This window comes from Ovis canadensis, chromosome 17, assembly GCF_042477335.2.
Source record: "Ovis canadensis isolate MfBH-ARS-UI-01 breed Bighorn chromosome 17, ARS-UI_OviCan_v2, whole genome shotgun sequence".
In the NCBI taxonomy this organism is placed as follows: Eukaryota; Metazoa; Chordata; class Mammalia; order Artiodactyla; family Bovidae; genus Ovis; species Ovis canadensis.
Genome location: NC_091261.1, coordinates 20,988,177 through 21,132,355, shown reverse-complemented (window position 1 = coordinate 21,132,355; position 144,179 = coordinate 20,988,177). Strand labels below are relative to the sequence as shown.

At 40.7% G+C, this 144,179-nt stretch overlaps 1 protein-coding gene and 2 non-coding genes across 4 annotated transcripts; 1 reads left to right on the top strand and 2 right to left on the bottom strand.

Moving 5' to 3' along the window:
- Positions 1-60,657: 60,657 nt before the first annotated feature.
- TRNAE-CUC (transfer RNA glutamic acid (anticodon CUC)) lies at positions 60,658-60,730 on the bottom strand. The gene has a single exon. It is a non-coding gene; the product is annotated as a tRNA-Glu (tRNA).
- An 8,362-nt stretch (positions 60,731-69,092) lies between these two features.
- Positions 69,093-143,940, top strand: EDNRA (endothelin receptor type A). 2 transcript variants are annotated; one of them, XM_069556751.1, is made up of 9 exons: positions 70,075-70,248; positions 71,015-71,288; positions 74,145-74,645; positions 108,798-108,925; positions 123,972-124,170; positions 129,972-130,124; positions 136,276-136,409; positions 136,813-136,921; positions 141,417-143,940. In XM_069556751.1, the coding sequence occupies exons 3-9, from the start codon at positions 74,226-74,228 to the stop codon at positions 141,555-141,557; spliced, it is 1,284 nt and encodes a 427-aa protein (XP_069412852.1). In that variant the 5' UTR covers positions 70,075-70,248; positions 71,015-71,288; positions 74,145-74,225; the 3' UTR covers positions 141,558-143,940. The 2 variants fall into 2 exon arrangements, with proteins under 2 accessions (XP_069412851.1, XP_069412852.1); XM_069556750.1 differs by lacking the exons at positions 70,075-70,248; positions 71,015-71,288 and adding an exon at positions 69,093-69,783.
- On the bottom strand, positions 79,868-79,971 carry LOC138423013 (U6 spliceosomal RNA). The gene has a single exon (XR_011250119.1). It is a non-coding gene; the product is annotated as a U6 spliceosomal RNA (small nuclear RNA).
- Positions 143,941-144,179: the final 239 nt, after the last annotated feature.

Here is a 144,179-nt window from a genome sequence, read left to right as displayed (position 1 = left end):
CTCTGTATGTGAGGAGCCAGAACCTGCCTTCATGGGACAAGCCCACACTTGAACTTTCCTGGGCTTTTGTCCACGTTTCACCAGCATCAACGTTCAACGGCAATTTCATCAGAAGAACATGAATCACACACACGGAGTTATAGATTCTCCAACATTCTTGAGCAAGATGTGCTAAGCCTTATGTTACAGTTGGCCCACGTGAACTTGGCCAAAGGCACACCTCAAGTTCAAGGGAGCTAAAGAAGTACCACCCTGTAGCCTCTGAGTGTCTTCATGGCGATACATGAAGTGTTAAAATACTTGTACTCTTCACTTTTTTCTTATGCTCTTCAGGCTTTGTCGATCTGAAGCATAAATAACTGGGCTTTTTTAAAATCAATTCAATGTGAGAAAAATAACCTGATTCTTTCTCCTTGAATGAAAGAAACCACGAAGGGAGCAGATTTTTTCACTCTACAGCTGTGTGGGTTGATGCTATATTGGCAAAAACACAGGAGTGTGGGTGTGTGTCCTACATCAAATAAAATACAACCTCCAAAACACCGTGTGATAAAGTCATGCCACCTTTGGGCTTCCCTCAACACTCTTCTGAGTCTTCTCCATGCACACCAGCCTTCTTTCTGTTCCTCAGATAAACCGGGCTTGTTCCAATTGGGGCCACTGCACTTCGCGACTACCTCTGCTCAGAACACTCTGTTCCCAGGGTGTTCGATTTGCTTCAACTTGTCATTTATGACTCAACTGATACCTCACCTTCTCAGAGACGCTTTCCCAGGTCCTCTCCTAAATGGTACATTCCCTTCATAACCATCAATCCCTCTCTCTTTGCAGCTGTGTTTTCTTTGTGGCACTTTTGCCTAGTGGAATATTGTTCATTTGTTTGTTTAGTCGTTTTTGTCTCTGTTTCCTGTCTAATATAGGAACCCCAAGAACAGGGACCTTGTTTGTCTTATCCACCAACATATCTCCAGAGAACTGAATATCTACCTACTGCACAGTTCTCAATAAATACTTGCTGTTTTAATGAATCAATGAATAAATCACTATATGAAGGAAGGTAGGAAGGAATGGTTTCTAGGAAAGTTGTAGCAAAGTCCCTGATTCGAAACATATCCAGGACTGATGGTAAACCAGCTGTCCTCTGCAGCAGAGGTGAATAACTATGGGAACAGGGTTCTATCCTTGCTATCCATCCTTATGTTTAGCCAAACTCCAACTAATGAAAAAGGGAGAAAATTCTTCTTTATATTGCCACATATACGTTTCCCTCTTTGTGCCAAGAGACGATATTCCTGAACAGAAGCCAACAAATAGAAATACATGATGCAGAAACAACAAAATTTTCTCCCTCCACAATTAAAGGGATTTCTACATAAACAAGCAATTCTTAGTTTTCTCAATTTAATGTATTCCAGAGACTATTTTTGAAGTTCACTATTTACAAATATTGAATGTATACACTTTACACTCTTTGGTTCTACTTAATCTTGATTAATTTCTGAAGATTTCCATTGCATTTTCTCTCTCTCCTCTCTCTCTCTCTCCCCCTCAATATATGCCTAACTTTAAAATACAGATAAGAATTTGTGGGCCACAAAATGGGCATATCATGAATCATGGCCCCAACCAGAAAAACAAAGAAAACAAGCATGTTATACAACAAAGTGTTTGAACTAGAAACATATCTCTTTGTTTCAAAGAAAAGCCACTCATAATGACTGCCTAACTTTTTAATTTATGGAGGCAAAAGTATTTGTATTCTATTGAATACCGCATATAAAAATGCAATAATCCAAAACATATTCTGTCCTATTTAAAGCTAAATGTCATTCTTGTTGAAAATCAGTACCATTCAAAATGTTTGTGTTCCTGTCTGTAATACATGTTACTAATTTATGAAGATGGAAATTTAAATATTTGCTATTTATCTAAAATGCCTGGGCTTCCCTGGTGGCTCGGTGGTAAACAATGTGCCTGTCAATGCAGGAGACACAGGTCTGATCCCTGACACAGGAGTATCCCAAATGCCACAGAGCAACCAAGCCCATGTGCTACAACTATTGAGCATGTGCTTTAAGGCCGGGAGCAGCAACTACTGAAGCCTCCACTCCCTAGAGCCCGTGCACCACCACAGGAGAAGCCGCTGCAATCAGAGAGCAGCCCTCACTTGCCACAACTAGAGCAAAGCTTGCATAGCAATGCAGACCCAGCACTGACAAAAATAGTCAATAAATGATAATAAAATAAAGTGCTTATTCACACACAATAAAAGTAATCATCTAAAATTTTAAATTTCCCTTTATTTAGAATTTGAAACAGAAATTTAAAATTTAAATTTAAAACAGAAATTAATGACTAGCATTTAACAAACAGTAATAACAGTGATAAAATAAATAAAAGAGAAGTAGTTTCTACTGATGTAAATGTCTTCACATTGGAAATTTGACAAATTGCCTCATGGAAAAAAAACAGTCAGGAAACAGATTTTATTTTTTAAATTATATTATGGGTAAGGGGTCAATATTTTCATTAACTAGCATTTTCCTCTATGGAATGGATTTCTCCATTCTCCATGGATTTCTCCATGCCTTCCCATTTATAGGCTAAATCCTTAACCTACCTCTGAGTTTATATTCAGATAAATGTATGAGGTAATTTGTTGACTCAAACTGATCTTCCAATACCCTTAATCGTTGGAAGGCAAAATGACCCTCTCAACCTAATCTCAAAAGTACATGGCTAGTTTCTGTTGCTTGAAAAATTGTACATGGATAGAAAACCTAAACAGGCATTTCTCCAAAGAAGATATACAGACCGTCAAAGGCACATGAAAAGATGCTCAATGTCACTAATGATTAAAGAATGCAAATCAAAACTCTAATGAGGTATCACCTTACATAGGTCAGAGTTCAGTTCAGTTCAGTTCAGTCGCTCAGTCATGTCTGATTCTTTGCGACCCCATGAATTGCAGCATGCCAGGCCTCCCTGTCCATCATCAACTCCCAGAGTTCACTCAAACTCATGTCCATCAAGTCAGTGATGCCATCCAGCCATCTCATCCTCTGTCGTCCCCTTCTCCTCCTACCCTCAATCCCTCCCAGCATGAGTCTTTTCCAATAAGTCAACTCTCTGCATGAGGTGGCCAAAGTATTGGAGTTTCAGCTTTAGCATCATTCCTTCCAAAGAACACCCAGGACTGATCTGCTTTAGAATGGACTGGTTGGATCTCCTTGCAGTCCAAAGGACTCTCAGAGTAGCTATCATCCAAGAATCTACAGAAAATAAACACTGGAGAGGGCATGGAGAAAAGAGAATGCTCCTACCCTGTTTGTGCAGCCACTATGGAAAGTGGAGATCCCTTAAAAAAACTAAAAATAGGCCTACCGTATGATCCAGCAATTCTACTCCTGGGAATATATCCGGAAAAAATGAAAACTCTGATTCAAAAAGATTCACACACCCCAATATTCATAGCAGCAGTATTTACAGGAGCCAAGACATGGAAGCAACCTAAGAGTCCATCAGCAAATGGATAAAGAAGGTGTGGATAGCTATATACATTTCATTACATATGTACTCATATACAATAACATAAGTATGTGTTTACTCAGTCATAAAAAGATGAAATAATGTCATTTGCAACAACAGGAATGGACCCATAGATGATCATACTAAGTGAAGTAAGTCAAACACTGTATGATATAACTTACATATGAAATCTAAAAATAATAATACAAATGAACCTTTTACAAAACAGGAACAGACCTACAGACACGGAAAATAAGCTTAAGGTTACTGAAGGGAAAAGGTGAGGGAGGGATAAATTAGGAATATGAGATTAACAGATATACACTACTATATACAAAATAAACAAGGATTTACTGCACAGCACCAGACCACCTGACCTTCCTCTTGAGAAACCTGTATGCAGGTCAGGAAGCAACAGTTAGAACTGGACATGGAACAACAGACTGGTTCCAAATAGGAAAAGGAGTACGCCAAGGCTGTATATTGTCACCATGCTTATTTAACTTATAAGCAGAGTACATCATGAGAAACACTGGGCTGGAGGAAGCACAGGCTGGAATCATGATTGCTGAGAAAAATATCAATAACCTCAGATATGCAGATGACACCACCCTTATGGCAGAAAGTGAAGAAGAACTAAAGAGCCTCTTGATGAAGGTGAAAGAGGAGAGTGAAAAAGTGAAAGAGGAGAGTGAAAAAGTTGGCTTAGAGCTCAACACTCAGAAAACTAAGATCATGGCATTCGGTCCCATTACTTCATGGCAAATAGATGGGGAAACAGTGGAAACAGTGGCTGACTTTATGTTTCTGGGCTCCAAAATCACTGCAGATGGTGACTGCAGCCATGAAATTAAAAGACGCTTACTCCTTGGAAGGAAAGTTATGACCACCCTAGACAGCATATTGAAAAGCAGAGACATTATTCTGTCAACATAGGTCCGTCTAGTCAAGGCTATGGTTTTTCCAGTGATCATGGATGGATGTGAGAGTTGAAGTATAAAGAAAGCTGAATGCCTAAGAACTGATGCTTTTGAACTGTGGTATTGGAGAAGACTCTTGAGAGTCCCTTGAACTGCAAGGAGATCCAACCAGTCCCTCCTAAAGGAGATCAGTCCTGGGTGTTCATTGGTAGGACTGATGTTGAAGCTGAAACTTCAATACTTTGGCCACCTGATGCAGAGCTGACTCATTTGAAAAGACCCTGATGCTGGGGAAGACTGAGGGCAGGAGGAGAAGGGGACGACAGAGGATGAGATGGTTGGATGGCACCACCAACTCAATGGACATGGGTTTGGGTGGGCTCCGGAAGTTGGTGATGGACAGGAAGGCCTGGCGTGCTGCGGTTCATGGGGTCACAAAGAGTAGGACACGACTGAGCAACTGAACTGAACTGAACAAGGAGGTATATTCAGCATCTTGTAATAACCTATAAGGGAAAAGAATCTGAGAATCTGTATACATATATACACACACATAAATATTTACATATCTCTCTCTCTCTCCCAGGTGTATGTGTATATATATATATATATATATTCTCACAGGTGACTCAGTGGTAAAGAATCTGCCTGCCAATGCAGGAGACACAGGAAATGAGTGTTTGGTCCTTAGATCAGGAAGATTCCCTGGAGGAAGAAAAGGCAACCCACTCCAGTAATGCCTGAAAAATCCCAAGGACAGAGGAGCCTGACAGGCTACAGTCCATGGGGTCGCAAAGAGTCAGGCACAATCAAATAACTGAGAAGTATATGCATGTTGTTTATTCATTAAGTCATGTCCAATTCTTATGACTCATCAGGCTCCTCTCTCCAAGGGATTTCCCAGGCAAGAATACCGGAGTGGGTTGCCATTTCCTTCTCCAGAGGTTCTTACCAACCAAGGAATCAAATCCTTGTCTCCTGCACTAGCAGGCAGATTCTTTACCACTGAGCCACGAGGGAAGACAACATGTGTGTATATGTGTGTGTACATACATGTATACATATATACGTATATATATATATGTGGGTGTGTGTGTATATATATTTACTATATATATATATATACACACCCCAATCGTTTTGCTGTACAGCCAAAACTAACACAATATTGTAAATCAACTATACTTCGTTTTTCCAGTTGTATTACAAAAATGACAGGATGACTGTTACCTTCAACAGTGAAACCCTAGGTTCCTATTTTTCTTCAAAGTTGCAACCAACATCCACACACCTAAGATCGAGTAGATCATTATCATGTTAGTCTAACACCATGGCAAATGGAGATTACTTTGGCAATAATGAAATTTCCACCACCATGTAAGTCCATAATGCCTTCTTTTTCACATAGACTAGAAAAGGATTAATTTGATAAATGCTTGTCTATGATATTAAATGGAGTTAAACACTATACAGGAATACCATAGAATCAAAAACCTTGGAACTGCTTTCGATTCTAGTCTAGGGAGACTTTCTAAGATAGTAACGTCTATGGTTGCTTAGCCTCTAAAGAGAGCAAACAAAGAGTTCCTCTCCAAATAGAATAAACTTTCTTGGATAATTTCAATTTCATTGAGGTTGATATAAATCTGGAAAATCTTGGCTATCACTTTAATTAACATTAAAGTGCTAATTAAAACACATTAACATATTTCAAGTGACTGATTTTTTTTTCTTTTTTTGCCAATAAAACTTTGTTAGCTCTTTGTTAATGTCATGACTCAGCATTCACTACAGGTTTTTACCCAGAAGAAGAGAACATGTTTTAAAAAAACTATAGAATTAAAACATAATAAATAAATGTCCACGTAAAAAGGCTTGGTTTGGTTTGGCCACACATCACACAGCATGCGGGATCTTAGTTCCCTGACCAGGGATCGAAGCTCAAGCCCCCCAGTTTTATATCATATATATTTTAAAATTCTTTTTAAAGGGAGAGCACAAGTCTAAAGTTAAAATGCATACAGTTTATGGGGTTCACTTCCAAAATCCTTTCCATACATTATGAAAGTGTATTCTTTGGAATTTAACCAAGTTCACTTAATTTAGTGTTCAAAAAAGAAGAGAGTAACTGACAGCTGCTTTTCCTCACTAACAAGTCAACTTTAAGATCAGTCATCACAAAAATGCCATTATTTAGATCACCACTTGTGTTACGGTTTTACACGACACACTGATTTAGAACGGGTGGATATTTGATGAATATTTGGTTTCATCTTTGGACTATTGTGAATAATGCTTCTGTGAATGTTAACATAAAAATATTTGTTTAACTGTTTTTACTTCTTTTGGATATATAAACTAGTAGTAGGGTTGTTGGGTCATACAGTTATTTTCTTTTGAATCTTTTTAGAAACACCAAACTATTTCCCATGGCAGTGGAACCACTTTGCAATCTCACCAACAAAAGTTAAGATGGTTTCAACTTTCCCACATCCTCGCCAACACTTGTTATTTTTCATCTTGCTTTTGGTTTCCACTTTTAATTATAGCCATACAAAGGGATACGAAGCAATACCTCATTGTGGACTTTCCATTGTTTTGGTATAAAGCGTGTGTGTGTGTGTGTGTGTGTGTGTGTGTGTGTGTGTGTATTTTATTCACTCAGTCATGTCCAACTCTGCAACCCCGTGGAATGTAGCCCGCCAGGCTCCTATGTCCATGGGACCTCCTGGGCAAGAATACTGGAGTGGGTTGTCATCTCCTTCTCAAGGGAATCTTCCCAACCCAGTGATGGAAACTGCATCTGCTGTGTCTCCTACATTGTAGGCAGATTCCTTACCACTGAGTCACCCAGGAAGTCATACTGTCCGAAATATTAAGACTGAATGATACTTTATTCTACTTATATATGATATTTTAACATTTCTTTATTTATTTGGCTGTGCTGGGTCTTCACTGCTGTGCAGGCTTTTTAGTTGCGGCAAGCAGGGATACTCTCAAGTTGCACGGTGCAGGCTTCTGACTGCAGTGGCGTTTCTTGTGGGGCACAACTCCATGAGGTAGGTACTACTATTTGCTCCAGTTTACAGATGAGGCAACTGGGGCACTAAGATCTCAAGTGACTTGTCTAAGCTCTATAACCAGTAAATCGCGAAGCTGTGACTCAAACCCACCCAGTTTAACAGTAGAGCTTATTTTATTCTTCTGTTGCCAGCTGTGCCCCAAAGTAGTTAAAGCCCCGAGGCCTTATAGATGGATATAAAGCTGGTGAAGGTAATTTAATTACAATATAGAATTCAAACTCAGGCCCTCATGCTGCGTTTAAAATATAAATGTGTGATTAGGGTTTTAGGTCTTTGTTTTTAAAGGACTGTTGTTCAGTGAATTTATTTACAAAACAGAAACAGACTCACAGACTCAGAAATAACTTATGGCTACAGGGGGTGGGGGAAAGACTGAGGGGAAGGGATAGTTCGGAAGTTTGGGATCAACATGTGTACACTGCTACATTTAAAATGGATTACCAGCAAGGACCTACTGTATAGCACAAGGAACTCTGCTCAGTGTTACATGGCAGCCTGGATGGGAGGGGAGTTTGGGGGAGAATGGATACATGTACACATGTGGCTGAGTCCCTTTGCTGTCCACTTGAAACTATCACAACACTGTTCATTGGCTCTACTCCAATATAAAATTAAAAGTTTTGTGTGTGTGTTTTTTTTAATGACTGTCATTATACGTGACCCTGAATGCACTTCCACTTTTAGTAAGGGTCAAACACCCTTTTGAACTGTGGTGTTGGAGAAGACTCTTGAGAGTCCCTTGGACTGCAAGGAGATTCAACCAGTCCATTCTAAAGCAGATCAGTCCTGGGTGTTCTTTGGAAGGAATGATGCTAAAGCTGAAACTCCAGTACTTTGGCCACCTCATGCAAAGAGTTGACTCATTGGAAAAGACTCTGATGCTGGGAGGGATTGGGGGCAGGAGGAGGAGGGAACGACAGAGGATGAGATGGCTGGGTGGCATCACCGACTCGATGGACGTGAGTTTGAGTGAACTCCGGGAGTTGGTGATAGACAGGGAGGCCTGGCATGCTGCAATTCATGGGGTTGCAAAGAGTCAGACAAGCCTAAGCGACTGAACTAACTAACTAACTAAACACCCTTCATCCCTGCTGGGTGGGTAATGCATGCTCAGTCATATCTAGTTCTTTGTGAAGCCATGAACTATAGCCCACCAAATTCCTCTGTCCACAGGAATTCCCAGGCAAAGAATACTGGAGTGGGTTGCCATTTCCTTCTCCAGGAGATCTTGATCCAGGGATCGAACCTGTGTCTCCTGCACTGGCAGGCAGACTCTTTACCACTGAGCCACCTGGGCAGCCCCAGATGGGTCATGAGAGAGCCTGATGGTCAGGCCCTAGGTAGCCCAAGTGGCTTTCTGCTACCATAATGCTGCTACCTCCTACTCATGGGAGGCACCATTCCACTCCACCACCCAGTAAGGACAGCTCTGACACTCTGTCTCCACCAACCTCACCTCTCCTGGCCCCATGAACAGAGGCAAAATTTAAGCAAGCCAGTAAGAAACTATAACCTTTAGCTTTCCTAGTTAGACTTGCTCCATCTTCCCCCAGGCCTCTGAACACTGGAAGCAAATTCCATGTCTCTGTGTAGAGGGGAAGAGTCCATTCCTCCTCTGCCTTTGGAACTTGACACTCAGTACCTCATCGGCAGTTCCCAATTCAACTCCAAACTGAGAGAAAGAAACTCCTCTCCTTGACCTCACAGCACATGCAGAATTTCAGGTAAAAAGAACATTCTTTTCAAACACCTCCTCATTCTACCCAAACCACAGCAATCAGTCTTCAATTGGTTAAGAAAAACTAGTTTAAAAAAAAAAACATGATAGTAACAAAAATCATGAACTGCTGCTAAAGATGTAATCAAAAATTACCACAATATGACAAAGAGTGACTCAGAAGGTTATATAATGTTCTAGAATACCCCAGGGGTTCCAGAGAGCTCTGCAACCTTTGCCCTCCTCATGCTTATCATTCCAGCCCAAGTGACCAGTGTCCAGGCAGTGTTTGTGGTGTGTGGCCATCCCACCAGACAAGAGAGAGCAGGCTTTGAAAGTACCATTGACATGTATACACACTGCCATGTGTAAAACAGAGAGTAGTGGGAAGCTGCTGTACAGCCCAGGAGCTCGGCTGCGTGCTCTGTGTATGACCTAGAGGGGTGGGATGTGGGAAGTGGGAGGGAGGCTCACAAGGGAGAGGATATATGTATGCATATAGTTGACTCACTGTATTGTACAGCAGAAACACAACATTGTAAAGCAATCATATTCCAAAAAAAAAATTAAAAAAAAAAAAGAGCAGTCTTGCCCTTCCAGCCCATCACCACCCAGAAACGAAGGACCATCCAGTGAGCATCTATGTGCCAGGCACTTTATCAGGCATTTTACAGACATAGCAGTAGCAACTGGATTTGAGGAGGGCAGGGGAGTCAGGGAGACCAAGGCGTGACACTCAAGGTCAACTCTCATCACCTGACCAATGCCAGGCAAGGTACCTAACTACTCTGCATCTCACTTTGTATGCTAGTCACGGTCATGTCCAGTTCTTTGTAACCCCATGGACTGTAGCCCACCAGGCTCCTCTGTCCCTGGGATTTTCCAGGCAAGAATATTGGAGTGGGTTGCCATGCCCTCTTCCAGGGGATCTTCCTGACCCAGGAGTCAAACCCAGGTCTCCCACCTTACAGGCAGATTCTTCAACATTTGAGCCACCAGGGAAGCTACATTTCATTTGCATATCTGTAAAATGTAATGGCTCAAGTCTCCTAAAGACCATGATGAGGACTGCATTACATACCATTTTCCAGGGCTCTGCACATAGCCTGGAACAGTGGGATGGCTCAGTGAGCATTTGCTATGAATAGCAGCACTGTCATTATTATTGTTCCATTAGTTCACATTCTCTTCCTAAGCAAATTCAGAGAAAGCTCAGAATGGGAAAAACTCTTAAGATCTAAGTTAGCGCTTCCCAGTTAGCCCCAAGAGACACTCTGGAATGTAAAGTGTTCCTTTCTCTTGGATGTCCCTGCCATTAGGAAGCATCAAAGCAGGCAGTAGGATTCAGTGCATTGCTCTCAACCTTAATAAAGTCTGTTCCATCGCTGCCAAAAGCATGAGTCCTTACAGTTCTTTCTAAAAGGACTTATGAAGACAGGGTTCTACCCCAAATGTGGATTTATGCCCCTCACAGCAACAAAAAATGCCATTTCAATTGCTGTCACAGGTCAGGGGTGGGACTACAATGAAAGACCAGCACCTCACTGCGAGGAAAACCGACTCCTTCCTGTTAAGGGTTTCCATCGCTAGTGAATGGATGAAAAGTCTTCTTTAAAATACCTCATGCAAGATGGGTCTGTTGAAAACATTTGCCCATTTTTAGAACAAAATTGAAATTGGCCTTTTATGGTGATTCAAAAGCAGGCCGATAGTATCTGCAATTATTTGCTTCTTTGCATTTATGGAATTGCTCTTTCCCCCAAAGCAGGTGGCCTAAAGCAAACTGCCAGCTGTTTCCAGAATAATCCATGTTTGTACATTCACTCCCCACACACACACTCGAAAAAAATCAGACAGGAACTAAACAGAAACAGGCCCATGGGAGAAAACAGGTCGCTGACGCATGCACCTCCTCAGCCCACGGTCGGCCAGACTTCTTGTCCTCCCTTTTCGCTCTTGGACACTTTTTTAGCTCTAGTCTTATTGACTCTTTGAATACTTTTTGAAGCACTTACACTCTTATGTAATGGAAACTTTACAGCTTTCTGGCAAGTGCCTCATCCCAGTCCTGGTGACTTCCTGCTCCCCAGGCTCTCCTGACATCTTTCTGCTCCTCTGTCTCCTCCTCTCTGGGTGCATCTTCCTGGCTTCCCTACTCATATTGTCATGTCTCCCAAGATGTTCGCCTCTGTGCCCCCCTCTTCTCACTGTGTATGAGTTGTATCGTGTGTGTGCATGCACACACTCAGTCGTGTCCAACTCTTTGCGACCCCATGGACTGTAGTCCACCAGAGTCCACCAGTCTCCTCTGTCTATGAGATTCTCCACACAAGAATACTGGAGTGGGTTGCCATTTCCTGCTCCAGGGGACCTTCCAGAACCTGGGATCAAACTTGTGTCTCCTGAATCTCCTGCCACGTGGATTCTTTACCACTGTGCCACCTGGGAAGCCTCGTGGTACATATAATCTATTACTGGGAAGAATGGCATCTAAATAACACATTTTATAGAGAGAGAACTGTAAAATTAAAATGCTTTCTTAAAATAAAGTAGGAGCTCATGCATTTTTCAAAGGTACTTGTATGCCTCCAATAAAGCAGCTTAACATAAAGCTCTAGATCATGTGTCGTTTACAAGAAGGCTGGGACACAGGCCTGCTAGACATAGCTAGCAGGAAAATTAAACTGCTATAACCATCTTGAAAGCAATTTACCAATAATTATCAAAAAGCCATTACAGGGACTTCCCTGGGGGTCGAGTGGTTGGGACTTCACCTTCCAATGTGGGGAGTGCGGGCTGGATCCCTGGTCCGGGACTGGGATCCTATGTGGCTTGGGGCCAAAAGACTAAAGCATAAAACAGAGGCAGTGTTGTAACAGGTTCAATAAAGGCCTTAAGAAAATGGTCCACATCAAAAACAAATCTTAAAAAGAAATGCTGTTACAATGTCTGTACACTTTGATGCAACAATTCTATTTCCACATAATAATTAGGAATATATACTAATATTCATCTTAAAGCTTGATTTGAAATAGCTTGAAATGTGAAAGTAATCTAAATAGTTGGATAAACTATGGTATATCCATATAATGACACTATAAAATCTCCCAAATATCGGGAATTCCCTGGCAGTCCAGTGGTTAGAATTCTGTGCTTCCATTGCAGGGGACCCGGTTTAATCCCCGATGGAGGAATTAAGATCCCAACAGTGGTGGAGAGCCAAAAAACAAATAAATAAGTAAAATCTCCAAGATACATTCTTACACAACAAAGTTAAAAATAACAAGTAGAGTAAGACCCCAATTCTTAATATATGTATGTATATTTGAACAGACATATAGAAAACAAGAGAGGGAATATGGAAAGAGGTCACACCCAATACTGATAAAGAATCTTTCTCGGTATAAGAAAAATGGATGACTTATATTTTACTCTTGGGGCTTTTCTATATTTTCGAAATATACTGAAACATCATGGATTACTATTATAATAGGAGGAAATAAACTTTTTAGGAAAAAGTTTAAAAACTTCTGAGAGAGGTCATATAAACATAATGAGAAGAAATAAACTTTTTAGGAAAAAGTTTTAAAAACTTCTGAGAAAAGAGAGAGGTCATATAAATAAAGATAATATAGTAACTATTCTCCTAGAACTTGTAACTCCAGTAAGTTATATGTTACATGTAAGAAAATTATAAAGGAACTTCCCAAGTGGCTCAGCAGTAAAGAATCCACCTGCCAGTACAAGAGACACAGGTTCAATCTCTGAGTCAGGAAGATCCCCTGGAGAAGAAAAGGGCAACCCACTCCAGTATTCCTGCCTGGAGAACTCCACGGACAGAGGAGTCTGGAGGGCTACAGCCCATGGGGTCATAAAAGTGTCAGACATGACTCAGCAACTAAAACAACAAAGAACATTGTAAGAAGTTACAGATAAGAAAAGTTGATGCACCAAGACTATTTGAAATATAATATATATTTCAGAAGAGATGTATTTGATTTAACAGACTTTCAGTCCCGCTTGAGGTTGGTCTAGGGATAAACATCTAAGGGGAGATGTCTCACCATAACTCTAAGTAGGGAAGAGAATAGCACCTGGCTGACTTCAGAATTTGTCTAGAATTAGCTCAACTTTCTCCAATGAAGTGAGATACAAAGTGTAAAGATGGAAACACTGCCTTTGGAATTAGAGTAACGTTGTTCACTGTCTACCCACCCCACTGACTAGCTGGCTAGGTTTATAGAAATGATTCAGCAACCTTAAACCTCAGAAATTTTTTTAATTAATGAAATAAAGATAACTCCTACTTCACACAATCTAAATGAAGAAATCAGTGGATTCTTATTGTCCACAATTCCCTATTTGTGAATTCCCTACCAGCTAAAATTTATTTGGAACCTCAAAACAACACTCACATGACTTTTCCTGATCATTTGTGAATATGCCCTAAGCAGGAAACATTTTGACTGTACAACCCACACATTCAGGCTAAGGTGGAATAAGTAACTAAGACTGTGAACAAATGTCTTTTCCATGGTCTATTTAAGGCCATGTTTTTCACATTTTTGTGGCCACCTAGAATGGAAACTGAAGAACAGCCAATATGGAGAACAATACAGAGGTTCCTTCAAAAACTAAAAATACAGGTACCAAAGGATCCAGCTACTGGGTTTATATCCCCAAAAGATGAACATACTAACTCAAAATGATACATTTTGAACATATAAGTGGAAAAACAGTGACCCAATGTTCACAGCAACACTATTAACAATAACCAAGACATCAAAGCCACCTAAGTGTCCATCAACAGATGAATGGATAAGATTCCATACACAGCGGAATATTGCTCAGGCATAAAAAAGAACAAAATACTCCATTTGCACCACAGGGATGGACCTAGAGATTATTATACTAAGTGAAGTCGATTGAGAAACAAAATACCATATATTATTTACCTGTGGAATCTAAAAAAACAACAAAAAAAAAAAACAAATCAACTTATTTACAAAACAGAAACAGAGTCACAGATATAGAAAACAAACTTCTGGTTACCAAAGGGGAAAAGGGGAGGAATAAATTAGGAGCATGAGATTAACAGATACAAACTACTATTTATTTTTATTTACTTATTTATTTTGGAGGTTAATTACTTTACAATATTGTATTGGTTTTGCCATACATTGACATGAATCCACCATGGGTGTACACATGTTCCTCATCCTGAACCCCCTCCCACCTTCCTCCCCATCCTATCCCTCTGGGTCATCCCAGTGCACCAGCCCTGAGCACCCTGTATCATGCATCAAACCTGGGCTGGTGATTCGTTTCACATATGATATTATACATGTTTCAATACCATCTTCCCCAAATAATCCCACCCTCACTCTCTCCAACAGAGTCCAAAAGACTGTTCTATATATCTGTGTCTCTTTTGCTGTCTTGCATACAGGGTTATCATTACCATCTTTCTAAATTCCATATACATGTGTTATTATACTGTATTTGAACTAAAAAGCCTCTTGATGAAAGTGAGAGAGGACAGTGAAAAAGTTGACTTAAAGCTCAACATTCAGAAAATGAACATCATGGCATCTGGTCCCATCACTTCATGAGAAATCCAGATGGGAAAACAGTGGAAACAGTGTAAGACTTTATTTTGGGGGGGCTCCAAAATCACTGCAGATGGTGACTGCAGCCATGAAATTAAAAGACGCTTACTCCTTGGAAGAAAAGTTATGACCAACCTAGATAGCATATTCAAAAGCAGAGACATTACTTTGCCAACAAAGGTCCGTCTAGTCAAGGCTATGGTTTTTCCAGTAGTCATGTATGGATGTGAGAATTGGACTGTGAAGAAAGCTGGATGCTTTTGAACTGTGATGTTGCAGAAGACTCTTGAGAGACCCTTGGACTCCAAGGACATCCAACCAGTCCATTCTGAAGGAGATCAGCCCTGGGATTTCTTCGCAGGGAATGATGCTGAAGCTGAAACTCAAGTACTTTGGCTACCTCATGCGAAGAGTTGACTCACTCACTGGAAAAGATTCTGATGCTGGGAGGGATTGAGGGCAGGAGGAGAAGGGGACGACAGAGGATGAGATGGCTCGATGGACGTGAGTCTGAGTGAACTCCGGGAGTTGGTGATGGACAGGGAGACCTGGCGTGCTGTGTTTCATGGTGTCGCAAAGAGTCGGACATGACTGAGCAACTGAGCTGAACTGATACTGTATTGGTGGTTTTCTTTCTGGCTTATTTCACTCTGTATAATAGGCTCCAGTTTCATCCACCTCATTAGAACTGATTCAAATGTATTCTTTTTAATGGGTGAGTAATATTCCATTGTGTATATGTACCACAGCTTTCTTATCCATTCATCTGCTGATGGATATCTAGGTTGCTTCCATGTCCTGGCTATTATAAACAGTGCTGTGATGGACATTGGGGTACACGTGTCTCTTTCAATTCTGGTTTCCTCGGTGTGTATGCCCAGCAGTGGGATTGCTGGGTCATAAGGCAGTTCTATGCCCAGTTTTTAAAGGAATCTCCACACTGTTCTCCATAGTGGCTGTACTAGTTTGCATTCCCACCAACAGTGTAAGAGGATTCCCTTTTCTCCACACCCTCTCCAGCATTTATTGCTTGTAGACTTTTGGATCGCACCCATTCTGACTGGCGTGAAATGGTACCTCATTGTGGTTTTGATTTGCATTTCTCTGATAATGAGTGATGTTGAGCATCTTTCCATGTGTTTGTTAGCCATCTGTATGTCTTCTTTGGAGAAATGTCTGTTTAGTTCTTTGGCCCATTTTTTGACTGGGTCATTTTCTGGAATTGAGCTGCATAAGTTGCTTGTATATTTTTGAGATTAGTTGTTTGTCAGTTGCTTCATTTGCTATTATTTTCTCCCATTCTGAAGGCCGTCTTTTCACTTGCTTACAGTTTCCTTTGTTGTGCAGAAGCTTTTAATTTTAATTAGGTCCCATTTGTTTATTTTTGCTTTTATTTCTAATATTCTGGAAGGTGGGTCATGGAAGATCCTGTTGTGGTTTATGTCGGAGAGTGTTTTGCCTATGTTCTCCTCTAGGAGTTTTATAGTTTCTGGCCTTATGTTTAGATCTTTAATCCATTTTGACTTTATTTTCGTGTATGGTGTTAGAAAGTGTTCTAGTTTCATTCTTTTACAAGTGGTTGACCAGTTTTCCCAGCACCACTTGTTAAAGAGTTTGTCTTTACTCCACTGTATATTCTTGCCTCCTTTCTCAAAAGTAAGGTGTCCATAGTAAGGTGTCCATGCACCTATGTGCATGAATTTATCGCTGGGCTTTCTATTTTGTTCTATGGATCTATATTTCTGTCTTTGTGCCAGCACCATACTGTCTTGATGACTGTGGCTTTGTAGTAGAGCCTGAAATCAGGCAGGTTGATTCCTCCAGTTCCATTCTTCCTTCTCAAGATTGCTTTGGCTATTTGAGGTTTTTTGTATTTCCATACAACTTGTGAAATTATTTGTTCTAGTTCTGGGAAAAATACCGTTGGTAGCTTGATAGGGATTGCATTGAATCTATAGATTGCTTTGGGTAGTATACTCATTTTCACTATATTGATTCTTCTGATCCATGAACACAGTATATTTCTCCATCTATTTGTGTCCTCTTTGATTTCTTTCACCAGTGTTTTATAGTTTTCTGTATATAGGTCTTTTGTTTCTTTAGGTACATATATTCCTAAGTATTTTGTTCTTTTCATTGCAATGGTGAATGGAATTTTTCCTTAATTTCTCTGTTTTCCTATTGTTAGTGTATAGGAATGCAAGGGATTTATGTGTTGATTTTATATCCTTCAACTTTACTATATTCATTAACTAGCTCTAGTAATTTTCTGGTGGAGTCTTTAGGGTTTTCTATGTAGAGGATCATGTCATCTGCAAACAGTGAGAGTTTTACTTCTTCTTTTCCAGTCTGGATTCCTTTTATTTCTTTTTCTGCTCTGATTGCTATGGCCAAAACTTCCAAAACTATGTTGAGTAGTAGTGGTGAGATTGGGCACCCTTGTCTTGTTCCTGACTTTAGGGGAAATGCTTTCAATTTTTCACCATTGAGGATAATGTTTGCTGTGGATGTGTCATATATAGCTTTTATTATGTTGAGGTATGTTCCTTCTATTCCTGCTTTCTGGAGGGTTTTTATCATAAATGGATGTTGAATTTTGTCAAAGGCTTTCTCTGCATCTATTGAGATAATCATACAGTTTTTATTATATAAATAAGCATTCACTGTACAGGGAACTGTACAGCACAGGGAACTGTATTCAATATCTTGTAATCACCTGGAAAAGATCTCTAAAGCTGTACACCCAAACCTAACACAATATTGTACATCAGCTATAGTTAAATAAAAATAATGAATTAATTTAAATTAAATGGCCAGCTGGTGTAGTGCTGAAGTGTCACCTAGTGTCCGTAAGTGCAAGAAGGCTGTGCTGTGCCTTAAGGGAAAAGTACATGTGTTAGATAAGTTTCATGGAGACATGAGTTACAGTGCTGCTGGCTGTGAATGTTAATGCCTCAACTAAATATGTTAAATAAGGTGTTTTTAGACAGAAGCACATATAAAACAAGATGACATGTACTGATTAACTGACCAAAAACTGCATGACAAGAGGCTTCCAGGAACCTAACTTTGTACCTTCCCTAGAAGCAGTGCTGTTGCTAATGTGTTAGCCACCCAGTCCTCTTTGCAACTTCATGGACTATAGCCTGCCAAACTCCTCTGTCCACTGAATTTTCCAGGTAAGAACAGTGGAGTGGGTTGCCATTTCCTTCTCCAGGGGATCTTCCTAACCCAGGGATCAAACCCACATCTCCTACATTACAGGCAGATTCTTTGCTGTCTGAGCCACTCTATATGTGTCAATCAGTTGACAAAAAATGTATGACCAGAGCTTCCTAGGAACCTAATCTTGTAGTTCCCCCTAGGAGCAATGCTGTGGTATTTGTGAATTTACTGTTCACAGCAACCTTATAAAGACCATAACTACCACGAATAATGAGAAGCAACTGAAGATAGGATTCGCTCATGCTTTCTACAAATATCATATTAATTGCATCATGAGCTAGACTTAACACAGTATCTAGGTGAAGAAAAATGGGTAATAAATATCTGTTGAATAAACTTAATGTTGCCTTAAATGGAAATAACAGATGTCATAATAAACCTGTTTTTAATCCAACATTTACGTACACTTTCTGAAAAACCTCAAGCATAGTAACTTTATAAACTTCCTTTTCCTGGGCTATCTTTGTTTGCAATGGTAATTAAACCTCCATTTCTTACAAGCCAACCCAACACTTTGATAACCAAATATTCTGGAGAACATCCAAAACAGCTTCACAATTGCATCCTGGCCTAAAGGTAACTGTTGATTCTCCTTGAGGAGAGCTTTCTATTCATTTAAGTTATTTCTTCAAAGGGCATTTAGTTTTTCTCCAGCCCAATCTATTCTCCTCCTGAATAGGGATACAATTGCAATGTCCTTTTCATTTAATAATGGAGGTACAATGATTCTACAACATTCAATATCCACATTTCCAAAAGAAAAGGGAAGAAGGAAACAAACTGTTCAAAGAGAAAAGGAAATATCCATAACCTCAATCTAACCATGAAGAAAGATCAGAAAAATTCAAACTGAGGCACATTCTACAAAATACCAGTACCCTTGAAAAGTTTCAAGGTGACAAAAGACAGAGGAGTTGCCACAGACTTGAGAAGACTAAAGAGGAAGGACATGTAAATGTGTGATCCTAGGTTGGGTCTGAAAACAGAAAAAGACATCAGTGGAAAACTGAAGAAATATGAATCCAGTCTTTAGCTTAGTTAAGAATATTGTATCAATGTCATTTCTTAGCTTTGCCAGTTACCTCTCAGTTATGTTTAGTCTTAACATTATAGGAAATCAGGTGAAAACTATGAGAAATCTCTGTAATCACTTTGCAATTCATCCCTGAGTCTAAAATTAAATTTGAAAAAAGATTTTAAAAGAGAGAGGAGAGGGCAAGAGAAGAAAGAGATGGCTCATCCTATAGTCCAAGTATAAATGTTGAGTTGAAGCCAGGATGCGGAGGAGGGAGGGCCTGACTAATAGTTACTTTGATTAATCGGGCAAATTCCCTGGAGCCCATAGGGGCCCATCATTTTCTGAAAGAACTGACCAGAAGTAGTTCCTTACTAATACAACATGGGAAGCCACTTTCTCCAGAGCCCTTACCTTCCTGTCCCTCAGAAGATTTCTCCAGGCACCCTGAGTGCTAAGACATGTTCTGGACTGGAATGATCCAGACAGAGGAGAAACCTGGAAAGCTGGAACTCTGCAAATTCAGGGCACTTTGGGAACCTGTATCTCCCCTGAAATTGTAACACACAAGGCTCTTCATGGCCTGGCAGTGTTTCCTCTGGGCATGAACGCTATGTCAGAGGGACAAGTATCTTCAGATGTCCTGAGAAAACAGAGGCCCTTGAGCCCCAGTATCATGCCGTCACAGGACCTTGATGATTCTGGTTCTTAATCATCACAGGCTACAATTTCCCCCAAGTTCTTTTGGAAGCCTGTTTCTGTGTAAACCTTTGCCTTGGTGTGATTACTAAAAATCACAATGGGCATGATCCAAAGAGAGGGTAGGGAACTACACAACCCCTTCCTGAAAATATATCAAAGCTGGAAAGTGTTCATCTGCAATACTGGGAAATTTCTTAATTTTCATGAGTTATATGAGCCCTGACTCTGGGAAAGATTTGAAGGTGGGAGGAGAAGGGGACAACAGAGGATGAGATGGTTGGATGGCATCACTGACTCAATGGAGATGAGTTTGGGTAAACTCTGGGAGTTGGTGATGGACAAGAAGGCCTGGCGTGCTGCAGTCCATGAGGTGACAAGGAGTTGGACACGACTGAGCAACTGAACTGAGCTGAACTGATATGAGCCAGTCTTTCCTGACAGTCAGCTGGTGAGTAAAAGGCACTGATACCTGAGACTAGAGATCTGACCATCCATGGGGCATCTTTCCAACTTTAGAACCATCTTCATGATCATAACCTACATCTAGCCAGGAAACAGGAGAGCTCAGAGCTATGCACCAAGGTCAGTCTATCAGATGCAAGAAATCCAAAATACTTGCCCGAGAGTGTCTGTCCATGAGATTCTCCAGGCAAGAATACTGGAATGTGTTGCCATACCCTCCTCTAGGGGATCTTCCCAACCCAGGAATCAAACCCAGGTCTCCTGTATTGCAGGTGGTCTTTACCATCTAAGCTACCAGGGAAGCCCAGGAAATAGCAGAGCTCAGAGCTACACCAAGGTCAGTCTGTCAGATGCAGGAAATCCAGATACTCGCCTAAGAGTGTCACACTTCCTTTCCCCAGAAAAATTCAAGGCCATAAACTTTGAGTCTGCTTGGAAGAAATGCTTAAATTCTGGGATATATCGAGGCATAGATGACCCAAATGTGGCGGCAGTAATGACGGTAGAACTGTAACACAGCAGCAGTAATAATAATGATGGGGACTTCTCTGGTGGGCCAGTGGTTAGGAATCCACCTTGCAATGCAAGGGACACGGGTCTGACTCCTGCTCGGTGAACGAAGATCCCCCATGCCACAAACGAACTAAGCCCCTATTCCACAACTACTCAGCACACACACTCCAGAGCCTGCACACCACAACTAGAGTTCATGCGCCAAAACTAGAGAGTTGGTGCACCACAATAAAAGGTCCTACACGATGTGACAAAGATCCCGCATGCCACAACTAGCACCCAATGCAGCCAAATAAATATTAAAAAAAAGAATGATGGTAACAAAAATGCCAACATTTACTGAGCATTTACTATGTCCCAGGCACTGTATTACACACTTGATGTGTGTTATCTCATATAATCCTCTCCATAACCTTCTGAGGTCAACTGGATTATTGTCTGCCATTTGAATGTAAAGCAACCAAGGCTTTATGAGATTAATAATTAGTCAATGATCGCAGAGCTAGTAAATGCAGCGAATGAACAAAACTGCTGTGACCCAAAGCCTACCAGCTTAAGCACTACACTGCACTGAACGCTGTGTCCGTGATAAATTCCAGGGTATCCTGTCAACCTAATTTCTGTAACAACATGGCCTCTATGAGATGCTTCTGGGAAGAGTAAAATGCTGAGAAACCATCTTTGGTCCCTTCCCACTCCCTTCCGCCTCCCTACAGACACACCTTGCTCAGGCACTGAGGCTTCACTCTTGAAACCATCTGTACAGTCCCAGAGGCTTTGACTCACAAGGGAGTTTCCTACCCAGTGTTTGAATGCTCCCTGGTCCTCAGGGAAAGCTCTCCTCTAGCTGATAAGGGAAAGAGCCAGGAATAAGGCCTGTTTTCTGATCCTACCTCTGTCCCTAACCATCTCCTTGGTCTTGATTAAATCTCTATTTCTGTGGGTTTACCTCTGGGTGCATATTCACATTTACTTCATGGAGATGTTTCAAGACATAAGAATTTATCTTCTCAAGAGGGAGGGGATATGTGTATGCTGCTGCTGCTGCTACATATAGCTTATTCATTTTGCTATACAGCAGAAACTAACACAACATTGCAAAGCAATCATACTTTAATAAAAAAAATTTATCTGGGCATGAAAATACTTATTACTAACCAAATTGATTTAATACTGAAAAATCCTGAGAGTTTAGAGTCACTCTTTGGGATGTAAAAGTCATCTCACTGCTATATTACATATCTATATCACAGCCTCACATTACAGATGAGGCTCACCATCTACATTACAGATACCACCCAGTCTCTTTAGCAGAATCACTGTCACAACTGCAGGCAGGCTGGCAGTGTGGCATGGGTTGGGTTTTTGTTTTGGTTTTTTTTTTTGGTAAATTTCCTCTGGCTCTCCAAGTCATTCTGTTGAGTCCATCCATCAAAAAGCTCTACATCCCCTGCCATAGATGGTAGACATATCACCCAAGATGACCAATCCAAAAAAAATGTATCTTCCTCACTGCTGAACAGCCCAAGAAGGGTTCACCCAAGTCCTTTCTGACACATTGACATGAATGTCTCTGTTGCACTTTGATCCCAAGCTGTAAGAATGCGTGTGTCCACTGGGGATGTGTTGCCATAGAGAGAGCCTAAGAATAAAACAGAGTAGTGAAAAGTAATACTTATCACTCAGAGACATGCGAGTCAGACAAACAGAGACTGTGATGGAAACAGCAACAGACAGAGAGCTGATGAGTTGGTCTGAAGCCCTGGATTCAGCCATGTCTGAAACCAGACCTACCACTTGAAGTTCCCAGTTAAATAAACCAAAAATGTCCCCTTGTATATTTGGTTTGTATACGGAATTGTCTCTCACTTGCAACGTATTAATTCAGTCCTAACATACATTACAAGGTCACTGATACCAATGTCTCCTAGTAAGTCCTTTTAATTTAACTGTTGAGAAAGTAGAAAAGTATAAAATAGTAAATTTCCTCTTACAAAATAGAGAATCATAATTTTTCATGGACTAGCCGTTCTAAAGTTGAACAGAAAAATTACAGTAGTATGTTTGGGAAGTTAAAATAATAAGCTAAAAATGCCCAGAGGTTGTTAGCTTCAGAAATAGTGAATAACATTACACATAAATTAAATGTGCATATTAAAACCACATTTAATCTAGAAAACTGTGTGTGTGTGGGTGTGTATGTGTGAACGTGCTAAGTCACTTTAGTCGTGTCTAACTCTTTGCAACTCTGTGGACTGTAAACTGCCAGGCTCCTCTGTCCCTGAGATTCTCCAGGCAAGGATACTGGAAGGGATCTTCCTGACCCAGGGATCGAACCCCTGTCTCTTAAGTCTCCTACATTGGCAGGTGTGTTCTTTACCACTAGCACCACATGGGAAGCCCATGTATGTGTATATGTACGTATGAATGACTTCCAGCACCTCGCCTCTAAATGCAAGACTCATTTGTCCATTTGCCAACTGGATATCTCCTCTATGATGTCACTAGGCATCCAATGTCAAAAAAACAATTCTGGATCCCTCTGCAAAACCCGATCCTCTTTAGAGCTTTCTTTTTCAATAAAAATCTTTAATTCACCTAAAGGCTAAGGTACAATCTTCAAGTTATACTTGATTCTATTCCTTCTTTCACCTCACATCTAATCAATCTACAAATTCTGTTGTTTCTGCTTGAAAACGAATCCTGAACCCAACTACTTCTATCTCCACCAGTATGAGCCCGGCCCAACCCACACCACCTCTCCTCTGGGTTACTGCCACAGTCTCTTAACTAGGATTTCTGCCTTCATTCACAACCCCTTCAAGCTGCTTGCTCACACAGTAGTCAGGGGTATAATTTTTAAAATATAAATCTTATCATGTCACACCTGTTTAGAACCTAACCCCCCCCCCCCACCATGGCTTCCCATTACATTCAGAAGAAAAGCCCAAGTATTTACCATCATCTGCATGATGACTTGGCCCCTGGCAACCTATGATGTCACCTTTATTCGTGCTTACCTCATTCATTCTGCTCAAGTAGCAATCACTACAATACAGCCAGCATGTACTCACAGCAGTGACTTTGCACTTCCTATTTCTTCTGTCTAGAATGCTCTATCCCTCAGCTATCCTCACGGCTTGCTTCCCCTCTTCATTCAGGTCTTCACTCAAATGCCACCTCAACCAAGAAAACTTCTTGGCAGCCTGAGCAAATGCACCTCTCCTTTCAGCTGCTGCTGCTGCTAAGTCGCTTCAGTCGTGTCCGACTCTGTGCGACCCCACAGATGGCAGCCCACCAGGCTCCCTGGTCCCTGGGATTCTCCAGGCAAGTACACTGGAGTGGGTTGCCATATCCTTCTCCAATGCATGAAAGTGAAAAGTGAAAGTGAAGTCGCTCAGTCATGTCTGACTCTTAGCAACCCCATGGACTGCAGCCCACCAGGCTCCTCCATCCATAGGACTTTCCAGGCAAGAGTGCTGGAGTGGGGTGCCATTGCCTTCTCCGTCTCCTTTCAGAGGTGGCATTAAATTCCCCAACCTCTACCATAAGAGTAGGCTGCATGAGTGACTTGTTCCTGAAGAATAGAGTATGGAAAGTGAAAAAATAGTAATTTCACAACAGAAAAACCTGGCAATCACCACCAGAACACAAAGATCAAGGTTAATATCCCAGCGCTAAGTCATGCTGACAGGCATGTGCCCCATGATAGGATGTGATGAAAAAGGCCTCTGGCCTCTGTGGTATTCTTCCCAAACACCTACCTTCCCAATCGAACCATGAGAAAACATCAGACAAACCCAAAGTGGGAGATATTCCACAAAATATCTGACCAGTACTTTGAAAATGTCATGGTCATGAAAAAAATAAGACTGAAAAACTGCTACATATTACAGGCAACTAAAGATACATGAAGATTAAATGCAATGTGATACCCTGGACTGGATCCTAGAATAGAAAGAGGACATTTGTGGAAAAACTAGTGAAATCTAAATAAAGTCTGAAGTTTAGCTGACAGTGATGTACTAATGTTAGTTTCTTAGTTGTTAGACATGGACCACAATGAGGCAAAATGTTATATGGGAGACACAGGAACTTTCTGTACCACCTTTGCAGCTGTCCTGTAAATGCAAAATTGTTCCAAAATAAACACCTATTTTCCTTTAAATGGACAAGGAGAATGAATAGGCAAATCATTAAAGAAATACATATGATCAGAAATCTATGGGGACTTCCCTGGTGGTCCAGGGGTTAAGACTTCTTTCAGTGTAGGTAGTATTGATCCCTGGTTGGGGAGTTAAGACCTCACGTGGCTCATAGCCAAAAAACCAAGACATGAAGCAGAAGCAATATTGTAACGAATTCAATAAAGACTTTTTAAACGGTCCACATTAAAAAAAAAGACTTTTTTAAAAAACTATGAAAATTATGTATAATACAGATAATCAAAGACATTTAAATGATAATAATGAGTTTTCACCTATCAGAATGATGATTATTTTCAAAAAGGATAATACCTAAAGTTCCTTAAAAGTGAGTGGATTATGAGTGACTTATTTTTCCCTCTACATAGTTTTTGCATTTTCTGATTTTCTGCAATGAAAATGTATAATTCTGATTACGGGAAGCACACAAATCTTTTTAAAGAAAAAATTCAATACCAAAAATATGTAATTTGCCAATGGAATCTAACATCTTTATCAAATACATACCTCAATTCATTTCCCAAGGAAAAAGGCAAGTACTCAATATAATAAATAATATTTATTGAACACTTACAATGTGCCAGACACTGTGAAAAACAGTACATAAGCATGGGACCATTTGATTCTGCTGCTGCTGCTAAGTTGCTTCAGTTGTGTCCGACTCTGTACGACCCCATAGACAGCAGCCCACCAAGCTCCTCTGGCGATGGGATTCTTCAGGCAAGAGTACTGGAGTGGGTTGCCATTGCCTTCTGATGACAGATCTATGAAGCAGATACTCTTATGATCATCTACATTTCAAGGAAGAGAAGCCTAAAGTGTAACCTTGCTAGATTATTCATTACAACAATGGCTGTTCCACTAGCCATGCCTCACTGTGTCTATGGCCTGGCACGGCCCCTCCCAAAGCAACTCTGGGTTTGTCCATCTCACTTGTTTGAGCCAACAAGATATAAAGCACACAGTGCAAATAGAGGATCTACTTTTGAAATCTTGCCTCAATGTTAAAAAAATTCTCAGCCACTGACGATTCAAGGTCAGCCAACAGCCACCACCAACCACCAGATATGGGAGAGAAGTCAGTTGAGACCATCCAGCTTCTGGTGAGTGCTCACGTGATTTTAGCCATGTTAAGGGACTCCAGGTGAGAGAAGCTGAAGATCCACGAAGCTGAGTCCAGAACACATACATTCATGAGCAAATAAAACGCTTATTTCAAACCACCAAGTTTGGGGATAGTTTGTTCTGCAGAAATAGATAACTAGTCACCTTATGAGAATTTGTTCTTTCTAGTTTATACCTGAAGAATCTAAGACTTAGGAATTTGTCTAGTATGTGGCTTTACAGAGACATAGTAATTCATTTTTTTGTTTGTTTTTTTGGTCACACCATGCAGCACCCAAGATCTTTGTACCTCAACCAGGTATCGAGTCCACATCCCCTGCATTGGAAAGGCAGAATCTAACCACTGGACTGCCAGGGAAGTCAGGGACATAGTAATTTTAATTTTAAAAGTCAGCATTCTTTCACTCTGTACTGATCCTCCCATCACTCAATGCAGTAAAGTTTAAAAATGAGAAATTACAATTGAAGGACTGCAAAAGGGGGTTGTTTCAGTAATCTATGATACAGATACAACAGGTGATACAAGAAAGTATCACTAATGACAGAATGGAAGGTAGTTATGCTCCTAGCCATATAAATCTATTGTTGAGATGAGAAGATAATGAAAGCTCACTTTTGCTGGGTGTTACTATGTATCAGACATTATTCTTGGAGTTTTTTACATTCTCTATTTCATTTGTTGTTCATGACAATTCTGTGGATAGATTGTAAATTATTCTCATTAATTATTATTCTCAATTATTTCAGGTCCTCACTTCCCTAAAAATAAGGAAACAGATTCAGAGCAATTAAACAACTTGCTGAAGGTCACAGAGCTAACAAGTGGCAAAGCTGAGATGCAAACCCAGGGACAAATGGCAAAGCTGAGATGCAAACCCAAATGTCCAAGGCCAGGTTCCTAATCACATCATGCTATTCTTTCCACGATGTATTTTTCTGTGAGAAAGATCAGATTACAAAAACAATAGGTGCTTCCATTTTGGTAACAGAAAAGAAAGGGTGGGTGGTCGTGGTGTGGATTTACATAGGCACAGAAAAGAATACGAAGGAACTTCTAAACATCAGGGTCAACCGCACTGACTCCTGAGTGGCTTGTGAGTGACTTATTTCTTCTATACTGTTTTCTGTATTTTCTGATTTTCTGAAGTAAAAATTTATAACTCTGATTATAGGTAACAGACAATTCTTTTTAAACAAGAAATGCAATACTGCAATATTTAAAAATAAGAGATTTACAAACTCACAGAATAACTATCAAGTCCCACATGACCATGTAAAGAAATACAAACAGTTTTGTACCTATGTCTGGTGCCAGATGTTAACCAGACTTATTTTGGTGAACTCTTTGCAATATATACAAATATGGAATCATTATACTATACACCTGAAACCAATATAATGTCATATATCAACTATACTTCAGTTTTAAAAAAGAAAATATGGTACAAACTAAAACAATCAATTAAAGTAATTCATCAGTTACAATAATTAACTAATCTTTTTTCATCAAATGGGCATCTTTTAAATGTCAATTATAAGTGCATGTTAGGGTTCCGGATGCAGTCTTCAGCTGCTGTCACTGGGAACATTATTGACAGAATCTTTCTGGAATTAAATTTAGCAACATATATCAAGAAGTAATTCATATCACATGAAATAGTAGTAATGAAGTACTACTTAAAAGGCAACAAATTTTTGAAAAAAAAACCTAAGTCTGAAGATAAGAGAATGGCTCACAAGGTAATGCAATGTTTATCTAATAGGAAAGAATACAGCCATTAAAAATGTTGTTTTCAGAAAATATTTGATAACATTCATTATCCCATATTGCTTTACTTATCATATTAAAGAGTAAAATATTGGTAAATATCAATATAATTCATATGAAAGTGAATATGTATATATGCATGTGTAAACGCCCTCCCCAAAAGACCTTTGAAATTAAATACACAAAATTTAAAGCATTATCTCTGATAGATAAACTTCAATTTTCTGCTGCAGAGGTGTCAAGCACCCATGATAAGCCGATGTTGAAAGCAGTGGATCCTAAGAGGCACAGAGGTTACTTACATTCAAGGTCAGGCTCTCTGGGCCGGTTCTGGGTCTGGGCAGCCACTGCACATTTGAATCCTGGCACATGGAGGACCACCACAGGGGCAAAGGCTGGGGGAAACTTTGTGTGCATCAGTAGAGCACACACGGTACAGTTAGAGAACCTACACACTGAAATTCTCAAGAAAGGGAACTCACAAAGCTGCAGTTATTTCAAGGGAGTCAGATACACACTGGATCCCCAGTCAGAGCACAGAAGGGTCTTCTCAAGCTGCTTTGGCTTGTAAGTCATTTTGGAATTGCACCTGTTAAAGAATAGCACCCATAAGCACCTGCCACTGGTATGTGGACCAGTTCAGTTCAGTTCAGTTCAGTTCAGTCGTGTCCGACTCTTTGCGACCCCATGAATCACAGCACGCCAGGCCTCTCTGTCTATCACCAACTCCCAGAGTTCACCTAAAGTCATGTCCATCGAGTCAGTGATGCCATCCAGCCATCTCGTCCTCTGTCGTCCCCTCCTCCTCCTGCCCCCAATCCCTCCCAGCATCAGGGTCTTTTCTAATGAGTCAACTCTTCGCATGAGGTGGCCAAAGTACTGGAGTTTCAGCTTCAGCATCAGTCCTTCCAATGAACACCCAGGACTGATCTCCTTTAGGATGGACTGGCTGGATGTCCTTGCAGTCCAAGGGCCTCTCAGGAGTCTTCTCCAACACCACAGTCCAAGAGCATCAATTCTTCGGTGCTTAGCTTTCTTCACCAGATCACCCCAAATCATAACATCACATCTTGAATGCAGCCACAGTAATCAGGATCTTCCATTGTGAGTACTACTAACCTGCCAAGCCACCTTGTAGGAGGAGCAGAGGAGACCTCAGATCCTTTCTGAAAGACGGAGAGCTACCTCTGAGTCAGTGTTGTCATCTCATCCATACAAATAAATGAACAAGCCAGGATTCAAACTGTCAGTCTGCAAAGCCCAGGATAAATTTTAACCTGGGCTTTCAGTCTTCTCCCCATCTGCTCCCTATTAAGATCATGGGAGGAAAGCACTGTACTAATACTTGCATACAGTGTGGGCTTAACCTAATGGAATGGATGAACTCATGGGTCTGATGGCAATTCCTAAGTTTGATCCAAATTAACTAAATCTTGACTTGTAGTTCAAATTATTATTTGTTAATTTTTATCCCCACTTTATTACCAAAACACAGCTTAAAAAATACATAAAGTAAAATGAATTAGAAGTAGACGAAAAAGAAAAGTGAACGCAGATAGGGGCACAAAAAGGTGCCAAGATTGATGCTAAGACAAAATCACAGAATAACAATGTCCTTCTATGTACTTGAGAGTTCATTCTTTTGTAAACATATATGGCATTTTAGAGTTCTGCCAATAAAACTCCAAATCACATGATTTACCACCTAGTACCTAGTTACGTCCTAAAAAGACAGGTCAGTTTTGGTATAAATTGCTTTACGTGAACACTCATCACAGGTCAGAAAAGTTTCGTAGTTCAGAATTGCTTTTAGAAACTAAGACATTATCATGGATTGTGGATCAAAAGACAGTGAGGGACTCGTCACACCAGTGTTCCAACTTCTCTATCATACAGGTTGTGGTTACCAGTGCCTACAGGGGATAAAGATTTAATTTAAAATCGGGTAAATGTTACAGTCACTACCCACTATCATACGCCTCTATCATATGCTACAACTTTCATTCCCCCAAATAATGATAGAACGGTGCTATCTAGAACAATGATAGAACAGTATGCAGCAGTCATAAACATACAGCATTCAACGTTTACGGTGTTTAATGCTATTAAGATATTAATAATATCTTGAAAAGTGACTTACTTGATAGGAAACAGAAAACAAATGCAGATGTTCATTTGCACTTTGAAGAGTTATCAGTGAACTACACTGCCTATCACAGAGCACGAGTAGGTACTTACTTGGAAGCAAAGATTTTTCACTTTAAGATAAAGTCCTAAGATTCCAACATGGTACCATTTTACATCAAGAGAGCAAGGAAAAAGGTTTAGAGCAGACGGGTTGCCATTGTTGTTTAGTCGCTCAGTTGTGTCAGATTCTTTGTGAGCCCATGGACTATACATAGCCCATCAGGCTCCTCTGTCCATGGGCTTTCCCACCCAAGAATACTGGACTGCATTGCCTTCTCCTCCAGGGGATCTTCCCAACCTGAGGATCAAATGTGCACCTCCTGCATTGGCAGGTGGATCCTTACCACTGAGCCACCTGGGAAGCCCAAAGGGATGTGTAGAGAGCTAGAAAAACATCACTCTGGGGTGTGTCTGTGAGCACTTTTTCCAGAAGAGATTATCATCTGAATCAGTAAAACTGAGTGACGATCACCTCTCACCCCTGCAGGTGGCCATTGCCCAATCTGTTGAGCACCTGGATAGAACAGAAAGGTGGAGGAAGGACAAACTTGCTCTGCTTATGACAAGACATTCATCTTCTCCTGCCCTCGAACATCAGTCTCCAGATTCCTGTGACTTTGATCTCAGACTGGATTCCACCATTGGCTTCTCTGGTTCTCCAGCTTGCAGACAGCAGATCATGAGACAGCCTCCACAGCTGCATGAGCCAATTCCTACAAGAATCTTCTCTTGTCTGTCTCCAGCTCTATCTCTTATCTGTATTTCTCTCTCTTACTTCTATTTCAAGCTCTTAACTCCACCTCTATCTCTCTTTTCTCTATCTCTATTTACCTCCATCTCTAATCTCTGCTTCTTGTTGTTGTTGTTCAGTTGCTAAGTCTTGTTCAGCTCTTTGTGACCCCATGGACTGCAGCATGCCAGGCTTCCCTGTCCTTCACCATCTCCCAGAGTTTGCTCAAACTCATGCCCATTGAGTCAGTGATGCCATCCAACTATCTCATTCTCTGTCGCTCCCTTCTCCTCCTGCCCTCAATCTTTCCCAGCATCAGGGTCTTTTCCAATGAATCAGCTCTTTGCATCAGGTGACCAAAATATTGAAGCTTCAGCGTCAGTCCTTCCAATGAATATTCCGGGTTGATTTCCTTTAGGATTGACATGTTTGATCTCCTTGCAGTCCAAGGGACTCTCAAGAGTCTTCTCTAGCACCACAGTTCAAAAGCATCAATTCTTCAGTGCTCAGCCTTCTTTATTGTCCAACTCTCACATCAGTACATGACCACCGGAAAAATCATAGCTTTGACTATTTCTACCTCTCTCTCTCTCTATCTCTGTGTGTCTCTATCTCTACTTCTACCTCAGTCTGAATATCTATATCTCCTATTGGTTCTATTTCTCTGGAGAATCCTAACTAAAACACGCGAGTAAAAACAAACTGGACCTTGTATGCATAACTGACTCACTTTGCTATACAGCAGAAACTAACACATTATAAATCAACTATACTGCAATAAAAAAATCAGTTAAAAAAAATACTGGATTTCACAGATTTCTCAGATGCTCTTCCCCAGTTATAATCCTCAAATTTGGCTCACATAAAAATTTCCAATTCCTACTCAAAAAAAAAAAAATACTGGAAATCGATATTTGGAAACAGCTGGATCTGTACTATGCAATATGGTAAATTCTAGCCTTGTGTGGCTATTTCATTTTCAGTGTAAATGACTTCAGATGAAATAAATCTTAAAATTTAGTTCCTCAGCCACATTAGCCACATGCTTAAGTGCTTACAGACACATGGGTCTAGTGGCTACCATACTGGGCAGCATGGAAGTACATTTCCATTACCACAGGAAGTTCTATGGAGCAGTGAGATGGCTCCATTACCAAGCATGAATTTAAAGAATAAACTACCAAGTTTACTCCACTGTAAAACAAATCAAAAAGTGACATCTTACACTGTCATCTGTAAAATTCCAGCCACCTTTGCTCAGGGGGGAAAAAAAACAAGCATGGGTCAGGACAACATGAAACCCATTAATGAAAGCAGCTTACATTCCTTCTTCCCAGCAAAGAGCAGTACAGCTCAGCCTCAAATGGAACATGACATTAATGGGCTAAAAGAGAGAGATGGGTAACAGAGAACAGCTGAAGCTAAACAGAACATGCCCCAGACTCTGCATACTTCATTCCAAAGTCATTCTTAACTGTTATCAGTCTATCTCGTGACCTGATGAGGAAACTAATACCAGTGAGAAAGTGGCTAGGTAATGGGGAGCATCATTCTGTGTCCGGCTCTCTCACAAGCAACAACAGCCAAAAAAAGAAAAAAGAACGTATTAGTCAGGGTTCTCCAGAAAAACAGAACCCATAAGAGACAGATAGGCAGACAGATATAAAGATAAAAAGATAGATATAGATAGAATTATATATATATAATTTTAATTTTATAATTTATTGTTAGAGAGAGAGGATTTCTTTTAAGGAGTAGGGGCATGGGATTGTGAGGACTGGCACATCTGAATCCAAGGGGGGGCCCACAGACTGGAACCCCAGGGAAAGCTGATATTGTACTTTTGAGTTTGCAGACAGTCTGAAGGCCAAATTCCTTCTTCGTCAGGCCTACACTTCTCATGTAAGACCTTCAACTTATTGGATGAGGCCTGCCCACATAGAGGAAACACCTGCTTGACTCAAAGGCTACTTATTTAAATGTCCCATCTAAAAAATACCTTCACAGAAATATCTAGACTGGTGTTTGACCCAACAGCTGGGCATCACAGCCTAGTTAACAAAGGAAATTAACCATTACAGGAGCACAGAGGTGATAAAAATCCTTGGCTCCAGGTGCCTAGTATTTAAAGGCTACCTACCCAGAGTCCCTGATGGCTCGGCTGGTAAAGAATCTGCCTGCAGTATGGGAGACCTGGGTTGGGAAGATCCCCTGGAGAAGGGAACAGCTACACACTCCAGTTTTCTGGCCTGGAGAATTCCATGGAATATCTATAGTCCATGGCGTTGCAAAGACTGGGACACGACTGAGCAACTTTCACTTCACATTCTACCCAGATCCTTTCCTTGCTTCTTTCCTCCAACTCAGCAGCCACATCAGTGGAAACTATAATGATATTGATGTTATAATAAAGGCAGACTGAGCTGTGGGGACCCCTGTCACCAGTCCCACTTAAGTTTGCTGACAAAGTCACCATGAGCCTTCAGAATGGAACACCTGATGTCAACCCTGAAATTGTTCCAGGACAAGGGAAGAATGGAAAGCGTTGGCATTTCTCTTTTCCCCAAACTCTCCCTTGCCAAGGCCCACCTAAGATAGTGAAAATTGAAATTGCATGTCACTTATTATATAATCACTTGGGAAATCTGGAAAATGAATGAGATGTTTGTCAACTATGTTGAATATTTCAAAAAAACAAGCATGGCTCAAAGGGAAAAGGGGCTTTCATTAAAACAGCCTTTCTAACCTGCTAAACACAACTTGAATTTTTCCCTGGATTAGGTAGGTGGAGAAGGTAATTTGCTCATCTTCTAGGAAAAGGGAAAAAAAAAATTCTTTCAGACCATGGATTTCATGGTCTATGAAGATTATCAGTTTCTACTCCCACTAGAAAGTTCCTTCTGCCTTTCATTATTCCTAATTTTATATTCAGAACTGATGAATATATAGCCTGCAGTGGTGTTATCTGAGTGAGAAGAAATTAAGTTATAAATCTATAGAAAGCCTTCCTCCTCACAAATGATATTAAATACTGAGGGAGCAGGTTTATGGATTGATTTCTTTGAGCACTTATTTCAAAGTCTAATCATAAACTTTGTCAATCACAGATACTAATATCCAACTATACAACCTGGAATCTAACTGCAGCTCTCTGCCATTGCCTTGGCATAATCCTTGGGGTGTTTTTTTCCTAAGCATTTTGGTCAGAGACAGAGCCCCCCTTGGAATATCACAAGCCACATTATCTGCAGCTGCTTAATCCACAAGACACCGCTAAAATCCACGATTACCAGTTTCTCTCAGTTGTTGGTGAGAAAAGATTAGCAAAAACACAATTATTTAAATCCATAAAAGTATCAATTTATTTCCACTCCATGCAGACTTTGAAAGATTCCATGGACCAAACGCCACCATAATTGGGTTTCACAGGAAGTAGAAGGATTCTATATGACTAAAAGGACTTGTTTCCATAGTCAATGTAAGTTCAAGGAACTAGTAAACTCATTCATATGGGATGAAAAATTAGAGTGAGAATATGTCCCTTCTACAACTTGGCCTTCTACCCACCTTTCCACACTCCAGACTTACTTCTTGCTACCCTTCCCTACCCTGTCTTAAATCCCACCTTCTCAAATTCATCCTTCCCTTTGAATTAATCCAATCTATTCCCATTTATTAGACTCACTGAAAGTCTCATTTGAAGAACCCAGAAAAACAGTATGTTGCTGCTAAGTCGCTTCAGTCGTGTCCGACTCTGTGCGACCCCAAAGACGGCAGCCCACCAGGCTCCCCCGTCCCTGGGATTCTCCAGGCAAGAACACTGGAGTGGGTTGCCATTTCCTTCTCCAATGCATCAAAGTGAAAAGTGAAAGTGAAGTCGCTCAGTCATGTCCGACTCTTAGCGACCCCATGGACTGTACCCACCAGGCTCCTCCATCCATGGGATTTTCCAGGCAAGATTACTGGAGTGGGGTGCCATTGCCTTCTCCAGAAAAACAGTACAGATGATCTTACTTGCAAAGCAGAAAGAGAGACAAGAACAAATGCATGGATACCAACGGGAGAAGGGGGGTAACTGGGAGGTTAGGACTGACATATACACTATTAATACTGCATATAAAATAGACAGGGGCTCCCCAGTGGCTCAGCAGCTACAGAACCCACCTGCAATGCAGGAAACACAGGAGACGCAAGTTTGATCCCTGGGTTGGGAAGATCCCCTAGAGGAGGAAATGGCAACCTGCTCCAGGATTCCTGCCTGAAAAACCTCATGGACAGAGGAGCCTGGCAGGTTAGAGTCCAGAGAGTTGCAAAGAGTCGGACACAACTGAGCCACTAAACACACACATAAAACAGATAACTAATGAGAACCTAATATGCAGCACAAGGAACTTGGCTGTATGCTCTGTGGCGGCCTGAATGAGGAGGGGGTCCAAAAGAGGGAGGGGATACATGTGTGGCTGGTTCATTTTGCTGTACAGTAGAATTTAACACAACATCGTAAAGCAAAGTTAGTTGTTTTTTTTTTTTAATCCCATCTGCTAGGTACTTACCATTCATATCTCACATCTTTCATAAGCCTTCTAGTTCACGTCTCTAAGCACTGAGAATTTAACCTCTCCACCTCCATACTCTCAGAATGCACTGCCTTCACCAGAATTAAAGCCTTTAGACATTTCAGATTGGGATTCCTCATGTTTCTCTCTCATTATTTGTGAACTCTGATTCAAAAATTTACTGTGTATCATTTTTCTAGCATTTAACACAACCATTTGCCCAAATAAATGGTGTGTTTTATTTAAACAGAATGGGAGAGAAGGGAATGGAAGTAGTTCTAAGGGATAGCTTTGCAGGACCAAGTTAAGTTGCCAAAACAGCTTTTCTGAAGGTCCAGGAATTCTGTAATGTAATACAATGTTTTTAGGCCATGGGACCCTAAAAACAGGGGACAAAATGTCCTTAGAGAAACTGACACAGAGAATTAGAAGAGGACAGAGTGTCCAGTAAAGGGGATACTTTAGCAAAAATCAAGGTGTACTCACTCTTCCGGAACTGCCTTAAATTCCTTCTTCTTGCAAGAAGAATCTCCCAACTCTGCCACTGAATCCTCCCCCATCAAGGTGAACTATGACTCCCTGCCGCCACCCCTACACCACAGACCACAGTAACAGAGTAAGTGCATTAAAAGCTCCTCCATACACACTGCCACGTTCCATTCCCTTGTACCTTGCGAGGGCAGTTTTCCTCATTTTATAGATGAAGAAAGAGAATCACAGAGATTCAGTCATTTCCCTGAGGTCCCATAAGCAGTTTATGGCAGAGCTGGGACTGTCAGCCAGGTCTTTTTTATCCCTGTTTGAGAACTGGAGTTGCCGTCTACCCTCCCACTTTGTAGGAGTAAGATTTCCAAGCCGTGGCTACAACTGAACCTTTGGGGGTTGCAGAGGGAAGAGTAGCAAGCAGTTCCAGCTGTGGAAGCAGGGGGCTCAGGCAAGGCAAGGAGGGAAGAGGGTGAGCCCTGAGGCTGCAGTTTATTGGGAAGTTCAGAAGCAGAACCTTCCTCTAGCAGCATACTCTTTGTTCTATTCAGTTAAGATAAACCCTTCAAAGAGAAGCAGTAATTCAAGTCAAGTTCAAGGAAAGGACTCTATTCCTGCTGGCAGGCTGGGATGAGAGAGTGCTTGTGACCCACTCAGGAGTCGTAGGTCCAGTTAGGGTGGAAAGGACGAGAAAGGAAAAGGCAGGATCCTTTGAGCCCTGAAAATATGCAAACTTGAGACAACCGATCTTCAGAGACAGTGCAAATACCTCCTTGACTAAAGTCCATGACATTCAGCCACAGGCTGAAGTAGCCACTTCTCATGGACAAGAGTTGCTGACAAGGATGCCAAATTCAATGTTGTGACATTTCATGGCAATTAACCCAACACCCATGGTTATATATTAATGATAGGCTGGATAGAAAAGATGATCCACAATTCAGGGCAAGTTTCTTCAAGAAAACTTTCTGACTCTTTGACATTTGGTATGAAGCCAACATTAACATATTAAGTCAACACTGAACTAATGCAAAAGATACATCTAGTAATGAGAGGAAAAAAGCAAAACAAGATGATGGAAAGAGATAATTTAAAATGGAGATAGGAAATAAGCAAATCTCTATAAATATGAACATCTGCTCATCATAAAAAGATTTTACATTTTAACATAGGTTGTATGAGTACGAACTTATAAATTTATTTTAAATATTATTCTATCTTGCTTCAGCAGGTTTAAGATATGCAAAAAGAATCTGAAATTATAAAAGTGTATGTGTATATACACATACACACATATATATACATATGTACCTATATACACATACATATATACGTATACACACACACGTATATATATACACACACATGTACATGCTACATGGCTTCCCTTGTAGCTCAGTTGGTAAAGAATCTGCCTAGAGTGCAGGAGACCTGGGTTCGATCCCTGGGTTGGGAAGATCCCCTGGAGAAGGAAATGGCAACCCACTCCAGTACCCTTACCTGGAAAATCTCATGGACAGAGGAGCCTTGTGGGCTGCAGTCCATGGGATCATAAAGAGTTGGGCATGACTGAGCGACTAACATTTACTTACTTACATGCATATATACTTTCCTTTAAGATATTGGCAAAGACACAGAAATCTTAAGCAGGTTGTGAACTTTGGGTTCACTAGGCTAAACAGAATAAGAATTGAGCTAAACAAACAAATTTTAAATGTCCATCAACAAAGGAGCGGATCAAGATGCTGTGGTACATATATACAACAGAAGATGGCTCAGCCATAAAAAGGAACGAAGTTGGGCCATTTGCAGAGACGTGGATGGATCCAGAGCCTGTCATACAGAGAGAAGTCATAAGAAGAGAAACAAATATTGTATATTAACTCATATATATGGAATCTAGAAAAATGGTATAGATGATCTTACTTGCAAAGCAGCATAGAGACACTTATGTAGAGATCAAACATATGGATACCAAAGGGGACGGAAAGGCGGGTGGGTTGGATGAATCAGAAGATTGGGATTGACATATACAGCCTACTTATACTATGTATAAAATAGAAACTTACACAACACTGTAAAGCAACTATACGCCAATAAAAATTAACTTTAAAAAATAAATTTCGAGAGGAATGAATGACTGTGCTGATAAGGGAATTTTCTCCTGGCTGGTCCAAAAAGCTACAGGGAAAGACTGAAAGTGGGAGCTGTCCTCACTCCCTCCCACACTCACAACTCCCAGATGTCAGCCACTAGGAAGTGAAGCGGGAAAGAAAAAGACTCAGTAGAATAGTCTCTGGAGAGCTGGAGACCATGAGAAATTCAAAGAACCAAACAGAAAAACCACTTCCTCCTTTCCTGATCTAGAGGAAGAAATGTAAGACTCAGTTACAGCATCGCTATAGAGTGTGTGCGCATGTACGTTCTAATGCAAACTGAAACCAAGTTCTAAATGACTGTCAGATAAGCAGAACTTACAAGCCTAGGAAAAATCCCAAAGAACTGTATTTTATCTGAAGAAGCAAATCCATTATTATTTATGTATTATGGTTTCTTGCCTAATTAAAAGACGGTAGGGGGATTTGATATAGCTTTTTGCTAAAGTCAGGCATAAATACTGTTTGAATAGAAATTAAAACCAGAAAAGGAGTAAGAAACAAATATCCTAACCACAAAGGATAATACGGTTAGTGTGACTGAACGCCACGCCTGGCCCCAAGCTTCTTGGCAGTCAAGACCAAAAGGAAAACACAGTGAGTTATACAGTGCCAACGAAGGAAAGCCTACAAATGCTTCAAGGGAGAAAACCTTTGTTTCTGGTAATAAATTTTCCAAAAAGCATTCATCACTAAATGAAACAATAATTGATAACAGTTGAGGCCTTGCGGAAGGAGCTTGCATTTGTATTTCTGAAAGAGAACCATTTTTTATTGTGGCATAAATGTATAATTCATCTCTTACTTATGAGAGGTTAATATGTCTGTGACTGATGCTACAATTAATTGTATACCTATACAAAAATGTCTAAGATCATGGACAATATGTTAAAAGTCTCTCTTGGTTTTTTTAATTAGCAAACTTTACCATTTCAATCAAAGCCAAATGCCAGTCCATGCTGGCACCCAGGAGAACTGATTTTAATCTTCAAATCTACTAAAAGATACAAGGCACCATCTCTAGCTTCATAAGTGAGTGAGCATTCTAGTCCCAATGGGATTTTTAAATAGCTTGGATATTTTACTATAGTCCAAAGTTTTTTTTGAGTACAGTGGGTTTGTTCTCATTTGGATTTCAGAAGTGGCAGAATGGTTTTCTGCTTCTGCGTTGGAACACTGACACGTGGAAAAGGGTTATAGAAAAGATTAAGAAGTGAAAAACAAAGTTTCAAAACAAGAGACAAAACAGGAAGTTCAAATATCAAGGAAAAGAGTGTCAGCTATGAAGGACATAAGAAACATTTGCAGGTGGATTTTCAAGGAATAGGTAACTTTTAGAAAGGATTGAAAGTCACTGAAAATCTGCTTTAAAAGCAGAACTCATGAACTAATAGGAAGAAAAACTTACAAAGACTACAGACATTTTGGAAATCCAAAGGGTTACTTCAGAGTTCAAGGGGCCTTATTCTAGAATATATATCAAGTGTAAGAACAGAAATAATCACATCCACATGGGGATTTAAAGCCTGTGACTATTGCTAGCAGCGTTGAACAAAGTGGAACGAAGAGGGTAGACAGGATAGGAGATTTGGTACAGAAATAAGAGAAAGACCACCTACAGAGCAGCAGCATAGAAGGGCCAGTAGAAAGAGGCTGGACTGGGAGCTGGACGCACTTGGATGTGACTTCTCTTTTACCACTCACTGTCCTGTCATATTAGTCAAGTTACAAAACTTCTCCAAGCGTCGCATTCTTCATTCATAAAAATAAGGATAAGAACAGAGTTATCAGGCAAGGTAAGTGGCATCATACACAAAATACCGAGCATAGTGCCCTCCACAAAGACTGCTGCTGCTGCTGCTGCTAAGTTGCTTCAGTTGTGTCCGACTCTGTGTGACCCCATAGACGGCAGCCCACCAGGCTCCCCCATCCCTGGGATTCTCCAGGCAAGAACACTGGAGTGGGTTGCCATTTCCTTCTCCAATGCATCAAAGTGAAAAGTGAAAGTGAAGTCACTCTGTCGTGTCCGACTCTTCGCGACCCCATGGACTGCAGCCTACCAGGCTCCTCCGCCCATGGGATTCTCCAGGCAAGAGTACTGGAGTGGGGTGCCATTGCCTTCTCCGCCACGAAGACTACTGAGGCATTTACAGGGACTAGAGGTGGGGTCAGAGAAAGAGTGAGAGGTGAAAAAGGAAGGATGGGGAGAGAGAAGGGAAGGATGAGAGAAGGAGTAGGGAGGGAAGGGAGAAGAGGAAAGGAAGAAGACCCAGAGGAAGAAACAAAGGATGGAAGGAAAGGAGGGAAGGAGGAAAGAGAAAGAGGGAGGGAGGAAGGAAAAGAGGCAGGGAGGGAGAAAGAGGGAAAGAAAGGCGAGGGAAGAGGAAGAAGGAAGCAAAGAAAGAGAAGACTCTCTACTCAGGGAGCCTAGAAAAAAATACAGACAGCCAAGTAAAATAGCGAAGAAAGCCCATGCTGTTATACACTACTGGACGGAGTTATACTGGAGTAGCTATGCCTCAGAGACTGTGGTCCATGGGGTCGCTTAGAGTCAGACAGGACTGGAGTGACTGAAAGCAAGGTGCCTCAGAGATGAGTTCAACTCCAATCTCATAGAGAGTTAAGTCGTGTCCAACTCTTTGTGACCCCATGGACTATACAGTCCATGGAATTCTCCAGCCAGAATACTGGAGTGGGTAACCATTCCCTTCACCAGGAGATCTTCCCAACCCAGGGATCGAACTCAGGTCTCCCACTTGGCAAGTAGATTCTTTACCAGCTCAGCCACCATGGAAACCCACAGATAGTTACACTGATGCCCAAAGTGGTTCTATCTCAAGATCTCACTGTGAGTTTGCAATAGATCTCTTCTCTGGAGGGAAAAAAATCTATTATACTCATTTTAGAAAATTAATGTCAGGCAAGGTTGGGTGATTATTTACAATCATAAACAGGGGATGAGCATAGCCCTGGCTGACCTACATTTCCAAAATTTATTGCCTGAATTTTTTTACTTGCTTTTGGCCTAGTCACTTGAAGACATTCTCCTAAGTTTAATGAATAGTGTTTCAGATTCTACTTAAGTATAAATCTAAAGAACCTACTGTACATTTTATTCATTATAAGACTGCCAAGACTGAGCATGTTGCTCTTTGGAGTAAATAATTATTACCTCTTTGTTACTGTAACCACTGTCTCTGAAGGCAATTTAGCCCAGACATGTCAATTAATACGAGAATCATTAGTTCTTGGCAGCCAGTGCCCCTTGATACCTTCTCCCTTATTCTAGCCAAATCCTAGCAGCTATAATAACAGAGATCCTTTTCAGTGTCCTGTACCCTTGGTTGTTATTTTTGAATTGTAGCTAGAAAGTGTGTTTCTGAAAGATTAAAAAAAAAAAAAAAAACTTTTGTTTTGAAAAAAACTTACATATCCCAGCCAATGAAGCCTATTGTTGAATACTTATAGGGAATACAGGAACATGTTTCAGTTCTTTCTTTCATTGTTTCAAAGTCCAAACTAAAAAGTCACTAAAAAAATACTCATTGGAATGGGATTTGGGTTTATGCTTATTTTTGACATCAGCATATGCCCCAGGATCTACTCAGGTTGAGTTCGTCTTAGGAAAATGGCAGAGGGACTTGGTTCCACCTTTTAATCAGATTTCACTTGGTGACCGCTATCAATCTCTTTTCAGGGATCAGACGTCAGCTCCGTTTTTAGACTCCTACATCTTTACAGAAAAGTACCAGGCAGATCCCCTCATTTCCTGAAGAAGCTTAGCACCTAAAAGGGGAGATGATACTTAAAAAGTTTAAAAGATGATCCCACGAGTTGGTAAACATATTAAAATTTTTATTGCATTCTAAACACAAAGGTAATTACCAACCAAGAGAAGACATCATCCTGTCAGTTACTAAATGTGTGTGTGCATGCTCAGTCACTTCAGTCATGTCTGACTCTTTGTGACCCCATGGACTGAAGCCCTTAAGGCTTCTCTGTCCATAGGATTTCCCAGGCAAGAATTCTGGAACAGGTTGCCATCTCCTCCTCCAGAGGGTCTTCCCAACCCAGGGATTGAACCGGTGGCTTCCGCAGCTCCTGCATTGGCAGATGGACTATTTACCACTGAGCCACTTGGGAAGCCCAATTACTAAATGAGCAATTATTAAATGCATAATTTAGTCAATAAATGCTCAGCTGAGAGGGGTAAGATGGTCAAAGAAGACCTACTTTCTCATCATGTCATCATCATCAATATCAAAATCACCATGTCTCTAACATGAAAATTGCTTATCATGTGCCACTGGCTAGTTTAAGTACTTTATGCACACTACCTCATTTAATTTTTATAACAACTTATGAGATCAGTGATATTATCTTCATGTACAGATAAGGAAACTGAAGCTCAGAAAGGTTAAGTGACTTGTCCAAGATCACACAATTAGTAAGTACCAGAGCTGAGACTTGAATCCACACATTCTGGCTTCACAGTCTAAACCCAAAGGAAGTAAGGTTTGATCTCGGTCTTGAAGGACTGATAAGATTTCACTAAATGAGGAGGAGACTGAAGGGGGAAAGTATGCGCAAAATCAAAAAGGTGAGAAAACTCAGTCTGCCAGAGTGGAGAAATATGATTGGAGAGTTGTTGTTAACAACAACAAAACAACTGAGACTTCTTAGCAAGAAACAGAAAAATCAAAATGACATTTTAGGAAGATGACTCTGACAGTAATGTGCTTCAATTCAGTTCAGTCACTCAGTCGTGTCCGACTCTTTGCTAGATGGGTTCAAACAGCTAAAGGACTAGTTGACAGACCTTCGTTATAAGTCAGGCTTGGGGATGTAAAGACTTGGAGAAGCAGTAATGAGAAGAACAAAATCAATGAGAAACATTACAATAAGAAGTGTCCGTCTCAGTCACTGAATGAGCCTAAGGGGTCAGAGAAAATGGAGCCCCAAAGATGGCTCTGAATTCAACCTGGACAAATAGGAATATGGTGTCATCCTAACAAATTTGGAGAGTTGATTTTGCAAAGACACGGATGAACTAAATTGATAATTTCCCTGAAGTCTCTGGTTTTCCTACGCAACTCAGTTCTTCATTGCTTACTTCTGTCTCTGACACGCCATGTTTCTATTCCCCAAGGCTTAGTCTTTGATCCTCTTGTCTTCTTTCCCATCCATTAACCTACACTTTCACAAGCACTCTTGACAGAAGTGTGATAGAAGATCACCCTTCTCACGATCACTCTGAAGGTTTGGATAGGTTTTCATAGGGACAGTTGTGATAATATGGATTGCCTAAAATATTTTGCTCCCCCTTTGCATGAAGATGGCCTGAAAGTCTGGCATACCCTGTAGCCTGCACACTTTAGGATAGCACCCTTGCTGAGATCTCTGTGTCTAGCTTTGAATTCAGAGGATCTGGGCTGGCTGAATGATGCCTCTAGAATATTGTCACGTTTGCCTTAATGATATTTCCAAACAAGCTGTGATCAGAATGCCTAAAAGTGGACTAAGATTTGAGATTCGTGTACCCTTTTGTGCCTGCTTGCTAGTAAATGTCGCACGTGTGTTCAGATGTGTTCCAAAACTTGCTTTCGTTGTAACCTGGTAATTAGGTGGTGAAGGAATGGCAAAACCTTTCTGGCCTCTCTTGATGGCTGTACCCAAAGGAACAGAATAATCATACATAACCAATTAGTCTGGGCTAATACATATTCTGTGGATTTAAGAGAGAACAAGGGAAAATAGAAACTGGGGACAGTAAGTAGAGACAATTCTTTCAAGACATTTTGTAAATGAAACAGAGATTTAGGACCATGATGTGGTCAGGCTGGTGGAGGGGGGCAGGGTAGTGAAGTCAAGAAGGATTATTGCATTCTTTCTGAGTCGTCAATAAACTAATCCTCCTTTCTAACTTCTTAAAAAAATATTTTCCCAATACACGAAAAGTATCACAAAGAAAAATAATTGAGAGCATGTGATGCTCAAAGGTGTTCTAAGTTAATTCACATCTTAATAATTATTGTCTATATTTGAATGGACACATATGTGATCTATTTATTATTCCAAAGAGTTTGGCAAGTTAAGCAGTTTATTTAGACCAATAAAATCAGTTTTTAAGTTTTTAACATTTTAACCACTGAGAAAGAGGACAGTCTTGGGCTTTCCAGAAGGCATCTGTTATTCTGTTCCATTTCTGTGGAATGCCATTCCCCTTCAACCACCACAAACAAACATTCAACAGTATTTGTTCTTTGGAGCATTTTGTTTCCATAACTTCAGGTCACAGGAAGGTTGGACAGAAGAGAGGGACTTCTTGTTAACGAATCCTTCTCTTTTTCCAAAGGCTTAACCCTGATCCATTAGAATGCTTGATTTTCTTCTACAATAAATATACCCCAAGGTTATTTTCCTTGGTGAATTAGCTGGGCACAAATGAATCCTGAATTTTCATGGCCTGACTTTAATTTTTTTTTTCTTTTACAGTTCTCTGCCTGGCAGAATTCTCAGATTAAAGACTGACTCACACAGATGGCCAGATTAGGCATTCTGATTAAAAGAATGAGTCTCTTCAGCTGATGCTAGTTATTGTAAGGAACTAACCAAGGAAAGGTGAGTCCTAAATATCCATTCTAGAGGAAAGACTTAGCCAGCCAAAATAAATTAAGTACATTTAGACAAGGCACATTCTAAACATTTCTAACCCACTATCCAGATGTTTCTATGCAAACATCTCCAAATTGGTTCCTTTTGGGAAGCATAATTTTGAAACACTGATGAAAACAAATGTCCATTTTTCAACAGATCTAATGAACTGTTCAACTTTATTAAACAGAGAACTTATTATTCTGCATTTTTCTTTCTATATAAAAAGTCTCATTTTCATAATCAAAAAATAATAAATACTTGAGTTCAAGTTGTCCTCCACTTGAAGGAAGCCATGAATTCTATCGATCTTAAAAATCCATCTTTGAAGAGATATCATTGGTAAGGTATGAAGACATTAATAACTGACACATTTATTTACTTTAATTTCTTAAAGGAACTTCAGATTCATTCTCTCACAACCTATGCAATACAATAGAGATAGACAGGCATTATCATCACCATTTTGCAAATGGGTAAACTGAGGTTCAGAAATTTAAGGGACTTACTCGAGGTCCCAAAGCTTGGAATGCTAAAGGCAAAACACAATTATATGACTTCAAACTCCAACCCCACAGCTTTTCATGACATCACTTATGTCTTGTTTCAGTATCTGAGAAGACAGTGAATCTACCAGTACAGTTCCTATTTCCAACAGGTTTCATAACAACCATTTCTCAGCTGATTTAGTGACTGAATTCCATATGGGCCTTTCTGAATAGATTACTATAAAGATCATAGCTTCTATAGTTTAAAAAAATTTCAGCCACAAAATTTGTAATGCTCAAATAAGCTGATGGATCAAACATAATAAGGAGTCTAAAGATTCAGAAGTGATTGAAATAAATATTTCTAGTTAATACTGCATTCATACTATAATGTTAAATAATTTTTTAACTCTAATATTAACTCCTCAACAGTTAGAAAGAGGGAAGGAAAGAGTGTATGTTTGTTTAAAAAGAGACTAAACAAGATCTAATAAAGTCATAAACAATTGCTGTACAGAGCTCAGGAAGTTTTCAGTTCAAGGTGGCAGAAGAAACACATATGTTTACTTTTTATTCCTTCCCAAAACCCATTTGAAAATAAGAAGTTCTTTTTAAAGAATAAACCCCTAACAGCAATGGAAACAAGAAATAACATAATCAGTAGACCAGCAACTTTGAGGAAATAAAAAGCAGATGAGATCAAACTGATGGAAAATCCAAACCAGAGAAGACTGCAACACACAGTAGGTGTGGGAAAGACAGCCGTGAAAGAGACATTCATCTCTAAGGACTCGTCACAGAGAAACTGCAAGTTCTGAATCCACAAATGAGAGGGCAGAGTGGATGAGGAGGAGATTACCAAGATAAGCAATCAAAGAAACACCAATAGAACAGGTGAGCAAGGGTGGCCCTGAATCTCCCCATCTATGGAACTTTTCTGGCTGGGTATTGCTTCCATAGGATCTGACTAAGAAGGGCCCCCAGCATAGGGCATGAAATGGAAGCATAGCCGAGGCTGGGTTACCATTCCCTTCCCCAGGGGATCTTCCGGATCCAGGGATCAAACATGGGTCCCTGCATTGCAGGCAGATTCTTCATAGCCGGAGCCACCAGGCAAGCCCAGAGGTAACTCTAGACACCCACAATGGACACTCGCACAAAAGGAAGCAATTTCCACACCCAAATATTTCTTGCCCTGGGAATCCTGCGGTCTCAGCCTGAACAGCTGCTCCCAGTATGTAGTCTAGAAGAAACCATGTCTGCTTACACAGAAATTTTAAAATTCTCAATGAAATGCTATGTTCCTAGAAAACATAAATATACACAGTTCCAGAAGAAATTGTAAACCCAAACTAGATAATAATTTAGGGGCAAATTAAGTACATATGTGTGATCCCAAAAGGGTACTGGGTCCAGATCATTTTATGGGTGAATTTGTCACACAAAAAAATACATAAATGAAATTAATTCTATTTTATTTAAATTGTCCCTTGACATTTAAAAAGAGAATAGCCTCCTAACTCATCCTGTGAGGCTGGCACAAATACATACACAAATATACTAAATGCTGCTAGCTGGGTTCTCTGGGCCATGCCTATCTTGCCAATGATCATACTTAGCATTTTTAATGCTGAATATACATGTTATAGGAGAAGGAAAAGGCAACCTACTCCAGCACCCTTGCCTGGAAAATCCCACGGATGGAGAAGCCTGGAAGGTTAGAGTCCATGGCATCGCAAAGAGTCAGACCTGACTGAGCAAACATATCAAGAGACCCAATATCCGTTCTATTACCACACTCTCCACTTCTCTTTGTGTGCCTCATCTACTCTACTTAAACTTTTTAGACAAATTAGCTCCTCTAGGCATCTGAGTTTATAGATCTTACCATAAACTAATTTCACGTGTGGGCGGTAATTTTAACTTTTTAAAATATTAGCAAATTAAGACTATTCTTTAACTAGAGTAAAAAGAATAGAGCCTTGTAACTAAATACAGCTTTACAAGGCCTCATTTAACATTGGAAACTTAATTCACAGAACTCATTCTGTTAACATAATAAAGAACCATTTGATGGATGGACACACATACACAAACTGGAACACTTCATATCCATTCCTGACTCTTTCATAATTCTTAGTAAGTTAAGAATAGAAGGAAACTATTTGAAAACCATTAAATTGATAAAAAGAATGTATCTGAAACATGGGGCAAATAACATTCTTAAGGGTAAAAGATAAGAAAGAATTAAGAAAAAGACAAATCACCACTACTACTCAAACTTATCTTGAAGTTACTAGACAAGAAAGGAAATGAAGCATAAATATTAGAAAGAAAATAGACAAGTCTATGAATAGTTATAGTTCAAGATAATCAATTGAAAATTATTGGAACTAATAGTTTCCTGAGGGATCAAGATGTAAGATACATCAAATAATTACATTACCATAAAGCAATAATACCATTAAATGAAATTTAAAAATCATATTTATAATAATTTAAATATTCATATATTTAAGAAAAACCAAAAGGTGTAAAAAAATGTTTAAATATTTATGAGAAACTTTTTCAAAAGTCTGAATAAATATCAAAATGCATAAATAACTATATCAGTATTCTTTTATACATAGGACTATCCCATTGGTAAATGTATCAATTTTTGGCAAATCAATAGCTACAAATTCTAGGTGACTCTGATAAAAATCCAAACTATTTTTAGTGGAACTTGAAGAGTTGATTTTAAAGTTTATTTGTAAATGTGACCAGAAAAAGAGCTTAACGTTGAAAAGAACAATTGAGACATTTTTCCCCAGCAAATAATAAAATGAACTATAAAATCATTCGAACTAAAACAGAATTCATAATAAAAATATGTGGAGATGACACAGTAGTAAAGAAGCCTGCCAATGGAGGAGACCCAGGTTGAACCCCTGGGTCAGGAAGACCCCTGGAGGAGGAAATGGCAACCCACTCCAGTGTTCTTGTCTGGAGAATCCCATGGACAGAGGAGCCTGGCAGGCTACAGTCCACAGGGTCACAGAGTCCAACACAACTGAGCAACTGAGCACACGTATATACATAGATACACACACACACGAATCTCCAGAATATATCCACAATAGTGAAGAAAACACATGAAACAAGGAAATAAATGAATCTTACTAAGCTCTGCCCTCTCAGTGCAGCAGGATCAGCCAGAGAAAAGTCTATGAGACTGTGCAGTTGATAAACACTTTAAATGCAGTGTGGAATAGCTGTAAAGACAAAATGCCAGTAACCTGTTAGTGATATTATATATAAATGTAACAGTGATAATCTGGTTAAGGGTGAGCATTTTAGTTATTTTTAATCATGGGTCACTGTTGGCTTTTTCTTTGAAATACATGAAGTATGACCCAGTAGCAAAAGAATGGATGGAGGAGCCTGGGAGGCTGCAGTCCATGGGGTCGCTAGGGGTCGGACACAACTGAGTGAATTCACTTTCACTTTTCACTTTCATGCATTGGAGAAGGAAATGGCAACCCACTCCAGTGTTCTTGCCTGGAGAATCCCAGGGGTGGGAGAGCCTGGTGGGCTGATGTCTATGGGGTCGCACAGAGTCAGACGCGACTGAAGCGACTTAGCAGCAGCAGCAGCAGCAAAAGAAAACACTTGTACTTGGAAACATGTGAACCAAGGTTTCTCAGCTGACGTTATGGAAATCTGCAGCATCTAATCCTCGGTTGTGGGCATGTCCCTGTGCATTTTAGGATGTTTAGCAGCGTCCCTAGCTTCTACGCAGGCCAGAAAAGCATTTGTTATAAATAAATCAGAACACCTTTCTCCCTTATTCAAAATTCTCCAATGACTTCCCATTCAGTTCAATCACTCAGTCATGTCCAACTCTTTGTGACCCCATGAACCGCAGCACACTAGGCCTCCCTGTCCATCACCAACTCCCAGAGTTCACCCATATCCATGTCCATTGAGTCAGTGATGCGATACAACCATCTCATCCTCTGTCGTCCCCTTCTCCAGACTTGGCAAAGTAATGTCTCTGCTTTTAATATGCTGTCTAGGTTGGTCATAACTTTCCATCCAAGGAGTAAGCATCTTTTAATTTCATGGCTGCAATCACAATCTGCAGTGATTTTGGAGGCCAAGAAAAATAAAGTCAGCCACTGTTTCCACATCTATTTCCCATGAAGTGATGGGACTGGATGCCATGATCTTCGTTTTCTGAACGTTGAGCTTTAAGCCAACTTTTTCACTCTCCTCTTTCACTTTCATCAAGAGGCTCTTTAGTTCCTCTTCACTGTCTAACATAAGGGTTGTGTCATCTGCCTATCTGAGGTTATTGATATTTCTCCCGGCAATCTTGATTCCAGCTTGTGCTTCTTCCAGCCTAGCATTTCTCATGATGTACTCTGCATAGAAGTTAAATAAGCAAGGTGACAATATACAGCTTTGATGTACTCCTTTTCCTATTTGGAATCAGTCTGTTGTTCCATGTCCAGTTCTAACTGTTGCTTCCTGACCTGCATACAGGTTTCTCAAGAGGCAGGTCAGGTGGTCTGGTATTCCCATCTCTTGAAGAATTTTCCCCAGTTTATTGTGATCCCCACAGTCAAAGATTTTGGCATAGTCAATAAAGCAGAAATAGATGTTTTTCTGGAACTCTCTTGCTTTTTCAATGACATTACTTTACAGTAAATTCCAAGTTCTCCTCTGCTCTGTAGCTGCCGGAAGAATACACCACACAGGTCTCCAACCCTAGATGGGGAGAACCCTTCTCCCCACTCACCCACCTTCACAGCTATGAAACCAAAAAGGTCTCCAGACACCACCAAATGTCCCCTTGGGGGCAAAATTACCTCTAGTTGAGGACCACTACTGCGAACAATTGAAATCGTCTCTTCCTCCTCCGGGTCTGAAGAACACCCCCCAGTGGGTTTGGCCTCATTTCACAAGTATTGTTAACACTCATTTCTGACCATCCCTTTGTATTGCCTGGACTTCTGACACTGCACACTCATGGGTCACTCTCCCAGAGTCCAGGACCAGAAACAACAGTTTCATCCCTTCTCTTTTCCTCAAATCTCCATCATTCTCCATCCTCGCGTTCAACTAATGGCTTTACTTCCTATTTTACTGAGAAAATAGAGGCAATTTTAAAATACCTTTCTCATCTTTCTATTACAAATCCTACCAGCATCCATGTGTCTGTACCTCTACACTCAACCTTTCCTCTTATAAGAGTGGGTGATTCCTCCCTGCTCCTAGCTACACTCATATAATGAGAGGTAGCACACACATTAATTTTCTAGCCATTAATAATGCATATTTGCCACCATCCAAAGTATATGCCATACGTTAATCAAGATACTACTTTATTCCAGTTGTAGAACTATTGTGATAATGCTCCATTTTTTATATCTGATTCTATAGCCTGGTAACATTATTTATAGACATCAATAAAGTGTGAGGAAACTTGATATACGATAGCTATTGACAAACTGTTTGGAGGCCCAGTGTCTTTTCAAAGAATGGATGACTCCATCCACCTGGTATCAAGCAACCACATTTATAAGTTTGAATAAATTGAGGATGTTGACGCGAGTAAAGGTGAAAGTCATTGGGTGTTATTTTTAAGAACAATTCAGTGAGGAAAAAATATGAAAGCATTTTGTCAGGTATTTTATTGAGAACCTACTATACTGCTTTTAGACTACCTCTAAGGTAAGTGGAAGTCTTCAGTAAGGTAAGTAACCTCAAAGGTTAACTTTTTGTATTTGGGGGGAAGAGGATATCCTTACAATGATTCACCTTATGGTGCAGTTTCCTGAGAAACTCTGGTAAAAAATAAGATTTCCCTATTCCTGCCCCACTTTTCATAGGGATGCTATGAGGCTTCACAAATGTTGGCTATACATGCAATTTGAAAAAGTTAAGTGAATTAAATGCAAACTATTACCCCCTTCAAAAAGTTTCACTCCCCACCCTGGAAATATTCCATCCTAAGGTAGGCAGAATGATTGCTCTACGTTGCTCTATAAGCTCCTTTTAGCTTATAAAATTTGCAGAACCAGGGACTATTGTATTCTTTTCCATTATGAAGCCTAAATAAGGGGGGAAGGGAATACAATTAAATAAGCATTTAAGTTATCTAGAAGACAGAGGAAATGGACATATTCTAACTTCTGGAGTGATGAGTATAAATGAACTCAGCTGGCCACATCTGGAAAGAGCTCACAGGTGAGGTGAGTCAGAGGTTGTGATGGAAGAATGAGTGTGTTTCTGAAAAGGACCTGGGAGGGTGCTCTGGTCATGGTGGGTGGCAAGTGCCAAGGCTAGACATCAGGACAGGGCGGAACTGGAGAGCCTTGCTAGAGAGTTGTCAAATGTATCTGCCCAACTAAATTCAGAGAACATGTAGGCTTTAAAGTTAGTGCCTATGGAGTAACACATTAAGTGAAATAAGTCAAAGACAAATATCATGGTATCACTTATATATGAAGTTTTAAAATGATACAAATGAACCTATTTATGAAACAAATAGACTCACAGACACAGAAAACAAACTTATGGTTACCAAAGAGGAAACCAAAGAGGGGGAAGTGGGGGGGGAATACATTAGGACTTAGGGATCAACATATACACACTGCTGCTGCTGCGTCGCTTCAGCCGTGTCCAACTCTGTGAGACCCCAGAGACGGCAGCCCACCAGGCTCCCCCGTCCCTGGGATTCTCCAGGCAAGAACACTGGAGTGGGTTGCCATTTCCTTCTCCAGTGCATGAAAGTGAAAAGTGAAAGTGAAATCGCTCAGTCGTATCCAACTCTTAGTGACCCCATGGATTGTAGCCTACCAGGCTCCTCTGTCCATGGGATTTTCCAGTCAAGAGTACTGGAGTGGGGTGCCACTGCCTTCTCCCATATACACACTATTATATATAAAATGAATCACCAACAAAGACCTACTGTATAGCACAGGAAACCATACTCAGTATTTTGGAATAACCAGGGAAAAGAATCTGAAAAAGAACAGATATATACATATATATTTATAACTAAATCACTTTGTTATACACCTGAAACTAATACATCGTAAATCAACTATACTTCAATTCTTTTAATGGTTAAAAATAAAGCTTAAAAAAATAGGTAGGGCCTGACCTGTAACAAATTATAAATACAGACTAGTAGGATTTCAGTTTGCAAGGCTGTGGAGAGATAAGACAAGAAATAAGGTGTTTAAGTTTTACATAGTTCAAGGTAGAAAATAGTGAAATACTGGCAGTGTCCTGGCAAGAGAGTGTACATGTGACTAAATGTGGTTCTAAGGATGTAGAGTTGGCTCTGAATAAAGACAGGAAGAGGGGATGGGGTGGAGTCATTTATACAACTCTTAAGTTAGTTCCTGCTGCTGCTGCTAAGTCGCTTCAGTCGTGTCTGACTCTGTGCGACCCCATAGACAACAGCCCACCAGGCTCCCCTATCCCTGGGATTCTCCAGGCAAGTACACTGGAGTGGGTTGCCATTTCCTTCTCCAATGCATGAAAATGAAAAGTGAAGTGAATTCACTCAGTCGTGTCTGACTCTTACCGACCCCATGGACTGCAGCCTACCAGGCTCCTCCGCCCATGGGATTTTCCAGGCAAGAGTACCAGAGTGGGTTGCCATTGCCTTCTCCAAAGTTAGTTCCTACCAGGTATCAAATTACCAGGTATCAAAAAAAAAAATTTTTTTTTAATGTTTTGGGGAAATATTACCATGTCCCAAAAATGAAAAAAAGAACATCTCCAAGGATAAAGTAGGCAATGGCTCAACATAAAAGAGCTTAAAATGCTTTTTTTTTTTTAATGTCTAAAATGTAATATCCTGGAGGCATGATTTTTTTTTTTAATCTCATGTGGACAGAAATCACAAAACTAGAGCATGAATAAAGCCTCTCTGTAGTGACTAACAGCAACACAGTACAGCTAAAATGGTGACTAATAACATCACCACATCCTCGAGACTCAGCTAATACCAGCATTTCCTAACATTACTTAACCACAGAACACTTTGTCAATGATAAAATGTGGATGAAACACCAACCTAGAAGATAGTCTGCACACTTGACTAAAAGGGGACAGCAAAATATAAGTGCTTCAGGAAGATCTCAAAGTTGAATTCATACGTTTGAAAAGAAACATTTAATAAAATCACAAGTGAATTCAATACCAAAAGATTCTTATGGGACTTCCCTGGAGGGCTTGTGGTTGAGACTGTGCCTTCCATCGCAGGGGGTGTATCCCACATACCTCAGGGCAAAAAACAACCCAAAAACATAAAACAGAAGCAATTCTGTAACAGACTCAATGAAGATTTTTTAAATGGTCCACATCAAAAAATCTTTAAAAGAAGAAAAAGTTCTTACAGTTGAGAAATAATCAAATATCTAGACATGAAGCTTATAACATCTGTGATTTACTTTAAAATATTTCCACAGACGCATATATACTTGTGAAGCACCTATAGCAAAGGGCGGTACACAAAGCCGCAGGCAGGACCAGACCCTGGAGCACGGGGCTTCCATGCTGCCATTTTAGACCCAGAGTGCACGTATTAGATGCAGTCATGGCAAATATCGTATATTAACGCATATATATGGAATCTAGAAAGAGAGTACTGATGATCCCACTTGCCAGGCAGCAAAGGAAACACATCTTGGACACAGTGGCGTAAGGAGAGGGTGGGATGATATGAGAGCACAGCACTGAAACACATACATCATCATATGTAAAGTAGGGCGCCAGTGGGAGCTTGCTGTATGTTGCAGGGAACCCAAAGCCAGTGCTCTGTGGCAGCCTAGAGGGGTGGGGGCTCAAGAGGGAGGGGACACGTGTATACCAGTGGCCGATTCATGTTGCCGCATGGCAGAAACCATCACAGTATTGTAAAGTAATCATCCTCTAATTTTAAAAATTATATATATATATATATATATAGTAGTCACAGAGGAGCTGTACCTCCTCTAAGATGCCTATGTTAAACTCCTAACCTCAATAACTGCATGCGGAGACAGGGCTTTTAAAGTGCTAATTAAGGCAAATGAGATCATGTGGTGGGCCCTAAACAAACAGAATTAGTGTCTTTGTAGAAACAAACAGGAACTCACATGAGCAAAGACCAGATGAAGACACAGCAAGAAGGCTGCCATCTACAAGGCAAAGAGAGAGGAAATCTCAGAGCAAACCAAACCTACTAACACCTGGATCTCAGACCTACAGCTCCCAGAACTGTGAGAAATCAATTTCTGTTGCTGAAGTCACTCAATCTGCAGTATTTTGTTGCAGGACCCCTAGCAAACGAATACAGGTGCCTGCCCAAAAATATTCAAACCAGAGAGCTGTCAACAACTGTCCTTGAGATGCTGTCTAATCCACCCATCCTCCTTTAGGCAAAGCCACCTCTAAGTCTTCCAGTTGAGGGATAAAAAGTGCCTGGGAAGGAGACTTCATTCATGGAAGATGGTTGAGCTGTTGGTAATGGCACACTGAAAAAATTCTGAAATCTATATTTTAAGCTCTATAGAGCACAAAAACCATCATCAGTTTTGGACATCTAAGTTGTAGTCCTAAGGCCCTGGTTGACAAATTAATATGAAAAACATTGGAAAGCTATGTTACAGAACTCTGCATTAAACATTACTTAAAAATCACCAATAAATATACATGAAAAGCCAGAAGGCTTGATTTTTCTTTTATTTTTTTTGTTTCATTCTTTACATTTAAATTCTTGATTCATCTACTTATTTAACAAACAAAACAGAGGTAAAGCCCATCCCTAATGTTTAGTCATTTCTCAGATAGTCTTTTTCCCACCAACCAATGATTTGTAACAGTTTATTGATACCACTGAGACTTCTGGAGTCAGACTGCCTGGCTTAAACACTTACCAGTGATGGCTTTAGGTAACACTATAAAATCAAGATAGTAATTGCACCTATCGGAGGGTCAAAAAAAAAAATCTGGGAAAGGGTTCCAGTAGTTGACATGTAAGCCCTCAACAGACGTGAGCTACTATGATTCTATTAAGTGCTTATACATACACCGCAGTTTATTTCTGGATTCTATATTCTGTTGACTGGTAACTCTCCCACATCGAGGTGATCCAGCCATAAACACTCCATAACCCAACTCCCTGCCCCACCTAAAAGCTCCGCTTCCCTCATTTTGAAACCAAGGAGGACATGTGGGGCTGCTAGGCACAAAGGTCTTTCTGTGTCCCTGATTTCTTTTTTAGACACACTGCACAGCTTACAGGATCTTAGTTCCCCAACCAGGGATTGAACCCAGGCTCTGCAGTGAAAGCACCAAGTCCTAACCACTGGTCTGCCAGAGAATTCCCTCCAATTTCTTGATTATAGGAGATAGGCGTCCTTCAGCCTCCATGACCTTCCCTGAGTTCCAGTGAGCAGGTTCAAACAGTTGCTAATCAGGGAAGGGAGGCGAGGAGGAGACAAGGGAGGAACAATCAATAAACAATCAATCAATAAACAAAGGACTTCCTTGGTGGCTGAGTGGTAAAGAATCCACCCGCCAATGCAGAGGACATGGGTTCCATCCCTGCTCCAGGCAGATTCCACATTCCTCGGAGCAACCAAGTCCCTGCACTGTAACTACTGAGCCCACACTAGAGGCCACGCTCTGCAACAAGAGAACCCACTGCAAGGAAAAACCTGAGCACCACAGCTAGAGACAGCCCAGGTGTGGCAACAAAGACCCGGGGCAACCAAGAATAAAGAAAGAAACAATAGAACAGGCTTGGGGCAAGGTCCTGGTTCCCCCTCAAAGGATACACAGAACTCTACCTTTGAGCTGTTTTGCAGTTATAGAAACCCCTACCAGGTGGGAGAAGTTAACCGTGTGCCGCCCACAAGCACAGAGACCTCAGACCAGTTGAAACCAGAGGTTGATGATACTGACTCCCATTTACCAACCACCAACCAATCAGAAGAAGGTCTAGGAGCTGGTCTCAATCACGCCTTCTTTGATCTATTACAATAAAGGCACCTCACTACCCGCTCCAGGTGGGGACACACAGTCTTGACAGCGTTAACCCGCTGTGGCCCATTTTGTGGCAAAGCAAAAAAAAAAAAAAAAAAGCTATTCTTTTCTAGTGCACTCAAAACGCTGTCTCTGAGGCTTCATCCTGTGTCAGGGTACCAAAGTCAGATTCAGCATCCATTTCAGCAAAAAATGTCTTATCTCAACTGCCTTTCTAATTGTAACTAGAGCCTGAAACTGTGAACCTTGGTGAGGTCTGGGTGGAAATAAGCCCCTGCTTCACAAGAGAGCAAGAATCAAAATCCAATCAAGAAACCAAACATTGGTAGGGGAAGGGGCCAGGCTGGGGGAAGGGGGCGGTGAGCAAGTTCTGCTGCCTCATTTTCTGGAAGGTCTCAGCCCTCACCATATAACTGAGGTTCTCAAAAGTCACTACCTGTCTTCCTACTCTAGTTTGCAGCTAGGCAAAGTCATTCACCTTGGTACCCCAGTGGGCCCTGAACTAGAGGTCACAAGTTTGAAGATTTGGAGCCACCGGCGTGAGGAAGGATTCCTACCTGGGCCTGGGTCCTGACCTGGCCATTTCCTCTTGGCTGATGGTAGGCAGGAGACTTCTGGACCTCTGAAATGTGCAGGGTCCAGCACAAGGGCAGGCAAGACAGGACCGCCAACAGAGCCCTCACAGAGAAGACGGCGGGGAGAGGCGGCAGGGAGGAGAAACAAGGGACTGGGAAGAAACCCTGAGACCCTGTCTAGGGGAGGAGCCAAGGGAGAGCCGCTTCCTGCTCAACTGCGCAGGCGTGACTGGTGCCTGGAAGCTGGTGCGGTCCCTGGGCTGTGTGTCCGCCTCAGCTCCAAGCATCCCTGCTGTGCGCCAGTACCCCCATACTTCACTGATCGCTTGCTTCTCCTGCCCTAACCTGCTCACTTCCTGGGCATGCGTGTTAAGTCGCTTCAGTCGTGTCCGACTCTTTGTAACCGTATGGACTGTGGCCCTCCAGGCTCCCCTGTCCATGAGGTTCCCCAGGCAAGAATACTGGAGTGGGTAGCCATTTCCTTTTCCAGGAGACCTTCCCGACCCAGGGATCAAACCTGGGTCTTTGACATCTCCTGCACTGGCAGGCGGGTTCTTCACCACCAGCACCACTTGGGAAGACCACTCACTTCCTGCCTCTCTCCATGACTGCTTCTTTCCTTTTTTTAAGTTTTAAATTTTATATTGGGGCATCATTGATTTATGGGCTTCCCTCGTAGCTCAGTGGTAAAGAATCTACCCGAGATGCAGAAGACACGAATTTGATCCCTGGGTCAGGAAGATCCCGTGGAGGAGGAAATGGCAACCCACTCCAGTATTCTTGCCTGGGAAATCCCATGGACAGAGGAGCCTGACAGGCTACAGTCTATGGGGTCGCAAAAGAATCCGACAGTACTTAGCAACTATCCAACAACAACATAATTGATTTGCTATGTTGTGTTAGTTTCAGGAGTACAGTAAAGTTGTTAAGTACATATATCTATTCTTTTTAAATTCTTTTCCCACTTAGGTTATTATAGAATATTCAGTCGGGTTCCCTGTGCTACAGAAGAGGGTCTCGTGATGATCTATTTTATATATATAGTGTGTACATGTTCATGCCAAACTCCTACTTCATTCCTCCCCACAACCTCTCCCCTTTGGCAACCATGAATTTGTTTTCTTAGTCTGTGTTCTGTCGTGTAGATAAGTTCATGGGTATCCTTTTTTTTTTAGATTCCACACACATGCTGTCTTTCTCTGCCATACATCACTTGCTATGATAATCTTTGGGTCCATCCATGTTGCTGCAAACGGCACTATTTCATTTGTTTTAATGGCTAATATTCCATTGTGTGTGTGTGTGTATCATACATATATAATACATATAAATACACACCACATCTTCTTCATCCATTCATCTGTCGATGGACACTTAGGTTCCTTTAACTCAGCATTCAGATAAAGCCACGGAAAACATCTTCACTTTTTAAAAATGTAAATTAGAAATTAGGAAAAGGCTTTGCTTCGAGCTTTACTTTACAAGCAGACTTCCTTGTCACTTGTTCCCCTCCATATAAAAGTAGAAATGGAACTATTTCCCAAGAAAATTATTTTCCAAAAGTTACCAAGCAGTCTTGAAAAAAAGCTTAATGTAGCACACACTAATTGTAGATGGTGTTGATTTTTCTTCCACCTATTACAAAAATAAACTTAACAAAAAGAGTTATACTCGCTATTTAGCAAAGTTTCCGCATGTCTTTCTGCACTGTTTCTAATTACTAAGCTATTTTGAATGCGTGTAAGGCAGAAAAGTTTCCCTAAAGGCTTGACTTGGCAGCCTTAGAACAATATCCCCCTTATTGCCCATCTCCGTGACCCGTCTCCACTCTTCATTCCCTTTGACCTCTCTTGACCACTCATTCATCCTGAAACCCTCTTCTTTCTCTGTGCCACCAGCACTGCCCTTCTCTGGTTCTTTCTCGGATATTCTCTCCGTTTGACCAGCTTCTTACTGAATGCTTGGTATGAAGCTCATCCTTGTTTCTTTGCCCTTTTCTTTTACACATTCTCCAAGTGAAATGCATCCAACTCTTGGCTTCAGTTACTGATAACTATAGTTTTATTTCAAGCCTGAAGCTCTCCTATGCCCTTAGATTCAAGCTGTTTAAAAACTGAATTTCTCTTCTTCCCACATAAACTCCACTGGCCCCATCAAACCTGGTTTCCCTTTCCAGGCACCCTAATGGATTCACTGTCCCTCTTTTTCACCTGGTCACTTTGTTACATGTATTCTAAGGCTCCTCTCAAGTGATCACAGCAGAGTTCACTGGTTGTGATAGAGGCTATTGGGTTCACAGAGACAAAACTATTTACTAGACATCACTTTACAGAGAATGTTTCCCAGCCCCTTATCTAAGGATATCTAAGACCCAGATAGGTCTAATCCTAACACTTACTGGATTGTTTTTAAGCTGATTGCATAACTTTTCCTCATTAGATTCAAGGCTTCTTTAGGATAGGGTCCTATCTTATTTGTTGTTACTTTTTCAAATCTCTGTTCCTAGCTGAACCTAATACAGCTTTCGCTCAATAAATATTGATGAACAGTTCTGAAGTCCCTCCAGGAAATTTTAGTGTCATTCGTTAGACTCTTCTCACTTCATCCTATAGATCCTATCTGCACTCCTTCATCAAAAAAAAAAAAAAAAAAAATGCTGGGTTGCATTAGCTGATTTGCACAAATGACTAGTATAATTTCCTTTCTCTTTTTTCATGTCATTGTCTAGTCTTCTTCAGTTCTGACCCTGGGGCTTGTGCCACTTGCTTTAGCCAATAGATTAATAGCAAATATGAAGTTCTCAAAAAGTACTTGTTCATTGGGGTTTACCCTTCCTCGCTGCCCTGGGAACCCTGATACCACTAGATGAATGGGCCAGGAAAGCCTGCTGGATGATGAAAGACACATGACCCTGATAACTAACCCCTGACTCCAGCCAAGAGCCAAATATGTGAGCAAGGCCATCTAATGCTAGCTGACGGCATTATGTGAGCCGTCAGCATATCTGACAGCAGATATGTGAGCACACTCTACTGCGTGAAGGAACCTAGGCAAGGCCAACAAAAAGAACCACCCAGATGACCGAGCCCACATTTCTGATGTACAGAATCTTGAGCTAGGAAACCACTGTTTCGTTCAGCCAATATGTCTTTGGTGGGGGGAGGGGGAAGGATTTGTTTATAGAGCATAAGCAGAGTAAGCTAGCTGCTATACCAGTCTTCTTCATTTTAAATGTCTCCAGGACTTTTGCCTTAAACATTACCTCCAAACCACCAAAGTGGTGACCATTACCACTTTATTCTCTGCCTCCATGCTTCATACTAAGATACACCAACCTAATCTGTCCTCTTGCCCCTAGTTACTACTAAGACTTGTAAAACACTTTTGCCAAATTAATCTTCCTAAAACTTTTCTTTCACATATCCTGATCAATGATAAATAAGGACATCTTTTTCCTAAACACAAGGTCCATTTTATCTCCTGAATATCTATTTTTATATTCAAAATATCCATTTTGATCCTAAAGCCAAGGAGCTTATAGGATAAGCTCCATGCAAAAGAAATTGTAGAATTATAAAGCATCAAAAAGCCTAAAGTTAATACGACTTTACAACTTCCTGTTACATATGAGGAAACTGTCTATCCTATGACTATCCCACCATTGTTTCTGTAAGCATATGGCTTGTCTGGTTTCACAGGTTCACAGCAGGAGAGAAATTTTGTCTCAGGGTGAATCATACCTTGAGTCTACTTGTATCTTATTTAGATAATGTTTAAGTGAAACTTTTGGACCTTAGACTTAAGAACTGATGCTGGAATGAATTAAGATTTGGAAGATGTTGGACCAGAATGAATGTATTTTGGGAGTTTTTATTAATTTGTCTATTTATTCATTGGCCATACTGTGTGGCTTGTGGCATCTTAATTTCCCAACCAGGGACTGAACCTGGGCCCTTGGCAGTGAGAGTGCAGAGTCCTAACCACTGGACCACCAGGAAACACCAAGGAATGTATTTTGCATGTGAGAACATGAATTCTGGTGTGGAGTGATATGAACTGAATGTCTGTATCCTCCCCTCCATTCATATGTTAAAGACTTAGCCTCCATTGTGATGGCATTTCAAGATGAGGCTTTGGGAGGTAATTCAGATTAGATGAGGTCATGAGAGTTGGGCCCTGAGGACAGGATTCAGTTCAGTTCAGTTCAGTCCCTCAGTCATGTCTGGCTCTTTGCAACCCCATGGACTGCAGCATACCAGGCCTCCCTGTCCATCACCGACTCCTGGAGCTTACTCAGACTAATGTCCATCGAGTTGGTGATGCCATCCAACCATCTCATCCTCTGTCATCCCCTTCTTCTCCTACCTTCAATCTTTCCCAGCATCAGGGTCTTTTCCAATGAGTCAGTTCTTCACATCGGGTGACCAAAATATTGGAGTTTCAGCTTCAGCATCAATCCTTCCAATGAATATTCAGGACTAATTTCCTTTAGGATGGACTGGTTGGATCACCTTGCAGTCCAAGGGACTCTCGAGAGTCTTCTCCAACACCACAGTTCAAAAGCATCAACTCTTCAGTGTTCAGCTTTCTTTATAGTCCAACTCTCACATCCAAACAAGACTACTGGAAAAACCATAGCCTTGACTAGACGGACCTTTGTTGGCAACGTAATGTCTCTGCTTTTTAATATGCTGTCTAGGATGGTCATAGCTTTTCTATGGGATTAGTGCCCTCATAAGAAGATACCAGAGTACTCTTTCTATCATCTCATTCTTTCTCCCTGCCATGTGAGAACAGAGCAAGAAGGTAGTCATCTGTAAGGCAGGAGGAGAGGACGCTTATCACACCCTGAGCATAATAGTCCCTGATGTTGGAATTTCAGGCCTCCAAAACAACAAAATTTCTGTTGTTTCAGCCATCTGGTTTGTGTATTTCATTGCGGCAGCGCCAGCTGACAGTATCAGCATCCACAAGGCACTAACTAGTCAGGACACCTACCAATCTTTTCTGTCAATGTCAAAGCCTACCATGTTTCCGTGATATACCTAAATAACAATTAAAACCTAATTGCCTTTCCCTCTCCTGATATGAAGTTTCTACATATGAGACCTGCCATTGCCTTGTATGGCCAGACCGTTCAAGATGGCTGTTCTCTTGCTCTCTGCACATTCCCTGCTTGTCCACAACCTACGCACATAAGTGACCTTCTCACGTAATCAGAGAGCCCAGTCAGCAAATACCTACATATTTGCCCCCTGCCTTAGTTGGTGATTTTTCTAATCTTTAGATCAGAATGGCTCCCCTACAATAATTTATCAAATGGAAGACCTCTGCCCCTTAAAGATACTTAGATCAAGGGGCTAAGAGGGCTGTAACTCTCTGCTGGTTTCCTTGGTAAATGATGAATCAATTCCCCTTATAACTGATAGTCTTCCTATTTGCCTCAGGAGTGAAGACTACTGCCGTGTCCTGCCGGCTGTCTGCTCTCCACAATGGGCTATCAGTTCAGGACACTTTTGCTTCAGACGTGTAAGATCTCCCATCTAAGAAAGCCCCGATGTGTCTGTCACTGACTCCAGGCTCTTTCTTCAGTCTTAAGGCTGGGCAATACAGGGCCTGCAGGTCTGTGGGGTGCAGCCCAACACACCTCCTTTCACTAAGTCTCCTTAATTCGCAAGCAGGCTTTTTGTTTGTCTTCTTTGATTACACGCGCAACTCACAATTCTCAAGCCCATTTCAGCCTAAGGCTCATTCAAGAGCCAGAGACACAGTGATGTCTTGAGAGTACCCATCTTGGCCTGTCCCCACTAACAAACTCTGGAACACTTGGGCCCCTCCATCTCTTTTACTTTTAATTTCTTTTGGCCACACCATGCAGCATGTGGGATCTAAGTCCTCCAACCAGGGACTGAACCCTTACTCTCTGCCGTGGAAGCAGAGAGGCCTAACCACTGGACCACCAGGGAAGTCCCAGGCCACTTGCGTCTTGTTAAGGATTCCTGCCGCAGTGTTGGCATCAGCTCTGCTGTGGATAAGTATTCTCCTCCTGACCAACTCAAGGCAGCAGAGCCCCTGCCAGCTTTTACCTGGCGGCTCCTCAGATGCCGCTGGTCTCCCTGGCCTTAGTCCCTCCACTGTGCCCCCTTCCTGAAGTCACCCAGGCCATCACATGCTGCAGTTTATTCTGCTCCACCAGCCACCACGCAGACAGACCAGGAAGGGACCCATGACCGCGAAAAAAGCTATCATTTATTGCCATTACTCCTGTCATGTGCCAAGACTACAGGTATTAACACTTTCTTCTTTTTTTTTCCCTTAACTCTTATCTTTTTCATTTCTTCTTTGGTAGTTAAAAGTAAATTCTATCTCTCCTAAGAGAATCTTGAAAAGATAAGACAATTCTTCTATATGCCTCTCAAATAATGTCACTGAATAAATTAATAATTTCTTAATAACGTCTGATACCTTGTGGTGGTTGTTGTTCAGTCACTAAGTCGTATCTGATTCTTTGCAGATCCCTTGGGTTGCAGCATGCCAGGCCTCCCTGTCCTTCCCCATCGCCCAGAGTCTACCCAAGTTCATCTCCATTGAGTCAGTGATGCCATCCAACCATCTCATCCTCTATCACCCTCTTCTCCTCCTGCCCTCAGTCTTTTCCAGCAGCAGGGTCTTTTCCCATGAGTAGGTTCTTCACATCAGATGGCCAAAGTATTGGCACTTCAGCTCTTCCCTGTTAGCTCAAATAGTAAAGAATCTTAAAAAAAAAAAAAAAAGAAAGAAAGAAAAGAAGCAGAATATTCTCAAAAAAAAAAAAAAAGAATCTAATGCCTAGTCCAAATCTAAATTTTCCGTTCTCAAAAAAATGTCCTTTATAATTGGTTTATGAAAACCAGGATCCAATCCAGGACAATGTAACTCCTCTATGTTTCTAATCTAATCCTTTTTTAATTGATTAATGCATTGAAGAGACAGGGTTAATTGTCCTGTAAAATGTCATAGTTTCTGGATTTATCTATCTGCTTCTCTATGGTATTTGTTTAACTTGTGTGTTCATCTTCCATCTTTCCTGGAAACAAGAATAGCTAAAGTTTTGATTCAGGTTAAACATTTCGGGCCAGATGGAATATGTCATAAGAGGACACCTAATATCTGCTCAGCCAATCATGAGTGATGCTTGATTTTTCAGCCCTCCAATGAGGCCACCAGCAGTTTACAAAACACCTGGGCTACATTCTACCTTCAGTATATTTGGATGAGATATCCTGCAGTCTTGACCACCAGGTGCAAAACACTGTTGCAATGAGAAAACACTTTAGAGGGACTTTGCTGGCAATTTAATGGTTACGAATCCGCCCTCCAAAGCAGGGGACAATCCCTAGTCGGGAACTAAGATCCCACATACTGCAGGATAACTAAGCCTGAGCATTGCAACTCCTGAGCCCACAACTACTGAGCCCCCATGTGCTACAACTAGAGAGCCCACGAGCTGCAACTTAGACCCAATGCACCCAAATTAAATAATCAATCATTTATTTATTTGAAAAGCAACAGTTTAAAATACTTCCTTTTGTGAATTTAGATTAAAAATGGACCTTCAATTCCCAGGGCTTGCTTTTTCGCCTCCAGACCAGTGACACTCACTGCCAATAGCAAGTCTCAGCTCTGATAATGCCTAGTGCTGCTCTAACAGCTTCAGGATCTGGGGTACGCTTCCCCAATCTCTCAGTATCTCTCTTCTCACAACCAGCTGTCCAGCCTTTATCTCTGTGGTTCACACTGTGAGAGTCAGACCTTTTATTGCAGTTCAGATTTGGGGAGCTACGGAATTAGCAATTGTGGAATGGGTCTGCACATTTGAATCAAGGAACTTAAATTCATAAGAACATTTACCCCAAGGACACATGAAAAGTTGCTTTTTAAGTGCTATCTTGAGTATGTCTTAATCTGCAATTATTCTTCAGGAGATCAATGATAATATGACACTGAGAAAAACCACTGTAACTGCCATTACAGTAATTCTCCACTTAATGAGCAGCTTGAACCAGAAGTCAAGTACACCTGAGAAAGACTCCCTGCAACCTAGAAGATCTGCATATTGCATCCAATCTACCTTCCAGGGAAAATAAACAACCTTTGGGAGCTGAGTTGAAAAACTTGGTCGAAATATAAATTATATGTTTTTTAAAAGTATAAAGCAGAGAATACAGAAGTGGGGCAAGTATTTAAAGTCTTGGCTATGGGGAGAGGGTACGTAATTTAAATAGCTGGTTTAAAATCCACTGAAGTCATTTTCCCCAAAGTAAAGCAGAGAGGATGAGAAAATAAATCTCCAAAAACTAAGGAAGGTTTGGATTGTTCTCACCTAGAATGAGGCAAATGTCTTACAAACGCAGATCTATGCTGGCGATCCATATAAACATATTTGTTTGTATCTGAAGATCTTTCCAGAGAGACAGAAAGCTCTTTAATGAACTTATAGAGCAGGTCAAAAGATAATATTATAGGTGAGAAGATTTCATCTTAATGTCAGTAAGAATTTTTTTTATTGTGGTAAAATATACATAAAATCAATTTCTCATTTTAACCATTTTTAAGTGTATGGTTGTGGCATTAAGTGCAACCGTTACCACTATCCACCTCCAGAACATTTTCATCATCCTATACTGAAACTCTGAAGCCCATTAAATAATAAATCCTCCTTCCCAGAGTCCCTCTTAACCACCATTCTACTTTCTGTCTCTGTGATATCAACGACCATTTCAACTACCTCATATAGAAAGAAAGAAAGTGAATTCGCTCAGTCGTGTCCAACTCTTTGCAACCCCACAGACTGTAGCCCACCAGGCTTCTCCATCCATGGAATTTTCTAGGCAAGAGCACTGGAGTGGGTTGCCATTTCCTTCTCCAGGGGATCTTCCCAACCCAGGGATCGAACCCAGGTCTCCTGCATCGTGGGCCGACGCTTTACCCTCTGAGCCACCTACCACCTAAATGAGCTGCCATGCCTCTCCTTCTGCGTTTGGCTTATTTCACTTACATCATGTCTACAAGTTTCATCTATGTTGTAGCATGTGTCAGAATTGTACGCCTTTATAAGCCTGAATAATATTTCATTTACATGTATATACTACATTTTATTTGTCCGTTCATCCACAGACGGACATCTGAATCGTTTCCATCTTTTGGCTATTATAAATTATGCTGCTATGCTATTGTAAAATATGCTGCTATGAATTATGTGTATCTGTTTAAATTCCTGCTTTCAATTATTTTGGGTATGTACCCAAAAATGGACTTACAGTGATTTTATGTTCAATTTTTTGAGGAACGGCTAAACTGTTGTCCACAACTGCTGGGCTGTCTACATTCCCACCAGCAACACACACGGGTTCCAATCTCTCCACATTATTACCAACACTTGTTGTTTTCTACTTTTTGATAATACCTATCCTAATGAGTGTAAAGAAAAAACTTTGAATAATTAGACCTGTACCACAGCAGGATGAACTGTTCCAAAAGGTAGGGACTGACGGATGTGCTCTACCACAGAATGAACAGACTGACAGGTTCAGTTGTGCAAATATCCAAGTCATGCAGATATCCAAGGGCATCTGGTCACAAAGTAAATAAAGGCTGAAAATTAACACATGTTTTACATGCCAAGGTTTGAGCCCTGGTATAGAACATTTTCTTCCCTGAAAATATTGTCAGCTTGCTAAGCCATGTGCCTGAAGTGGCACCTTTTATAATGCAAACAAAGGCACTTATAAAAGCTGTTAATTATTCTGACTGACTGACTCTTCATCATGAGGAAGATGCAGATAGAACAGATTAATGCGCAGGCTAACATCCAGTCTATTGGACTAGATGACTATTAAGGTCCTTTCCAATGGTGGTATTCTGTGGATCTCTTCGATAGTATTACAAAATGAACCTTGAATCCTTTGACATGCCTTGCCTTGACAGGTGAAGTCGATAACCCCTTACCTTGACTCTGTGATCCGTGACTGCTTCACTAATAGGAGTAACTGGAATAGGAACAGGAATTCTGCAGGAGGAACAGTGTATCAGTTTCTAAGCCCAGACTTTAAGAAACTGGCAGCTACCATTTCCTGTCTCTTGGGACACGCCTTCTTGGAACCCAGCCACCACTCTGTGAAGAAACATAAACCACTTTGTAGGGAGACACACATGGAGAAAACCCAACACTCATTACCAAGAAAGCAAACTATCCTGGAAGTGGAGCCTCCAGCCCCAATAAAGAGGATGATCTGTCCCAGCCAAACCCTGCCCAAATTGCAGATTGATGAGTAAGGTATGTTGTTTTAAACCACTACCATTTTAGGGTGATTTTTCTTTAGCTGCAGCTGATAATCAGAACAGTCTGGAATATAATGTGACCTGTGCTCCAAACTCACATTTCCACAACATGCCTCATACCAACAGTGCACTGAAGGATTCCCGGGTGAGGTCTTCCCTAAGGAGCCCTTGATTAATTGTTTTCCATAGAATGTTTTATTTTGATTATTTACTTGATATTAAACAATCAGATTATTAAATATTCTCTCATGATTTTTATCAAGGTGTAGTTAATTTACAATATGATGTGAGTTACAAGTATATAACATAGTGGTTCATAATTTTTACAGATTATACTCCATTTAAAGTTACTATATTACCTATATTCCCTGTGCTATATATCTTTGTAGATTATTTTATACATAGCAATTTATGCTTCTTAACCCCAATTCCTGTCTAATCTCTTCCCTCTCTCTCCCCACTGGTAACCACTATTTCTATATCTGTGTGGTTTCTTTTTGTTATATTTATTGTTGTTTAGTCACTCAGTCATGTCTGACTCTTTGCAACACCATGGATTATGGCCCACCAGGCTCCTCTGTCCATGGAATTTTCCAGATAAGATTACTGGAGTGGGTTGTCATTTCCTTCTTATATTTATTAGTTTGTTTTATTCTTTAGATCCCTCATATAAGTGATTACATACCGTACTTGTCTTTCTCTGCCTTATTTCACTAAACATAATATCCTTTGAATCCAACCATGTTGCAAATGGCAAAATTTGGGGGTTTTTTATGGCTTAGTAGTATTCCATAATATATATACGTACTTTATTAAAAATCAGAGACATTACTTTGCCAACAAAGGTCCATCTAGTCAAAGGTATGGTTTTTCCAGTAGTCCTGTATGAATGTGAGAGTTGGAACATAAAGAAGGCTGAGCGCCGAAGAACTGATGCTTTTGAACTGTGGTGTTGGAGAAGACTCTTGAGAGTCCCTTGGTCTGCAAGGAGATCAGACCAGTCAATCCTAAAGGAAATCAATCCTGAATATTCATTAGAAGGACTGATGCTGAAGCTGAAGCTCCAATACTTTGGCCACCTGATGCGAAGAGCTGACTCATTAGAAAAGAGCCTGATGCCAGAAGTCAGGAGGAGAAGGGGACGACAGAGGACAAGATGGTTGGATGGCATCACCGACTCGATGGACATGAGTTTGAGCAAGCTCAGGGAGATGGTAAAGGACAGGGGAGCCTGGTGTGCTGCAGTCCATGGGCTCACAAAGAGTCAAACATGACTGAGTGACTGAACAACAACAACTTCTTTATCCATTCATCTATTGATACATACTTGGGTTGCTTCCAAATTTTGGTGATTGTAAATAATGCACTGGGGTGCATGTATCTTTTTGAATTAGTGTTTTCAGTTTTCTTCAGAGATATACCTAGGAGTGGAATTGCTGGATCATATGGTAGCTCTATTCTTAGTTTTTCAAGAACTCTCCCTACTGTGTTCCATAGTGGCTGCACCAATTTACATGCCCATCAAGAGCACATAAGGGTTTCCTTTCTAAGGAGTTTTTATTTCTTTTCCTCATCTGCCTCATCTCCTCTCCCATATTCCCATTTAAGATAAAACTGTTGAAACCCACCTTTGGCAGCATCTGCATCCTCCCTGATTGGATTTCGTGAGGAATCATAGGTTTCTCAGAGCCACACACTGGACCCCTCCACAGTCTCTTCAGGAGCTCCTATTTCACCCTGAGCCAGTAGTATATAGCCTTCACGGGACAACATAGACACAAAACGTCCTTGAAACAGTCAGCTGCTGTGCACACTGGCTCTTTGTTGTTGCTGTTCAGTTGCAAAGCTCTGTTGGACTCTGCCACCCATGGACTGCAGCACACCAGGCTTCCCTGTCCTTCACTATCTCTTGGAGTTTGCGCAAATTCATGTCCACTGAATGGGTGATGCAACCTAACCATCTCATCATCTGCCGCCCCCTTCTTTTGCCTTCAATCTTTCCCAGCACTTTAACTTGCTATAAACTTAAGAGGGAGCTTAGAAGCAGGCAAAGGGGCAGGGAACGCAGAGCATAAACCGCTGGTTCCGGACCCTGACTCTCTGCAGCTGCTCCAAGCAGAAAAAATCTGCTTGCACTCACTGGGGAGGGAAAGGTTTCTCAGCAAGCCCTTCCTTAGTTCTGGGTCTTGTTTGTTAAACTACCCTCCTCCTCGACGACCGCCTCCTCATCACCACCACTTTCATTTCAGGAAGGAAATAGTTAAAAAGACTCCAGCCCTTCAGGGCCTGGGAGGGGGCGGCCGCCTAGTGCTTATAGTGGCTGCATCCCTGGAGGGCTGGAAGGCTGGGACTTTCTCGCCGCCCTTGAGTGGACTAGATCTGGGAGCTTTGCGAGGAGAAGTGGAGGACAGACGCGAGGCGCGTTCCTTCGGAGTTTTCTTTTTCTCGCGAACCCTCGCGCGCGCACACAGCCAGCCCTTTGGTCTGGCGATTGCGGACCAGAGGTGGAGAAGCTCCATCCCCCCAAGTGGCTGAAGCCTGGCGGCTCGGGGAGGACCTCCCCAGAGAAGCTGTGCCCAGGAAGTTTTCCGAAGCGGAGGCAACGGTGCAACCGGGGCCGCCGCCGCACCGGATCCCGGGACACTCGCTATTCACCCTCGCCGGTTCGGCTTCAACTCGCCCGGGCGCCGCACACGGACCGCGCAGCCGTCTGAGCCCGCGGAGCTCCACGGTCGGTGCCAACTCTTTACTCTCCGGGTCCCGAGTCGGGTGGGGGAGACGCTGGCGGGCCCCTGCACAGGGAGGAGAGGTGACCTCCGACCGTTGTCGCCCGGCGCCGGCACCTCCTGCACCGGGGCTGGTATCACCTGCCCGCGGGGGCGCGTGGCTGCGCGGGCGCCTTCCTGGGCGGGTGCGCGCCCGGGAAAGTTTGGGGTTTGGGAAACTGATGCAAAGCCCCTCCGCCTTCCCGGGCGGGCGGCGGAGTTTTCCTCCAAAGAAAACCTGGGTCTCCCTTTTCCAGGCGTGCGAGAACTTTGTGGACCATCACGCCCGTGTCGCTGGCTCCAAAGCCCGCCTGTGAAGTTTGCCCCGCAGCCCGCTGCTCCCGCACGCCCGGGACGTGCCAAGGGGAGCCAAGGGCACCGGGTGTGAGGGGCGGATGTGTTCGGGAAAGATGTTTTGGGAGAACCCCCAGGTCAGCTACTTTGGAAACCTGCCTGTGGGGGTCTGGGCGTTTTGATCTGTGTCCTCCTTTTAAAGGACACTTGTCGCCCTTCACGTGCAGAAAACGAGGGCCGTTCCCACATAATAATCAGCCTCTGTTTACGCCATCCTAATGGCGTTCTGGGTACTTGGCGGCAGAGGAGGTGGGCTGGGAGGCATATTAAAGACAGGCGTTGTCAGTCAAGAGAGTTACTAATTTCTTACTCAGTGAGCAAAACCCACCAAAGTGGGGGGGTGGGGCGGGGCGGGAAACTTATTTAAAAGTTCCTAGTTTATCTGTTTTTCTTTTTTCTGTTGTAGATTATTTATGTTCCCTCGCCCCCACCCTCTGTTTTGTGTTAACTAATTGAGAAATACCCTGGCAATCATTTCATGTAAATTACCTGCTCTAAACTCATGCCATGTGGGTAAGGTTGGAATTTCCAAATCACCAATTTGATGAACTTTGATCTGGAGAGTCCCCAGATGTGAAAAGGTTTAAGCATCAGGATAGAGTCCTCTTGCTTCATAATAGCTTTTGAACTCCAGCAAATCCTTAGACCCCAAATATGAAGAATGCTTAATCTGTAAACCAGGTTCCTCAGGTCTGAACCTGAGAGGCTTCACTAGAGCTATGACTGATGATGAGTGATGATCTGAAGCCAGCGTGACTTAGATCCATGGAGATGAGCTAAGACTCATCCTTGGAGGAACATGCAGTTCAGAGGGTTTTTTCCCTTTGGTTTTGTGTCTTTCAGCCAATGATGATATGGCAGTCACATGCCTTTGCCAAGTATACCTTAGCTCTGCAGCTTCATGTGTGAACAGACAAGGCTGAGCGAGATGACTTCAGAAATGGTGGTGTCACTGTTGGAGGAGGGAGACAAGTGGTTTTTATGGGAGCCAGCTCACACTTTGATAACAACCCACAGTTTGATAAGACTCCTCAACTCTTGTGGTAATCAGCTCACCAAGCGAACCGAAGTGCTGATGTTCAAACAGTAGTGCTACTTTTGTGAACCACCTAGCCAGGTCCGTTCACAAAATATCCTCCTAGCAGACTATGATGGGCACAGAGCCATTCCATTTCTGAGAAAGGCCTTCTTGTCTCTTACTTTGAAGAAAACTCATTAAGGTTCATTCCCATTGGGAAACTGGAAGGCATTAATCACTTAAATAGCATAAGATATTGAAGAATTTCCTTTTTTCATCTCTGATCTGAAGAGGAGGGTGACGATATGCTTTATTCTTGGAGCGGTGTGGGGTGGAGTCCTGATCACCACTGTGTAACTGAAATAGCGGCATTTCATAGGTCTATCAATATTTTGTCAGATACTCCAAACTGTAAGCAAGGGAAAAAAGAAAAACAAAACTGCATACTATTTGACTTGGTCAAAAAGTTCATTTTGTACCAGCTTTTTCCATAAGCTGGTACAAAAAACCCAAATGAACTTTTTGGCCAATCCAATACTTGCAATTGTCTAGGCAGAACCATGTGCCCAGTATGCTCGTAGCTTAGAAAAATTGATATTTGAATCATTTAATCAGACTGAATCAAGTCCTATGATTAATTAGACTGAAGGGTTATACCTGGCCTACCACTTCTTGGTCACAAAAACATAACTTCTTCAAGGCTGTTTCCTCTTGATATTCTCCCTGCCTACCTAGAGCTGTAAAGCTCAAGTCAGATAACAAACAGGTGTAAAATAGATTACCATAGCACGTAAACTCTTTTTGGCCTCGTGGCATAGTTGCCTGACCAGGGTTGGAACCTGTGCTCCCTGCAGTGAAAGCACAGGGTCTTAACCACTGGACCACCAGGGAAATCCCAAATTAATTCAGGTTCCTGGGGAAAAAATCTCTGGGGAAGGCAGAAGTATACAGTATTGCACCTTACATTTGCTTTAGACCTGTACACCTTGCATAAATCTCATTTCTTCATATATTAACTATGCCCTGAGCTTTATTAATAACCAAGATAACTGTCAAACTCCTAAACATGGTTGATATCAACCATGGATAGACTCAAAAGGACACAATTCTTAAATTGTGACCTGGGTGTGTTCATCCTATACATACACTACATCACAAATGAAAGATTCACAAAAACTCACAGAAAATATCCAAAAGATCAAAATGGGAAGCGCCATTTTTATATATGATTGTTGTGTAATCACCAGCCTCCCTCATTTCCCAGCATCTTTTCTTTAAGCACTAAAGTAGAAATCTAAACTTCCTGAACAAGAAGGACCACTTGCTCTCTGCGAGTGACTAAAACAAAACAATGAAATGGTCTTTTGCAATCATATCTAAGCACCCTGCAATGTCTGTTACTTCTTCAGAATGCTTGAAACATTGTTGAATGTTTTAAGTGCTGAGTGTACAGTGTAGCAGTTAGGAGCTCAGACTCAAAGTCAGACTCACCTGCCTCCGTGTCATAGAAGGGCCACATCAGCTATGGTCTTGACAAGCTACTTGACCTTCCTGAGCCTGTTTCCCTGTGTTTATAATGGAAACAGATATACAGTTCTTGTGGTCATTGTATGGATGAGATGACATCACACGTGTGAAGTGCTCAACGTGGTGAATGCCTGGTCAGAATCGATGTAGCTATAAAGGATGTTTAAAGAATGTATAAAGGATATTTGGAAAATCCAATAGTACACCTGGTCTGGGAAGGTCCATTACTCCTAGTTCTACTCATTGACAAATATTCCTACAGTAATTTCTGACAAATGGAAGAGCAAAAAACTCCTGTCAGAGGATATAGATTGGACTTCCCTGAAGGTTAAGACCTGTGGTTAAGACTTCCTGTGGTTACGACTCCAAGCTTCCAAAGCAGGGGGCGTGTATTCAATCCCTGGTCAGGGAACTAGGATCCTACATGCCGTGCAATGCCCACCCCCCAAAAAGGAGGTAGACTGTACACATTATTCATCCAAGTTTTTAATAAAATAAATATTCTGTCTTTATCAACTATCTTATTTTTAATTGACTAAGATTGTTAAATGTATTGATGGTTTACTCACAGTTCTGATTTTCAGTGAACATAATACTTAATAGCACCTGAGCTGACTTTATTTCTATTTTATTAAACACATACATGTGCATTTTATTTCTATGTTCATCATAGAAATAAACACACACATGTTAACAGCACACGTGTTGAAATACTAGATTGTTAATTATAAAATTTGGTGATCTTATGCCTTACTACTATATGACTTTCACTCAGTATGTAATGTCTTTTCCATTAGTAAATAAAATATTGTTATCTCAACTCTTGAAGATTTTCTGTAATTCAGGCTATCAGTCTAAGTGTAAGGGAGAAAAGAAAGTAACTTCTTCTGTTCTACCTAAAGAGGAGACTGTCAAGGCCTCATTCATATTATCATCTAGATGTAGACGTGTGCATGCGTGTCCAGTTGCTTCAGTCACGTCCGACTCTGTGCAATCCTATCGACTGTAGCCCGCCAGGCTCCTCTGTCCATGGGACTTCCCAGGCAAGAATACTGGAGTGGTTTGCCATGCCTCCTCCAGGGGATCCTCCCAACCCAGCGATTGAACCAGAGGCATCTCCTTCATCTTTTGTATTGCAGGCGGACTCTTTACCACTGAGCCATCCAGGAAGCCCCAGATGTAGGTATAGCTATGGGAGAAAGGTGAGAGAGACAGAGGCAGTGGCAGAGTAACAGAGATATAACTTGCCCTGATAGAGAGCTTTGATCTTGTCTGCTTTTGTTCTCCCATGGGGTAACCTGACACAGATGTTATCTACTTACCAAATAAATCCTGCTTTTTAACTGAAGCAGTAAATTATCATCAATTGCAATCTTACTGGCAGCTGGATTTGTAACCAAAATCATTTTTTCTCTTTTCTTTTTCCAGGTGGAGAAAGGAAGGAAAAAAAAAAAAAAAGAGGGTGTCAAATCAACAGATTAAGTGACATTTCCTGAAATTTGCATCGAGATGGAAACCTTTTTGCTCAGGGTGTCCTTCTGGGTGGCGCTGGTTGGAGGTGTCATCAGTGATAACCCTGAAAGCTACAGCACAAACCTAAGCATCCATGTGGACAGTGTCACCACTTTCCGTGGGACAGAACTCAGCTTCGTGGTTACCACACATCAACCCACGAATTTGGCCCTCCCCAGCAATGGCTCAATGCACAACTATTGCCCACAACAGACTAAGATTACTTCAGCTTTCAAGTACATTAACACTGTGATATCATGTACTATTTTCATCGTGGGAATGGTGGGGAATGCAACCCTGCTCAGGATCATTTACCAGAACAAGTGCATGCGGAATGGCCCCAACGCGCTGATAGCCAGTCTTGCCCTTGGAGACCTTATCTATGTGGTCATTGATCTCCCTATCAATGTATTTAAGGTAGGAAATCACCGCACGTGCATTTGCAGGTTGGAATGCATGCTCTGGTTCCATAGTTGAGAGAGGTGCTACAGACCTTTCTGTCCTTTGGAATTCCAGTCTGTGCTTTTACTGAGAGCCATTTCTGCTGTCTTGAAACTGGGTGACATTTCCTATTTTTATTGTTTCTTCAATGTGACGCTGATTTTCTGACTTATTGATTAACAAAAGAGTATCTCAGGGATGACTCTTCAAAGTTATGGTCTTCCATGAATGGGGTTCTCATGCCAGTCCTAAGCTGGCTGAGTGGATGGGCAATATGGGAAAAGAGCAGTGGATGTTTTTGAGATTCCATTTCTGGGGTGAGACCTACTGAGCCCAACAAGTATTTAAAATAAATGTATCTTCAGTTTTAGTTACCTTTTCAGCGTGATGCTGTCTGGGAGCCAGATATCCACAGTGTGACTTGAAATGAGAGGGCTTGTTTTATTTTGGCTGTCTGGCTGATTGAAGTCAAAGGTCATGCTGGCTTCTGCAGTTATCTGGGTGACTTAGAGATAACAGGGTGCATGTGATGGCAAGCCTGGTGACCACGTTGAGCAGCGTTGCTAAAACCATTTAAAACAGGCATCGCTTTACCACTGCCTCCCTCCTTGTTTCAGCTTACATTTATGCAGCACCCACCGTGTGCCTGCGTGCACCCATTGTCCAGAGCTAGGCAGGAGGACCCAAGGTAGTGCCTCGGTGGGAGAAAATGGTAACGCACCCATTGTTGGTGTGATCACCTTGCTTTCGGGACGGCTGCTGCTGCTAAGTCACTTCAGTCGTGTCCGACTCTGCGCGACCCCATAGATGGCAGCCCACCAGGCTCTGCCGTCCCTGGGATTCTCCAGGCAAGAACACTGGAGTAGCTCTCGGGTCTAGTTAGTACCAAAACAACCACAGCCAAAAGGAATTAGTCGTTCCATATTTGGTTTAGTGGTTGTGAGGGGAAAACTGCTGCAAGAATTCAAATGAGCTAAAATTCAAATGAAATTTCATGGTCTTTGCCAGATGTTTCGGAATGTCTTTATTCCTAGCCCAGGGAAAGCACGTTCCTCAGCCTTCTTTTTTTTTTTTTTCCCCTTCTATGTATTATCTGTAGAAACAAAACTATTCTGAGCAAGAATACTCTGAAATATGACTGAGAGTGGAAAGTTTTGTCAGTTACAGACATGATTAGTTTTACGAGAAATAATAGCCTCTCGGTTTTAAGTAAATAGACTGCAACCGTGGTGAAATGACACTGGCCTACTAGAAGAAGCAGTGGTCTGACAACAAAGATGAAAACACTGATGAAAACTTTGAACATTACAAGGAAATAAATCATCTCACAATTATTCCAGTATTCTGTTTGCCAAATTGGGGGAATTAGACAACAAAAAGTTAAAAATCACATACCATCTCTTTCCACAGAAGGGCATGAACACATGTGTTTTCTATTTGAACTTAAAGCAGAATTTCAGAACCAAATTAGGAGGCAGAATTGTAAATAGGCAAATGTGTAAATAATTTAAAATATTTAACATATGCTACAGAACTTTATTTTTTTTCTTTTCAAAGTTTTTTATTTTCTCTTTGTGAAATAGTATATGTACTCAGCATAGCTTCCTCAAGACATCTCTGTAGTAAGAGATTAAAAAATGTCGACATGACTTATTCACAATCATGGTGTAGAATATTAAATAAACATTGATTATTCATATTTATACAGCTAGTTAACCAACCCATTATGGCTCAGGAAAACAACAGAACTGTCTCTGAATAATAATCCCTATCTGACCATGTGCAAAAGCAGCTTTTTGGCACATCAGTATCTGCTGAGAAGGAGACTTCTCTCTTTGAGGTGCTACCTGCCACTCACCAGACTAAACTTCATTTCTATTCCATAATAACATTTTAAGTCAGATCACATGGAATAACTCCAAATTTGGTGAAAATTCAAATAAATCTTTGTTTTACATTCATACAGCAATGCGTGAAAACTAGCACTTCCTTATTTGACTTTATAAGTCTTCCATCTTGGGAATCCAATACTTCATAGTGCCGTTTTCAACAATGTGGACAGTTTGATGTGTTTCTTTGTTGTGGGAGTACTTTCATATAATTCCTGTTTTTCTAAAACTCATGTAATGAGTCATTTAACCAATGGTTATTTTAGAAAGTTAACCTTTGGGGTTAAAAAAAATTACTCTGTAGTCATTTCAGTCTTCTTTCAGGGGAAAAGAGAAAAGCACTGGAGTGAGCATAAAAGTCTCACAATATTCAGGAGTTATTTCTACTTCCTCCTGGCAGTCCTCATGTCTGGATTAGGGAACCATAAGTTGTTACTGTTTCTTTGACTTCTGCCTGAGAGGGTCAAGAGAATTCCTTCTAAGCAAGCTGCCTCCTGCTGTAAGAGTCTGATGCCTTGAAGTCTCACACATCAGACCTATGGATTCCTCTGACCATGTTGAACTGTCTCTGTATTTCAGGGCAAAATAGTAGCCATCTAGTTTCACTGTGCCATTATGTTTAGGTACCAGTGAAAAGTGCACAGACTTGAAGAACATTCTGTTGAAGAGATGCATGAAGCTTCTTTATCTCCCCTACTATTAGAACTAGGTTGAAAGAAGAATGGTTGAAAGGACGTGCCATGTTCTTCAAAGAAAGAGAAGTTTTCAAATCTCACATGTGGTCGTTGTGTTTAAGAGTTCCATCACTTGCTTTTTAGACTCAGTTCTAAGGTGTCTCCAGAGGGCAGATATTGCCCTGAGTTGGGTTAGAATCAGAATAAGTGAAAGCAGTGTACAGGCGGCAAGCTAGACTTGCTGATTAGACTATCACAATAAAAAGGAGAGTACGCGACAAAGTGTTCTTTCTACTCGCATTTTGTTATCGCTCTCTCACTTTGAAAGAGGCTGCACTGAAGCTGTCTCATGTGTTGATGTGCTGGAAGGGCAGAGCAGCCAGTCTCAGACGACTAGGCTGTTTCTGTTCGGTCATCATCCCGTGCAGCTGGTGTTGGGTGGCTTGGGATGCTCTGTGGGCATGGAAGAGGCGTTCACTACATATCTGAATTTCCAGGTTTCCTTGTTGATGTCTGTCGTGCCAGGATTTCTTCCTCCAGGCTGTAATGGACATGGCCTGCACTTATCATGTGCTTCTCTGCTTGGACACCCCCAAGAGCTCCTGCTTCTTCCTAACATGCACGTGCAGCTGTTGTGCGAATGCCTCACTCCCCCTAAGTAACGTTCTCCACCCTGAGGCTGGATATAGTCACTGAATTGCCTCTGCTGAAGCATGTACAAATCCTGAATTTAAAACTGAATTAGGTCTTAAGTTATATACATTGCATGGAGAAGAAATAACCCAAAAAGTGAAGAGAAATTCCTCTGGCCCTGTTTACACTTGTGCGAGTACACACACACACACACACACACTCACACATTACTTGATAATAAAAATCAAACAGTCTGAGACAATAAACTATAAAGTAGGAGGAACCAAAGGATGCAAATAAATGCCAATTACCGTGTTGGCTTTCAAATGGCAATGTTGAAGAAACGCTATTGTTTATCAAGGGATTACTCTAATTTTGAATTGTACAAAAAAAACCACACATTTCATTAGCTTCATGAGAAGACTGACAAAAATAGGAGAGAGGAGCGAAAAGGAGTTAGTAGACCCTTTCAAATAGTCACACTTATAACCAAACTGATGATGGATTCAATCTGTCAAGAATTATACTATCTGATATCCTGAATTTTCAAGGAAGGTAAAAACGTAGCAAAATAGATAAATCTGTATATAAAATATTTACATTCATTACAATGACAAAGCATCATATCTGTGTTTCGAATGCAAAAATACCCCCTAATGACTCAATGACAATATAGATTGGAAGTATAGAATTTAATAATTCTATATATTTTTAATGACTCATTTATGTCAACTTTAGGGAGAGAGATTTTAAACTTGAATAGAGTGGAAACCCTAAAAGTGATGTTGGTGCATGGGTGGGCCAAAGCTTGGTATCATGTGCTCTCAGTTCAGTTCAGTCGCTCAGTCGTGGCTGATTCTTTGTGACCCCACGAACTGCAGCACGCCAGGCTTCCCTGTCCATCACCAACTCCTGGAGCTTACTCAAACCCGTGACCATCGAGTCGGTGATGCCATGTGCTTTCAGGACAACAGTAACTCAGATGTACACACAGATATGCCCATATGCCATTGCACCTCAGCCTCTTAAGTAGAAGCTGGAATGTGGGGAAATTTATGTAGGAAGGAAGCAGAATGGAGAGGATGAGATTGGCAGCCATGGGAAGAGGAAAGCAGGTGAGCCCAGGGACTTGGCATGGAAATGTCATCAAAGGGGGGAGCTGGAACCAGTGACGTCATAGACAGTCCTGTAGGTGAATCACGGCTCCACGCAGCATGTAGGTTAAGGCAGATCTCTGAGAAGGAGCTAAGCAGCCGGTGACACATCCAGTAATTAGTTGTTGACTGATTGGGTCCACTCCAAGCAACCACCTCTTCCTGAGGACAACAAGGAAAAATAAACAAAGACAATTTCTGTATGAAATTATCAAGGATATTTTGCAATGAAAAGCCAAGGTTCCCAATATGTTGCTCTGGTAGAGGATCTGAGCAATGTGGAAACCAGAGACGTTCACACAAAGCCAGTTTATCTCCATATTCACACAGACTTTGACATCTTGTGCAACTGAAATCCATCTTGTTTGGGCAGCCATACAAGAGTTGTTTCCGGACACATCAAATCACCAGGGCAATATCTGTGTTGGAAACAAATTGCCCCAGCATATAAGGCATATGCCTCAAACATAGAACCTGTTCAATAAGTGCTTTTTAATACAATTTAATGAAACCACGTCAAAATGATGCGATTAAAATTAACTTCTTTTTTTCCCACTGAAGTAGAGTTGATTGACAAGGTTGTGTTAATTTCTGCTGTACAGCAAAGTGATTCAGTCAAACAGATAGATCCTTTTTCATATTCTTTCCCATCATGGTTTTTCACAGGATATTGAATCTAGTTCCCTGTGCTATACAGTAGGGCCTTGTTACTTATCCATCCTATAGATAAGAGTTTGCATCTCCTAATCCCAAACTCCCAGTTCTTCTCTCCCACCCTACTTCCCCCTTGGCAACCACAAGTCTGTCTTCTATGTCTGTGGGTCTCTTTCTGTTTCTTAGATAAGTAAAAAATGTAGGAACACTTCGCAGATTTGCATGTCATCCTTGCCCAGGGGCCTTGCTAATATCTGTATTGTTCCAGTTTTAGTATATATGCTGCTGAAATGAGCACCAAAACACACTTGTAATCTGATTTTTCTGAGCGCTTCAAATTAAAATATTGATGATGATAAGGACGATGATGTTGACCTGTCAGAGGGGGTCTTCATCTGCGAACAGGGCACGGTGTGTTCTCTGTGGTCTGCACATGCTGCTCTCCAAGTCGATCAGATTACCCACCACTACATGTATAATCATGATGTTTGCCTTTTACTCATCATCAAGCAAATAAAAACCGGCCTTTCTCATATATTCCAGTAATAGCCCTGGAATCATAAAATTAGGTGTGCCCTAAATTTTCAGAAAGAGAACGTGTCCCTTCACTGAGCTTTCTGTCTTCTTATTGGTACCCCATACCCCAGCTCATCATGTCCTGTTAGGTGTCTCTGATTTGGCCTCGTCTCTCCATGCTTCTCATCTGCTCCTCTTTATCCAGCTAACCAAGCTAAGCAAGATGACCCTTCTGCCTGAAGTGTTCTCCCTCATGCCTCCTCTGGTTTATTCCACTGTATGCTTCAGATCTCAGCTGCAGCATCTCTTTGTGTGGCAAGCGTGCCTGACCTAGACTGGGTCAGGGCCTTTCTCCTGGGCTCCCATGACGCTCTCTGTTAGCCCTGTAAGATCACGGAACACACGCTCTATTGTCTCTGACAATTCCCTTGCCTGTCTGTCCCTTATAGACTGCAGGTCCCCTGAGGCATGCTGCCATCATCCTCATTTATCACGGTTTCTCCACATCCCACAGTGCGCCCAGTTTCAAAACTACTTGATGAATGAGCAAAATAAGAAAAATGTACTGTATTTGTCTCTATAAGAATGTTTTTCTCCCATGCAATTCCAGATCTAAAGACAGGCTTGCTTTTTGAATTTATTGAATCTCTACTATGCCCCTGCAAACCAGGATAGCTCAAAGTCCATAAATCTAGGAGAGAAATGTATGTACTATCACAAGATTGTTTTCTGTTTGTCTTTAGAGGTCAAGAGTTCTTTTTCTATGGTTCTGCCATTATATTGTTTAATTTCCTCTCTCTTGAGTGGTGTAACCAATTAAAGAATCTTGTTTCAAGATTTTGTGCAGTACACAGTCCTTCAGCGTAGTTGTAATTGTGGTTTCAACTGAAATATTCAACCTACAAGTGATTTAGAATATCAAAATGAACATTCATATCACCAAACATTTTATTTGCTCTTTAGAGAACAGGAAACAGATTGATTTTCTGGCATAGCTGAGACACAGGAAGATTGTAAAAGTTCATTATGCTAACTAGCTGACCTAAGGATATATGTACATATTAAATGACAGAGTGATAAATTTGTTACCCAGTTTGCTGTTTATTATAAGGAAGTTGCTGTCTGCAAAGGCTTCAGAACCCTTTCCAACTCTACCTCCCCTTCTGGCTTTTCGTTTCCTGTGTCTGGGAATCTCATTGCTTTCTGTCATGGTCCTGTTAAGTAATTATTCTCATGTGAGGTTACTCAGCTAACCCTCAGCATTTGGCTCACAGCACAGTTACTCCCATTTCGCTGATGGGGGATGGAAACCATGTATCACGGCAGGATTGTTCCCAGGGCTGAGAGGAGCTTTCAGTCCCCTTCTCCCTGGGAAGGTGTTGGGATGTACAGAACATTGTGACGTATACTTCTCCATCAAACAGGACAGATCACGGAAGAGGGTGCTGTGTTCTAAACTGAAATAGTGATGCATAAATGCTTTACTTTTGAGAAAAGAATTTTCTCATATATACTGTGTGTGTGTGTGTTGCAGTAATTCCATCATTCTGTGTAGTAAAAGCAGATGTCCTGGCTATTGTATTCTGAAATATTTCTATAGTGTCTTTGTCCCATGAGTTGCTAGCATGGAAGTGTCATTTCTTTATTATCAAACAAAATTTACACAGTTTGTATATAGAGTGTATGAACTAAAATGAAAGAGGATGGGGTATGAAGTTTCTGTCTCTGAAGCTGATTTGAAGGCTAGAGTGGTTAAATAAGGAATGTTCTTAAGCAACTCTGTCAAAATAAATTTGATACACAGCCAGAAATTCTACTACTGCTTTCTGGATCTACCATAATCTCTTGGGAGCTAGAATTATTGCTTTCTATAGCTACCATTTTATTTTTAACTAGGTCTAGTTTTTCTTGGAAAAACTTTCCTACATTATAAAGGTAATAGTTGATATTAAACTGTAATAGAACTGAACATAAGTCTCATTCAGTGTTACTATTTGATAGCCTGATTTTCAAATTTGAACATCAAATTTTACAAAGCCACATACTCTAAAATATTTATTTAAATTTGGGAGGTTTGACGTCTTATGTTCCTGAACTCAAGAAGCAAAAATCAAGTGTGCCCTCAGATTTAGTATTATTTTTGTGAATGTGCAAATTTAAATTTCTCAAAAATTTAGAGAATTTAGAATTTAAACTTCTCTAAAAGTTTCATCAGCATCATTTGCCATCATGACTTACTTGGCAAATGGGATAGACAACAGAAGTTACTCAAATCGTGCTTCTCATAAAACTTACACATGGGAGTCCTATAATTTTAGATCGAGTTTTATACTAGAAAGTAATGGAGGTGGGCAACTGTTGGCCATTTGGTTACTCAGTTACATCAGATCTCTCTTCTCTAAATATTCTTTATCTATTTATTCATAAATATTTATTGAGCTCCTCCTATATGTCAGTTATTGGGGAAATAGCAGTGAACAAAAGCAATCCTTGTCCTCAAAGAGTTTCCATTCTAGTAGAAGAAAAAGACAACAGTCAAGTTAAGTCTGTGAAATAGCAGCTAAGGAGAAAAGCAAAACAGAGAAGAGGAATAAAAGTGGGAGGAGTGAGCAAAGAACTCAATAGAAGCCCATGTCGAATAAAAACTAAAACTTAAAGGAGCAAACCATCCCACTGTCTATAAAGAAAGAGCATCCAGCCAGTGGAGATGGCAAGTGCAAAGGCCCTGGGGCAAGAATGTGCCCAGAGGGTCAGTGGAGCAGCAAGGAAGCCATGGTGGTTGATTGGAAGGAAGAGAATAGTAACACATGATGTCACAGAAATACTGGGGTAGGGTAAGCGATGCAGGGAAGCAGATAACATAGGGCCTAGCAATAGATGACCATTTAATTTATTGTCCAAACCAAGATGCTTTAAGGGTAAAAGGAGACACTATCAATAATTGCATCTGGACAATAGGCATTAAAGGAGACACTCAATAATTGCGTCTGGACAATTTGTAGGCATGAGAAAAGTAGGAAGCCTAGTCACCCTACCTATACACCTTTATAGAACCTTTAGCTTCTTTCTGTGAGATAGGAAAGTTTTAGAAGGTTATGAACAGATGAGTGACATGATCTATTTTACATTTTAACAAGAACTTGCTGGCTACTGGGTTGAGAAGCATTTCCTAAATCGACGAAGGAAAAATATACAATGAAAATACATGATGTGTACCAGTTTATAGGGTTTCCCTGGTGGTCCGTTCAGCAAAGAAGCTGCCTGCGATGCCAGAGAGGCGGGTGTGACCCCTGGGTCAGGGAAGATCCCCCTGAAGAAGAAAATGGCAACCTGCTCCAGTATTCTTGTCTGGAAAATCCCATGGACGAGGAGTCTGCTGGGTCACAGTCCACAGTTCACAGAGTTGGACACGACTGGGCAACTAAACCAGCACCACCATGCCAATTTATAACCGGAGAATACTGCCCCCTAAAGCTTAATTAGTGTTTACTCTGTACCAAGCTAACTCATTGGATCCTCACAGCAAACTGACTGCACTGCTATTGCCTGAAAATGAAGACTGAGGCGCAGTGTTTCAAGAATGTTCTCAAGGTCACACAGTCAGCAAGTTGCAGAGCCAAGATCAGGATCCAGCCTGATCTCAGAGGCCATGCTGTTAGCTGAGCCGCCACACCGCTTCTCTTCCATATGCCTCGGAAGACAAACTTGATGGGCGTCCAGATGTCAGCCCTAGTACAGAAATAAATTTCCAAAGACTGTGTTCAAAAATAGTCATCCCCTTTCTTCCCTGCATTAAATCCAATATTTCTTTAGTTGTTTATTTAGGACAGAAGTCACACACTACAAAGGACGGATGTATATGAAACAGAGATTGCTCTCCAGAATAGCATTTGTGTTCTAAGTCTTGCAGATTGCATTGGAACATCTGGTAAACAGATTTTTGTATTCTATACTCATTGTCATGCTGGTGAGATCAGCTGACAGAAGGAAGCCAGAAAATAAAGATAAATAAACTGTAAAAAAAAAAAAAAGGTTAAGTCCTTTGATGGTCTGATTGCTTAGACATATATATCTGCTCAGAGGAACATGTTTTGCCAAACTGATGTCTCATCCAGTTATTACAGGAACGGCTAGGCAATCTGTAGGCATGAGACAGGAACATGAATGTCTATGGCTTTACCACAGTTCCAGGTGGGATATGAACACCTGATTTTATTGATAAAACTAAATGTTGCATTTCTAGACCCTCCTCCCCAGGAGTTTACCAAATGCATAGGAATTAAATGGGGAATATGAAGGAATAATGAATGACATTTGGGGACATGTCTCAAATTATATTTAAAAAGAAGCTAGAAATAAAATGCCTAGGAGTAAACTTAACCAAGGGGGTAAAAGACCTATACTCTGAAAATTGTAAAACACTGACGAAGGAAATTGAAGATGATATAAAGAAATGTAAAGATACTTCATGCTCTTGGACTGGAAGAATTAATAATGTTAAAATGGCCATGTTACACAAAACAATCTCCAGATTTAGTATAATTCTTATCAAAATACCCATGTCATTTTTCACAGAACTAAACAAATAATTCTAAAATTTAAATAAAACCACAAAAGATCCAAATTGCCAAAGCCATTTTAGGAAAAAGAGCAAAACTGGAAGTATCACCCTTCCTGACTGCAGGCTATACTATCAGTTCAGTTCAGTCACTCATTCGTGTCTGACTCTTTGCCACCCCATGGACTGCAGCACACCAGGCCTCCCTGTCCATCACCAACTTCCGGAGTTCACCCAAACTCATGTCCATCGAGTCAGTGATGCCATCCAAACATCTCATCCTCTGTCATCCCCTTCTCCTCCTGCCTTAAATCTTTCCCAGCATCAGGGTCTTTTCCAATGAGTCAGTTCTTCTCATCAGGTGCCCAAAATATTGGAATTTCAGCTTCAGCATCAGTCCTTCCAATGAATATTCAGGACTGATTTCCTTTAAGATGGACTTGTTGGATCTCCTTGCAGTCCAAGGGACTCTCGAGAGTCTTCTCCAACACCACAGTTCAAAAGCATCAGTTCTTCAGCACTCAGCTTTCTTTATAGTCCAACTCTCATGTCCATACATGACTACTAGAAAAACCATAGCTTTGACTAGATGGACCTTTGGTGGCAAAGTAATATCTCTGCTTTTTAATATGCTGTCTAGATTGGTCAAGCTTTTCTTCCAAGGAGCAAGTGTCTTTTAATTTCACAGCTGTGTCACCATCTGCAATGATTTTGGAGACCAAAAAAATAAAGTCTGTCACTGTTTCCACTGTTTCCCATCTATTTGCCATGAAGTGATGGGACCAGATGCCATGATCTTAGTTTTCTGAATGTTGAGTTTTAGGCCAACTTTTTCACCCTCCACTTTCACTTTCATGAAGAGGCTCTTTAGCTGTTCTTTGCTTTCTGCCATAAGGGTGGTGTCATCTGCATATCTGAGATTATTGATACTTCTCCCAGCAATCTTGATTCCAGCTTGTGCTTCTTCCAGCCCAGCGTTTCTCATGATGTACTCTGCATAGAAGTTAAATAAGCAGGGTGACAATATACAACCTTGACGTACACCTTTCCTGATTTGGAACCAGTCTGTTGTTCCATGTCCAGTTCTAACTGTTGCTTCCTGACCTGCATACAGATTTCTCAAAAGGCAGGTCAGGTGGTCTGGTATGCCCATCTCTTGAAGAATTTTCCTCAGTTTATTGTGATTCACACAGTCAAAGGATTTGGCGTAGTCAATAAAGCAGAAATAGATGTTTCTCTGGAACTGTCTTGCTTTTTCAGTGATCCAGCGGATGTTGGCAATTTGATCTCTAGTTCCTCTGCCTTTTCTAAATCCAGCTTGAACATCTGGAAGTTCACAGTTCACATACTGTTGAAGCCTGGCTTGGAGAATTTTGAGCATTTGAATGCAGAGTTCCAAAGAATAGCAGGGAGAGATAAGGAAGCCTTCCTCAGTGATCAATGCCAAGAAATAGAGAAAAACAATAGAATGAGAAAGACTAGAGATCTCTTCAAGAAAATTAGAGATACCAAGGGAACATTTCGTGCAAAAATGGGCACAATAAAGGGTAGAAATGGTATGGACCTAACAGAAGCAGAAGATATTAAGAAGAGGTGGCAAGAATACCCAGAAGAACTATACAAAAAAGATTTTCACAACCCAGATAATCACGATGGTGTGATCACTCACCTAGAGCCAGACATCCTGGAGTGTGAAGTCAAGTGGGCCTTAGGAAGCATCACTACAAACAAAGCTAGTGGAGGTGATGGAATTCCAGTTGAGCTATTTCAAATCCTAAAGGATGATGCTGGGAAAGTGCTGCCCTCAATATGCCAGCAGATTTGGAAAACTCAGCAGTGAGCAGTGGCCACAGGACTGGAAAAGTCAGTGTTCCTTCCAATCCCAAAGAAAGGCTATGCCAAAGAACGCTCAAACTACCACACAGACTATATATAAACCTACAGTGAACAAAATACATGGTCCTGGCACAGAAGCAGCCACATCATTGATCAGTGGAACAGAATAGGGATACGAGAAATAAACCCATGCACCTATGGTCAATTAATCTGCAACAAAGAAGGCAAGAATATACAGGGGAGAAAAGACACTCTCTTCAGTAAGTAGTGCTGAGAACTGGATGGCTACATTTCCTTATACCATATAGAAAAAAGAAGAATCACTCCAAATGGATTAAAGACCTAAATGTAAGACCAGAAACCATAAAATCACCAGAAAACTCTTTAACAAAAATCATAACAATATGTTTTTGGATCTGTCTCATAAGGCAAAAGAAATAAAAACTAAGAGGAATAAATGAGACCTAAATAAATTTAAAAACTTTTGCATAGCAGAGGAAACCATCAGCAGCAAACCAAAAAGACAACCTACAAAACAGGACAAAATTATTGTAAATGATATGACTAACAGGGCTTAATATTCAAAATAAACAGTTTGTACAATCAATATCAAAGAAAATTAAACAACCCAATCAAAAAATGGCCAAAGACCTGAATTTTTCCAAAGACAGCATACATATGGCTAACACACACATAAAACAATAACTTGACTAATTATTAGAGAACTGCAAATCAAAACAATAATGAGATATCACCTCATACCTGTCAGCATAGCTATCATCCAAAAGTCTACAAATAACATATGTTGGCAAGGATGTGGAAGAAAGGGAACCCTTGTACACTGTTGGTGGGAATGTGAATTGGTGTAGCCAGTGTGGAAAGCAGTGTGAGAGTTCCTCAAAAAACTAAAAATAGAAATATCAAATGATACGTTCTTGGGTATATATCTGAGGAAAAAATGAAAATACTAATTTGAAAAGATACATGCAACCCCATTGTTCATAGCAGCATTATATACAGTAGCCAATATGTGGAAGTAGATGAATGTACAAAGATGTGGTATATTCCTACAATGGAATATTACTCAACTATAAAATAAAGAATGAAATTCTGCCATTTTGTAGCAACATGGTGGACCTAAAGAATATCATGCTTTATGAAGTAAGTCAGACAGAGAAAGGCAAATCATATATGCTATAATTTATTTGAGGAATCTAAAATATAAACCAAATGGATGTGTATCACAAAACAGTAAAAGGCTCATGGATATAGAAAAAAAACTAGTGGTTACCATTGGTTTAGGGGAGTTAGTATAGGAGATAAAGAGATACAAGCTACTGTGTATAAAATAAACAACAAGTATATGTTGTACGGAACATGGAATTATAGCCACTATTTTGTAGTAACTTTAGTGGAATATAATCTATAAAAACACTGGATCGCTATGCTGTACACCTGAAACTAATATGATATTGTACATCAACTATGCTGCTGCTAAGTCACTTCAGTCGTGTCCGACTCTGTGCGACCCCATAGACGGCAGCCCACCAGGCTCCCCCTCCCCTGGGATTCTCCAGGCAAGAACACTGGAGTGGGTTGCCTTTTCCTTCTCCAATGCATGAAAGTGAAAAGTGAAAGTGAAGTTGCTCAGTCGTGTCCGACTCTTATAAAAATAAGCTAGAAATTCTCAATTTTTAAAAATTTACATATGAAATATAATGAAATGATTTCATTAAATCTGAAGCTATTTGAATAGGAACTTTATTAATATCCCTAAATTTGTTTTTTTTTTAATTTTTATTGAAATATAGTTGACTTATAATATTCAGGTGTACAGCAAAGTGATTCAGTTCTTTCTTACATTCTCTTCAATTATAGATTATTACAAGATATTGAGTATAGTTTCCTGTGCTACACAGTAGGTCTTTGTTGGTTATCTATTTTATCTATAGTGATATATATTTTTTAATCCCAAACTCCTAATTTACCCTCCCCCTGCTTCCCTATGGTAATCATAAATTTGTTGTCTATGTCTGTGAGTCTATTTCTGTTTTGTAAATAAGTTCACTTGAATCATTTTTTTGGATTCCGCATGTATCATATGTTATTTGTCTTCGTCTGGCTTACTTGACTTAGTATGATCTCTAATATCCCTAATTTTAAAAGCAACCAGTAAAGCTAACAATATTGAGCATGTCCAAAATATCCAGAATCATTCATTTCAAAATAAAAAGTAATGGTGCATATGTCTTTGCCAAATATTGAATAATGTAGTATGCCCAGTCCCGCATGAGTTTTATGTCACATAAAGCAATTCTATAGAATATCTGCCTTCTAAAGAATATGTGAAGTTTAAACTTAGTTTCAAAAACAAAAATGTCTAGAATACTCCAGAATCTGTCTTTTGTGTCATGTATATCACAAATGCTGTGTCTCTCCTATTTCCTTTGTTTCCGCAAATTTGATGTTCTTATAAAAGCTAAACCTAAGAAGGTTAAGGTAGTGTTATATCATTTAAGACTTCCCTGGTGGCTCAGACGGTAAAGCGTCTGTCTACAATGCAGGAGACCCGGGTTCCATCCCTGGGTTGGGAAGATCCCCTGGAGAAGGAAATGGCAATCCACTCCAGTACTATTGCCTGGAAAATCCCATGGACAGAGGAGCCTGGGAGGCCACAGTCCATGGGGTCGCAAAGAGTCGGACACGGCTGAGCGACTTCACTTTCACTTATATTGTTTAAGAGCCATAATACTTCATAAACTTTTTGACATTTTATTGAAGTATAACATACATGCAGGGGAAAAAAATGCACAGAAGTGTCAGCTCTGTGAATTTTCACCAAATGAACTTGATCCTGTGTACCCAGGATCAAGAATTAGGACATTACCTACACCCAGAAGTCCCTCAGTCACTAACTACCCAAACTCCCAAGGCGACCACTTTCCTGGCTTCTAACAGCATGAATTTGTTTTCCTACTTTTGTGTTTTATATAAATGGAACCACACAGTAAATATTCTTTTCTGTCTGACTTTCTTTGATCAACATGATGTTTGTGAGAGTAACCCATGCTGTTGGGTGTAGCTCATTCATTCTCGTTATTGTATAGCACTTCACTGTCTGAATATACCACAATTTATTTATTCATTCTACTTAAGTAGGAATTTGAATAGCTTCTGATTTTGAGCTCGTACAAATAGTGTGTACATATATATTGCTGAAATATATAGATAGATAGATATAAAGACAACATCTTATAATTTGTATATACTTAAACATCAACATATATATCTGTACACTAAATATGCTTTAAATATAAATCTTGAGCATAATCCTTTTATATTTTGATCAGAATTTTAGAGACCCACCAGGGCATGCACAGGGAACTAGGCAGAATTTCCTAGGCAGCATTCTTTTCTAAACACTTTAAAGACTTGTGTAGCTTATGTCTGAACTTTGTTCATTATAATTCTTCTTGGCATTTCAGGCAAGTCCACTATCTGCCTTCATATTGGATAATCCCCAAATCAATTCACACATTTACTAAGTGTCTACAAAAAGCACAAAGAAATCTGGGACAGACATGCCTTTGAGTGGCTGGCATTCCATGTTGAGGATACAAACATATATTCCATCAAGTTAGCCTGACTGCCAGGAGAATTTTATATTCCACTGTTTTGTTAAAATTTGGAGGATCACTGAACACAATTTTACTGGAAAAAAAAAATTACATTTTGAATGTGAAACACCTATTAACATTTTCTTTAAAAACAGAGAAACTGTCATTTCTCCTTCTAAAGTAATATATACAGCTATACTGAAATTAATCAAATTACTCCCAGAGACACAAAGATAAAATTAGGTTTCAAGCCTTTTCCATTAATGTTACAGTTAATGGTCATTTATTTTAAAACTTTACAATGCCCCATGAAACACAGATTAAAAAGCACTGATTTCAGACAGTAAATGTTATGAGAGTTTAAGTTGGATTGATGAAATTTTCCAGACAATCTCTCTGAGGTTATTTTTGTTAAATGACATATTTAGGGTATGCCAGTTGCTCGGTAAAACTTGGAGGTTTAGTTGTAATCTGGTTGCTACATTATTCTAAGACAAGATTGGTAAGAGAGGGTTGTTACAGAAATTTACCAAATCGTAGCATATGAAGACAGATCTATTAATATCATGTAAGAAACAAATCGCCAGTCTAGGTTCGATGCAGGATACAGGATGCGTGGGGCTGGTGCACTGGGATGACCCAGAGAGATGGTATGGAGGGGGAGGTGGGAAGAGGGTTCAGGATTGGGAACTCGTGTACACCCATGGTGGATTCATGTTGATGTATGGCAAAACCAATACAGTATTGTAAAGTAAAATAAAGTAAAAATAAAAAAATTTTTTTAAAATAAAAAGAAAAGAAAATCTTCCTAATATCAACACCCAAATTTGCATTGCAACATCCCTAAAGAGAAATTTTATTTATCAAAACCACTGACTAGATTTAAATGGAACACAGCAGTGGTCTTACAAGGCACTTAATACATCCTCCGAGAAGGAACTGCGTGAACACTGAGTTTTGGAGTCTTATGATCATGCTTTTATCTTTAAAGGTAGATGATTAGTTGAGACGTTTCCTGCTTTTTGTTCTGAGGAAATTGTATCACAGGAATATTTTTATTGGTTTTATGGTGTAACCTTAAAATTGCCTCCAGCTCCTGGATTACCATAAAGGAGGGAAGTAAATCCACAGGGAGTCTGGAAGCATGAAGGTGATATTCCAGGGTCTAACTTGCAAGCAGTGAGTGCTCACCACTTCAGCTTAATCCTGTCTGATTCTCTGACCCAGGGATGGGTAAACTACAGCCATGAACCAAATCTGGCCCAAAGCCTATTTTTGTAAATGAAATTTTATTGGAACACAGCCATACCCATTGCTTACATAAATGGTTTCGACAGATACCAGAGGATCTGCAAAGCCTAAAATATTTACTATCTAACCATTTACAGAAAAGTTTATCAACCCCTGCAGCATCTCACCAACTGCCCTGGCCCTGCCTTTCATCTCTGTCTCTCATCCTCCTCCATTTTGTCCCATAGCAGGTCAGAGCTCAAGAACTGAACCTCAAAATATGAGTAAGCCTTCATCACCTTCACTGTTCTTAAGTGACTGATGCCCACAACCACCAAAATAGTAGATGGCATAATCCCAAGAGATCAAAGTACGTTTCTTTTTTAAAATATTTTTGTGACTGATTTGAAATAAATCACTGATCTTTCAAATCACTATCTTTTTTCAAGATTTTTTTTCCTTAATATGGACCACTTTTAAAGTCTTTATTGAATTTTGTTACAGTATTTCTTCTGTTTTGGTTTTTTGACCACAAAGCACGGGATTTTAGCTCCCCAGCCAGGGATTGAACCCACACCCCTTGCATTAGAAGGTGAAATCTTAACCACTGGACAACCAGGGAAATTCCTTCAAGTCATCATCTTTGTATGAAGAAATAAAGAGAGGCCATCTCATGGAATCCCACAGTCAGCTTGTTCCTGAGGTGACTGCTGACATAAATGAGTCGAACAACCCAGGGCTATTACCTTCCCTCTGTCTTCCCCATTTATGTTAGCAAACTTCCAAACTTCCTGGAAGGTCTTAGCAGCTGGGTATCCATCAAACTTGTTGGACAAAACAGTATGTTTTCTGATCAAAATTGAAGAAGTTTTCAATTCTTTGTCACACACTTAGAGACATTCATTCCATTATCTTTCAAGCAATAGGTAGCAGTTCTGAACCAAGGGGCTTAATCTTCAAGCAGCAATTCATGTTGCAGTTAAAAAAGAACAAAACAAAGTTTCCATTTATTTCAGGGAAATTTCACACAGAAGACAAAAAGAGAGATACTCTCCAGAGATCGTAAAGATAAAAGCTTTACATACTTAAAGTTATTTGATCTCAAAAATCACTGCATTTTATATTTCTTTGATAGACCAATTAAACTTTATGGTCATGATTAAACATAGATGAATTTTTATCTCTGGGATATAAAATTCAAGGAATATGTCTTTGGTAATGGGCAGAACTATTCCAGTAGAACTATTCCAAACGCTAAAAGGGGATGCCATCACGGTGTTGCATTCGATATGTCAGCAAATCCGGAAGACCCAGCAGTGGCCACAGGACTGGAAAAGGTCAACATCCGAATTCCCAAGAAGCATAGTACTAACAAATGTGTTAGCCATCAGACAGTTGCACTCCCATGCTAGTAAGGTCATGCTTAAAATCTTGCATGCTAGGCTTCAGCATTGTGAGAACCAAGAACTTCCAGATGTCCAAGCTGGGTTTAGAAAGAAAGAGAAACCTGAAATCAAATTGCCAACAGTCACTGGATCATAGAGAAAGCAAGGGAATTCCTGAGAAATATCTTTTGCTCTGTTTCATCAGCTATGCCAAAGGTTTTGACTGTGTGGATCATAATAAACTGGGGAAGCTCTTAAAGAGATGGGAATACCAGACCATCTTACCTGTCTCCTGAGAAACCTGTATGTAGGTCAAGAAGCAACAGTTAGAACCCTGTTAGGAACAATTGATTTGTTCAAGAGTGAGAAAGGAGTATGACAGGGCTGTCTGCTGTCACTCTGTTTAATGTATACACTGAGCACATCATGAGAAATGCCAGGCTGGATGAGCTACAAGCTGGAATCAAGAGAGGCAGGAGAAATATCAACAACCTCAGATACGCGGATGATACCACTCTATGGCAGAAATCGAAGAGGAACTAAAGAACCTCTTGAGGTGGGTGAAGGAGGAGAGTGAAAGAGCCGGCTTAAAACCAAATATTAAAAAAACTAAGATTATGGCATCTGACCCCACTACCTTGGCAAATAGAGGGAAAAGGTGGAATTAGTGACAGATTGCCTCTTCTTGGGGTCTAAAATCACCATGGATGGTGACTGCAGCCATGAAATCAGAAGACATTTGCTTCTTGGCAGGAAAGCTGTGACAAACCTAGACAATGTGTTGAAAAGCTGAGACATTACTCCTCCAACAAAAGTTTGTATAGTCAAGGCTATGGTCTTCCCAGTGGTCACATACAGTTTTGAGAACTGGACTGTAAAGAAGGCAGAGTGCCGAAGAATTGATGCTTTCAAAGTGTGGTGCTAGAGAAGACTCCTGAGAGTTTCTTGGACTGCAAGAAATCAAACCAGTCAATCTTAAGGGAAATCAACCTTGAATACTTATCAGAAGGACCGATGCTGAAGCTGAAACTCCAGTTTTTTGGTCATCTGATGCGAACAGCTGACTCATTGGAAAAGTCCCTGATGCTGGGAAAGATTTGAGGGCAGAAGGAGAAGAGGGCATCAGAGGATGAGATGGCTGGATGGCATCACCAATGCAATGGACATGAACTTGGGCAAACTTCAGGAGATGGTGAGGGGCAGGGAGGCCTGGCGTGCTGCAGTCTATGGGGTCACAGAGAGTCGGACACGACTGGGTGACTGAACACAATAACAATGGACAGAAAGGCCTTGTCACAGACAAAGGGGAAGGTGGGGAAACAAATGAGACCTACTCCAAGTTCCTTCTTTTTAAAAACTATGTATGTATGTATGTGATTTTGTGGCACAGGTATTAATCTGTATACAACAACCTCTAAAAATTATTGGGGAAGGAAGGGGGAGCTACAGGGGATGGAAGGAAGAAGACAGAGTTGGGTGATGGAGAGTCATCCCTGAGGCCCCACTTTTAGCCACTGTGTAATTCAGCAGTCACACTGAAGACTATCGGATATGTTTAAGAAAGGGGGGAAGTGAAGGAAGGAAGAAGGAAGAGAGGGAGGGAGCCTAGACTCTCAGAATGTGAGAAGTCAACGTTTGTAGTTCCAATTATGTGAACCAGAACTTGGAGCTATTTATAATTTTACAAACACTAATCCAAATTGGCCCTGCTTGCAGGCGATAGAATATAGGCAGTCTCTCAGCTGATGGCCCAATTCTACCTTTACTGTGGTTTTGAAATTTTTTACTTGTTTGCAGTAACTGTGATGAACTCTGATGAAGTGATAAATACTGAGTTTGCGGAAATGGCCCAGAAGAAAAAGCTGGTACTAGAATTGAACATGTCTAATAAAGTGTCACATTTAATTCCATTCATCTTGAACTGACAGAGTTATTGAGATGGAGGGCAGATTAATGGTTGCCAGGGATGAGGGAGTTCAAGAGAGAGGGCAAAGGAGTGTGATTTTTATAATCACACTTATGAGGTCATTATCAGGGATCCTTGTGGTCATGAATTTGTTCCATATCTTGACTAGAGGTCAATACACAAAACTATACCTGTGATAAAATTGCATAAATACAAACAAATAAGTAACAATGGAGACATGTGAATATCACTGGATCACACCAATGTCAAAAAATGGTTGTACCAGTTTGCATTCCCACCAGCATTATATGCGGCTCCAATTTCTCCACATCCTCACCAACATTTATTATTGTCAGTCTTTCTTATTATAGCCATTCTAATGATGTGTGGTGGTAGCTCACTGTGGCTTTAATGTACATTTCCTTTAATGATGAATGATGTTGAGCATTTTTTATTTTCATGTACCTAGCTATTTGTGGAGAAGGCAATGGCACCCCACTCCAGTACTCTTGCTTGGAAAATCCCATGGATGGAGGAGCCTGGTAGGCTGCAGTTCATGGGATTGCGAAGAGTCAGACACGACGGAGCGACTTCACTTTCACTTTTCACTTTGATGCATTGGAGAAGGAAATGGCAACCCACTCCAGTGTTCTTGCCTGGAGAATCCCAGGGACCGGGGAGCCTGGTGGGCTTCCGTCTATGGGGTCACACAGAGTCAGACACGACTGAAGCGACTTAGCAGCCCCAGCAGCAGCTATTTGTATTTCTACTCTGGTGAAATGTCTATTCAGGTCTTTTACTCATTTTAATTATGATATATTTTAATTGTAGTTCTTTATCTTTTTTAACTGTAGGAGTTTTCATGTTATTGTTGTTTTGCTTCTTTTTTAATAGAGTGAAGTTGATTTATCACACACATGTCTGACAATGGACAAAATGTTGTTTACATGAAACATCATAGATTAAAAATACATAGTATTTATATTTTAATAGATAATATTTATCCTGGACAGAAGTCCTTCATCAGATATATGATTTGCAAATATTTTCCCACTCTGTGGCTTTTCTTTTCATTTTATAAATGTAGCTTTTGAAGAGCAAAATTTTAAAATTTTTATTAAATCCAACATATCAAATGTTTCCTTTGTGGATCACAAGTCTGGTGTCATATCTATGAAATCTTTGCCTCAGCCTAGATCACAAAGAAACTTTTAATTTTTTTCTGACAATATTATAATTTTAGCCCTCAATTTAGATCTATAATCACAATTAATGTTTTTGTAGTATGTAAGGTAAGCATCTAAGTTCATTTTTTTGCATAGGCATATCCAGTTGTTCCAATGCCATTTGCTAACAAGACTGTCCTTTCCTTACTGAATTACTTTGGCACCTTTGTTAAAATTCAATTGATAAGGAATATAAGGGTTTATTTGTCTTTTCTTTCTTAGTCCAGTGACCTCTGTGTCTACTGTTGTGCCACCCTGCCTTGATTACTGTAGTTTATAGTAAGTTTTTAAACAGGTACTATAAGTCATACTTTGTTTTTTTTTCCTCCAAAAAATTTTTTGGCTATTCTAGGTCCTTTACATTTCTATACAAATTTTAAGATCAACTTGCTAATTTCTTTGAATTTACATAGGGATTGTATTGACTGTTTGGATGAATTTAGAGAATATTGCCATCTTAACAAGGTTGATCCTTCCAATCCATAAGCATTAATATACATCTTTGATTTGTCTAGTATTTGGCAGCTTTCAGCATATGTGTCTTATACTTCTTTAGTTAGATTTACTCCTTATATTCTAAGTATTTTCTTCTTTTTTGATACAATTTTGAATGGAATGTCTTAATTTCATTTTTGTAGTTTTCATTTCTAGAAAAATAAATTGGTTGTATAAATATAAATGCAACCAATATCTGTCTGTTGCTGTTGTGGCCTAGGACCTGGCTGGAGTCTTCACCATTTCTCTTGCAGCATAAGCTTTTTTCCCTGCTAGTGTGTGATGGGTAAGAATGCAACTAGTGTTAGAACAGTCTGGTGCCACTGCTTGATACATGCTAAAGCACCAACAGTTTTACCCACTGTCACTTTTACACCAACAGTGCAAAAGTCAACTGGTGGAAAAGGCAGCCATCTCAGTGGTTTCCTGATCTTGCAAATGCTGTGGAAGGTTCCCCTGAACCTTGACAGGGAATCTCCAGGGCTCCAAGGACAGCGCTTAGAGAATCACTGATCTAGATGATCTCTAAGCACTTGCCTAAGTCTAAAATGCTGTCACTTTTCAGATCTAAGAGAAATATCATTTACCAAACTTACAATAACATTTGCTTAAGTGACTGATTTTCATGAGTCAATATCCTTAGACAGTTGCTGCATGTAGAAAAATGTGCCAAGTCTTTTGAGAGAGATTAAAAGGAAATAGAACTTTGGCCCTAAATCTCAAAGAAATAGCACAAGCCTCTCTCAGTACTCAAGGGTCTATGAAAGGAAACCCAGCCACTGTAGGCTAGTTACATTCGACCCCAGATTTGTATGTTTTCTGTTCTAGGTAGCACTAAAAATAAACAAAATGCTTACAGTGGAAATACAGCATGTGTCAAATATCAACACTGAGAAGTAAAACTAGGTTAAACTCTATTATTATTGACTCATACAGTTTAGTATTGTCTCATTTCCAAATGTCTGGAAAAAAGACAAAACAGGATCAAACTAATTTTCAAGGTTTTTTAAAATCCTTTATTTTACACTATGATTTATAACAAGCCCTTGACTAGAAGCTTAAAATAGCCATTAACCTACTGTTTTTTCCTACATTTTATAGTATGGTGCCTATTATATTCACTGGGCAAATTTTCCATGTATTTTAACTTCTCCCTGGAGAGGAATAAAATACTATTTATATAGTCAAGGTAAATAAATAGTCTCAGGGCTTCATCTGTGGGATTCCATAATATCTGGCATCCTTCATCTTTTGGGGTGGAAAAAGGACAAAGAAAAAGCAAAAAGAACTAAAGAAAAAGGCAAAAAGGGCTAAAAAGAAAAAAGCAAAAAGGACTAAAATATTCATGGTTGGGAAGAATAAAAGAGAAATTGGGAAAACAAAATTAACCATATAAAATTAAGGGACAGACTTTCCTAGTGGTTCAGAAGTTAAGAATCCATGTTTCCACTGCAAGGAGCACAGGCTTGACCCCTGGTCATGGGACTAGATCCCACATGCTACACGGTACAGCCATAAATAAATAAATATATATATAATAAATAAAGTGAAGGGAGGGATTGAGGTTAGACTAGGTTAGGGATAAATGGAGCTGATAATAGTTTCAGAGAAACCACTTACAGATTGGAGTTGTGATTTTTTTTTTTTAATCATGCAATCTAAGAGCTGGAAATATTGGGCAAGAACAAGATTATACGGCAGAAGAGGAAGCCACAGCCCAGAGATTTTCGACAGGGCTAGAGCTGGAAGCCAGAATTTCTCCTTCCCTGCAGGATGGTCCATCTTTCCCTCTTCTAATATTTAGTGGGTGAAGAAGCACACCGTTCTTAAGGGAAGCATGACAGTTACATGACAGGTAACTCAGACGTCTTGAACAGGTCTTCCTAATTCACTTTATGCCTCAGCTATTGCAAATTGTGAAGTCTTATTTCCCAATGAATTTCTGTTAAGCATTCAAAATCACCTCGACCTTGTTTACTGTATAGCATCAACCATATTCTTTGCTCTCCACAAGACACATCTGGTATCATTTTCTTCACACCACATACCGTATCTTAGTTGGGTCATCGTTTCCAGCGACACAGGATAATTGTGAACACGTGACATACTTTACAATGAAGAACGAACCCCAGTTCTTAAGATTTTACACATTACATTGTTCAAGATGCTGCATGCTCTAAAATATGCCGTTGGTTTTTGCTTTTTGCTACTTATTATCACCTTCCTGATAAGTTTTTTGGGACTACTGCCTAAAGCTACATGTAGAAATCTCTGCCGGTTATTTCATTTTGTTTTGTTCTGCTTCATTTTCACCTTCATGTCTCTTTTAAGTAAGCACTAGAATGGCACCCACTCCAGTACTCCTGCCTGGAAGATCCCGAGGGCGGAGGAGCCTGGTAGGCTGCAGTCCATGGGGTCACTAACAGTCGGACACGGCTGAGTGACTTCACTTTCGCTTTTCACTTTCCTGCCTTGGAGAAGGAAATGGCAACCCACTCCAGTGTTCTTGCCTGGAGAATCCCAGGGATGGGGAAGCCTGGTGGGCTACCGTCTGTGGGGTCGCACAGAGTTGGACACGACTGAAGAGACTTCGCAGCAGCAGCAGCAACATGTACTACCATAAAGAGTGCTTAAGATAAACAATAACATTTTTTCAATAAGTTTTGAGTCTCACTGTGTGTCCAGGTCAGAGCACTTATTTTATATAATTAACTATAATTATATAATTTCTATAATTGTATTTTCTCCATTCAGGAAAAGTCGACTTCGTTCTTTCCAATGTAAAGCTTCTCTCCATTATGAATTAAATCGTAAAGTACTGACAGGAAACTGTACAATCTTGATATTGAGTGCTTCTCACTTTTCTTTTTTAGATAATTTAATTCTTCTCCATCCAAAGATCCTTTGGTTTAGGTATACTGACAAAGTGGAAGTCTGAAGTCTCTTGATTCTAGATTGGCATCCTTACAGCAGAGTTATCTAAGAGAGATATTTCTTTTCATCCCCAGCCTCTGAGAATGAAACTCTTGGGTGACTGAGATTCTTGGAGATACTAAGCCCATATCTTGGGTGAACCATCTTTCCTCTAATGAAATAACCTTCCTGGGTTTGGAATTTGGTTTTTAAAATATTTTTTCCTCTTTCTTATTCTCTCCTTCACCTGGTTATTAACATCTATGTATTTCAGATTCTAAAAAGTGAAGGCCTCAGCCGAAACCAAAACACTGAATATTGAATAGTTAAATAAATGGATAGCAGGTAGTAGCAACAACTTCAAGTTTCTGATCTAAGTGCAGAGTAGCCGGAGCAATTCCTCAAAATCCATGTTTACAGGCACTCCCAGTTATGATCTTCGATGAGTCAGGCCCTGTTCTAAGGGGCTCTGATTTCCTGTCCACATCAACCATATATGGCGCAGGTTCTCTTTCATCTCTGGTTTTCACTGAGAAAGACTTCCATTGCATGAGTCACGTAGGTCCAAGGCCTTCATCTGCTGAGCTGCTACAGGATGCCGCTTGCAGCTTCCTTAGGGACCATTGCATCTGTTCCTCTTCTGGGTAGGCAACTCCTGGTCAGTGGGGGCCTTTGTGCCCGTGGGGTCTGCTGCCACCCTGCACCTGGTAACTGGGATGACCCTCCTTCACAGTCTCACTGGAAAAAGCAGACACAAAGCAGAGACTGATAAAGGTAGGCTGTGCAAATAGCTCCCATTGCCAGATACTTACTTCTGCTAAGCACTTTCTCTGGATCGTCTCTTCTGTCACCCACAGTAAACTTGCAAGGTAGCTGCCTTCACCGTTTCCATTTTCGAGAGGAGGAAACTGAGAAGTGTGAGGTTAACCAGCATGCCAAGGTCACGTGATCTGGAATATAGAGGAGCTGGGATTTGGTCCAACCCAGGAAGTTGAGCTTCAGGGCCCACACTCTTTATAACGCTAAGCCGCTTGCTCTCATTCAAAGGAGTGCTTCTCCGTTCCCCCTTGCCCCCGACCCCCAGCCCTCATCACAGAGAGCACCCAGAGTTGGTAACATTTATGGAGTTTCTGCTCTGTGTCTGTCATGCTCTCCAAATTCTAGGGCTGGCCAGGAGGTATGAGAACCCTGTCAAAGGAAAAATCGTAAGAGTAGAGCAGAAGCCATTGGTTTTGCTTTATTGATTTGATTTTATTTCATTTGACTTCTGTGAAAATTCTGCCTCAATTCTGAAGCAATTAAAGCCTCCGGGAAGAGCAAAATTCATCCTCAGTCACGCACAGTGATTTATTTTATTACAACCAATTTGAGATTTGCAACAGCCTGAAAACATGTTCTCATGAAAGGCCTCAGCATCACAGGCTTTATTACCATGCCAGTTTGTATTGTTAGAAGATGTAAAACATCTTTACTGCTGGTTTGATGATGTACCAACTTCTAGAATACCTCCTAGCCCCACTCCCAGAAAGGAAAAACCTCAGAACCCTACTTTTTCAAGACTATACCTGGTTCACCATGTCCAACTTCAAGTGACCTGCGTAATCCATGTTGAGGGGAAGAAAACATTGTATTTACTTTGAGGTTTGCAGCTATTACAAAGTGTACTCATAAATCGCTCATTCCTCCCTAGGATGGGTGGAGTGGGATGAAGGGAAGGAGGAGAAGCCGTCAGCCTCACTGGATGGGCTGGAAGTGAAATTAGCACAAAGAAAAAGGCACCCCTGGTTTTACTTATCCCATTAATAAGATGTCATGACAATAACAAAGATAATGTCCAAATAGTGGCATTAACATCTGCAATGGATTTTAAAAGGGGGGATAAATTTATTTTTATTATCCTTTTCTTCATGGTCATGAATAATTGGTATGTTTCGGTTTATAATTACAAACTATAGCCGTTCAGAATAACTAACATCTGTGCAGTGTACATTCAGTGTGTGAAGTTCCGGCCCTCCGGATGATTCTGATGGCAGCCAAAGCTTGAGAACAAGTACGCTAAAGCAGTAAGTCTCAACCTTGGCTCTAAATTGGAACCGCCTGGAAGCTTTACAAACTCCTGGACATGGAGGAGAGAAAGAGGCGAGTAAGATGGAAGAGGAGAAGGTCACTGGGGGTTGGCGCAAGGGTTTGGGTGACCCACCAAGGACTCAGAGTCATGAGTCAGACCGTGCCGCTTGGCCACTTGCGGTCAGCAATAACAGTTTATCATGTTCATTAATTCATTATTTGGGGATGTCAAAACACAGATGAGAACTCCTGACCACCCATGCTCAAGCACATGTCTTCATCATGTAAAAGCAAGTTCCATTTAAAAAAAAAAAATAGGAAAACTGCTGGCCTTGTGTCCCAACTCAAGAGACTATGGGGCTTCCCCAGTGGCTCAGCGGTAAAGAATTCACCTGCAATGCAGGAGACGTGAGTTGGATCCCTGGGTGTGAAAGATCCCCTGGAGAAAGGGCTCAACAACCCACGCCAGTACTCTTGCCTGGAGAATCCCATGGACAGAGGAGCCTGGTGGGTTATAGCCCAGGGGGTTGCAAACATTCATACATGACTGAAGTGACTGAACACGCCCGAGATTCTGATTTCATTGGCCTAGGACAGGATTTTCAACCTAAGCACCATAGATATTTTGGGCTAGATAATTGTTCATTGGAGCGCCTGGCCTATGCGTTGGATGTTTATCCTTGTTTATCCTTGGCCTCTGCCCCCAGATGTTAATAGCCTCCCAACAAGCTGTAAAAATCAAAAATGTCACAAGATGTTGCCAAATGTCCCCTGAAGGACAAGATCACCCCAGGATGAAGAGCAGTTGTCTAAGGGCATAGCCTAGACACTGGAATTTTTAAAAACTCCTTCAGTCATCCTGATGTACAGCCAAGACTAAGAACCATTCATCAGGAGGGTTCATATTAATAAGTAGCTTTGTATGTGCAATGATGAATAATAAAACAATAAACTTGTGTGTAAAGTAAAAGTAAATCAACTTGTGTGGAAGACTCAGGCAGTCTGCCCATAAGTAAAGGACAAGAGCTTTGGGGCATAAGTTTCACAGCAAGCATTTGGCACCTTACATTTTTGCTTACTTTCTGGTTGTCAGGTATATTCCAGAAACCTGACATAAACAGGTACACTGCATTTATCTAAAAGGTCACAATCACATAGAAATTGCTTTGTACTAAATATAGTAGTGGCTGGACAGCCTGCTTTGGGACCTACTCATTCTAAAACCAGGGTGCTTATCAGTGGATCATGTGGTACAAGTAGTTAAGTAAGTCTGTGTCAATGGGTTAAAAAATGCAGCCTGTCAATTGCTTTTTTGATGTATTTCCAATGCAAGCATTGTATTTCAAGTGGGTATACCTTATAGAAGACATTGAGTATTTATAGGGCACTTATTGGAGAAGGAAATGGCAACCCACTCCAGTGTTCTTCCCTGGAGAATCCCAGGGATGGGGGAGCCTGGTGGACTGCCGTCTATGGGGTCGCAGAGTCGGACACGACTGAAGTGACTTAGCAGCAGCAGCAGGGCACTTATAAAGGGAAAAAATTACTTCTCTGGAAATAGAGGAAAATAGAAAAAAATCACGGAGAAGGCGATGGCAACCCACTCCAGTACTCTTGCCTGGAAATTCCCATGGATGGAGAAGCCTGGTAGGCTGCAGTCCATGGGGTCGCTAAGAATCAGACACGACTGAGCAACTTCACTTTCACTTTTCACTTTGATGCATTGGAGAAGAAAATGGCAACCCACTCCAGTGTTCTTGCCTGGAGAATCCCAGGGACAGGGGAAGCCTGGTGGGCTGCCATCTATGGGGTCGCTCAGAGTCAGACACGACTGAAGCGACTTAGCAGCAGCAGAAAGAAATCTATTGCATTTATTTTTAAAACTTTTTATTTTATATTGGAGTATAGGCAGTTAGCAAGGAGATCCAACGAGTCCATCCTAAAGGAGATCAGTCCTGGGTGTTCATTGGAAGGAATGATGCTAAAGCTGAAACTCCAGTACTTTGGCCACCTCATGCGAAGAGTTGACTCATTGGAAAAGACTCTGATGCTGGGAGGATTGGGGGCAGGAGGAGAAGGGGACGTCAGAGGATGAGATGGCTGGATGGCATCACTGACTCGATGGATGTGAATCTGAGTGAACTCCGGGAGTTGGTGATGGACAGGGAGGCCTGGCGTGCTGCGATTCATGGGGTCACAAAGAGCTGGACACGACTGAGCGACTGAGCTGAACTGATAGCCAGTTAGCAATGTCATGATAGTTTTAGGTGGACAGCAAAGGGGCTCAGCCTTTGCATCCTTTACATGAATATCCATGTATCCATTCTCCTCCAGGCTCCCCTCCCATCCAGGCTGCCACATAACACTGAGCAGAGTTCCCTGCGCTATGTAGTAGGTCCTTGCTGGTTATCCATTTTAAATATAGGAGTGTATACATGTTGATCCCAAACTCCCTAACTATCCCTTCCCCCATCCTTCCTCTGTGGCCATTTTCTAAGTCTGTGAGTCTCTTTCTGTTTTGTGAATAAATTCGTTTGTATCATTTCTTTTTAGATTTGGCGCATAAGGAATGTCATATGATAGGTCTTCTCCATCTCACTTTTTTCACCCGCCATCCATGTCGTGCAGCCTGTCAATTTCATAATGTTGATTTTGACACCATCCAAATCAGCCACACAAATACAGAACTTCTACACGAATTGTGCTGTTTAGTAGTTCTTTAATTTTCAGGTGGAGATCAGGACTTTAACTACTTTTTGACTGAAGAAAATTCCCCGTACTAGAACCACAGCAGGGGGTCCTAAAACGAAATCCATATTCAGCAGATTGCCCTCTGCTGCCTCAGTGACCCTGGACTCTTCCTCTGCAGCCCACTTGAGTGCTCGATTGGACCACAGGACGGGCATCCTCTCAGGCGCTGCACTGGGTCTTTCAACCAGCTGGACAGTCTCAGCGCAAGGGGAGGGCTCCCCACGCAGAATCTGGCAGCTCCTCTCCACTGCGGACTTTTCAGCAGAGTCTCCTCCAACAACTAGTTGAAACGGTGCCTTGTTTGTTTCCACATAAAGAGTGGAAATACGACTTCCGGATACTGTTAAACAATGTTCAAATAGTAAACTATAAGATGATTGCATTTTCTGAGGCAAATTGGTACTGTCAGATTTCAAAATGTGAAAGTACTTTCCTGAATTAGTGAATTGAAATCATTCATTGGTTTCCCTGGTGGCTCAGACAGTAAAGTGTCTGCCTGCAGTGTGGAAGACCTGGGTTCAATCCCTGGGTTGGGAAGATCCTCTGGAGAAGGCAGCCCACTCCAGTACCCTTGCCTGGAAAATTCCATGGATGGAGGAGCCTGGTAGGCTATAGTCCATGGGGTGGCAAAGAGTCGGGCACGACTGAGCAACTTCACTATTGGTTCAACACCTACAGGGTACTAGGTACCGTGTGATGCTCTCCCCACTTCATGTGACGAGTTGACTCATTGGAAAAGACTTTGATGCTGGGAGGGATTGGGGGCAGGAGGAGAAGGGGATGACAGAGGATGAGATGGCTGGATGGCATCACCGACTCAATGGATGTGAGTTTAAGTGAACTCTGGGAGGTGGTGATGGACAGGGAGGCCTGGCGTGCTGCGATTCATGGGGTTGCAAAGAGTCGGACACGACTGAGCGACTGAAATGAACTGAACTGAACTGAGAACCAGTTCTCAGAAATCTGCTCTAGGAAAAAAAGATCATAGAAGACTGCTGAAAGGTATTATTTCCATATGCTCTCACTTTTTTTTAAAATGGCACATGCTTTTAAGTACAGAGGGAGTTTTCTGGAAGAAAACACACTGTATAATTAACTCTGACTGCCTTTGGGCAGGGAATTTAGAGTTCTTGAATAGAAGGGTGACTTCCTTTTCATTATATAAGTTTTTATACAGCTTAACTCTTGCAATTTTAAATACTGTATTTTCCATTTTATATGCTAGTAAATAACAGAATGTGTGCATTTCCAGTAGCCTTTTTTAAGCTCCAAAATGACTCCTCTAAATAAGAGAAAAATAGGTGGGCTACCCTTTATGTCTCTTTGCCTTCCTCTTGTATATGTTTTCTTGCTAAGGCAGAGTGGTCTGAAAGGAGTCTTTGAGTATAAAATTACACCAACATTGGTGCCATGAAAGAGGTTAACAGGCAGATCCTACTTGAGGTTGAGCAGGTAAGGTCATGGCAACCCACTCCAGGATTCTTGCCTGGAGAACCCCATGGACAGAGAAGCCTGGTGGGCTACAATCTGTAGGGTCGCAAAGAGTCGGACACGACTGAAGCAACTCAGCACAGCACAGTACAGTTAAGCAAGCCCTGCTTAAGAAAGCCGCTTTAACCAGAAAGAGAAGTTGCCTACAGGCAGGGACCTAATTTCCTGTTGGCGGCATTAGAATAGTCACTGTCCATACATCCCTTGAGAAGAAAGTGTAGATGTACATCAGGGATGTCTACACTGTGATTGGACCTAAAATTTTTTTCCAATGATTTCTTTCATTCACCTCTGTCTATAATTCCCAGGAAGAATCAATGCTGGCAAAGAAAAAAAAAAAGAAAAAAGAACAAAAATAACCAAACACCCATTTGTGTCAAAGAAAAACAGTTCTGTGATCTTTTTAGTGCCCATCAATGGTGGCTCAGCGGTAAAGAATCCACCTGCAATGTGGGAGATGCAGGTTCAATTCCTGGGTCAGGAAGATCCCTTAAGAAGGAAATGGCAACCCACTTCAGTATTCTTGCCTGGAGAATTTGATGGACAGAGGAGCCTGGAGGGCTTCAGTCCGTGAGGTCACAGAAGAGTCAGACACAACTTAGCGACTAAACAATAACAGTTCCATGGTGCTGGAGAAGACTCTTGAGAGTCCCTTGGACTGCAAGGAGATCCAACCAGTCCATCCTAAAGGAGATCAGTACTGGATGGTCATTGGAAGGACTCATATTGAAGCTGAAACTCCAATACTGTGGCCAACTGATGTGAAGAACTGACTCATTTGAAAAGACTCTGATGCTGGAAAAGATTTGGGGGCAGGAGAAGGGAACGACAGAGGATGAGATGGTTGGATGGCATCACCGACTCAATGGACATGGGTTTGGGTGAACTCTGGGAGTTGGTGATAGACAGGGAGGCCTGGCGCGCTGCGGTCCATGGGGTCGCAAAGCGTCGGGCACGACTGAGTGAACTGAACTGAACTGATATCTTTCTCTTGAGCTCTTCCTTTACTCCTAACCCTAATTAAGAGTTTAAGTAAGCATTGTTGTCTCCTGTTGTTGTTGTGCTCAACCCTATGGACTGTAGCCCTCCAGGCTCTTCAGCCCATAGAATTTTCCAGGCAAGAGTACTGGAGTGGGTAGCCATTCCCTTCTCCTGGGGAATCTTCCCAACCCAGGGATCAAACCCAACTCCCCTATGTCTCGTGCACTGGCAGACAGATTCTTTACCATCAGCCCCATCTGGGAAGCCCCAAATCTTTTTCAGTTGAGACTGGAAGAGCATGAAACCATGCACTGTGGGGTTTTCCAGATCATTTTCCTTAGCCCTTGTTACGTAGACTTTCACAGGATTTCAGAGTCTCCCTTGTTAAAGCCAGAAACATCCTTTTCTCTTGTTGTTGGATGTATGAATTGGAAAATTTGTTCACATGGATTTCAGGATCCTCTGTCTCCAGGAATGAACCAACCATCCAACCATAACAGTTCAACTGTTTCAAACCTTATCCTATAACAATTCCTACATGTTTAAATTACATCTCTCTAGTCTTTACTGGAGAATTACTGTTGTGGAACAAAATACTAAACTCTCATTCTATAAAAAGTAATTTTCAGGTCTTCTTTTTAGGGGGTGATTCATCCCAGAAATAATGTTTCGTGTCTTTACTTGCATCAGGCCCTAATAACTAGCAATCAGCAATGGTATAATTATTTTTTAGCTTCATGAGAACTGAAAGTGTTTAGGGAAGTGTTTCTGTGAAGAGTTCACTGGTTATCCTTGGACAGGAGTTTACATGGAAATTCTGAGAAGACACCAAGCAAAACCAGTAAGAATGAGAGGGAAAAGATACCTGAGACAGGACTGGATTGAAGGAAAAGGCCTCTCATAAAACAATACAGAAAAAGGGGGGAAATATGTTTAAAAGTCATACAGGGTCTTAGCCATAAAAAATATAATTATAGAGAGCCCTATGTTATTAAATTTTCAAAATGCATACGTTCTGATTTTGTATTTCTGGAGTAACAGTTTCCCCGCCTCTTTCCATGGACTCATATTAATGACCACACCAGCCATGAAATTAATCCTCAATATTTTAGGCATGGTAGAACAACACTGGAAGGTCAACTTAGAGTTAGTATGGCAATGGGTGCTTTGAAAAACAAGAAAATTTTGTCAGATTAGCATGGTATTATTTCCTATTGAGTAGAGTAAGTTTAAGTTCTGAGTCACTAAGCAAACATTAGAAAGGAAATCAATGCCATTTTTACTCTTGAAAAGGCATCATATATTCAGTTGGGACTTCCTCCATTTATGTGGCTGCGCTGTTATTTAAGCCTATGCTTCTAGTACAATACCTAAGTAGATGAATACCAGCAACTCACAGAGGACTTGTATTCTTGCTACTTATCACACACAGCCTCTAGAGGGTCATCACCCTCTCCTTAGAATTTCAAAGATTTCAAACTGTCAACATGGAAGAATAGACATTCCTGCAAACACTACAAACAGATCATAGTAACCACATTTTCCTGTGTGATAAAGAGAAATCTGAGCCTAAACAAAGATAGGTCACTGGTGTCATCCCTGCTAAAGCAAGGCAGCCTGTTAAGCACAGAGGAAAGCGTGAGTTCCAAGTGATTTTAGGTTGGCAAAGCCAGTATATCCTAAACCACTTCATTTTCCCAGTATTCTCCATAACATCTTATTCAGAGCTTTGGCTGCTTGTCAGGAGTGAATATAATCTCCCAATGCCACTGGTTGAAAATGACTCATTTAACTCATGACTTGGTAAGAACTGATCAAAGATGACTTCCTGCTTCTTGGTTAAACTGTCATCCAAACCCCCAACTTTTGCTCTTCTGAAAAGTGGGTCACGTGACCACTTCCTATAAGATCAAAGATTTATCTCTTGTTATTATATTTATTTATCATTCTCCACATCTTTCAGGGATAGAAAAACTCGCTGAAGCATTAAATTATGAAAAGATAATGTCGATGACAATCTCCTGCTATCACTCCAACTGAAAATCACCGTAAATGATAAAATTTAGAAGTTCAGAAGTGTGATTAGAAATGTGTGTCCAAGTGTCCCATGCTGGCTCTGCCATCTGTCTTACACGCTCTTTCCCTTTTTCAGCTGCTGGCTGGGCGCTGGCCTTTTGAACAAAATGACTTTGGCGTTTTCCTCTGCAAGTTGTTCCCCTTTTTGCAGAAGTCCTCAGTGGGGATCACCGTCCTTAATCTCTGCGCACTAAGCGTTGACAGGTAATGTGGCTCTTTCTCCTCCCTCTTTTGTTGGATTTAGAAAACTGTTTTTCTCCGAAAAAAGAGAACTCAAGGAGTTTTGAGAGCGGATGCCCAGGACAGTGGTTCATTAGTTCCCAGGAATTAAACTATTATCAATCTTGCTGTACTGGTCACAATTACTTTCCACAGTTGCTTATTACTAGCCATCTTTGGTTTAGGCAAACTTGCACCTAGAGCATTTTGCCAGCTATATCCATTTGATATCCTTATGGCGATGAGCTATCAGAGAAGCCCAAGGAATATATTAGATGGAATGAATTTTGGAAAAGGAAATTCTAGGACATCCAAACTCTATATTTTCAGTGGTAGATTTCTCATTGGAAAAAAAGAAGATATGGCTCAATTATGTTTCTAAAGCTTGATTCCTTGAACTGAAGAATGAGTACTCAGAATTACATTCTAATCTATGCTTGAAAGTCTTCCTAAAAAGAGGACAATAGAAGTGCCCTTTCATCCAGCTCTGAAAAACCCATCAAGTGTCTCAAAGTCTTTCCAGAATTCTTCTCAAACATGGATGTCAAGACTTCTTTAAAGAGGTCTTTCTAAATTCCATGAATTTCTAGGAGGTATTTTATATATCTTCTAATTTTCATAGTGGGAATTTTATAAAAAAATGAAATTAGGAACTCTGGTGCTCTTTTTTATATTGAATACAGTCCTTTAAGGGCTTCCCAGGTAGCTCTAGTGGTAAAGAACCTGCCTGCCAGTGCAGGAGACATAAGAAATATAGGTTCAGTCCCTGGAGCAGGAAGATCCCCTGGAGGAAGACATGGCAACCCACTCCAATATTCTTGCCCGAAGAATCCCATGGACAGAGGAGCCTGGCGAGCTATGGTCCATAGAGTCACAAAGAGTCGGACACGACTGAAGCAACTTAGCATGCATGCATAATCCTTAGCAAACACTGTTTAATGGCCTATTTAAGTGGTTTACCTACAATTTAGAAGAGGTCTTCATTTTTCCTTTCACACTTTAACAGTCACTTTATCAGAGCACCCAAGTCCCATCAACATAGAAATAAAAGGCCCACTTTCTTAAAGAACAATGTAAGTGTTTACAGATTCTGTTATTTATCATTTACAATTAATTTTCAGGACCAAAACTTTTATTGTTAAACCATAAGGATACTCATTCCATTGGTAGCAGAAAACTATAATAATATCCTTATTTTAAATGTATGGTTATAGTAATTGTGAAACACTGAAAGAAAATGTTTAGTGGTATTTTAAAAAATAAATTTATTGCTGAAACCAAAACAAAGAACATTTCATTAGCATTTAAGTTGCAGTAAGGTATTGACAAAAATGATAAACACAGCAATGGTAAAAACAAAGATCATAAATAAAATCATGAATAATTAGGATTCGCAGTGATTCTCAGGAAAACCTGAGGCATAGGTTTCTTCTGCATCACATCAGATGTTAAAGGCTGTTGCATACAAATATTTGCATGCCATAAGTAGCTACTGTATCACTTCAACTTAATGAATAATTATTATTTGTGACCATGTCTCAAAATATGAGTAAATAATCTGGATTTTATTCACTAATGAATTCTCACTCTGCTGTTCCCACTCCTAGCACCCCAATAACATCATTTTTAGATAATACAGTACTTATGATCGGAGAAGGCAATGGCACCCCACTCCAGTACTCTTGCCTGGAAAATCCAATGGACAGAAGAGCCTGGTGGGCTGCAGTCCATGGGGTCGCAAAGAGTCGGACACAACTGAGCGACTTCACTTTCACTTTTCACTTCCATACATTGGAGAAGGAAATGGCAACCCCCTCCAGTGTTCTTGCCTGGAGAATCCCAGGGACGGGGGCGTCTGGTGGGCTGCCGTCTATGGGGTCGCACAGAGTCGGACACGACTGAAGCGACTTAGCAGCAGCAGTACTTATGTAAAATAATCATGACAATTTTTTTTAATTGTGTTTCCTATATGCAAATTCTTCCTAAATGGTATTCTTAATTGTTACAAAACTACAATTGTGAAACAACGTGGTATACACCCATAAACACGTTGACAAATAAATGGGAAAACAGAAACAGGTTTCAAAGTGTACAAGAATATAATAGAGGCTGAAATTACTTTGATTGTAACAGGAAAAGGGAAGATTCATCAACAAATAGTGTTATGTACCATCTGGGGAAAAAACATGTTAAAGGCTTATCTTGTGCTACATATCAATAATATTAGTTACAATTACTCAGTTCAGTTCAGTCGCTCAGTTGTGTCCAACTCTTTGCGACCCCATGGACTGCAGCACGCCAGGCCTCCCTGTCCATCACCAGCTCCCAGAGTTTACTCAAACTCATGTCCTTTGAGTCGGTGATGCCATCCAACCATCTCATCCTCTGTCGTCCCCTTCTCCTCCTGCCCCCAATCCCTCCCAGCATCAGGGTCTTTTCAAATGAGTCAGCTGTTCGCATCAGGTGGCCAAAATGTTGGAGTTTCAGCTTCAACATCAGTCCTTTCAATGAACACTCAGGACTGATCTCCTTTAGAATGGACTGGTTGGATCTCCTTGCAGTCCAAGGAACTCTCAAGAGTCTTCTCCAACACCACAGTTCAAAAGCATCAGTTCTTCGGCACTCTGCTTTCCTTATACTCCAACTCTCACATCCATCCATGACCACTGGAAAAACCATAGCCTTGACTACACAGACCTTTGTTGGCAAAGTAATGTCTCTGCTTTTGAATATACTATCTAGGTTGGTCATAACTTTCCTTCCAAGGAGTAAGCATCTTTTTATTTCATGGCTGCAATCACCATCTGCAGTGATTTTGGAGCCCAAAAAAATAAAGTCTACCACTGTTTCCACTGTTTCTCCATCTGTTTGCCATGAAGTGATGGGACCAGATGCCATGATCTTAGTTTTCTGAATGTTGAGCTTTAAGCTAACTTTTTCACTCTCTTCTTTCACTTTCATCAAGAAGCTCTTTAGTTCCTCTTCACTTTCTGCCATAAGGGTGGTGTCATCTGCATATCTGAGGTTATTGATATTTCTCCCAGCAATCTTGATTCCAGCTTGTGCTTCCTCCAGCCCAGCGTTTCTCATGATGTACTCTGCACATAAGTTAAATAAGCAGGGTGACAATATACACCCTTGATGTACTCCTTTTCCTATTTGGAACCAGTCTGTTGTTACAATTATTACCATTTATTAAGTATTAGTATGTACCAGGCCCTGTTACAAATACTTCCCAGAAATTATTTTATTTAATCCTTGTAACAGCTGTGATGGTGCTATAGTTATCCCCATTTTACAGGTGAGGAAGCTGAAGTTGAAAGAGCTTAATCAAGGTCACTCAGCTACTAAGTTTTGGAGCCAGTCAGCAAATAAAAGTAGTGTGTGTTCTTAAACACTATGCTTAAGCATGCAAAAACTCAAACCATCAGGCAGTAGAAGAAGATAAACCAGTATCTTTTTGGTCTCCAGAAAAGGAAGACTTTTTAAACCTAAAAGGGATGGTAGAAAATCTGGGTAAAACTATAAATGCATTTTAGGACATAAAATTTTAAAAGAAGATCAAAGATTCATAAAATTAAAAACCGAATAAAGCAATAATCTGGGGAATATATTTGCAGCAAAACTACATGTTAGTATTCTTGATATTTAAAGAATCCATACAATTCATAGTTAAAATGATAATACTTTCATATTAAAAGGCATAAGTATAAAAATCACCAAAGAAAAAATCAAAATGGCTAACATTAGTCACTAACATGAATACTGTTCATGTAATCAGAGAAATTCTCATTAAAAAGCATACTTCTCTGGTAATGGTAGAAACCTGAACAGCCCCTCCAGAAAGTAAAGTCCTACAAGTACTCTTGCGCTCTGTTTTAAATTTATTTATTTATTGACTGTGCTAGGTCTTTGTTGCTGTGTGCAGGCTTCTCTTATTGCTGAGGACAGGCTCTAGAGCACTCAGACTTCAGTAATTGCAATTCCCAGGCTCTTGAGCACAGGCTCAATAGTTGTGGCTCACAGGCTTAGTTGCTCCAAATGGATTCTCATCCATTGAGCCATCAGGGAAACCCTGCTTTTGCCTTCTGACCCAATAATTACAATTTTTAGGATAAGTCCTATGGAAATAATCTAAAATTTGAACAAAGAAATTAGGTACATAAACAAGATAATTTACAGAAAATGTTGAAAGCAACATTTTAGGGAAAAGGATAGGGATGTTAAATGCAATTTAAATGTGTAGGTTTGTGAATATAAAATTCCTTGAAAGTAATATGATCAGTATTATTAGTAGTTATGTCAAAGGATAGAATAATGGGTTTTCATCATATTATTAGTAGTTGTTCTATTAATACAAGCAGAAAAAAGCTCTGAAAGTTTATTTAGTTTTATTATCTGTGACCAGTTTTCCTTATTTACTTCATGCTATTCTTTACGTTTTATTTTTCTCATTTGCCCAGCTCATTCCTATGACTTTTTTTTTATATTAACACTAATTTCCTATGACTCTAGCTCTAAAACACAAATGTATATAGGCCTTGTATGGAGATACATGTACATACTCAGCTCAGAGATATTTCCACGCCTACACTTGCCTTTACAGAAGCACCATCAAATATGGGAAAATAGCATTTTATTTTAAAACTGACTTTTTATTTAGAAAATTTCCCAAACTTTAGGTAAAAACTAGGATGATAACAAGTGTTAGGAAAGAGCCAATCAGTGTTCTAAGAAAGCTGCACCTCTGAGGAAACATCTAACCAAACCCAGAAAAGAACAGCCTATGACCCAAGAATGAGAAAGAAACAGGAGAAAAAAGGCAAGGAAGATGCTTGGCTCCTATAAATAGTAAAACCTTTTTAAGGCAGCTGGGTATAATCCTCTGAGAAGAGAGGCATTGATGAAAAGAGAGACCAAGGAGAGAAAAGAATTTGCTTGGTTTGATAAGAAATATAGGCAACTTTTCATCTCTCCAGAATATTTTCGTGTTACAAAATTTACAGTATGTGCCCTAAATAGTGTTATGTGCTATAGTTTAGTGGTCCGTTTTGCAGTTCATATGAATCTTAATATAGAAAATATACATTTTTTTTCTTGGGACTTACTTGGCAGTTGGGTTCAATTCCTGGTCAGGGAACTAAGATCCCACATGCCATGAGTCACAGCAAAAAAAAAAAAAAAGAACAGTATAAAAAACTAATTTTTTCTTGATTGAAAAATATTTTAGGGCACTTATTCCTCAGTGATATACTATATCATGAATTATCCCCAGATTGAGAAGCATAAGTCATCGTTTAGTTCAACAGAACAACTGGAGAGAAGAGTATGAGGTACAGACATGAGGAATCAGGCCTGGCTGCTGCTCTTTAGAGTTTCAGTGGTTGTGAGCATATGGACATGGGAACCAGGAAGAATGAAATGCACAAGGGAGATATTCATGCAGTGGGATTCCCAAAAGTCCTCAGTCATCAACAACTTCCAGTTCCTTCCTTATTTCATCTTGTTCTGCCCTCTCTCAGGGGACAATATTGCTTCACCATCCCCAGTATAAACCCTACCTGTAAAAAAGAAAAATACCCTACCTGTAGATGGGAGGAAGAAGGGAGCTGGGAGGAGATGATGGGGGAGGAAATGGAAGGACTGGGTCATAGGCTCCTGGTTCTGGCATAGGCTCACCTCAACCACACCCTTTCCTCCCCTGTCTCACGCAGGGAGAAAAATTAACGCAATGGTTCAGTCACCAGTTATCAGTTACGTATCAAATAAAATGTCCTTGGTTTGAAAAAAGAAAGAAAAAAGAATGCCAAGCATCTCGTTCATTAAGACTTGCTCTCAGGTGGTTTTTTTTTGTTTGTTTGGCTTCATCAGATCTTATTTGCAACGTGGGGGATCTTTAGTTTCAGCATGGGAACACCTGACCGTGGCATGTGAGATTCGACTCCCTGACCAGGGTCCAACTGGGACCCCCTGCACTGGGGGCTTGGTGTCTTAGCCAGTGGACCACCAGGGAAGTCCCTAGTCTCCGTTTTAGAGCAAGGAGATGAACCATTTTAAAATTCCACTTTCTCAGAAATCTGACTTATTCCAGGTTTTTCCCTGGTAATCAGTTCACCATCCTGTGTTCCCTCGCCCTTTCTTTATAAACTGTTGCATTTCACTTGGTACTGACTCAACTTTGAGATCTGTATGGAAGGAATCTTTTTTGACATTTCTGTTTCAAAAGCTTTCACACTGTAAAATGAATCATTCACACTTCATTCCTGAAGATTAGATACCATTTGCTTTGCATCTTGATTTGGTTGCATTATATTCTACTAAAAATAAGAAAATTTCTTCCTTTTTAAAAAAAAAAAATAAAAGCAAGGAGTAAAAAGAGGGAATTTGGATTCTGTTATGAAACAATTTGCAACTTGGGAATCTCTGCTTTCCGTTTATGAGCTGAATCAAATTATGGCCCAGGAAGAGTCTGTGATTTTTTTTTTATATGTTGCTTTTGAGGGAAAATAATGAGAGTAACTGGGCTCAGTAGTAAAGAATCCACTTGACAAAGCAGGAGATGCGGGTTTGATCCCTGGGTCAGGAAGATCCCCTGCAGAAGGAAACAGCAATCCACTCCAGTGTATTTGCCAGGATAATCCCACGAACAGAGGAGCCTGGAGAGCTACAGTCCACGGAGCTGCGAGGAGTTGGACACAATTTGTCAACTAAACAACAATTCATCCAAGCTCTATAACGATTTATCACTTCATTGATTGCTTAGTGAATACTAATACTGGAGGATCAAAAAGGAAAAAAAGGCCTACCTTTCTCAGTCTAGGTATTTGGTTTGGGTTTTTTTGTTTTTCTTTTTTTAATATTTATGTATTTATTTGGCTGCCCAGGTCTTAGTTGCTGCATGTGGGATGGATGAGGGATCAAAACCCAGCCCCCTGCATTGGGAGCGCAGAGTCTCAGCTACTGGACCACCAGGGAAGCCCCCTCCCTAGAGGTTTTTTTAATCCAAATAAGGTAAACAAAACAGAAAAAGCTGATCACTTATACCAGCCATTACCAATAATTTGAAGAAGTAGTCTTACATGCTTTAAGTGGCAAGCACTCTATGTTACTTTGTTTCAGGGAAAAAAGGAGGGGCAGGGATTGGAAAGAGGAATTAAATGTTATTCTTTGTAAGGTTAACAGTGGTGTTTAAAGTGGGAAATGATGGGGGTCAGACCAGTAGAGGTCTGGTTACAGCTCCAAATTGTAGTTAAAAGCTGCCTGGGAAAGGAAGCTATAAAAAGATAAAACTCCTTTAACAACTACACCAGATGATGTGTAATTAGATACCTGGGAAAGTTGCAAGGATCCATTAATAAGGCAACTTTGATTGATTTGCGTCAGTTCCGCATCCCTCATTTCAAGTAGTTACTCGGTGGTTTCTGTGATAGTCTCAGAGATTGACCATAACTCAAGAAGCATGGAAGTGATTTTCTAAAACACTTCATTTTTACTTGGTCTTGGTTTCTCTTTTTTCCTCCTGTGTTTTGATTTTTCTTTTACCCTGCATGTAATGGGTTTCCCTTGTGGCTCCTATGAAGTGGTAAAGAATCCGCCTACCAAAGCAGGAAATGTAGGTTTAATTCTTGGGTCAAGAATATCTCCTGGAGAAGGAAATGGCAACCCACTCTAGTATTCTTGCCTGGGAAATCCCATGGACAGAGGAGTCTGGCCGGCTACAGTTCATGGGGTTGCAAAGAGTTGAAGACAACTTAGGGACTAAACCATAAAAACTGTGTGTAGTGCAACTCAGGATCTCATTTTGGAGTCTGTTCCCCATTGCAAAGTTTCTCACTCTTAATTCTCTTGTCAAGATCAGGTGACTGGTTAATCTTGCTGCCGCATTTTTCTTTGGTAAGAAACTACCCCCAAACTGAGTGGTTTAGAACAATCGTCATTTTCTTACAGTCTGACCATGTTGCAGGGCAGAAATTGGGGCAGTTCTTCCACTCCTTGTTACTCTGACTGGGCTCTCCTGGTGGATTTCAGGTGGCTCCTGAGCTTGTTTCATGGTTCCAAGACTCACATGACTGGCCCTTTGATAGGAACAACTAGACATGTGAGCTCAGTGGAGCGCGTCTCCCTCCCCACGAGCCCAGGGCTGCTGAACCCTGCTCCAGCTGGCTCGGAGCTCCAGGGTAGAACCTGCTGCTCCATGGAGAGGCCAGGTGTGAAACTGATAAAGCATGATTCCAGCTGTGCTCAACTGGTCAAAGCAGCCACAGGCCAGCCCAGATGACACACCCAACCAAAGAAGTGTCCGAATATCTGCAGCTAGATTCCGCATGTATTCGTTAATATACAGTATTTGTTTTTTTCTTTCTGACTTGCTTCACTCTGTACAACACAGATGAGCCTATTGGCAAAGCAGAAATAAGAGACACAGAAGCAGAGAACAAATGAATGGACACCAAGGGAGAGGAGATGGCGAGATGGGATGAGCTGGGAGATTGGGATTGACATTATATGCTATTGATACTATGTATAAAATAGATACTAGTGAGAACATACTACATAGCACAGGAAACTCAACTCAGTGCTCTGTGATGATCTAAATGGGAAGGAAATCCAAAAAAGAGGAAGCAGATGCATCAGTTCAGCTCAGTCGCTCAGTCATGTCCGACTCTGCAACCCCATGAATCGCAGCACACCAGGCCTCCCTGTCCATCACCAACTCCTGGAGTTCACTCAGACTCACGTGTCGATCGAGTCCGTGATGCCATCCAGCCATCTCATCCTCTGTCGTCCCCTTCTTCTCCTGCCCCCAATCCCTCCCAGCATCAGAGTCTTTTCCAATGAGTCAACTCTTCGCATGAGGTGGCCAAAGTACTGGAGTTTCAGCTTTAGCATCATTCCTTCCAAAGAAATCCCAGGACTGATCTCCTTCAGAATGGACTGGTTGGATCTCCTTGCAGTCCAAGGGACTCTCAAGAGTCTTCTCCAGCACCACAGTTCAAAAGCATCAATTTGCTGTACAAAAGAAACTAACAAAATATTGTAAAGGAATTATACTCCAATAAAAATTGAATAATATATATATACACATATCTGCAGCTGTCTTTTTGTTTTTTAATTTTTTAATTTTATTAATTTATTTTTTCTTTTTGTTGTTAAAATATAGCTGATTTATAATATTGTGTTAGTTTCTGGTGTATAGCAAGGTAATTCAGTTTTACATATATAAGCATTATTCTTTTTCAGATTTTTTCCATTATATGCTATTATGTGATATTGAATATAGTTCCCTGTGCTATACAGTAGTTCCCTTGTTGTGTATGCTGCTGCTGCTGCTGCTGCTGCTGCTGCTGCTGCTGCTAAGTCGGTTCAGTCATGTCCGACTCTGTGCGACCCCATAGACGGCAGCCCACCAGGCTCCCCCGTCCCTGGGATTCTCCAGGCAAGAACACTGGAGTGGGTTGCCATTTCCTTCTCCAATGCATGAAAGTGAAACTGAAGTCGCTCAATTGCGTCCGACTCTTAGCAACCCCATGGACTGCAGCCCACCAGGCTCCTCCGTCCATGGGATTTTCCAGGCAAGAGCACTGGAGTGGGTGCCATTGCCTTCTCCGTTGTTGTGTATGTGTTTTATATATAGCAGTGTGTATCTGCCAATCCCAAACTCCTAAATTATCCTTTCCCCCAATTCCCCTTTGATAACCATAAATTTGTTTTCTATGTCTGTGAGTCTGTTTCTGTCTTATTAATAAATTCAGGTATCATTATCTTTAGATTCAATCTGTAAATGACATCATACAATATTTGTTTTTCTCTGACTTCACTGAGTCTAATAATCTCTAGGTCCATCCATGTCACTTCAAATGGCATTATTTCCTTCTTCTGCAGCTATCTTTTAATCCATCTCACCTGGCTTCTCTTTAACATTCTTTCTGCTGCTGTGTTGCCCCCAAACCTCTACATGGCAATTAGTTTGCCAATCACATAGGAGACACAGATCATAAAAAAATGTTACAAATGGTCATATTTGTTGCTAATTAATGATGTACATAAAGATGTAAGTGCTATTTTGCCTTATCAAAGTGGCAAAATTGAAAAAAATAAATTCTAATGAAGGAAAACAGGCAGGCACTTAGCAGAAACATTTTTTAAATGTACTTTAACTATTTTTTCATTCCTTTGATTCAGTAACCTCAGTTAAGATTATTAACCCAGGAAAATCACTCAAAAAACCTTATGCAAACATAATTATAGACATGTTTTTTACAACCTTGGAACACTAGAAATAATGTAACCATAGGAGGAAGATTTAGGTAAATTTTCTCAATATCTTATTATACTCTGTAGCCATGAAATTAATAAATGCCATGCCTATGTAGAAACATTAAAAAGTGAATACAAAATTGTAGCAAAATTGACAAGATTATAATATATATTTAAATCATACTTATGAGAACAGAAATGGGCAAAGGATAAGGAGAAATGAAAATAGATTTTGCTGAAGTGATCCTTTGAATTTAAATTTTATTTTACATTGTTTATTGAATAATATTTACTTTTATTTGAATGAGTTTCCCAGATCATAAAGATTCAAAAACGTGTATTAATGACTCTAGCCTTGAAAACATGTGTAATAACTACTTATATACATATACAGTAGCACACATATTTTGCATAAATATAACATGTAATTAATTCTTTTATTTTGCATGCCACATGACAGGGCTCAAGGTGGTGTCATGAGAAAAGACTGCCCTGGAACCTGGTAGACCAGAGCCCTAAGCCAGGTGCCCCACGCTCACTGATGACCAGGCAGAAGACTTGCTTACACACCCAGAACACAAAGAAAGAAAGGTCAGAACAGGTTCCCAACCAGAACACAAAGGAAGAAAGATCAGCCCAGAGTTCCCTCTTGGTTTTAAATTATTTCATGTTAGGATTCTAAAAGTATTAGCTGTTTATTTGTTGCCTAATTCAAGTCTGACTTGAAAAATAAGAACACATTGGGATTGTAGATTGGCTTTGCCCAGTAAAGCCAAATGCATGGTAAGGAAACAAAGATGCTTGATTCAACAGATATTTATTTGGCATCTACTGATGTAGGTCTTGTGACCAACACACGAGATGTCTGCCCTATGGAGATTATATTCTAAAGGAAGAGGTTGACATAGAGAGTAAGCAAAATAAATAAGTAAAATATTGCGTTGCTGGCAAAAGTGTTTGTTTGGGTTTTTCCATAACATAGAAAAACCTGAACAAACTTTTTGGCCAACCCAGAATTTATCACACCTAATAAGAACATATTATGTGTTATGTTTTTCTCTCCAGATAGAAATCATTTTTGGAACATCCAGTATTTCTTATTTTCCACATCTTTCTACACCTCTGTCATCACAAATGATTATTTGTAATTGCTCTTGTTTTCTCAAGAAACAAGATCAGTGCGATTAAAAATAGAAAACATTCTAATTCTTAGTCCTGAGGGTTAAGGAAGGAGCAGACTGATTATGAATCATTTGCTCAACTAGATATGAAAAATTACTTCTACTTATTTTTAAATGTTGAATTTACATTGGATTATGGATATGTAATATTCTGGCAACTCATTGGCGCGTTACAAAATGAAGCTGCTCTGTGAATATATTCATCATTAGAACATGTAGACCACATTTTCTTACTAAACCACCTTCTATCTCTAATCCTGCCTAAGAAATCTGGCTCTCTGACTCTCTTAAAAGATAAAGTGTTTTATTTACATCACCTTTCCTGATAAGAAAAAGGGAGAAGAAATAGATAAAATTTATCAGCAGCCTCAAGATATAGACATCCCGTCTCCATTCCTTTTAGCTTTTACTGGACATCAGCCTGCCAGTCTAATAAGGCAGCAAAGTCAACAGAAGCAGAAAGCAAAATATATTGCAGTCTTTATTCCACTGGTAATAACCATAAATTTTAAAATGCAATGTTGGCTATATCGTAAAAGGATTTTCTTGGTCTGTTTGCATAGCTGTATTTTATCCCATTCTGGACTAGTCTGGACTTTTTCAGAGATTCTGATTGTACACCAATCTTATTTACCCTAAAAATCTTTTGCAAAACATTTCTCCAGCAAATTGAGCTATATATATGCCAAGTGGCATCATTGTGTGTACCAAACTCTAGGTTCTAACCTACAGTGAAGAACAAGGTAGCATAATTCCTAGGAGTTGTGTTTTCACACATGTGCTTTTTAGATGCGCTGAGACAGAACACTAACTTAAGTGATCAAGGGCTCATTTCAGTGGCGATGGCTATTTTGTATCTTGCCTTGGTGTTGCTGACTAATCCTTCCATTAAGTTGCCTGGCCTGCAAACCCACGTGCACCTGTCTCCAATGCCTTGGTCTGTTTTACGGCCTTCTTCTGGCACTCTCTAATGACAGCTATAAAAAGAAAATGTTTCCTTTCCATTACAACAGCAGCAAAAATTTCGAGAATGAAGCCACAAAAATACTGTACCACATCCCAGGTCCTTTCTTAACTGTAAATCTGAAAGCAGTTAGCACCAGACCATCACATCAGGTCAAAGAGCACAGAGTTTCTGAAAACAAACTTTCTTTAGACTTAACATTTAAATGTGATTATTATGATAAAATATTAAGGTACGAAGTAAGGCAAACACAATTTTTTTATGCCAGTTGGTGTTTTGATTGGCAAAATTGTTCAGTTACATTTATATCCTTTGCTTCTATATGAACTATTCTTTTTATATTGTAAACCCTAAAGATTAGGAACCAAGGTATATTTAGTTCAGTTTTGCATAGTCTGGCACCAGGCCACATGGGAGAGCTGTAGTCATTCTTTTACATTTTTAACTATTATGATTTTGTTGGTGTTCGGTTGCTCAACCATGTCCAACTCTTTGCAACTCCATGGACTGTAGCATGCCAGGCTTCCCTGTGCTTCACCATCTGCCAGAGCTTGCTCAAACTCATGTCCATTGAGTAAGTGATGCCATCCAGCCATCTCATCCTCTGTCGTCCCCTTCTCCTCCTGCCTTCAGTCTTTCCCAGCATCAAGGTCTTTTCTAATGAGTCAGTTTTTCACATCAGGTGGCCAAAGTATTGAGCTTCAGTTTCAGCATCAGTCCTTCTAATGAAAATCAGGATTGATTTCCTTTAAGATTGACTGGTTGGATCTCCCTGCAGCCCAAAGGACTCTGAAGAGTCTTCTCCAGCATCACTGTTCAAAAACATCAATTCTTCGGTGCTCAGTCCACTTTATGGTTCAACTCTCAACATCCATACATGACTACTGGAAAAACATAGCTTTCACTATATGGACCTTTGTCAGCAAAGTAATGTCTCTGATTTTTAATACACTGTCTGGGTTTGTCATAGCTTTTCTTCCTAGGAGCAAGCATCTTTTAATTTTGTGGCTGTAGTCACCATCTGCAGTGATTTTGGAGCCCAAGAAAATAAAATCTGTCACTGTTTCCATTGTTTTCCCATCTATTTGCCGTGAAGTGATGGGACCAGATGCTATGATCTTAATTTTTTTCAATGTTGAGTTTTAAGCCAGCTTTTTCACTCTCCTTTTTCACTTTCATCAAGTTCTCTTCACTTTCTGCCATAACGGTGGTGTCATCTGCATATCTGAGGTTATTGATATTTCTCCCGGCAATCTTGATTCCAGCTGTGTTTCATTCAGCCCAGCATTTCACATGATGTACTCCACACAGAAGTTAAATAAGCAGGGTGACAGTATAAAGCCTTGATGTACTCCTTGCCCAATTTTGAACCAGTTCCAAAAGTTCCAGAGAATAGCAAGGAGAGATAAGAAAGTCTTCCTAAGTGGGCAATGCAAGAAATAAAGGAAAACAATAGAATGGGGAAGACTACAGATCTCTTCAAGAAAGTTAGAGATACCAAGGGAATATTTCATGCAAAGATGGGCACAATAAAAGACAGAAATGGTATGAACCTAACAGAAGCAGAAAATGTTAAGAAGAGGTGACAAGAATACACAGAAGAGCTGCAAAAAAGATCTTAATGACCTAGATAGCCACGACAGTGTGATCACCTACCTGGAGCCAGACATTTTGGAGTGCAAAATGAAGTGCGACTTAGGAAGCATCACTATGAACAAAGCTAATGGAGGTGATGGAATTCCAGCTGAGATATTTCAAATCCTAAAAGATGATGCTGTTAAAGTGCTATACTCAGTATGCCAGCAAATTTGGAAAACTCAGCAGTGGCCACAAGACTGGAAAATGTCAATTTTCATTCCAATCCCAAAGAAAGGCAATGCCAAAGAATGTTCAAACTACCACACAATTGCACTCATTTCACATGCTAGCAAAGTAATGCTCAAAATTCTCCAAACCAGGCTTCAACAGTACATGAACTAAGAACTTCCAGGTGTTCAAACTGGATTTAGAAAAGGCAGAGGAACCAGAGATCAAATTGCCAACATCCGCTGGATCATCAAAAAAGCAAGAGAATTCCAGAAAAACATCTACTTCTGTTTCATTGACTACACTAAAGTGTAATGATTAAAAATATTTATTTACTAAAATGGCCACTGTAACCATAATTTGAGGGTCAAAGAAGGGAGAAAACAATGGAATATCTATGGTCATGATTCACTTAAAGATATCTAGATCCACTTCATATATAATATTCCAAGTTTTTTTAATATAGAAACAGAAATAAGATATTACCGTAATAAATACCAGCAGTTTTCACTACCCAATTTTCCCCACAGCTTAAAAAGCATAGTACACCTGTCTTAGTGGCCACATCCTAAACTCTCACGAGATTTTACTAAACCCCAAGTGAAGATCTCAGACTCAGACCTGCCAAATGGGTGGAACTTTTAATGGCCCCAACTGTTTTTCACACACAGAAAATTCCTAGAAAGCCATGGTTGGTCAGTGGCCAGTGGAAGGATTTTCCAGCATTTATTAATAGAATTTTTATTGAATTGAAATAACAAAATTTCCTAACAACTTGGTTCCATCACTTTCCTCTTTTTTTGTTGTTGTTTTTCCCCCCCAGGTACAGAGCAGTTGCCTCCTGGAGTCGTGTTCAGGGAATTGGGATTCCCTTGGTCACAGCCATTGAGATTGTCTCCATCTGGATCCTTTCTTTTATCTTGGCCATCCCTGAAGCCATCGGCTTTGTCATGGTACCTTTTGAATACAAGGGTGCACAGCACAGAACCTGTATGCTCAATGCCACGTCAAAATTCATGGAGGTATGAATGGTCTGAAGGAAATTAATTAGGGAGCGGGAGAGGTCTTCGTTTACCATCACCACACTTGATATCACTACACTGCCCAGCGTGATTTACGATGTTGTGTGCTGTGTGTGCTTAATCGCTCAGTCATAGCTGACTCTTTGCAACCCCATGGACTATAGCCTGCCAGGCTCCTCTGTCCATGGGATTTTGCAAGCAAGAATACTGGAGTGGGTAGCCATTCCCTTCTCCATGGAATCTTCCCAACCCAGGGGTTGAACTCAGGTTTCCTATATTGAAGGTGGAATTTTTACTGTCTGAGCCACCAGGGAAGCCTGGTTTACTCTGTTAGTTCAGTCAAATACAGTAAGTCCCCTACAAATGAGCCCTCAAGTTGTGAACTTTCAGAGATGTGAACATGTGCCTGTATGCCAGCTGTCATACTATACTACGGTGCTTTTTCAAGACACTACGCTGTAAGATTAAAAATATTTTCTTTATATTTTTTATATATCATTTATTGTTTTTATATATTATTTGTGTGAAAAGTACAATAAATCTGTTACAGTCCAGTACTATATAGCTTACTGTGTTAGTTTGGTACCTAGGCTGACTTTGTTGGGCTTATGAACATATTGGATTTATAAACGCTCTTGCACAATGTAATTCATTCACATGTAGGAGACTTACTGTATTATTCAATTTCATGAAAAGTAGATGTTAAGCCAGGGCTTAGCTTCTTGACTAGAACAACTACTCTGTTTTCCCTTTTGTAATTGTAGACACTACTGCTGCTCTGTGCCAAACAACTCAGAATTCTGAAACTAAGAGAGATTGATGTGTATACATGGAGTGCTATTTGTTTTGAGAATAAGGAATACAACACAACAATTTCCCTCTGACAGACACGCTGACACTTATTTGATGCTACTTTGGGAAATGCACGTTTCTCACATGTTTTTCAAAGATAGATGTACTAATTAAAAGTAGGAAGTCATTCTCATGTGTACTTATCTTAGTTCAGATTCTAATATGATATAAATTTTCAGAACTTTTTAAAAAAGCATTTTAGTGTAACAAATTCAGTTGCTGTTTATTATACCTGACCACCTTAATTTTTATCAACAGCTTACTTACATAGCCTAGCGTGTAAGGAAGCGTTTCAAATGCATATTTCCTCTGCAAAACTAGTCCCATGCAGACCAAGGAGAAAAACCAAGAGTAACTATTTCTATTTCTCTTAAATCAGCATAATTCAGTGCTTTGATGTAAGTTTCACAAAGTCTGGTTCCACCTTTAATCATTTACAGACAACTTATGGTATGTTTTCTACCTTGGAAAATTCACAAAAATTAGTGGAGATAAGTGCAATTGTGCAGTAGTTTGAACATTCTTTGGCATTGCTTTTCTTTGGATTGGAATGAAAACTGACCTTTTCTAGTTTTATGGCCACTGTTGAGCTTTCCAAATTTGCTGGTATATTGAGTGCAGCACTTTAACAGCATCATCTTTTAGGATTTGAAATAGCTCCACTGGAATTCTATCATCTCCACTAGCTTATGCTTGTCACTACACATAGCGACCAGTAAGGCCCACACATAGTCAAGTAAGGCCCACTTGACTTTGCATTCCAGGATTGTCTGGCTCTAATTCAGTGATCATACCATCGTGGTTATCTGGGTCATGAAAATCTTTTTTGTGTAGTTCTTCTGTGTATTCTGAGAATTTGGGCAGTGTGAATGAGTGATCTGGATACCTCTGACTAAGGCGTTAGAGAAGAGGCTCAGTGTAACAAGGAACTTACTGATGGATCTTGCTGGGTAAAAGGAAATGGGTTTCTTCACAAGAAAGCATCTCCTTGTTAGCAATGAAGCTAAGGGTGGCTGCCCTTCAGGCAGGGGCGGGGGTGCCTGGAGGGTTGCATAAGGAGCACTGAGTTTGAACTGATAATTTTTTGGTCACACCCTTCAGCATGCAGGATCTTACATGCATGCATACTAAGTTGCTTCAGTCACTTCCAATTCTTTGTGAGCCCAAGGACTTGGAGCTGCCAGGCTCCTCTGTCCACGGGATTCTCCAGGCAAGAATACTGGAGCGGGTTGCCATTTCCTCCTCCAGGGGATCTTCCCAACTACGGGATCAAGCCCACGTCTCTTACAGCTACTGCATTGGCAGGCGGGTTCTTTACCCCCAGTGCCACCTGGCTTCCCTGATGGCTCAGCCTGCAGGATCTCAGTTCCCTGATTACAGATCCAACCAGGAACCCCTGCATTGGAAGCACCAAGTCTTAACCACTGGACTGCCAGGGAAGTCCCATGAACTGATGATTCTGTAGATTTCTTTTCAAGTCTAAGGTTTTAGGCTTCTCTTTCCCCCTGGTCTCTTTTTCTAATTTGATTCCCCTTCTTTTTCCAGTCTTTCCTCCTCAGCTTTGCTCTAACCTAGACTGGAGGGAGGGGCTTCCCAGGTGGTGTTAGTGGTAAAGAACCCATCTGCCAATGCAGGAGACGTAAGAGACACCAGTTCAATCCCTTGTGGGAAAGGTGCCCTGGAGTGGGCATGGCAACCTCTCCAGGATTCTTGCCTGGAGAATCCCCATGGACAGAGGAGCCTGGCAGGCTACAGTCCATGGGGTCACAAAGACTCGTCCACAACTGAAGTGGCTGAGGACTTACCCAGACTGGAGGGAGGCCCCTCTGTACCCTTGTTGATGACATCAGTTCAAAAGAAATGTGTGATCCCGTTCTCCACTGGCCTCTGCCATGGAAGGGGCAGGGGACTCCATCCAGCCTCCTCCAGCAAGGGCTAACTCCCAGGACCCCCACAGCTGCTGCTGGGCAGTCACACCCCCACCCGCAGTGCACCCAGAAGGAGGGGGTACAAAGGAAGGGGCTTCTTCAAGAGGTGTGTGCATTGTGCTTAAATGAAGAGTTCTTCTGAATTTTTTGTTTGTGTTTTAAGTTCAGTACTAAGATCTTTCTACAGTGGGATGTGAATAGGAAAATATTTGTATAAACAGATTTGAATACGCCAGCTCCTTTGAGATTCTGCACTTAACCTGAGGCTACAATTCAGTGGTCTGTGAACTTGAAGGAAGAGGAAATTACATGATTATTTTCACTAACTTCTAACTGAAATTTATCATTTCCTTCTAATTAATGTGGATGTAGGCAACAAATCACAGTAGTGTTTAACAGTACCATGTTTTTTTTTTTTTCACTAAATGGAAATAACAGACATTTTCATACCATATAACATATAATCTGGAAATGTCATTTACATTCATCATTGGTTCCACATTCTGATAGAACTCATTAGACCTGTCATTTAATTTGTTAATAAACCCTTATATTGTGATATTAGAATTTTCTTTCTCATATTTTTGTTAGCTATGTTTTGATGTAATTTGTTTCCATTGTATTGGTACATATTTTATTTCATGCATTTAAAAGCATTATTCTCAACAAACTTATGGTTGCCAGGGGGAAAAGAATATGGCAAAGAGATAGTTAGGGAATTTAGGATCGACATGTACACACTGCTATATTTAAAACGGATAACCAACAAGGACCTACTGTATAGCACATAGAACTCTGTTCAGTGTTATGTGGCAGCCTGGATGGGAGGGGACTTTGGGGGAGAATGGATACATATGTATATGCATGGCTGAGTCCCTTCATTGTTCACCTGAAACCATCACAAAATTGTTAATCAGCTATACTCCAATATAAAATTAAAAATTTTTTTAAGTATTAATCTCAGAAAGAATTATAGTCTTCACCAGATAATCCAAAGGGGTTCCTGACATAAAAATAGTTATGAACCCCTGCCCAGAACTTTTTTTCCTCAGGAACCATTTATAGCATATTTTAATAGACATGTTATAAGTGCAGCCTACTGGGCCTCTTTCTATATTCAGAAACTCTCCAGTTTTTCACAGAGCAGTGTGATTATTTTTTACTGTGGGAACTGAGATATTGCAGGAGGCTGCATTATCCTTAGTAAATAAACTATCTGGAGAAACAGCATTAGGAAAGGGAAAGCGTTCTTCCCAAGTTGGTGATTAATTTAGTGGGAGGAAGAATTTAGCTATAATTTTCTTATTTCCATTTTTATTGGGTATTATATTTTCTCCTTTAAAAAGACATAAAATTGAGTAATCCTAGTATTTACAAATGCTGTCCACAGGGAAATCAGGTTCAGCATGCCTTCAGATAAGCTACTCTGCCTCAATAGTTTCCAAGTGGTAAGTATTAAGAGAGAGAGGAAGGACATGGTTATTGATGGCTCACACTGGCTGGCTGAGGTCGCATAGCAGACATACCAGACAAAGGGTTAACTCCCAGTAACCAGCGCTCCACAGATAAGCCATTCATAACCTTCTCTCTTTCCAAACAAGACAGGCACATTAAGTACACTTTCACCACAACAGTCAGAAATAAACCAGGCACTAGCAAAATGTTGAGAATCACCAATAAAGATACAGATTCTGTATGTCTCAAAAGCATGTTTCATGAGTTTTGAAAGGGAATTCTTTTTATTGATGAGGGTTCTTCCACTGTGTAATTCAAACCAACTTCAGTTTATTAAAAATGTTAATAATTGTTAATAATTATTAAAATTAGTTAATAATTTGGGTAATTTTAAACTTATTGTAGCTGATTTACAATGTGTTAATTTCTGCTATATAGTAGAGTTATTCTGTTATGTATTTTCTTTTTCACATTCTTTTCCATTATGACTTATGAAAGGATACTGAATATAGTTCCCTGTGCTATAGAGTAGGACCTTGTTGTTTATCCAGTCTATATATAATAGTTTGCAGCTGTTAATCCAGAACTTCCAACCCATCCCTCTCCCACCCGGCCTCCCACTTGGTAACCACAAGTCTGTTCTCTGTCTGTGCATCTGTTTCTGTTTCATGGATAAGTTCATTTGTGCTATATTTTAGATTCCACATAAAGTGATATCATATGTTATTTGTCTTTCTCTATCTAACTTACATCACTTGGTATGATAATCTCTAGGTCCATCTTGTTGCTGCAAATGGCATTATTTCATTCTTTTTATGGCTGAGTAATATTCCATTGTATATGTATGTATAAGTAAGTGAAGTCGCTCAGTCGTGTCTGACTCTTTGCAACCCCGTGGACTGTAGCCCACCAGGCTCCTCCGTCCATGGGATTCTCCAGGCAAGAATACTGGAGTGGGGTGCCATTTCCTTCTCTAGGGGGTCTTCCTGACCCAGGGATCAAACCCAGGTCTCCCGCATTGGCGGCAGACACTTTAACCTCTGAGCCACCAGGGAAGCCTCTATGTATGTATGTATATATATACATACATATATATATACATATATATAATATACATATATGGTGTGTGTATATATATGGTGTATACTGTATATATATTTGGTGTGTGTGTGTATATATATATGGTGTGTGTGTGTGTGTATATATATATATATATATATATATATATATATATATACCACATTCGTCTGTCAATAGACATTTAGGTTGCTGTTATGTCTTGGCTATTGTGAACAGTATTGTCAGAATAATATTAATGCAGTTTCTTTGTGTGCTGTTATAAAAAGCAACACACAGCACACAACACACAGCTAAACCAGAAATTACATGTTTGGAGTTTTCAGTTTAGTTGAGTTTTGAGCACGACCTCCAAGCCCATTACTGCCAGCAGAGAGCATGAGTATACAAACATAGCTGTAAGCATGAAGACCTTGAAGCCACCAGACGCTGTGCAGCGAACTTTCCTTATAATGCTTTTCCTCTCTCTCCCTCCTCTCCTCTTTGCAGTTCTATCAAGATGTTAAGGACTGGTGGCTATTTGGGTTCTACTTCTGCATGCCCCTGGTGTGCACCGCGATCTTCTACACCCTCATGACTTGTGAGATGTTAAACCGAAGGAACGGCAGCCTGAGAATTGCCCTCAGTGAGCATCTGAAACAGGTAAACCTGATAATATCATGACGGTCTGGCCAAGACCGGTTTGTCCTTGACAACGAAAGGACTGTGGATATTGTGTTTTGCATATTTAGCCTGATTTCCTAAAAATTAAAATACTGTCTTGCTTGTCTGTATGCCTTGTTTTCTTTAGAGAATTGAGCATTTCTCCAGTGAAGTCAGGATCCGACCTGTGAAACAGATGGCCCTGGGGGCAGGGCCCAAACAGAGAGGAACTATTCGTTAATTTTGCCAAGAGTATCTATCAAACGTGTGTTTGTGATTAGTAGCACATTGAACTGGGCTTGGAATTGTGCCAGGACTATAAAAAAAAAAAAAGAAGCACATGACTTTCTCCCCGGCAGGCTTTGCAGTCCTGTTGTGGAAATAAAACACAAACATGAGATAATTGAAACATGGAATCACAAGGTGTGGTAAAAAGTTGCTTGTGCTGTAGAAAGCCGAGGAGGATATGAGATCAAGTCTTGGAGAAACTGTTCACGCGTGAGGAGGATTGAACTGTTCCTGATGGGGGTCTAGCTAGAACACGCATGAGTACCATGCATTTGAGGAGAAGGGAAAGGAGGCAGACCTCATTAGAGCAACATCTAAGGTATAACTCATGGAAAGAAATGGGACTGGGTACATAAGAAGTCACATTTTGGAAAGCCTAAAGTCCTAGAAGAAATCTGAACCTTTCAGTAGGAGGCTATCTGTTTCTCCCAGGCAGCAAACAGGGCAGATAAAGCTATGAAGCTTCTGTTTGCTGACCCTGTGACACTGGGCAATTGCTTTCTCTCTCTGAACTTTTAGTTTTTTTAAAAATGTATAAAATAATATCTGCCCTTTAAAATATTTATTTATTTGACTGTGAGATCTAGTTTCCTGCCCAGGGATCAGACCTAGGCCCCTTGTATTTTGAGTGCAGAGACTTAGCCACTGGGTCACCAGGGAGGTCCCACCTGCACTTTTCTGTACAAATACTAACTCAATTTTGAGTCTTAAATATTTTTATTGAAATGTATATAATAGTACATCAAAGGGGTTATGTAATGCATGTACGGTGTCTAATAGAACCCAGCAGATACTAAGTAGTCAGATACTGTTGATATATATTAATTCAAAGAGTAAAACTAAGACTGGGTAACTGTTCAGTTTCAACAGACAAGTATGTAAAGACGACCAGCCACACCGAAAGTCAATGTGAGTTGTTGATGTAGCCTGGATAACTGCCCTGTGTGATTGCCATACACAAGCATCAGTCTTCATCAGCAACTCTTTTTGACCAGAGTACCGATTTTTTTGAGCCTCAATTCATTATCTTAAACTAGACATAATAATATATGAATCAGTATTATTATTGAGAATCAAAGGAATTAACATGCATTCACATACTTCATAAAAATCTAACATGTTATACAAATGGTAGCTATTATCCTTTATTAAAATTTAACAGGAAACTTATCTTGAGAAACTTTAGCACGACATCATCCAGGCATGAAAGTTCGGACTACTCCAGATGTGAAACAGATTAAGCTGTTATTACCTTTCATTCCTGCAATAGAAGTAACTAATTAGAATAGATTTGTGAAAAACAGTGTTTTTGAATGTCGATTTTTGCATTAGCACCACAATTGAGTCTATTCAAGCTATGAGTGACACCTGCTCTGAAAATAATTAAATACGGATTGGGAGCAATAAGATGCTGCTGCTTCACATTTTCATAGCATTTTTTAAGTTCCCAAAGAGCATTTCCATGTCATTTTGGTATTTGATCCCTCCAAACACGCTGTGAGATAAGCTAGACAGGCATGCACCCTTATTACACAGGTGTTTAAGAGACTAGCGCAACCAAATGGACATTAGAATCCAAAACTGGGTCCCCATGCAGTAGACATTCCCTTGAGTCCCACTCAAAGATCGAGCAGGTTCTGACTGCAGGAGAGCAAGCCTAGCTGGGAGGCCTTTGGGGGTGGAGGGTGGCAGGGGAGCTAGCTTAGAGTGAAAACCCTGCCACTCCATCCAAGTCCAACATGATGCTTGATCCTGCTTCTGGTATGTTTTTCTAGAATTTCTCTTCACTATACCGACAACATCTTTATCAGCTAGGGCTTGTGTTTGGATGCAGAAAATCTTCCCAGGTGGCTCAGTGGTAAAGAATCTGCCTGCCAACGCAGGAGATGTGGGTTCGATCCCTGGGTCAGGAAGATCCTCTGGAGGAGGAAATGGCAACTCTCTCCAGTATTCTTGCCTGGAGAATCCTATGGACAGAGGAGCCTGGCGGGCTGCAGTTTATGGGGTGGCAAAGAGATACAACTGAGCGAATGAGCACAAGGGTGAACAGAAGACCCGAAATAACAGGGAGTAGGCCAGTAGGGGCTTATCTGTCTTGCGTAGCAGAAAGCTTAGATGTCATCAGCTCAGTGGTCAAGGGACTCAAGAAGCCAGGGTTCTGCTGCTGTGCTCCCCTTTCCTTTATTATTGGAAGACGGCAGCTACAGCTCTGCCCTTAGACCTCCTTTCCAGGCAGCCAAAAGGGGAAGAATACAGCTCACATTAGTGTGTGCACCAAAGGAGGAGCCCCCATGTTTAAGTAGCTTTTCCGCTCTGGACACGCTTGATCTCGTCAGAAACCCCACACAACGGCTTCTGCCTAGTGTAACTGGTAAGATCTGTGTGGATGAGGAAGCCAGGCTCCTCTGCTGCCATGACGAAATCAAGGATCTGACTGATAGTAAGGAAAATTCAGAAGGATGGATATTGAGTAACCAAATAGCTGACTGCCATGTGGCAAAGTATTAATATTACATTTAAAAAATTATCCTCTTGCAGACTTCCCTGGAGGTCGAGTGGTTAAGAAGCCACACTTCCGTGGCACGGGGCATGGGTTCAATCCCTGCTGAGGGAACTAAGATCCCACATGCCATGTGGCATAACCTAAATAAATAAATAAGTTTACCCACTTTGAGGATGTGTTCCAAAGAGATAGCCTCTCCCCCAGTACGCTTTCTACACTGTCTTTCTGTGTACACAAAATAGCCCTTTAAAATGATCCCCCATTCCTTTAGATTAATAAAGAATCCTTTATTGTTCTCAAGCATCTTTCGGTTTATACATTCTCTGAAGCCATAGCCAGCTAGCTAGCTAACTCAAAGATTAAAGAAATCCCAGTTCTTGGGGCTAAAGCCACAATTTGTAACAACTGCCCTGAGATCTTTCTAAATAGCTCTATCAATCACGTGGGTTTATTGCAGGCTTCCCCTACTTAAAGCTGTATGCTTTGGATTGGACCAGCCTTACCCTTCCAAATCCTGTTTTCAATCAGTTTTATTTTGACATTAAGTGATCCCAATTACAGACAAGTTGTATTTTATGTTCCCAGTTGGGCTTCCTAATGCCATGCCCTGTAATACTCAAATACAGGGCACCCAAATGACTGGCTGCAGATAATTCCTAACCTATGATTTTACTGATCCTGTGCAGACCCCAAAGCATGTAAACCTGCCATTGGAGTCAGGCCAGAGTCAACATGTCCCCGTTTTTCCAATTGTCTGTGCTGATAATCCTTTACCCTCAGGTGGTGCTAAGTGGTCAAGAACCCGCCTGCAAATGTAGGCGACAAGAGACGCAGGTTTGATCCCTGGGTCAAGAAGAAGGAAATGGCAACCCACTCCAGTATCCTTGCCTGGAGAATCCCATGGACAGAGGAGCCTGGCAGGCTATGGTCCATAAGGTTGCAGAGTCAGCCAGGACTGAAGTGACTTGGCACGCACGCACTCTATGTTTGCAAACAATGTATCTTTGGAAGCTACCTGTCATTAATGAAAGAATTTTAAAAGCCAAAAAAGTCCGAATGCCAGCTTTCTCCAAGATCAAGAAATGGAGAAAACATGTTGTTCTTCCTTTTCCTTTTTTTTTTTTTTTTTTTTATTATATGTCTTTTCTTTATTCATTCATTCACTGATGGACCCTTAGGTTATTTGCATGCCTTGGCTATTGTAAATAATGCTTAATGAACATGGAGGTGCAGATATCTTTTTGAGTTAGTGTTTTAATTTTTTTCCAATAAGTACCCAGCAGTGGAATTTCTGGATTATACAGTATTTGTATGATATATATATATATGTGTGTATATATACACACATATATATATATTTCTGGATATACAGTATTCTATATTCAGTTTTTTGAGGAACGTCCATATCGTTTTCCATAGTGGCTATGGAAATTTATACAAATACATACACAGATTTATAGTACCACCAACAATGTATTGAATATAAGCTTTCGTTTTTCTCTACATTCTTGCCAATATTTGTTACTCCATTTACATTTTCTTCATAATTAATGATGTTGGACACCTTTTCATGTCCTTATATATATACTGGCCATCTGTATTTCTTCTTTGAGAATATGTCTGTTCAAATTGTTTGTCAGTTTTTAATCAAATTGTTTGCTTTTTTGCTATGGAGTTGTATGAGTAGTTCTGTATATAGATTTTGATGGTGGTTAATGAATTTGTGTATGGTATTAAAATTGTATGAAAGTATACACACACACACACACACACACACACACACACACAAATGAGGGTATAAAAATCCAGCGAAAACTGAGTAAGGCATGGGCTCTAATTAACAGCTGTATTAGCCAGGATTCTCTAAAGAAAAAGAACAGAATTATAGCTTGTTCTAAGATATTGGTTCAAGCAATTATAGAGGCTGAGAAGCCCCATGACCTGTCATCTAGAAGGTGAAGAACCAGGAAAGCCAGTGGTATAGTTTAAAGACCTGAGAAGCAGTCTCTTGCCCTGCATGAGACAGGAAATCTCTAATGGGTACTTTTTACCAACCCCCGAAAATTTCACACCTGTTCCCTGGGAGACCTATGCCAAGTGTTTTTCTGGTATCATGTCCTTTGGTTTCATTATTTACCATATTTAACAAATGAAGAGACTAAGGCTTAGAGAGGTTGCAAAAATTACCCAAAACAATATAATTTGTAAATTGCAAATTTCTTTTGCAGATGTAGTTCTGCTAATCTCAAAGCTCACTCTCTGAACTGCTCTGCTATCCTTCAGGAGCATAATCTGACTTAAACAGTGGAAGGAAATAAGGCTGTCGAAGTAAGCAGTCTTCAGACTGTCAAAGATTTTGTAGGACATATAGAATTGTTGTTTAGTCGCTAAGTCGTGTCCAACTCTTTTGTGACCCCACGGACAGTAGGAGCCCACAGGCTCCTTTGTCCATGGGATTTTCCAGGCAAGAATATTGGAGTGGGTTGCCATTTCCTTCTCCTTCCTTTTCCTTTTCTGTTCCGTGCTATTTTGTTTTCCAAACATCTTTGTAGACTTATTCATTGTTTTGGGGGTGGGCCATGCCACACAGCTTACAGCATCTTAGCTCCCCAACCAGGGGAACTGGTTTCAGGCTAGACTGAACCCAGACCCTCAGCAATGAAAGCCAAGAATCCTAGCCACTGGACCACCAGGGAATTTCCTAGATTTGTCCCATTTTGTTATTATGGTAGGGTCAGTCACCTTGACTACCATGCTATCATTAATGCAGGTGAATTACCTGCTATGGAGACTTTTAACTAACCTTCCCCCCATATGTTCGACAGACATGCAAATACACAGACATACAGACCCAGTCACAGTGTTGGCTCAACCCCAGCCCGTCCCCCACTCTGCCCACCATCGAACCTTTGACCTGGCCCTAATAACCAGCCTGAGGCTACCATGCTTCCTGGCAGCTGCTCCAAAAGAATCACTAACAACTCCTTGCTTAAGACAATTAGACTCCAAACCTTATCTATTTTTTTATTTGGCCGCACTATGCTGCATGTAGGATCTTAGTTCCCCGACCAGGGATCGAATTCACGCTTCCTGGAGCAGAAGCTCAGAGTCCTAACCACTGGACCAAGGGGGTTTCCTGGACTCCAAATCTTGACGAAGTAGAGGGTGGTGAGGTGGGCTGCTCTGGCTCTTCTTCGAGTACCCTGTCCCAATCTACTACTCTTTTTTTAATTGCAGTATAATTGCTTTACAATGTCGTGTGGAAACTAACATGACATTGTAGTACTTCTTTTGTGTATCTCCTTTCTCTAGTAGAAAAACACTGAACTTATTGTATTTTTTTCTCTCACTTTTCTTTAGCGTCGAGAAGTGGCAAAAACAGTTTTCTGCTTGGTTGTAATTTTTGCTCTGTGCTGGTTCCCTCTTCATTTAAGCCGCATTTTGAAAAAAACCGTGTATGATGAAATGGACACGAACCGGTGTGAATTACTTAGGTATGAGCCTTTGTACTCAGAAGGAAATTCGAGTTTCTCTGATCTCACATTTCTAAGACTTTTACAAAACCACCTCTTATATACTCATGTTAGCCCTGAAAATTAAATCTTCTAAGTTGATTGTTTTTCTTTGCTGTCACAGCCCATAACCAACCTCAAAATTTTGTGCAAGCCCTATCAATAATTTTGCTGCACCCCTCCTGGGTTAAGCAAGTGGTGGGTATATCTGCACATGTCCTGCAGAACTGAAACTGCCATTTAAACAAGGGCTTTAAAAGTAATTTTGACTGCTACCTCTGAGAAATGTCTCCTGGGCAAGAAAAATGCTTATTTTAGAGATAAATGCTAATTAGGTTTTAAAACATGATGTTCTAATTTATCTCTTCTATTTCCATTGCTCAAGTTTCTTGCTGCTCATGGATTACATCGGTATTAACTTGGCAACCATGAATTCATGTATCAACCCAATAGCTCTATATTTTGTGAGCAAGAAATTTAAAAATTGTTTCCAGGTAAGTATTTCTTTGAACAAGAAGATCTTTTTCATAATAATTATTGGCATTAATGATTGATTATGTGTGATGGTCGTTGCTATTGTTGTGTAGTCACTCAGTCCAGTTCAGTTCAGTCGCTCAGTCGTGTCCAACTCTTTGTGACCCCATGAATCACAGCACGCCAGGCCTCCCTGTCCATCACCAATTCCGGGAGTTCACTCAAACTCATGTCCATCGAGTCAGTGATGCCATCCAGCCATCCCATCCTCTATTGTCCCCTTCTCCTCCTGCCCCCAATCCCTCCCAGCATCAGAGTCTTTTCCAGTAAGTCAACTCTTCGCATGAGGTGGCCAAAGTACTGGAGCTTCAGCTTTAGCATCATTCCTTCCAAAGAAATCCCAGGGTTGATCTCCTTCAGAATGGACTGGTTGGATCTCCTTGCAGTCCAAGGGACTCTCAAGAGTCTTCTCCAACACCACAGTTCAAAAGCATCAATTCTTCGGTGCTCAGCTTTCTTCACAGTCCAACTCTCACATCCATCCATGACCACTGGAAAAACCATAGCCTTGACTAGACGGACCTTTGTTGGCAAAGTAATGTCTCTGTGTAGTCACTCAGTCATGTCCAATTCTTTTGTAACCCCATGGACTGTAGCTTGCCAGGCTTCTCTGTCCATGGGATTTTTCCAGGCAAGAATGCTGGAATGGGTTACCATTTCCTACTCTGGGGGATCTTCCCAACCTAGGGATCAAAATTGCATCTCCTAAATTGGCAGGTGGATTCTTTTTTTTTCATCAGGGGATCATTGCTTTACAATATTGTGTTGGTTTCTGCCATACATCTGCCACAGGTATCCGTATGTCCCTGCCCTCCTGAACCACCTCCCACCTCCCTCCCCATCCCATCTCTCTAGGTTGCCACAGAGCCCTGGGTTGAGCCTCCTGTGTCACACAGCAAATTCCTACCTGGCAGGCAGATTCTTTACTGCTGAGCCGCCCATAGACAATAGTATATAATAGCAAATTCAATTGTTTTCATTTAATTGGATTTTTTTTCTCTTCTGTCTTTTCTTTATTTTTATTTCTAATAGAGTATAATTGCTTCAGAATGCTTTATTAGTTTCTACTGTCCAGCAACGTGAATCAGTGATACATATATCCCCTTTCATATATATATATACACATATATATACACATATATATATCCTTTGGAAAAGGCGATGGCACCTCACTCCAGTACTCTTGCCTGGAAAATCCCATGGATGGAGGAGCCTGGTGGGCTGCAGTCCATGGGGTCGCTAAGAGTCAGACACGACTGAGCGACTTCCCTTTCACTTTTCACTTTCATGCATTGGAGAAGCAAATGGCAACCCACTCCAGTGTTCTTGCCTGGAGAATCCCAGGGACAGGGGAGCCTGGTGGGCTGCCATCTATGGGGTCGCACAGAGTCAGACATGACTGAAGTGACTTAGCGAAATAGCAATAGCAATATATATCCTTCCCATTTAGGCCACCACAGAGCGCTGAGGAGAGTTCCGGTAGATTTTCATTAGTTCTCTATTTTATACATGGTATCGGTGGTGCGTATATGCCAATCCCAGTCTCCCAGTTCATCCTACCTCCTCCCTGTCCCCCTTGGCATCCTTAACGTTTGTTCTCTACATCTGTGTCCCTATTTCTGCTTTGTAAGCAAGTATTTTTTAAGAACAGCCAACTGTGTGTATTAGATATCCAACAGGCATGGCTCATTCCAGTTGTAAATAGCACTTCATCTGCTGAACTTTTCAGATGAGAAGTGAAAATCACAATAGTACTTTCATCAGCTGAACTTTTCAGAAGAGAAGTGAAAATTACATTTTGTTACCTAGAAAGAGCATCAAATTGTCAGCGTAACAGAAAAGCAATATATATTCAAACAACATACTCAAAAGTTAAAATAAAAAGAACTAATTTAGTAGCATGCCAAATTAGTATCATGCTTTGAAAAGAAATAGTCCAAGTTGAGCTCCAAGGCTAACAGAAGAGATTAAGCTTATTCATGCCTTACATAGCCTTAGACTTTTAACCATAGTCTCAACAAAACATAAACTCATTGTTAAGAAAGCTCTTGCTAAATGCTACTTAATAGTATACTTCATAATAGTCTTTTCAAGAAAAGTAAATGTTTATGGCTCTGGAAATCTGAACTAATGTAATTTAATTCAAAATCAGTTTCCTTCCGTTCTTCAGACCTCCTTGTAGCTAAGCCAACGCATTTTCTCCAGAAGTTCCAAGCACTTCTTACTGAAGTATTATTTTTCCAGTTCCTAGAGTGATTTTAGCATGGAATTAGTCCTAATTGGAATCCGCTAACTTTGGCCAGGATGTTTAACTTCATTTTATGGTACATATTAGGAAGAGTAGCACAGCGTTTAAGGGTGCAGGGTCTGGAAGGGAACAGTCTTGGTTTACATCCCAGCTCTGCTGCTGCTGCTGCTGCTGCATCGCTTCAGTCGTGTCCGACTCTGTGTGACCCCATAGATGGCAGCCCACCAGGCTCCCCCGTCCTTGAGATTCTCCAGGCAAAAACACTGGAGTGGGTTGCCATTTCCTTCTCCAATGCAAGAAAGTGAAAAGTGAAAGTGAAGTCGCTCAGTCGTGTATGACTCTTAGCGACCCCATGGAGAAGGCAATGGCAACCCACTCCAGTACTCTTGCCTGGAAAATCCCATGGACGGAGGAGCCTGGTAGGCTGTAGTCCCAGCTCTGCACTAGCTGTCTAAAACCAGGTCCAAGTGGGGCCACTCTTGCTTCCTCAGTTTGTCCGTCAGTAAATCTGGTCCCATCACTTCATGAGAAATAGATGAGGAAACAGTAGAAACAGTGTCAGACTTTATTTTTTTGGGCTCCAAAATCACTGCAGATGGTGACTGCAGCCATGAAATTAAAAGACGCTTACTCCTTGGAAGAAAAGTTATGACCAACCTAGATAGTATATTCAAAAGCAGAGACATTACTTTGCCAACTAAGGTCCGTCTAGTCAAGGCTATGGTTTTTCCTGTGGTCATGTATGGATGTGAGAGTTGGACTATGTAGAAAGCTGAGCACCGAAGAATTGATGCTTTTGAACTGTGGTGTTGGAGAAGACTCTTGAGAGTCCCTTGGACTGCAAGGAGATCCAACCAGTCTATTCTGAAGGAGATCAACCCTGGGATTTTTTTGGAAGGAATGATGCTAAAGCTGAAGCTCCAGTACTTTGGACACCTCACACGAAGAGTTGATTCATTGGAAAAGACTCTGATGCTGGGAGAGATTGGAGGCAGGAGGAGAAGGGGACGACCCAGGATGAGATGGCTGGATGGCATCACAGACTCGATGGATGTGAGTCCGAGTGAACTCCGAGGGATGGTGATGGACAGGGAGGCCTGGCATGCTGCGATTCATGGGGTCACAAAGAGTCGGACACGACTGAGCGACTGAACTGAACTGAACTGAACTGAAATCAGATGCTATCTGTATCTGTATCAGATACTGTATCTATCTCATAAGGTGGAATAAGTGGGTTCGGTGCTTGAGACAACAGAAAGTGCTCGGTATGAGTTTATCAGTATTAGGGATAGAAGAGAGGAAAAACACAAGTGACTGCCTTCATGACTCCTGCAGTCTAAAAGGAGACAGACAGATATTAACCAGAGAATATGGGAATCAATAAAACTTGGTGTGGAAGTTCTTACTGCCACACTTTGGCAGTCTTTGGGGTCATGTTTACAAGTCATGAAATGCCCTAAGAAAGATTCTGCCCTAAGAAAGATTGACTAAAATGCAGGTCATAACAAATACATTTATGTAATCTGGAGTAAAATCAGTTGCTAATTAGTTTACATATTTTACATATAAATTAAAATTATATGTTATATATAAAATTATATTACATATAAAGTTAGTTTACATATACCCCCAGAGGGTAAGGGGGAAAAAAATCCAGGTGCAAACTCTCAGAAATTAAACACAATTTTGACTGATATTCATAAAAAGGCAGCATACCCAGGGGAAAGAGTCCAACAGAGAGAGTCCTGGGTTCTGAGCTCAGTTCTGCCTCTTCTCTAAGCCTCCCTGTTCTCATCCAGGAAGAAAGTAGCACCTACCCCCTAGGGCTGTTTAAGAGCCTCAGGTGAGGTGCCCGATGACGAGAGACACGCAGGCGGTGCAGTCAAGACACGCCAGGCCCTTCCCAGTCCTTCCCACCCATGCCCACCCCAAGTCATAGAACAGTCTCCCCCCACCGACACTGCCTTCCTTTCCTGTTTGACTTGGTGAATCAATTAAAACAAGAAACACAGGATCTGTCTCTTTGCACTAGAATAAACCATTCAACTTCTCCCTAGAGCTTACAAACTCCCTACTCCAGATGACTGGCAAGGCCCACGCTCTCTCCTCCAGTGCCTCTGGACGCTCCCCCCTTGTTGGTGAGCCTCTGTGCTCTGCTGGGAACAGGCTGGTGGCCCCTCTTAATCTGAGTCTGCTCCTTCTCCCAGTCTTGCCTCTGCTGCTGCTGTTACCAGTCCAAGAGCCTGATGACCTCAGTGCCCATGAATGGCACCAGCATCCAGTGGAAGAACCCTGAACAAAACAACCATAACACAGAGAGGAGCAGCCACAAGGACAGTATCAACTAAACTGAAGGAACAGTCATCAGTGTGCTTCAAGCCCGACTGGAGGAAAAAAGTCAACACAGCAACTGTGTCTCCAGGAATCTGTTCCATCCGTCTCTTACGACTCAGACCCACCCCCTGGAAAAATGTTTTCCCAAACGTTGAAGGGTTGACTGGTTTATACCCACAAATTCAATGAATCTTACTTCTTTTATTTATCTGATTTACCTATTCTGCATGTTATATTCAGCCCTAAAAAATGGTGGGAGTTGGCAGGGGGAGCGGAGATGGTTCAGTTAAACCAGAAGGATATTTACTACCTTTGCATGAAAATAGATTTTTTTCGAGTACATGGCAAACGTTCATGGTGGTTCTGTAGAATGTTCAATAAGAGCAGTCACCGTGAAAAAGTTATAGAGATTGTAACAAGATTTTCTATTTTTTTTTAAGTAATTTTGTTTTTTTGGCCAAACACAGTATGGGTTGAAGTCTCCTTTATTTGAAATGTCATTCAGTGCCAGTATTTTTTAACTTCATAGTAGCCTACAGATGATAATTTGAGCTCATTTACACATATTTCCACCCCCCCCAAAACAAATAAAACGGAATTCAGGTGAGAAGTTAGGTTAGTGTTTCTCATGTCACTGGCTTATTTTTTAAAACATAAATTCTCAAGCTTCAGGAGCTTACAGGACTTTAAAGCACAGACTGATATCCATATATGGCAGTTTAATAGCTGCTATGCAAACTTTTTAAGAACCTATATTTTCTTTTTTAATGGGGTTTCATTTTAGGAGATCTTGTGCCTATTCTTCTGTTAGATTGAAAAATAATGCTTGAATCAAACAGTTCTATTTTTCACAAGCCTAGTTTTTTAATGGAAGAATTTTATGTAAAAGCAAAATACCATTTACTAAAATTTAAATGTATGTATCATTTAACTATGCCCAAGACTTTCAGTGAAATGCATAGAAGTCCAGAATAAAGCAAGCAAGAAAGAATTGCATATTTTTAGAAAATTTGGAAATTCTCATTGAGGTTTATTTTTGATAATAGTAACATGTATATGTGTGTGCAAATATACACATATGTATCATGTATGTATATACATGCACATACATATATACATGTATGTCTATATTCCTTTGCTTGCTTTTAAAATGTTAACTGGCAGTGAGACTTTTTTGCTCATTCCTTTTCCACATAGGAATATGGAAAACATAATTTCAAAGTGGCCAGCTGAGTTTATTGTGTCAATGAAATATAATTACTCCCAGATGCCGCCATGAACTTAAGGTTCTTCATGTCCCTGGGTTTTCAGCCTAAATGCCTTCCCTACCAACACTCCTCACATGGTCCCCATTTCAAAAGGCCCTCAGTGACTTCTGCTGGGCATTTTCCACGATGTTTACAAACTGTGATTACAGCAGCAAATCTTTTACTGTGTGTATATAAATATATGTGTATATAAACAACCATAAATTTCTTTCAGCCAATTTTTCTATGATCGTCTCTGTGGAATGTATCCGTGTGTGTGGTATATGCATGTGATCAGATGGCATGTATGGATTTCATGTAATCTAATATTAATGCCTTGCAGTTGTGCCAAAGCACACACTCCAGATGGAATCTGTTGTCCCTCACAACAACCAACCTGTCAGTTTTAATCTATCCATGTTCATAAATCTCACGACCATGTTACCATTACAGATGGAATGTGAGAGGCCTCATGAAAAAGGATGAGCCATGGGTTGACAATGGATTTTGGTTTCTTGGTTGGTTGGTTAGTTGAAAAAAGCAGTATTTGGGGTTGTATTTTTTCCTGTGCTAGAGTAAAATTCATTAAAGTCTGAAGTATTATATTGTCCCAGTCCTCAACATGGTGATGATACTGACAAGTGGGCAAATGCTTCTATCAGATTTCACCAGAAAAATGTCTGATGATAAATTAGCTCAGCTGATTCCTTGGGCTGCATTTTAGAACAGTCATGTATAAAATGATATCAGGTGCCAGCAGGCACCCAATTGCAGGGTTCCTTTGTGTGTTAGCAGTCAAATTCCATTAGTCCGCTGGTGCATTACATACAGTGATATAGCCCCATAATATAAGCCATAGGTTCACACCATTTTGTTTAGACAGTGGTCTTTTTCTTTAAGATGCTTTGTCTCTTTCATATCAAAAATGCATTTTACAAGTTCAGAAAGTCATAGATTTCTGAATAACCACACGGGCTTCCATGTGCATTTTGTTTATGGACCAGTAAGTGACTGTGGTTGATAAGTAGGAATACTTTCAATTTCTACGTTTATCACATCTTTCCAAGTAAATCTGTAGAAATGAGCCAGAAGCCACGGCCCTGCACTGGCAGTGGCCCATAAGTACAAAATAAAAGTTTACAGAAGCCTTGTGAGTGTCTCTTCATTTGTATTAATACATAGTTCAATCTAGGAAATGTTTGCTACACAATGGTTGCAAACCACTCCTGACTAATAGCCAGGTGAGTGGTTTTCAAACAGATAATTCCTAACTGTACTGTATTCCCAACCAACTTTGTTGTATTGAACACTTAAGGCTCCCATTCAATCCTTCATTCACCTTTCCTGTAAATTTTACTGAGCATCTACTATGCACCAGGGGTTCTTCTA

Excerpts from the sequence above, each read along its gene's own strand:
- EDNRA (XM_069556750.1), top strand. The coding sequence starts at position 74,226 with ATGGAAACCTTTTTGCTCAGGGTGTCCTTCTGGGTGGCGCTGGTTGGA. Across the intron at positions 74,646-108,797 it reads TCCCTATCAATGTATTTAAG|CTGCTGGCTGGGCGCTGGCC; the intron begins GTAGGAAATCAC and ends TCCCTTTTTCAG. Across the intron at positions 130,125-136,275 it reads TCAGTGAGCATCTGAAACAG|CGTCGAGAAGTGGCAAAAAC; the intron begins GTAAACCTGATA and ends ACTTTTCTTTAG.